Source organism: Rana temporaria, chromosome 4 (genome assembly GCF_905171775.1).
Source record: "Rana temporaria chromosome 4, aRanTem1.1, whole genome shotgun sequence".
Classification (NCBI taxonomy): Eukaryota; Metazoa; Chordata; class Amphibia; order Anura; family Ranidae; genus Rana; species Rana temporaria.
Genome location: NC_053492.1, coordinates 138,981,797 through 139,125,975, shown reverse-complemented (window position 1 = coordinate 139,125,975; position 144,179 = coordinate 138,981,797). Strand labels below are relative to the sequence as shown.

At 43.4% G+C, this 144,179-nt stretch overlaps 1 protein-coding gene and 2 long non-coding RNA genes across 7 annotated transcripts; 1 reads left to right on the top strand and 2 right to left on the bottom strand.

The window, feature by feature from the left end:
* Positions 1-59,080: 59,080 nt before the first annotated feature.
* LOC120936621 lies at positions 59,081-60,428 on the bottom strand. 3 transcript variants are annotated; one of them, XR_005748622.1, is made up of 3 exons: positions 59,534-59,870; positions 59,251-59,390; positions 59,081-59,120 (listed from the first exon to the last, which is right to left on the bottom strand). It is a non-coding gene; the product is annotated as an uncharacterized LOC120936621 (long non-coding RNA). The 3 variants fall into 3 exon arrangements; XR_005748624.1 differs by lacking the exon at positions 59,081-59,120 and adding an exon at positions 59,135-59,161 and having other exon boundaries at positions 59,534-59,871; XR_005748623.1 differs by lacking the exon at positions 59,081-59,120 and having other exon boundaries at positions 59,376-59,390; positions 59,534-60,428.
* A 4,927-nt stretch (positions 60,429-65,355) lies between these two features.
* LOC120935329 lies at positions 65,356-65,940 on the top strand. 3 transcript variants are annotated; one of them, XR_005748417.1, is made up of 3 exons: positions 65,364-65,487; positions 65,631-65,770; positions 65,901-65,940. It is a non-coding gene; the product is annotated as an uncharacterized LOC120935329 (long non-coding RNA). The 3 variants fall into 3 exon arrangements; XR_005748419.1 differs by lacking the exon at positions 65,901-65,940 and adding an exon at positions 65,860-65,886; XR_005748418.1 differs by lacking the exon at positions 65,901-65,940 and having other exon boundaries at positions 65,356-65,487; positions 65,631-65,645.
* Positions 65,941-73,576: 7,636 nt separating this feature from the next.
* Positions 73,577-143,030, bottom strand: LOC120936619 (phospholipid scramblase 1-like). Its single transcript, XM_040349104.1, has 8 exons — positions 142,926-143,030; positions 138,672-138,700; positions 121,204-121,331; positions 119,023-119,065; positions 99,263-99,471; positions 92,802-92,960; positions 76,119-76,274; positions 73,577-73,796 (listed from the first exon to the last, which is right to left on the bottom strand). The coding sequence occupies exons 2-8, from the start codon at positions 138,682-138,684 to the stop codon at positions 73,773-73,775; spliced, it is 732 nt and encodes a 243-aa protein (XP_040205038.1). The 5' UTR covers positions 138,685-138,700; positions 142,926-143,030; the 3' UTR covers positions 73,577-73,772.
* Positions 143,031-144,179: the final 1,149 nt, after the last annotated feature.

Sequence of the window (144,179 nt, the reverse complement as noted above, 5' to 3'; positions counted from 1 at the left end):
CCTCTCCCCCCCCTCCCCCGTCCGGAGATGCGTGTGGGATCATCACCTCCCTCTTCTCGGTCGGCCTGCCTGTTGATTCTCGGAGCCCGCAGCGTGTGACCAGGTGTAGCGCGGTTTCTCTCTCTGAGTGGCGGCGGTGGAGTGTGGTCTCGCGAAACCACTGCCAGGAGACGTCTCGTGTGTAGAGCGGGGAGGGGGAGCTGCAGTGAGGTAAGAGGGGGCCGTAGCCCCCCCGTAGCATCAGAGAACCTTTCCGTCTCCCTCGCTCTGCGGAGTGAGGGACGGACTGCACGGACGGCAGGTGTGCTGGGCTGCAGCAAGTAAAGTGTATAAACACCGGTCCCCGCAATTAGAGAGCAGGCTGACGAAAGGGAGACGTAGCAGCATGCAGCACCACGTAGCCCCACAGTCTAAGTAGCTTACCCTACCAAATGGAAGAAGACTGAGACGGTTCCTGGACCCACAACAGGAGGGTAAGATCAGAAATCTAATGAAGTAGTTCCGATTTGGCTTCTTTTTTTTTTTTTTTCTTCATTGAAAACTACCAGAATGGTGAGTGCACCACATTCACCAGAGGGGTGAGTACAACGTTTTACTATGAATTAAGAACCATGAACTATGAACTAAGGAAAAAAATAAAAATAAAAATACATACACATATACCAATGTATATCAATGGGGCATTTGCACTCAGAAGAGTTAACATTCGGAAGGAACTGATATGAAGACAGGTAACAAGTGATATAAGGGACCCGTGCGGATTAACGATATTCCTAGTGATTGGAACCATATTGTTTATATTTTTTCTTGGAGGCCCCTTTCCTTTGTACCGCTCTCCTTTCTGTTGAGATAAATCAATTAATCAATTAAAGACACAGGGACACCTGATACATGTGAAACACGCGTAGAATTCCATGGGAAGACAGTGATGTTTGATAGTCCACATTACATTTTTTTTTTTTTTGTCAAACTGACACTGGAGACTGATATAAAAGAGGGGTCAGTACGGGGGTATTGGTGTTTGATACCCCAAATATCTTTAACTCAAAAATGGCGATAGCAATTTTAATCTGATTGGCAAAATATAGGTAACAGCGTATACTCAGTCATAAAGGTAACAAGCAAACACTACCAGCTAAAGTATACCCTGGAAGTTTTCATATGGAGTAATTAAGACACTCCGAGAACATGCTTGGAAACCTATCAGCCGGACGTAAAGCCACATAGCTAATCGCCATACCCTTTCGTGAACGTATATCTAGGTCCTGGAATGGAACAGTATTAAGATAAGGAAAATTTTCTGAGATACATTGGTAAAAACACAGTTTAATAAATAGGATTACTGTAAGACCAAGAGGGGTGAAGGATGACTACAAGGGGAAAGGCAGTGAAAGGAGGGGCAATCCCAAAGGTCCCCCGGTTAAGCCAAAGCCCAGGTCCGATGTGTAAATTTGTGACACATGGGACAAATGGAGATAGCCAACATACAGATAAACCCCTAACTGGTAGAGGGGGCCAAGCAGAAAAAGACAAGAAAAAGGATAAGAAAAAAGGAGCTACCAATACACTTGCTGACTTAGAAACACTCTCAGAATCACTCTCAGAGATCAGAACAGACCAGGACAGAGAAACAGATCTCGAACAGGGAAACAAGGAAGAAATGCAGGACATGACACTTTTGCCAACAAAAATGGAAATGGAAGGAATGTTCGCTGCCCTAGAAAGATCACTCAAATCGCAAATGGAAAAAATGGAGAGAAACATGGGGTATATACTAGAAAGAGTGGAAGAAGTGGAGAAAAAAGTAGACAACAATGTAACCTCAGTTAAAAAACTAGAAGATGAAATAAAAGCATTAAAAATTAATCAACGAGAACAGGCATATAAATTAGAAGATCAGGAAAACAGAGATAGAAGAAAGAATATCAGAATACGCGGAGTCCCAGATACAACACAGGCTGAGGACCTCCCAGAAATAATAAGAAACATTTGTAACCCAATACTAGAGAGAGAAACAACCGCCCCACTAAGTATAGAACGAGCACACAGGATAAGACGCCCTAGAGAGAGACCCCAAGAATATCCTAGGGACATTATTGTTCGATTTGAAAGTTGGGAAGAAAAAAACCAACTATGGAGAAAACTGAGAGGGAAGTCGCCATTAGAATACGATCAACATATTATCCAAATTTACCAAGACCTGTCACAAGAGACGTTAAAAAGAAGAAGAAGCTTAAAACCACTGTTAGGAGTCCTACAGGAACATGATATCCAGTACAACTGGGGATTCCCAGCGTGCCTAATAGGCAGGAAAAATGGTATTTCGGCAAGACTGAGGTTTCTGGAGGAAATACCAGAATTCTGTCATAGATTAGACATCCCAATACCAAAAAATTACTAACAATGTTGGCTGATCGGGGAGGGGGGGGAGGGGAGGCGGGCAGGGAGGGGGGCGGGGAGGATCCATATAGTAAGCAACCAGGGTGGGGCGGGGGAGAGGGGGGACCCAGAGAGTACTCCTGCCCCAGTTCCCCAATATCGGGGGATGGGAGACCGGGCTAAAATAGAACTCCACCTTAGCTTGAGGAGCAAAAGAGTGCCTAGAGCACTAAATAAGAAAAAGCTCCAAATGACCATAGGGTCAAGGATCGATCATGGGGAAGGGGGGGAGGGGAAGGGGACGAGAAAGCCCCAAATGAAGAACAAAGGGGCAAGATATAAGTGGGGGGGGAGTAAAAGGGGGGGGAGGGAGGGAGAAGGGGTTCGGGCGGGGGAGGGGAGGGGAAGAGTAGGAAAAGGGGCCCAGATCTGTGTGTCATGCAACAGGGAAAAACAAATGTACCTGAGAAAAGCACAAGGGAAAAAAAAAAAAGAGAAAAATATGACAAATATAAATTTCTTAACATATAACGTAAGAGGTCTCAACTGCCCGGAAAAAAGGCATATGGTATTAAGAGAGGTTGAAAGGTACTCAGCGGAAATAGTTTTTTTGCAAGAGACTCACATAACATTGGATTCTAGTGTTAGATCGTATTCTCGGGCAGTTCCTACCTGGTATTATGGGGACTCTCCAAAGAAGAGAGCTAAGGGGGTCGCCATAGGAATAGGGAAGAACATCTCCTTTATAGTAGAAGACAGGAAAGTGGACCCGGAAGGCCGTTATTTGTTTTTAAAAGGAATACTCCAAGGGAAAAAATACACGTTAGCAAATATATATTGTCCAAACAGCCAACCACATAAATACTTGAGGGGGATCCTGAATGCTTTAATGGATTTTAAATTTGGACATGTAATACTCGCAGGAGACCTCAACCTCTCAATGGACTATCAACTTGATAGTACGTCCGGGGCACAGAGGCGAAATATTAAACAGTTAAGAATATTAAGAAAAAAAATGTACAGTCACTGTTTAATAGATCCTTGGAGGATAACATATCCAAATAAAAGGGACTATACCTATTACTCTTCTGTCCATGGAACATACTCAAGACTGGACTATATAATGGTAGACCACGAGTTATTGGAAGAGGTAGTTAAAACCACAATAGGGGTAACTACAATCTCAGACCATGCCCCGGTAACGGTAAAAATTAGATTTAAAGAGATAGAGCAAAGAAAAGGATCATGGAACTTAAATGAAGAACTGTTAGAGGACAGCGAGGTAATGAACATAGTGAGAACTGATTTGGAGCAATATTTCATTCTTAATAATATACCTGAAGTAAGGGTAGCCACTGTATGGGAGGCCCACAAGGCATATATTAGAGGGAAACTGATTTCGATAGGAGCGGGGAAAAAAAAAATAAGAAAATTAAACATGGAAAAATTAACAACTGAACTATTTGAATTGGAGCAAACGCATAAAGAGCGAGGAGAAAATGAAATATATCAAGAAATTATTGTAAAGAGGGGCCAGCTCAGAGATTTGATGAAGGTTGAAACAAGGGACATATTCAAAAATGTTAGAAAAGAGAGGTATAAATGGGGGAATAAACCAGGGAAATACCTAGCGAGAATATCCAGGAAAAAAAAAAAGAAAAACTACATAGAAAAAATAAAAAATCAAGATGGTCAGATGAAATATAAGACGTCCGAAATTGCTGAGTCCTTTCGGACTTTCTATAGTTCATTATATGCAATAAGAATAAATGAAACTCAAGAGCAGGAAAATATTAGAAAAAAGAAAATCAGGGAATATTTAAAGGAAGTGAAATTACCTAAAATCCCTCAAAATGACATTGAATCCTTGGAGGCTCCAATAACTCAAGATGAGATATATAAAGCGATCCAGGAAACACCGTGTGGTAAGAGCCCAGGTCCTGATGGCTTGCCGATTATATATTACAAAAAATTTAAAGAACTTCTGGTCCCAGAGATGTGCAATTATTTTAATAAAATAGGAGAGGAAGAGGAAATAAGAAAAGAATCCCTATTGGCAAATATTACTATTATCCCTAAAGCAGGAAAAGATGGAACCCTGTGCTCCAACTACCGACCAATCGCATTGCTAAATGCTGACTTGAAGGTATATGCGAAAGTATTAGCAACTAGGATAAAAAGTTTAATGCCGCAAGTAATAAACACAGATCAAGCAGGTTTCGTAACAGGTAGAGAAGGGAGAGATAATAGCATAAGGACCCTGTTGCTACTGCAACAGGATCCAAAAAAGAAACCCCCAGTCGTACTCATGTCTCTAGATGCCGAAAAAGCATTTGACAGAGTCGACTGGGGGTTTATGATGGAAACCCTACAAAATATAGGCCTGGGACCAAGGTTCCTGAAATGGGTGAAGAATCTATATAGTCACCCGACGGCAAGGGTGAAGGTCAACGGGGGTATGTCTTCTGTGTTCGAAATGAAAAATGGAACCAGACAGGGGTGCCCGCTCTCACCCCTCCTATATGTAATAGCTCTGGAACCACTATTAGCAAAAATTTGGGAAAACCCGGACATAGGGGGAGTGAGAGTGGGAGACGAAGAACACAAGGTGGCGGCGTACGCAGACGACATACTCCTATATTTGACCAAACCTAGGGCGTCCCTCCCTAATATCATAAAGGAAATAAAAAGATACGGTGAACTTTCAAATTTTAAAATAAACCCGATAAAAACAGTTATTTTGAATTTGGGGATAGATAAAAAAGAAGCTGAAGAACTACAGAAAGAGTTCCCATTTACATGGGAAAAAGAAGCTATAACGTATCTAGGAATAAAAATCACACCAACACTTGAAAAACTATATGCGGTTAATTTTGTCCCCCTAATTAACGAAATTAACCAAGACCTGAAAAACCTTGCCAAAAAACACATCTCTTGGATAGGTAAGATCAATGCGTTTAAAATGATGATATTACCGAAGATAACATATAAACTTCAAATGCTCCCAATAAAAATACCGCAAAGTTTTTTTAAAGTAATCAAATCAGTAATCCTGAAATATATATGGACAGGTAAAAAGGCTAGACTAAGCTATTCATTGTTGAGCATGAAAAAAAAAGGAGGGGGGATGGGGCTCCCTGATATAAAAAGATATTACTTTGCTGTCAATTTAGCTAGGCTGGTAGAATGGTCAAATACATACACAAAAAAAAAATGGGTACGAATGGAAGAAATATTAAGTAGCACACAATTAAACAGAAATGTATGGATACCACCTAAAATGAGGGAATTGGGCACAAATACACATAATATAACAAGGAACGTACTTAAAATATGGGACACAATTTTTAGACGGGAAAAATGGGAGTATAACTCTCCACTGATCCCTTTAGCAGGCACAAATTTTTTTCCACCAGGCAATGGAACACGTTTTGGAAAACTATTAGGGGAGAAAAAATTAAAAGATATTGTTACACGGGGGAAAATTAAACTAAGACAAGATATAAAGATAGGAGAAGGGGAGCACACGATGAGTGAATGGGAGTACATGCAGTTAAAACACTTTGTGAGCACATTACCACAACCAATTAGGGAAGACAAAACACTACACCTAATAGAAAAAATTTGTAATATGGATAAACCCCTGTCACATGGTATATCAAAGACATATGGGATACTAATGGAGCTTGAGTCCCAAGAAACTCTCCCCTTTATAGAAAAATGGGAAAACGATTTGGGTAAAAAGATTGATAAACAACAAATGATAGGTGCAGTATACAATCATGCAGCAGACAACACTACCATCGAAGCAAATTACAAATGTATGGTCCGATGGCACTTGACCCCAGTGAGAATGAGTAAGATCCACCCAAATAACTCAGAGCTATGTTGGAGAAATTGTAAACAAAAAGGAACAACTATGCATATATGGTGGGACTGCCCGAGAGTGCAGGAATACTGGAAAGAAATTTTGGAATATATTGTAGAAATAACGGGAGAGAGGATTCCTTGCAGCCCGTTGACCTGTTTGTTTCACGGAACGGAAAAAACAAAAAAACAGTACGGAACAACGTTGGTTCCAGTGCTGCTAAATGCAGCAAAGGCCCTGATACCAAAGAACTGGCTACACCCAAAGAAGCCATTAATCAAAGAGTGGTTAGAAAGGGTGGAATATATAGAAGAGATGGAGTATCTTGCCTGTAGAGAGACAGGTGGCGAAGACAAATACAGGGTGGTTTGGGAAAACTGGAAAGTGTTTAAATCTACAGAAAAGTTTGTCCAGGGAATGGTAGAAGCAGAAAGGTGAGAAATCAAAGAAAAGATAGCACGGCACACAGATCTCGGGATAGGGGGGAAAAAGGGGGGGGGGAGGGAAAAAAAAAAAGGGGGGCTAGTCATGTTATAATAGTAATGCAATGCAGCCAGACTGGTTAATCGGTAATCAATGGATTAAAAATGTTAATTCTATATCTATACAAAAAAAAAAAAAAAAGGAACTGAAATATATAAACAAACCCCACGAATGATGCGAAGCCACAAGAGAGACGTTATGGGCGGCCGAACCGTGAGCTAGTCTCGCTGCTAAATGTGAGCAGAGTCTGACGTGAAAGAAAAAAAAAAAAAAAGAATCACAACGCGACTTACAACACGACTTGAAGTCATCTCCAGGAGGGGGAACTCGATGCCAAATTTTAAATAAAAACCCGGAATGGGTTCCCCCTCTAGGGGCATACCCGGCCCTTAGGTCTGGTATAGATTTCAAGGGGAACCCCCTACACCGAGAAAACGGTGTGGGAGTACCCCCCAAATCCATATCAGACCCTTATCCGAGCACGCAGACCGGCGTGGTGGTGATGACATAATTATCCCGCCCCCTTTTGTCATCACCACCCAGAGCATGCTGGGACTGTGATGTCATAAGAGGCCTATATAAATCACCACGCACCGCACACCCGACATTACAGCAGGAGGGAGTGTCGAGTCAACATCGAAGAAGAGAAGAAGGCGACGCAGAAGACCGGGCCCCCGCTGGTGAAAGAGCTGAAAGAAGACAGCGGTGGTGCCCGGTAGAAGAGAAAAAGAACCGGAGAGTGGGAGAAGAGAGCAGGGAAGTCGGAAGACCGCCCGAAGTCGGAAGAAGACCCCCCAAAGTCGGAAGAAGGGAAAAGACCGGGCCCCCGCTGGTAAAAGAGCTGAAAGAAGACAGCGGTGGTGCCCGGCAGAAGGGAGAAGTCGGAAGACCCCTGAAGTCGGAAGTAGACCTTCAGAGCTGCCTAATAAACGACTTTAAAAGACCTGTGTAGTGTTTTTTTATTGACATTTTTCTTCCACCAGGTAAATATGTAGGGGTATGATGTACCCCATACTCATTCACATAGGGTGGGGGGCCCGGTATCTAGGGGCCCCCTTATTAAAGGGGGCTCCCAGATTCCAATTAGCCCCCCGCCCGCAGACCCTGACAACCAATGGCCAGGGTTGTCGGGAAGAGGCCCTTGTCCCCATTAACATGGGGACAAGGTGCTTTGGGGTGGGGGGGCCACAGGGCGTCCCCCTGCCCCAAACTTATGAAGGCAATGGTCAGTAATGTGGATAAATTAAAAGGCATACATTTAGAAAAACACACACATTATGATGGACCCATTTGGTATAAAGGAGAGCTGTCTGAGAAAAATACAGAGTGACTGATCCAGAATAAGTATGCAAATTATTAAAGCCTCATTCTAGCCTTTTCTCTCCAGCTATGTGTCAAGAACATCTGAAGTTTCATCAATGTGTGACTACTAGATAACAGTTGGGACGAGTGCCCTAGGTAATATATGTCTGTGTGAGGTCCGCCATGTTTATTTATTTTGGCACATGAAGAAAATCCATAAGCTAATAGGGTTTGCTAGGCTCCATTTAGCAAGAACAACTAAAATGTGACACTTGTACAGCCCATAGAAAGGTCAGTTTTCTGACTGTTCCAATAAAGACGTTTGAAGGAATCATCTGCACGTGGGGGGCGTGAAGAATGAACAGTAAAAACAAACGGTCATTCAAGATTTTTTTTTTAGGTGTTCTGAGATTATTTTTCTAAAGGGACGTTGATTGATTCAATAGAAGATCCTTTCTCTCCAGTAAAAAGGCTGTCAGGTGTATTATCATTAACAATACAACATGATGAAAGCTTACTCCGTAGGAATTTTGTTTGTCTTTATATGAGATTCATTTTTCAGAGATTGAAGGCAATCTTTTGTGAAATGTGATGGTAGACCTTTCATATCGATCCACAAAACATTGCAATTGCCTGTAAACAAAATCAATTTCTCTCTGGGTAAGATAAGATAAAGATAAGTAATGGTTAATACCATATTTTTTTTATTTACTACTAGCGTCCCCTGAAGACATACATACGCATGAAACGCATTGGAGCAGAACCTATACTCTGATGTATCACCGCCACTTCAATGCTTGAAAATTGGCGGCTCTCTTTGGAAGTGCACTGTTTTATTTGTCATGACAAACGTTTTACTGGCATTTGAATGAAGCTTTTTATTTCCATGTGGAATTTATACTTCTTAATAAATATACTACACTACTATGTTGTTCCCTGCTTGTGGCTCTGTGTGATGAGCACTTTTTTCTCTAACAGTTTCAAGCCGACCTTCTGACTGTCCCCAGTGGTGAGAAGCGGTACTGTGGGGTGTCCCCATTGGGAGGATGTAACTGGTTGACCAAGTGTGAAGGATCCTTTTGACACAAAGCATGTTGCTGCTGTCCTTTGGCAGCTTTAATGTCAGCTTTACTGTCGGTGAGTGCCTTTTAGCTCTGTTGTTCACACATAGTGGAGAGACTTTCTTTGCGGTGATATTTATCATATATTTTGGAATCGCATTGGACTTTATTCACACTGATTTAATTTTATCATCATTTTTTTATATTGTGGATGCTTTTTGCACAATATGAATGCTGTATTGATAGCACATGCTTTAAATGTTTAATATTCTACATTTGGAGGCACTGCAGTATTTTCTTTGTTGGTTTGTTTGGGTACTGTATATTTACCTATTGCAAGCTGCCCATTTATTTTCTTTAGCGCTGACCCCCTTTTATGTTTTCATTATTGTTTTTTTTGTTTTTTGTTTTTTATGTCTGTGTCCAATATTGTAAAATTCCATTTATTTCCTGTCCCAAAGGTACAACCAAACCAAAGGGATAATCTCCTTTTAGACAGTTGTATCTGAATAGGTGTCTCTATTGAAAGAATTCTGCTCACTTCCTGTTCTTATGAACCCGTGACAACTCTAACATTTTGCACTTCAAATTGTTTTATTATTAATATATTGTGATTTATTATTACTATTATTTTTATTATTATACAGGATTTATATAGCGCCAACAGTTTTAGCAGCGCTTTACAACTTGAGGGTAGACAGTACAACTACAATACACTTTAATTCAGTAGGAATTCAAGAGCACTGCTTATCCCTGCGGGTGTGGTGAAACCTGTCGGGGGGCATGGCCTGGAATGGGGTTAGATTGAGGCTGCTATCATCATATGCCAGGCCTGTATGGTGTTCAGTGGCTGAGATTTTTTTCCCTTGTTCTGTTTATTATTTGGTAGGTTTATTAAGCTAGAAAAAAGAAGATACGCATATTTTTAATAAGAACTAGCAAGGGAAGTGGAATTGGTAAACGTACCTCCATGACTAAGCCAGGATTGAGTTAGGCTGAGTCTATGAAACGACGGGCCTATTGGTGGGCGGTGGCTAAGATTTTTCTTCCTTGTTCTGTTTATTATTTGGTAGGTGTATTAAGCTAGAAAAAAAAACCTTGATTGTGAAAAAAGAAAAAGAAAAAAGAAGATACACACATTTTCAATAAAAAAAACTGTCAAGGAGAGTGGAATTGGACATGTAAATACCAGATTGGTGAGGAGGGGTGGGGCTGCATAGGTTAATCTGTAGGAGGGTCTTTGGAATTTCTCAGTTGAAGGGGCACTTGCATTGAGACAACTTCTCAGTCTCCTTCCGGTATTTGCATTCATTTTGAACAGGGAGTGGGGCAATGTCCCCCTGTCTGTGTCAATTGTTATTTTCATTTTCCTTTACAATCATTTTAATGGTAATGGTTAGTGGTGATCGAGAAGTACTGAAGTCAAAGCATATTTTGTACCCTCGTCATAAGTATTTGTGACTGCAGATGGCCCTAGTTTTTGGGCCAGATTCAGTAAGAGTTAGGCCGGTGTATCAGTAAATACGCCGACCTAACTCGGAATTTGCGCTGTCCTAAGTTTAAGTGTATTCTCAAACAGAGATACACTTAAACCTATCTAAGATACGACGGCTTGCGCCGTCCTATCTTAGGGTGCAATATTTAGGCTGACCGCTAGGTGGCGCTTCCATTGCGGTCGGCGTAGAATATGTAAATCACTAGATATGCCTAGTCACGAACATATGCCCGGCCGATGCTGTACAGATACGCCGTTTACGTAACGCATTATCAGGCCTAAAGTTATTCCATCAAATAGCTGGAATAGTAATGTTAAGTATGGCTGTCGTTCCCGCGTCGAAATTCGAATATTTTACGTCGTTTGCGTAAGTCGTCCGTGAATAGGGATTTACGTCATTTATGTCCACGTCGAAACCAATAGGCCCGTGCGGCGTACGTTGCCGAAATGCACACTGGGATATGTAGGCGGACGGCGCATGCGCCGTTCCAAAAAAACGTCAATCACGTCAGGTCAAAGAAAATTAACATTAAACACGCCCCCTCAGCCTATTTTGAATTAGGCACCCTTACGCCTGCCCGCTTTAGGCTACGCCGCCGTAACTTAGCAGGCAAGTACTATGTGAATCATGTACTTGCCTCGCTAACTTACGGCGGCGTAGTGTAAACACGATACACTACGCCCCTGCAAAGTTATGGTGGGCTATGTGAATCTAGCCCATTGTCTCCAAGTAGTTGGAAGGCCCAAAGTCTGGGAGCATTTCTCGCTAGTCAATTGTAGCCATTTTACAACAAGATTTTGTTATCGGTATGGATGACATTGTCTTGTGCCTAAAAAGATTTGTCAGTGGGATATGAACTGCATAGTGTGATGTTATAAACACGACAAGTAACGGTGTGCATATCCTTTTGTACATATTGGTGCTTCCTAAACTCTGGAACCTTTGTGAACTTTTGAACTATTGGATTTCCCTAAGCTGGTCTCAGGTCTTAAGCACTTAAACAGTCTTAAACAGTGTAATTGTCTTCCATGTTGGTGGTGTTTGCACAGTTGTGTCTATACAGTTACCAGATGTTTGAGACCAGTTGTTGATTGCTGTCAACAGTGATGTGTGTGTGTGTGCCTTGGAAGCTACACTTACACTTTAACACTGTATATCATCAGCAGTAAAATGTGTCACTAAAGGCAAACCCTAGTTAAAGTTTACTGCTGAAAAGTGAAGCTTACTCCGCCATATAGCAAAGCAGCAAAGAACATACATTGTTTTACTTTACAGTTATAGTGAAGTAGATAAAAAGATTTTGTTACCTTTTTAAGTTCAGTTACTTGACCTCTGATGTCTATAACTTTACAGAACATCACACTTTTAACTAAGCATATGCTTTATGAGTAATGAAAAAGCTGAAATCTGCACATTCACTAGACATTTGCTATGCATGGCTCATTGCCTTCTTCTGTGGCTGTCTGCTGATTCAGAGATAATGTCACATTAAAAATCCTTCTGGGTTTTTGTACTGTAATATGTATATGGTATATAATGACCTCACAGAAAATATAAATACCTGCTGCTAAACCATGGGTAGCATAATTCTGTGTTTTGCCTCTTCATCATTCTAGTAAATTTTCCCTTCTTCTAATTATATATTACTGGTTACATGTCATTTATCATTGCTGGTCACCTAATGCATAAGAAGAACTGGCAACAGAAACCTAAAACGTGGCAAAAAAGTAATGCTAAGACTTGAACAAAACTAAAGGTTGATATATAAGACACCAGGGCCGCTGATAGGCCAGTACAACTGTTGTACCGGGCCCGGCAACCTGATCAGATAAATAATTAAATGTAAAAAAAAAAATCCTCCAGTCATGTCCCTTAATGTCGATCGGCCTCACCGACAACATCATCCCCCCACCACCCCCCCCCCGCCCCGTTTAGATTTTACCTTTTTTTTTTGTTTATGATAATTGAAGTATTAGGTAGCGGCAGGTAAGGGACTATTTTGTGTATTTCGGACGCAGAGGAATACCTCTTCCGCGTCCGCTCCTCATGCTGGCTCAAGTCCCGGCCAGCACATCGTCTGTGTAGTGCCATCCTCCTGGTGCCACGGAGTGATTCCTTCCTATCTCTGAGTCTCTCCATGTGAGAAGTAGCAGTAAGGCAGTAAGGTGACTCAGGTGAGCAACAGTGGCAGAGGCAGAGGCTTCCCATCTAACTGACCCTCAAGTCCAGGCATCAGCAGCCATCAGGGAAGAAGTGACTCTTCGGGCCCAGGCAGCTAAAAATTACACAGGTGGGTTTTTTTTTTTGGGGGGGGGGGTTTGGGCTTCAAGATCTCCTACTACTACTGCAGCAGCATGGTCTGAGAGTGCCACCCATGCCATGCCATAATGTGCTGCAGACAGTGCCACCCATGACGCTAATGCCATAACACATGTGCTGCCTGCAGAGACAGTGCCTACCCATGGGGCATGGGTGACAGTGTCTGCAGCACAATATGGCATTGGTGGCATGGGTGGCACTGTCGCAGCACAATATGTCATTGGCGGCATAGGTGGCACTGTCAGCAGGTAGCACATGCTTTATGGCATTGGGTTATGGGTGGCACTGTCTGCAGCACATTACGGCATGGGCGGCACTGTCTGCAGGTAGCACATTCATTATGGCCCATAACGCATGTGCTGCCTGCAGAGACAGTGCCACCCATGGCACCAATGCTGTAATGTGCTGCAGACAGTGCCACCCATGCTGACAATGCTGTAATGTGCTGCAGACAGTGTCACCCATGCCACCAACTCCATAATGTGCTGGAGACAGTGCCACCCATGCTGCCAATGGCATTATGCCATTGGCAGCATGGATGGCACTTACTGCAGCACAATATGGCATTGGCAGCATGGCATGGGTGGCACTGTCTGCAGTAGATTATGGCATTGGCAGCATGGGTGGCACTGTCTCTGCAGTACATCATGGCATTGGCATGTCTCGCTGTCAAGTCGCTGGGCCAGGGGGCGGGCCAGGGGTTGTACTGAAGGAGGGACCAGGGGCTGAACCAGGGGTTGTACTGAAGGAGGGACCAGGGGCTGGACCAGGGGTTGAGCTGAAGGGGGCCCCGTCAGGTAGGCTGTACGGGGCCCCATGATTTCTATCAGCGGCCCTGTAAGACATACTGTATATTAATGCAGCTCTGTAACCAGTAAACCTTAAACTATATCTATGGTTAAAATGTAAAATCAAATGTTAAAGCGGAGGTCCACCCTAAAAAAATTAATTGCCAAAAGGCTCCAACAAATTAGAAATGGACAACTTTGTGTAAAAAAAAAAAAAATTCATTTTTTTTCCACATTTTCCAAAAACTTCTGGAAAAAAATGAACCGTTCAAAAGACTCATTGGGGTTTATTTACGAAAGACAAATCTACTATGCACTACAAGTGCAAACTACAAGTACAAAATGCACTTGAAATTGCATTGAAAGTGCACTTGGAAGTGCAGTTGCTGTAAATCTGAGGGGTAGATCTGAAATGAGGGGAAGCTCTGTTGATTGTATTATCCAATCATGTGCAAGCTAAAATGCTGTTTTTTATTTTTCTTGCATGTCCCCCTTGGATCTACAAGGATTGAACTTCCAATTGTAGTTTGCACTTGTAGTCCAAAGTGGATTTGCCTTTTGTAAATAACCCCCATTATGCCTCATAGATTTTACATTTGGGTGTTTGCTTTCCAAAATGGGGTCATTTTGTGGGCAATTCTATTGTCCTGGTGCTCCAGGGCCTTCAAAAGTATAATGGGTGGTTGAGAAATGAGATGTGTAATTTATGCTCGTAGAACGCCTGCAGGTGCTACTTCAATGTTAGGCCTCTGTATGTGGCCAGGCTGTGTAAAAGTCTCACACATGTGGTATCACCATACTCAGGAGGAGTAGCAGAATGTATTTTGGTGTGTAATGTGTTGTATGCATATGCTCTGTGAGAGAAATAACCTACTAATATGACAATTTTGTAAAAAAAAATAAAAAATACGTAATCTTGCAAAGAATTGTGGGGAAAAAAATATAACTTAAAAAAACTCACCACGCTACTTACTTAATACTTTGGAATGTCTACTTTCCAAAAAGAGGTCAATTGGGGGGTATTTGTACTCTCCTGACTTGTTAGGGTCTCAAAAAATGTGATCGGCCTTCAGAACATCAGGTGTGATCAATTTTCAGAGATTGGCACTATAGCTTGTAGACTTTATAACTCTCACAAAGACCAAATAATGTACACAAATTTGGGTTATTTTTACCAAAGATATGTAGCAGTATAAATTTTGGCCAAAATGTATGAAGAAAAATAACAAAAACAAAGAAAAATATTTTTTTCACAACATTTTTGGTCTTTTTTTATTTATAGCACAAAAAAATGAAAAACCCACTAGTGATTTAATACCACCAAAAGAAAACTCAATTTGTGTGAAAAAAAATTACGCAAATTTCATATGGGTACATGTCATTCAAAGTGTGAGGCCTTGTACACACGATCAGACATGTCCGATGAAAACGGTCCGCGGACCCAGGAAGTTCAATGCTTCCATGCATTCGTCGAATCACTTCGACGCATGCGTGGGATTTAGGCCCAGCGGACATGTCCGATGAGTCGTACTAACCATCGGACATGTCCGATGGACAGGCTTCCAGCAGACATGTTTCTTAGCATGCTAAGAAACTTTTTTTCGCTGGAAACCTGTCCGCTAGGCCGGAAAACTGTCCGGTCGGCCCTACACACGGTCGGACATGTCCGTGGAAACTGGTCCGGGGACCAGTTTCAGCGGACATGTTCGTTCGTGTGTATGAGGCCTGAGAGAACTGAAAGCTGAAAATTGGTCTGGGCAGGAAGGGGGTATAAGTGCCCTCTATTGAAGTGGTTAAATAGGCAATTTCACTAAAATGTATGTGTCTGTACTTTAGATAACTGATTCAATGTCTGTATGTGAAAAAACAATTTGCTTGATTGATTCATGTTCTTGCATGTAACAATATGATGTGAAGTTATGCACAGTTCTCTGCCAAAGTAGCTTACAGATAAACATCAAATAGACATTTGTGTAGATACTTTCCTTCCCAAAGACACCAGCTTTTTATTATTATTATTATACAGGATTTATACAGAGCCAACAGTTTACGCAGCGCTTTACAATATAAAAGGGAGACCATACAGTTATGATACAATAAAATACAAGAGGATTAATTGGGCCCTGCTTTAGAAGAGCTTATAATCTAATAGGGTGGGGCAGGTGGTACAAAAGCTTGTAACTGTGGGTAATGAGCTGATGGTAGTGGTAAAAGATTAGTTGGAGCGTGATAGGCTTCCCTGAAGAGATGAGCTTTCAGGGATCGCCTGAAGGTAGCAAGAGTAGAGGATAGCCGGATAGGTTGAAGTAGCGAGTTCCAGAGGATGGGGAGGCTCTGGAGAAATCCTGGAGAAGAGCATGGGAGGAGGAGACGAGGGAGCTTGAGAGTAGGAGGTCTTGGGTGGAGCAAAGAGGATGGGTTGGGTGATATTTGGAGACAAGATTGGTGATGTAGCTCTGGGCACAGTTGTGAATGGCTTTGTATGATGTGGTTAGTATTTTGAATTTAATTCGCTGGGCGATTGGGAGCCAGTGTTGGGATTGGAGGAGAGGGTTGGCAGACGCTGAACGGTGGGTAAGGTGGATAAGCCTGGCAGCAGCATTCATGATAGACTAACATACCAGTCAACATACAGGCTTATATGCTTGTGCGTAGATGGGTTTTTCACATTGTATAAAAATTTTAAGTACTGTGAATATGATGATCACCCGGCACATTTTTAAGCACTAACCATATGTGGGTGAAATTCGTCACATTTGATGAAGGAAAATCCCTAGATTTAGCCAAAAGTGTAATCATTGGAAATATGTGTAGCACTACCCCCGAAGGAGTTGCTGGTTTCAATTTGGGCCTGCCATTACCTTACTGTTCCATACGCTTGTTTGAGGTGTTCTCCTTGAAGAGTTGTCCACAAGAATGTCTGCACCAAACACAAAGTCTCTTTCAGGCCTCGTACACACGACAGAGGAACTCGACGTGCCAAACACATCGAGTTCCTCGTCGAGTTCAGGGATGAAGCCGCCGAGGAGCTCGGCGGGCCGCCTTCTCCCATAGAACAACGAGAAAATAGAGAACATGTTCTCTATTTTCTCGACGAGTTCCTCGGCGGCTCCATCGGGCCAAAAGTGTACAGACGACAGAGTTTCTCGGCAGAATCCGGCTCTGACCGAGTTTCTCGCCGAATTCTGCCGAGAAACTCTGTCGTGTGTACGAGGCCTCAGGGTTTTTATTGAACAAAGTTCTCCAACAGAGGGGTAGAGGGATGGGGAAAGACTCAGTTACCTTTGCTTTGCGGATCACGGGTACAACTTAGATCCAAAGGATTAACTCAGCTCCACGCTGGATTTCAGCAACCACCAAATAGGCCTACTCTCACCGGCCCGCTGGCGCGAAGCTTGTCAAAAGCTCTGCCACAGACTTGATAAGTGTTTTCAGGCCGTCTCACGATCTTCCTCCCGTAGGTAAGGTAGCGAAGGACCATCCCTGGATTAGTAGGCCACAGAAACTCCTGGGCCTACTCTCAGTTGTGAGGCCTTGGACCAGCCGGTCCCGAGGCTACGAAACAGCTCGCACACCCCTGAGGCCAGGAGGGCCATCAGGTCAGGATCGGAAGACGAACCCCGCCAAAACGGCATCTGTCCCTTAAGTACACCTCCTCAGAATGCACAGTGGGTTGACCACGCCCCCTGAGCTGCTTCTGGGGAAGAGATACCCAATGCATCCAGCCTGCTGCCTTTCCAACCTTGACCTGTGGTAACAGCGACACCCACCGTCAAGGGGAAAATTGTGCAACCCAGCTGAACTGAAACAGAACCAACAATTTAGCATATCCTTCTGAGCTAAACTACAGCTCAGGCAACTTGAATTGAACACATAGTGCCTACTCAATGGGAGCATGGCGCTACACATGTTATCATGTTAACAATTATATGGCATGTTAGGGAATTAGACTTACACAATATTCTAACAAAACAGCTATACTGTAATTTATAGTGCATAATGTTACATTTTCTCTTGAGGGATTGAATTCCTCTTGGTACAAATTCTTTCCACTATAGATGATGATCATCTTATAATTTATGTACACGGGGTCTACTTATGAAAACAGTGAAATAATTTACTCCCAGATCTATTCTTATCAGCTGTACAAATAATCTGCAGCGCTATATGCAGTAGATGTAAATTCGACGCTCCAGTTTTTTTGTATTGCCTGCTTTCATTTTCAGCACAATCGGTTACAAATAATATTTGACTCTCCTTACTGTGTTTGTTTACAGAAATTAGTAAAGGTCTTTATGTATCCCATAGATGTAGGAATAAATTAATTGCTCTGGGTTACAGGTAACCCAGGGTTACGTGGTTGTACTAGGATTGGCCACAAAGTCCGTTTTAGAGATGTGTCAAGTGTACTAACCCAGAAATTACAAATCTGACTACAGTAATCTAAAATTGGATCATTTTTTTTTTTTTTATATTATTGGTGCTCTTATGCTACCATTAATTACCAAAATGACTGGGTATATTAGTGATTTCTGTGATTGGCCATCAAAGTGACCACAAGGCACAGAGCCACTCTGCAGGATGATTGGCATTGTGAAAATGCCAGGTGCACACACCAAGAGTAACAAAAGGGTATTTCTAAACGTCCATGTAGAATAACCACTCCCCCTAGTGATCATTTTACTTAAATCAGATAAAAGGAACATAACTCACCTGCATTTGATTTTTTTATTTCCTCATAAGTGCTTCCCTTTTCAATTGTCCCCTGGCTGTGTTGCTATATTCCCATTCTTTATGTGCCCCCTGTGCTGCTGGGACCAATGGAGTGGTAAAACTATTCAGAGTGCCAGTGTGTAAGGGACACATAGTCAATTATATTCCTGTGGAGGAGGAGAAGATGGCTTTTGTTCTGTGCTCCGTTTACCCTGGCGCTCTCTCTGAATGGCTGCTCATATAAGTGTAGTACAAAGCGGGAGCATGCACATAGAGGGGACTCTTACAAGGGCACAGGGAGAACAAGATTATAGTGGTGTGACCAGGGGACAATTGAAAAAGATAGCCCAAATAATGAAATTCAATACAAAAAAATTAAATGCATGGGAGTTATATTATTTTCTTCTGTTTTATGAAGAACAATTCGGCTTTAATACCACTTTAAACATTGTTTCTTTCTATAATCTTTAAGGAGAAGCTTGGCCAAAGATTTGTTGGTCCTACCGTTCCTATGGATCACAGGAGTGCAGTTCTTTTAGCACTTCTGTGACCTGTTTTAAGCCTGCTGTCAGCTGACATCACTTAGCCAGTCCAGGCTGGGTAAAGATCCTGACTTTACAGTCAGGATCCGCCCAGATGCCTGGACCTGCTGCTGGCTCGGCCTCTCAGCTGTGCCACTGGGAGACTGAACCAGCTGCTTCCTTCCCTCCCCTGCCCAGTACTCACTACAGAGCTGGCTGGGGACAGATGAAGCATCGGATCGATGCTGCATCCATCTAGGTGAGTATACATTTTTTGTTTTTATATCCCATACTTCTCTTTTAAAAGCATGCAAAGCTTGTAAATGGGGTGCTCTTTATTTAATATATTGTATTTAATCTCATTTAAACACTATAACCTGTTGTATTGTGGTGAGTAGATTACAAGTTACCTGTAGGCAGGGTATAGTAACTTACTTTTGCCCACTAGGTGGATAATGTACAGTATATGGGCCCACCTGATTCCTGAAGGCTCTAGGGGGAAAAAGGAGTTGAGTGCTCACTGGGTTTTTGGGTGCCCACCTTAGAAAGCATCCAGGATTGGTTTGTTCATATCTATACATAAAACTTTGGAAACAAGAACCATACCGAGAAAAGCTCACCTACTAAAAGTGGAAGGGATATACAGTGGAACCTTGGATTACAAGCATAATCCGTTCCAGGAGTAATCTAAAGCACTTGCATATCAAAGCGAGTTTTCCCATAGATGGAACCAAATAATTTGTTCCACGTTGACTTCTATGGCATGCAATACCGCATGTGGGCAGAGGTGGGGGGGCACCGGAGAGACTTGGAAATACTCGGAGACCGTTCTGCTGCAGTAGTAAACCCTCAAAAAGGCTCAGAAACACTCGGGAACTGAGTATTTACTAACGGCTCCGTTCGGCACCGGCGCCCCCGCACCTCTGGCCAAATGCAGTACTGCACACTTCATATGGCTTGAATCCTGCTCGTTTTGCAAGACAACACTCACAAACCGAGTCAGGATTTTTTTTTTAATAATTGCTTGAATTGCACACAAGAGCTAAGAGATTTGGCTCTAGCCATGCAGATAAGAGTGTAAAAAGGGAAATTCAAGTCACTGAAGAGACAGTGAATCAAGTTTATAAGATTCGGTAAAAAGAAAAACAGCTTAAGAGAAGTCCTTGAAAAGTGACTTGAAGAGTAGAAACCAGAGAACAGAAGGAACATGTCTATGGAATTGACAAAGCACTTTGGAGTAAGTATCTTTTCAATTACATTTACATATATTTTAACCACAATCATTACTTTGCTTCTATACAAACATACACATATTATACAGTCCTGTGGAGGTGTTGGGTAACAAGGCCCATTGGCCTTTACAGTTTATCTGTACTTTTCCTTCTATTGCCGACGTGTCTTATTTCTTGAAATTCTCCAGTTATCTCCTAGATGTCCGGAGTGGTATCTTTAGAGATTATTTGCAGAATCATGCTACATTTTAATTAGCTTTGCCAGAAGAGTTTTTTTACTGGTCATTATTTAGCATGGTGCTCTGAGATCCCACTTCTTAGTGGAAGTGAGAGGCGTTTTTGTGGTTAGTTTTATTCCATTAGGAAATATGTACATGTTTTCATACTGAGATCATATTACTGTAGTTCATGTACTCCCAGCTCTTTTTTGGTATTTTTTTTAATTTTTTTTATAATGTTTAAAGTTAAAGAGGAACTGCCGTCTGCTCACATAATTTGTGATAAAAACATCGTTGTCATTCTGAAGCTTCCCTCCAATTACTTTGCAGATTATTTTATATATACTGTGATCCTGTACTTGCCAATAGTGTTGAGCAGAATACGCCATATTCGATTTCGCGATATATCACGAATATATAGCGGAATATTCGAGAAATATTCGCTAAATTTGAATATTCGTGATATTTTATCGAAATGAAATGTTTGCGAAATTTCGCTATTGCGAATGCGAAAATAATTGCGAAATTTCGACAACTGCGGTAGGAGCACTCTGATTGGCTCAGAATATTTGTGATATTTTATCGAAATTTTCGCAAAATGCGAATGCGATATTTATTGCGGAATTTCGACAACTGCGGTAGGAGCCCTCTGATTGGCTCAGAATATTCGTGATATTTTATCGAAATTTCGCAAAATGCGAATGCGATATTTATTGCGGAATTTCGACAACTGCGGTAGGAGCCCTCTGATTGGCTCAGAATATTCGTGATATTTTATCGAAATTTCGCAAAATGCGAATGCGAAATTGATTGCGGAATTTCGACAACTGTGGTAGGAGAACTCTGATTGGCTCTGATGCAAAAGAAGGGCGGAGAAAATAATCGCGCAATATTCCTATTGCCGAATATTCGCATTGCGAATATTCGGCAATATAAAATGATCGCTTCAGCTACTCGGCCCAAGGTCTCTAATCATACCAGCAATGCTTTTAGACGTCGATGGAGATCACTAGGATGTGATCTGTTCTAAAAATAAAATTGAAAAAATCTGAATATTCGGAATAGCGAATATTGACCGCGAAATTCGAGATATTCGCGAATACTCGAATATGCAATACGAATATTCGTGAGCAACACTACTTGCCAAATATGCTGCATAAATCTCCCCCCACTAAGTCTGGCTGCAGCCATTTTAACTGTGGGCAGCTGAAGCTGCTGCCTGTTCACTTCCTGGATTTACACAGACACACAGAGGCACGCCCCCCGCCCCGGCCTTGCAGATTTCATTGGCCCTCTTATGACTCATCCCCCCTCCCTTCCTGGTAAACTCTCACAAAAGTGAGAGAGAGAGAGTTGTGCATGATGTCATAAGCCTAGGCTAATGACCAGACAAGAAAGAGGAAGTGGGCTGTATAGGGATACCAGGCATAACTGATAATGATCTAAGATGGAAACCCAGGACTGACTGTATGATGATTTTGCTTGGGATAACGTCCAGCTCACCACATTTCTTCAGTGTTGACCCCCCATTCTGTCAATCCGACAACATTATTGAAAACTGCTAAACACTCACATGTCACATACATTAACCACTTAACAACCAGGCCAATTTTGACATTTCTCTCCTACATGTAAAAATCATCATGTTTTTGCTAGATAATTACATAGAACCCCCAAACATTATATATGTTTTTTTTAGCAGAGACCCTAGAGAATACAATGGTGGTCATTTCATCTTGCACGGTATTGGCGCAGCAATTTTTCAAATGCGTTTTCATGCCTTAAAAAAAAAAAACAGTAAAGTTAGCCCAATTTTTTGGCAAAATATGAAAGATGAACTTACACCGAGTAAATAGATACCGGTACCTAACATGTCACGCTTCAAAATTGCACACACTCGTGGATTGGCGGCTAACTTCCCATAGGCGACGCTTTAATTTGTTTTACTGGTTACATGTTTTGAGTTACAGAGGAGGTCTAGGGCTAGAATTATTGTTCTCGCCCTAACGTTTGCAGCAACACCTCACATGTTTGGTTTGTACACCATTTTCATATGTGGGCGGGGCTTATGTATGTTTTCGCTTCTGTGTGCGAGCACACGGGGACAGGGGCACTTTTAAAAAAAACTTTTTTAATTTTTGACACTTTAAAAAAATAAAAAAAATAATTTGATCACTTTTATTCCTATTACTAGGAATGTAAACATCTCTTGTAATAGGAATATGGCATGAAAATAACTATTTACAGTGAGATATGGGGTCAATAAGATCCCACATCTCACCTCTAGGCCGAAGCGGTGCCATTTTTTTAATGCAGAGGCCGGGCATGATGTCATAACATCGCACCCGGCCTCCGACGATCGTTGAGACTCCAGCGACCATCTGGTCCATCGTAAATCTCTATGATCAACATCCGGGGCTGGCAGTTCCTGTCATCGGCTCACAGATCTCACAGGTGAGTCGGTAGAAGCACCGGAGGGTGGCGGGAGGGGGGGACATCCCCTCTCGCTGCCTGTAAGAATGATCAAGCATTGGAATAGCTGCTATGATCATTCTTATGGTGTAGGGAATCTCCGGCTGAAAATGCCAATATCTGAATGATGCCTGTAGCTGCAGGCATCATTCAGATATACTACTACAAAGCCGAGGACGTTATATAACGGTGGTTAATTATTTTAAAGTGTCACATTCATGTAATCATCTGTCCAGAGGGAGAAAAACTTTTGTAGGTAGACACGGCTTTCTATACTGGTCTTAGAGTCAAAAAATGTTTAACGATTCATCAAGCCAGTCAGCGTCTATCAATCCAGTTGTCCCAGTCTGTTTCTGTTAATTGTTTTCAGTCAATGGGCTAGATTCACATAGATCAGCGGATCTTTAGATCCGCTGCCGCAAGTTTAGGAGGCAAGTGGGTAATTCACAACACACTTACCTCCAAACTTGCGACGGTGGATCGTAAATCCCCCGGCGGAATTCAAATTCCGCAGCTAGGGGGAGTGTACTATTTAAATCAGGCGCGTTCCCGCGCCGATTTAAATGCGTCGTCCGCAAAATTTCCCGGCGTGCATTGCTCCCACTGACGTCACTAGGACGTCAGTGGTTTTGACACTTACGTAAATGACGTCCATCCGTATTCGAGAACGACTTACGCAAACGACGTAAAAAAATTCAAAATCGATGCGGGAACGACGGCTATATTTAACATTGGCTGCGCCTCATAGAAGCAGGGGTAAGTATACGCCGGGAAAACCGCTACGGAAACGTCGTAACAACACTGCGTCGGGTCCGCGTACGTTCGTGAATTGCCGTATCTCGCTGATTTACATATTTCTCAATGTAAATCAGCGAGAACGCCCCCAGCGGCCATTTTTAAAATGCAGTTAAGATCCGACGGTGTAACACAGTTACACCTGTCGGATCTTAGGCATATCTATGCGTAACTGATTCTATGAATCAGTCGCATAGATACAACGGGCCTAAGTCAGAGATACGACGGCGTATCAGGAGATACACCGTCGTATCTCTCTGTGAATCTAGCCCAATGTGTCCATCCATCCCAGTCTATGGGGTCGACTTACTAAAAGCAAATAGACATGCACTTTGTGAGTACAGTTGCACTCTGCAAGGGCATTTGTTCCAGAGCTTATGAGGGAAAGCTTTGCTGGCTTCCATCATCCAACCACATGCATACAAAATTATTTTTTTTGTATCCCTTTTTTCTTTGCGCAGTGGAGCTATGCCTCATTTACTTTACTCTGAAGCAAATGCCCTTGCAGAGTGCAACTGCACTTGCAAAGTGCACAATCTATTTGCCTTTAGTAAATCAACCCTTGGATGTGCCAGTTTGTGTATTAGTTTTGCCGTAATTTTATATGGCTGTTAAGATTGACATTGGTATAAGTAAAAGAAGGGGTGTTGGCGCTACCTATTAAAAATCTCCAATGATGTGAAAAAAAGGTGTGAAAAAAATTATAAATAATAACCATATGTGACCATAAATAAACCTATGAAGTGTGAACCAATGTATCACCCAACTCAGACAGCTGCGTGAAATAACATACCGAAGGTTGCCACCATGTATCTATACCAAAGTATCAAATAGGGCCAGATGACAGTTCAGTCCATAAACCATTTGTTATAAATGTGCAATCCAGGCTGTATAAAAAGGTATCTAGTACCAGCCTATTGATGTCTCATATTGCACATGCTCTATATATTAAGGGCCAGATTCTCAAAGGGCTTACGATGGCGCAACGCCATTTGCGCCGTCGTAAGTCCCAATCTGGCCCGGCGTATCTATGTGACTGATTCTTAGAATCAGTTACGCATAGATATCCATTAGATCTGACAGGCGTAAGGCTCTTACTCTGTCAGATCTTAGATGCATTTTTTTTCCCGCCGCTAGGTGTCGCCGACGTTGTTTTCCCCGTCGTCTATGCAAATTAGCTATTTACGCCAGATTCCCGAACGTACGCGCGGTCGACGCAGTGAATTTACAACGTTTCTGTAGCTTTTGCGACGCCTAAAGTTGCCCCTGCTATATGAGGGGCAACCAATGTTAAGTATGGCCGTCGTTCCCGCGTCGAAATTTAAAAAAGTACGTCGTTTGCGTAAATCGTCCGTGAATGGCGCTGGATGCCATTTACGTTAACGTCCAAACCAATGACGTCCTTGCGACGTCATTTAGCGCAATGCACGTCGGGAAATTTTAGGGACGGCGCATGCGCAGTACGATCGGCGTGGGAACGCGCCTAATTTAAATGATCCACGCCCCCTACCTGGATCATTTATATTAGGCGGGCTTGCGCCGGAGAATTTACGCTACGCCGCCGCAACTTTACAGGCAAGTGCTTTGTGAATCAAGCACTTGCCCGTAAAACTTTTGGCCGCGTAACGTAAACAAGATACGTTACGGCCGCATAGTTTAACGCCGATCTACGAGAATCTGACCCTAAGTTTATACGAGTCCCAGAGATATCCAGATACAGGTATGAATGATTAAAGGGTCACTAAAGGAAATTTTTTTTTTTGCTGAAATGACTGTTTACAGGGCATAGAGACATAATAGTTAAATGATTCCTTTTAAAAATGATTAAAAATAGATAAAAAAACAATCATATAATGTGCCTGCAGTGTAGTTTCGTTTTTGCTGTTGTTTCCTGGTTCTCTGATGTACAGAGAGCCACTAGAGGGCAGTCAGCCAATAGAGATCAGTGATACTTTGTCTAAAACTCCTCAGCACCAATCCAGTTTAGTTTTACTCACACCTCCTTGATTAGTGACCACCGTGAGAAATCTCCCAGTACTGTGGTCATCAGGAAACAGGCAACCAGGAAGTGTCCAGAACAGAGAGGATTTACAGCAACATCAAAGCAAAAACGAACAATGAGGACATGAAACCAGGACTGCAGCAAGGTAAAGGAAGCTATTTAGCTAAAAAAAAAAATTCCTTTAGTGACCCTTTAAAACTGAGAGGGAGGTGTTCATAAGCAGTTCATGCAGTGATGGGTGCTCCGTGCTGACAGGGGTACAATCATGTGACTTCGGTGATCCCCCACATGTGTCCCCACTCACCAGATCACAGCACCCCAGCAGGGGCAGACAACGTGTAAGGTAAAAATCCTCAGCAGGCTTCTGGACCACCTAGTAGCTGCTCACTCAAACTGTTCAGACCTCCTCTCCAAATCTGTAAAGGCAAAACACTGGGCACTATAAGTTCCTCAAAATAGAAAAAAAGAGGGCTCCCATGGTGTAGTATTTAAAAAAGGGAAACTTTATTTCCAAAAAATTTTACAGCAATCAAGCCGTTATAAAACCCAGACTGACAACTGCTGGTAAGTGTACAGCGAAACATACACATAAGTGATCGAGCACTAGAGGTTGCGGCGTACACACCACCTGCGTTCCACTAGCTGCTCGGAAATCTGGAAATTACGTATGTGCGTAGGCTCCGCCCTTACTAGTTTTGTCGTATCACGTCATCTGAAGCGGTCTGAAGATTGACTTTGGAGATCAAAGCATAATCACGTACAGAGACACGGTCACTTTGTCCATTCAAGGCAGTGTCTGCTAACAATCATTTTTATATGATATAATAATAAATGTCTTACCTAGCCATAATTATATAGCTGCATATTTTTTAAATGATCCTACACATTTATGTTGAAGTAGAACTATAGTCAAAATGTTTTATTTTCCATTTTGGATAGAGTAAGGGAGTGTGCCATTGGGGAGAATTACCTTCACTTCCTGACCCATAGCCAAAATAAGTGAGATAAATTCCCTGCAAATGAAAGTGATAGCAAAGGTTTGTTGTTTGTTTTTTGTTTTTTTTAACTAAGAAACATGTTATATTAACCTGCTCTGTGCAATGGTTTTGCACAGAGAAACCCATATCTCCTTTTCTCGGGTCCCGCAGGAGTGCTCCAGGCCCCTCCCTCGTCCCGAGTGCCCCAGGGCAAGCAGCTTACTGTGGGGGTACCCAAGCAGGCTCGCTCCTGAGCCACAGCTCTGCATGTACATTCACACGCAGAGCCAGCCCCGCCCCCTCTCTCTCTCCTCATTGACTCACTGGCTGTAACTGACCATTGGATCCCCCTGCTCTTTGGCTTCCTCAGCCAATGAGGAATGAGAGTCCCCGCAATGATGAGGCTGTCGTGTACATTGCTAGATCACGATGGGGCTCAGGTAAATTTTAGGGGGATTGGGGGGGCCACTGCAAACAGAAGTTTTTTTTGAAGGTAAAAAACTTTAAGCGAGTACGCCAGTGTATCTACTGATACGCCGGCGTACTTTCAAATGTCCCGCGTCGTATCATTGTTTTGAATTCTCAAAACAAGATACGACGGCTTCTGGGTTAGATCCGACAGGTGTACGTCTTCGTACGCCTTCAGATCTAAGATGCAATACTTCGGCGTCCGCTGGGTGGCGTTCACGTCGTTTTCCACGTCGGGTATGCAAATTAGCTATTTCCGACGATCCACGAACGTACGAGTGGCCGGCGCATTTTTTTACGGCGTCTGTAGTCAGCTTTTTCCGGCGTATAGTTAAAGCTGCTATTTCGTCGCGTATAGTTAGACTGGCCGTCGTTCCCGCGTTTAATTCAAATTTTTTTTTTGCATAAGTCGCTCGTGAATCGGAATGTACGTAAGTCACGTCTATGTTAAAAAAAATGCAATGTCATTTAGCGCAATGCACGGCGGGAAATTTAGGGACGGCGCATGCGCAGTTCATTCGGCGCGGGGACGCGCTTCATTTAAATGAAACACGCCCCCTAATCACCGATTTGAATTCCGCGCCGTTACGCCGCTTGAGATACACTACGCCGCCGTAACTTACAGCGCAAATTCTTTGGGGATTCGAACCGGCCTAATGTAAGTTACAGCGGCGTAGCGTATCTCACATACGCTGCGCCAATCTATTTGTATGTGAATCTACCCCTCTGCCGTTACAACCACTTTAAGGGAACCCCCAGGTCACAAAAACTAGTGTCCCCATTGGAAGATTTCCCCTCTATTACTTTTCTGGGAACAACCCAAATGTTGGGATTTTCTTTTGCTTTCACTTTAAATGATAATGGTAAACAGATCAAATAAAAAGGGTGAATCTCTCTAACGGACAGTTAGCAATAAATATCTAATAGGCTTTCTAATCCATCTAATAGGCTTTTCTAATATTTTGCTTATAGAGGAAAGTAAAGACAAAGGCATAATGAGCTAGTAGGCATAGCCTACTAGCTCATTATGAATTATTTACCTGAGAACTAAGCCCCCGCAGCGGTCCACGGAGACCTCCACCGTCGCCACCATGATACCCGGAGTGACTTCCGGGTATCGCTGCTCCGGCACTATGACTGGCTGGAGCAGCGATGACGTCACTCCCGCGCATGCACGCGGGAGCCGTCACTAATGGCATGATCGGCGTTAGTAGCGGCACGCTCAGTGCGTCTGTGCGCAGTTGTTTACGGCGCATGCAAATATCTCCTTAACTGTGTAGATTAAGGAGATATTTGTTGCACCTACAGGTAAGCCATAATCTAGGCTTACCCATAGATCAAAGTGGTCTGTAAGGGTTTACAACTGCTTTAAAGCATAACTAAAGACAGATTTCTAAAATAGCACACACACAGCTGCTATATATTTCAACATTTTATAGATTTAAGTCATTATACTCAGAAAAAAACTCAGGTGAAATTTTGCACAACTCTTCTCGTTTTAATCCAGGGGAAAATTAGGCGAAAACCCCACTGAAATAGTTGGGGTGTTTACCTCAAAAAATCAGGATCACAGTGTTGTACATTTTCATAATTCAGAAAGGCATTAATTAATTTATTGTTGCCATTGCCAGGGAATTGATTTTTTTTTTGCCTTCCTGTAAACAGTTGGTAGCTTTGGACACTGGTCTTTGCCTCTGTACCCCCAAAAATAAAGCATTATGGGCCAGATTCACGTAGCCCGGGCGCAACTTAACTTTTCCGATTTAAGTTACACCGCCGCAAATTTTCTGCCTAAGTGCCCGATCCACAAAGCACTTACCTGGAAATTTGCAGCGGTGTAACTTAAATCCGTCCGGCGCAAGGCGGGCCCAATCGAATGGGGCGAGTCCCATTTAAATTAGGCGCGCTCCCGTGCCGGACGTACTGCGCATGCTCCGTCGGGTAAATTACCCGACGTGCATTGCGCTAACTGACGTCATTTGCTTAGACGTTAACGTAAATGGCGTCCAGCGCCATTCACGGACGTCTTACGCAAACGACGTTGATGTTTAAATTTCGACGCGGGAACGACGGCCATACTTACCATGGCTTAAGACAACTAGGGCTCAGCCCTAGTTTTACGCGGCGTAACTCGACGGAAACGAAGTAGATTTAGATCGACGGGACGTTCGGGACGTTCGGGGATCGCCGTAAGTCTTCATTTGCATATTCTACGCCGGCCGCAATGGCCTCGCCACCTAGCGGCCGGCCTAGAATTGCATCCATAAGATCCGACAGTGTAATTCAATTACACCTGTCGAAACTTAGCGCTAGCTATGCGTAACTGATTCTATGAATCAGTCGCATAGTTAGAAACAGAGATACGACGGCGTATCAGTAGATACGCCGTCGTATCTCGTTTGTGAATCTGGCCCTAAGCTGCTTACTGGACACGGGAAAAATTTCAGTGGATCTAATAAGTTACCAGCGGTCTTTTCAACCACTTTATTCTTATTTGAGGAATGCCTTTTAAAGTAAATGTCCAGTGTGATTGAGATTAAAAAGACTACACAGTATACAGCAAAAAATGTAACATTTTAAGTGATGACATATTGAAGATTTGTAGCTAGGTCCTTGGCCGGGAAACCCTGGTCCTTGGAATGGAATTTGCACAGATCCTTCAGATTGTGTGCAATGCATGAGATTCTGTTTTCATTATAAAAACAAGATTATTCCTTAGTTGTCATAAGAGACACTGCATCCCTGTTGTGCAACTTCCAAGACCAGGGTAAAACGTGAAATGTTAGAAAAGTTACAGATATTGTCTGGAGTATGTTTAATGCAGTAAACTGTCTATAACTGGTTCTCAAGCTAGAAGTTGATTTACTAAAAGCAACAGGGCTGTTCATTTTGCAGGGGAAGTTGCACTTGGTATATAAGTAAAACAGTGTAGCGAATGAGGTGAAGCTCTGCTGACTTCCATCATCCAATGTGCAGGCAAATATGATTTTATTTTTTATTTTTCTTGCACTAATTGAGTATCCTAAATACCTGTGTATTGGCTAAGCTCTAAGGGCCTGATCCTCAAAAGGGATACGCTGGCGTATCTACTGATACGCCGGCGTATCCCTGTTTCTATCTATGGAACTGATCCACAGAATCAGTTTCTCATAGATAGGCAGAAGATCCGACATGTGTAAGGGACTTACACTGTCGGATCTTAGGATGCAGTACCGCAGCCGCCGCTGGGGGCATTTCTCGTCGAAATCCAGCATCGGGTATGCAAATTAGCATTTACGGAGATCCACAAAGCTTTTACGCTTCGTTTTTTCTACGTAAGTATTAGTTTGCCATCGCAAAATTGGGGCTGCTTTTACAAAGTGTAAAGTTAGTAAACCATGTAAAAGTAGACCCTTCTTTCCCGCGATGCTGTCAAATTTCTTTTGAAATTTTTTTTTTTCCCGCCGCATCTTTTTTTTTTCCCGACGCAACTGTTTTTACCCGTCGCGATTCACAAAACTCGGCGTAACGTAAAACCGCGCAAAGCACGTCGGGAAAATCGCGTCGGGAGCATGCGCAGTACGTCCGGCACGGGAGAGCGCCTAATTTAAATGGGACTCGCTCCATTAGATTAAGGAACGCCTTGCGCCAGACGGATTTAAGTTACACCGCTCAAAATTTATAGGTAAGTGCTTTGTGGATCGGGCGCTTAGGTAGAGATTTTGCGGCGGTGTAACTTAAATGTGAAAAATTACGTTGCGCCGGGTTTTTGTGGATTAGGCCCTAAGCTCTTGGGCAAAGCCCTTTGTAAAATGAACAGCCTGCTTGCCTTTAATAAATCAATTCCAGTGAGTCAATAATAGGAGCAGGGGTAAGGATTTGGGGAAATCCTGTTTAAAAAATTAGTATAGTCGCCTTGTTTGCAAGAAATAGATCATTTATTGTTATCAATTATAAAATGTATGGCTGTTTGTTGAGTTGGAAAGCATGATCTCAATATCAAATATTCGAATAGCTGTGTGGTTTATGTCTATATACAGTATTCCATACAAAAATAAAAATTATGGTAACCCTACCACAATCTTTTTTAATGTTGCATACAACCTTTAAGTAAAATGCAACATTCTTTACTGTTGTGTGATTTAGGTCTTCTCATGGAATCTCTAATTAGCATTGCAGATGCTATATTTAGGTTATAATTGTATAGCTTACTTTTCTTGCAGTACTTAAAAACTTGAATCTTTTTGCTATCAAACTAAAACAGAGAACCATTTTAATTTTATTCATGTACTTGTAGTATCATTGATACAAACATTTTAAATATTGATTTATTTTTTATTTAAAACACAACTGTACTGTTTTGTTTAGTTTTTTTGGGAGGGGGGTGCCTTTGTCTCAATTTATAAGAAGTGTATGTATAGCATACTTGCACATTATGGCACACTTTCTCTCCGTCCACATGCCCCCCTCTATAATGCTGTTGTTGCCATCTTCTGCCAGTCTTATTCAGGGTTCAGCTTCTCCACCTCTACAACTGAGGCCTCGTACACACGGTCGGACAAAACCGATGAGAATGGTCCGACGGACCGTTTTCATCGGTTCACCGCTGAAGTGGCCTGATGGTCTGATGTGTGTACACACCATCAGTTGAAAAACCCGATCGGGTCAGAACGCGGCGACGTAAAACACACGACGTGCTAAAAAAAACAAAGTTCAATGCTTCCAAGCATGCGTCGACTTGATTCTGAGCATGCGCGGGTTTTGAACCAATGCTTTTCTGTACTAACCATCGGTTTGGACCGATCGGGCAGCGGTCCATCGGTTCGGTTTTGAAGCATGTTTTAAAATTTTGGACCGAAGGAAAACAGACCGATGGGCTATACACACGGTCGGTTTGGACCGATGAAACTGAACCTCGGTCCATTCTCATCGGTTTTGTCCGACCGTGTGTACGGGGTCTGAAGAGCCACTGTTGATATAACCCATGCATGCATGCTTGGGGTAAGATAGCCCCAGAACCTGGCTCCATTGCTGCCATCTTCCAAATACTGGGAATGAGCCACATTAAAAAAAAAAAATGCTAGGAACAAAGAAAGAGTTCTTTTTTTTCTTCTTTTTTTTGGGGGGGGGGGGGGGCAGAACAAACTTTGCATGTTCTCCTATTACTATTTTTTGTATCTTTGACTTTAGTTCTACTTTTTATCCTTTAGCCTTAAACTGTTTATATTGATTTGACATATAGATTCTAACTTGTGAAGTGCTTTTTATTCCCATATTTATCGGCGTATACCGCATACTTTTTTGCCCTTAAAATCAGGGCAAAATCGTGGGTGCGCGATATACGCCAAAACTCGCTTCCCGCGCTGTGTTTGAATCCGCCGCCGACATATACCGAGCGCAGTACACTCAGGTACACTCGGCCAGGCTCGTCTCCCCTCGCGGTTATGCAAGGCATTGTGATTTGTGAAATGACAACCTGACTTTAAATCCCTTTAATAAAAGCTATTTACTTCTTTAAAGATACACTGTTACCTGTAAATGAAGGGCACAGTAACAGTGTATTTTGATAGATTTATCCATGCCATCCCAGGAAGGTATACTCGCCCATTCATATTCTCTTGTTACCTCCTTTTAATTTGTGGGTTATTGCTTTTTTGTTAAAAAATTTAAAAAAGATATTGCATTACTACAGTAATACATACCCTCTCCACACTCCAGCACTGTCCTCTGTGTCTTTCCCCACTACTGGTGGATGGTGCTGTTCCAGGATAAATGACATTTGGCATCATTGAATCCACTTTTTGAGAGCCCGGGCTGTCAGTGACATACCCCATCAGCATGAAGCCAGGGTTCACTGTACAATTCTGCTTATAATGGTGCTCACATGTCACCATGTTAATGTTGTTCTTTGTAGAATTATGATCACCCACTGCCAAAGAAGTGTAAAAGTCACAAGAATATAGAGTGAAGTTCACTTGTTACATGACCACCCAGAATTCTCCTGGAATTAGGGTGTGCATGTAGGACATTTTTAAATATATTGGGCAAGAGAGGTAGAAAAGAGGGTGACGACAGCTTTGCCCTTTATTATATTTTCACATATAAGATGCTCAAATAAATATATTGGATAAGTTAATGGAAAGTAATAAAATGCAGTGTAGCCAAATACAATTGCACAAATCTATGTATTCACAAGTACGAGGGGTATCTAAAAAGTTTGGTGAATGGTCTGATATCTAAACGGCAACATGGAGCAGGTCTGCATGCATGCACATAGCCATCTAGAGACACACCAAGAAGCGCCACCTAGCATGGAGTACATGTGACCGTCAGGGTAAACCCACTGTGAGTAGTCGAACGTAGTCAGTGTTAAAGGTAGGGTCACAGTGCAATGGAGCAATGAGTGAACATCAAGTTCTGCTACAAATTGGGGAAACTGGCGACAGAAATACATGGTGTAAGTGTACAGGATGGAGACTGTGAGCAGAAAAAGTATTTATGACTGCATCAAACACTTTCGCAATGGGAAGTAAACGACTGAGGTTGGCCACGTTCAGGTTGGCCGTCAACAAGCAGAACCGCAGACATGATCGAGCGAGTGCGATAAATGCTGGCACGAGATCGATAACTGATTCTACGATTGATGGCAGAGGAATTGGGCATTAGCAAGGACACAATGCACACCATCATGCGCAAAGATTTGGGTAAGCACATTACCATGTGTGAGCAGGATCCATCCTTTCGGCAATTCATCATCACCGGGACCTGATGTTACCGGTTCGATCCAGGTGCACCAATTACTGGCTCAGTGCTGCATACCTTTTCTCGATCATCCACTATACTCCCCTGATCTGCCACCTGCGGATTTCTTTCTGTTTCCTCGCCTAAAAAGCGCCATGAAAGGCGCACATTTTGCGGACTTGGCAGTAATCCAAGAATGTGTGACAGCAGTTCTATGATCACTACCTAAAGAGGCCTTTGCTCACAGTTTCCAGAAGCTTCATGAGCATTGCCAAAAGTATGTTGTGAAGGATGGCAATTATTTTGAAGGCCAGTAAAAGTAATTTGTTGGTATCTTCTGTATTGTTTGTTATCTGAGACCATTCACCAAACTTTTTAGACAAACCTTGTATTCCAAAATGTTGCTTTGAATGGTTACCAAAGACAAACTATTAACATTAACACTAGTTTCTTAATAAATCTGTAACTCTTTACCCAAGTCCCTGCTTTCAGAAAGGTAGATTTTTTAATGTAGCACCCTCTACCTTAGGTAGGTGCTAAGTGTAGGCTTTTGTGTAAGCTGCAGGTAAATTTAGGCAGACTTATGCTGTGAGCTAGACCTGTTTGTTTTGATCTGGGGGACAGAGGAGTGGTTTAGTATAGCAGTAGGTGACTGATATGTCCCTCAGCTCTTGGGCGCCTCCCCTGTTTCCAAGGAGAATGTTCTGGAAAAGGGGAAGGACAGTTGGTCAGCACGTCTGGAGTAAAGTCATTCAGGAAGGATCCAGGACAGGTGTTAGTGAGTGGAAAGTACAGTGGAAAGCTCTGGGAGAGACATGCCAGGGGAGCGGGATGTAGAGCCAGAGGGAGAGACTGTGGGAATTTTGTGTCAAGTCGCTGCAGCCAGGAAGGCGGGCAGGATTTGCAATCGGACTTGCTTGGATCAGTAGTCCGTCTACATTTATTTCTTCTCATTAAATCGGTTGCTGCCACAAAACAGGTACTGCAGACCCCAGCCTACAAAGGGCTATTAAGTAAAGACACTGGGACTTATTCAGAATGAGGCCTAGTCATACTGATGGTATGACAGGGGTACAAAAGTTGGACAGTGAAGTAAGAACTCCTAAGAAGTGTGCTGGAGGAAGTGTTCTGAGGTAAAGGACTGTCAAGTTTAGAGTCAACCATCTTGTTCTGCTGAGCTTTTTAGGCTGGGCTTCTCCTCTGGGTCACAGGAGTGCAATTTGTTTTGAACTCCTGTGACCCGTTTTCAGAGGAGAGCTGTCTGAAGTCCGCTCTCCGCTGCCATCACTGCCATCAGTTGTGGCATTGAGTCATACCGACTTCCGAGTCTGGATCCGCCAGCTGCCTTGATTGATGGCAGTTTCAGCGAGCCACTGAGACGGCTGCTCCCCACCATTCCACAGCTCAGCGCTCCAATGAGTGCGGATAAGTAGAGCAGAAGCAATGCTGACTGAAAGTCAGCATCGCTCTGCTGGGGAGGAGTGAGAACCGAGCCATCGGGGGACAGTTGCAGCATCAGTCTGATGCTACATCCACCAAGGTAAGTATGACTAGCAAAAAAACAAAACAAACTCATGCTTCTCTTTAAATATGCTAAATGTTTGTTAGTTTGCATTTTTTTTTTTATTAATGAAATACTGCTCACCACACCATTTTTTTGGAACATATATGTACAATATATCTGTTTTCAATTTATGATTTGCTCCTCCTAACAAAAAATAAAATCTTAAATTCCTATATACAATGTTGATTTTATTAACAACACTACTGGTTAGAAAAAAAAAAGTGATGGATTCCTCCTGTTGTGGCATTTTCTTTCGAGAATTATCATCACTTTTTGTACATGGAAATACTTTGCATTCCTGACCTTATTTATATTTTATAGTATGTCGTGACTATTTACTGTATATATGCAAACACAGTGGGCCAGATCCACGAAGCGTTTACGCTGGCGTATCTATTGATACGCCGCGTAACTTCTAGTTTGCTCCCACGTTTTTTTGTTTTGTATCCACAAAACAAGATACGCCTGAAGCTGGGCTAGATCCGACTGGCTTACGTCTTAGTACGCCGTCGGATCTAAGATGCATATTTACGCTGGCCGCTAGGTGGCGTTTCTGTCGATTTCCGCGTCGAGTATGCAAATTAGCTAGATACGGCGATCCACGAACGTACGTCTGGCCGACGCATTTTTTTATGTCGTTTCTGCAAGGCTTTTTTTGGCGTATAGTTACCCCTGCTATATGAGGCGTACTCAATGTTAAGTATGGCCGTCGTTCCCGCGTCGAATTTGAAAAATGTTTACGTCGTTTGCGTAAGTCGTTCGCGAATAGGTCTTTCCGTAGAATAATGTTCACGTCGTAAGCATTGGCTTGTTGCGGGTTAATTTTGAGCATGCGCACTGGGATACCCCCAAGGACGGCGCATGCGCCGTTCAGAAAAAACGTCATTTACGTCGGGTCAAGACGTATTACAATAAAACAGGCCCCCATCTCATCCATTTGAATTGCGCGCCCTTATGCCGACACAGTTACACTACGCCGCCGTAACTTACGGCGCAAATTCTTTGAGAATACGGGAAATACGCTGTAAGTTACGGCAGCGTAGTATATCTGAGATACACTACGCCGGCCGTAAAGAAGCGCCGCGCTTCGTGGATCTGGCCCAGTATATATTTTTTTTTTTGTAAAATTCTTTTTATTGAAATTTTTCAACATGACAGACAAACACAAACAAGAGAGTGTCACGGCACAACACCATGTCTCTCGCGACCAACATGGTTGTATCATTGGCATCTTACCTAACATAGGTAGCTACCTTCCAAGGAATACATAACTCCCAACCCCTAACCCCCCCCCCCCTCCCTCCCTCCCTTAGCCCCGTAACTCAGTCCACCACCACCTCCGATATCAGTGTCTGGAGAATTGAAGATCAGGTACATGTTTCCTGGCGGTAAATACAGGTAATGGCAGATATATATCGCCCAACTCATTGTTAGCTATTGACTATACGCCCCGACCCGAACCCCCCCGCCACGGATTGGTCTGGAGGGGTGTCGCACTGCCCACCCCCTCCCCCCATCCTCTCGGAAGTGTGTCCCCTTCTTTCTCATGTATAGTAGTTAAGTCAAACGTGAGGCTCTCCGTTCATCCCTCCCTCCTAACCAGCAGTGGCATCTGCATCAAACCAGGCCCGCCAGACATTATTAAACTTCTTTTTGCATCCCCTTGAGAGATAGGTCGCCTTGTAGAAGGGCATCATCGAGTTCACCAAGCTCTTCCAAAACGCTATACCCGGTGGAGCAGGTGATTTCCACCTAAGTAATATGGCCTTCCTCCCATAGAATAGTAGTATATTTAGCAAGGTTCTCTGGGCCCTGGATGGGACCACGTCCTCCACCAATCCCAGAAGGCACACCTGTACCGATAGCGGGACAGGCACCAGTAGAATATCTTTCAGGCAAGAAACCACCCCCTCCCAAAACTCTTTTATTAGCGGGCATTCCCAAAAGATGTGCTTGGCATAAGCCGGTGCGAAGGAACACCGCCAGCACTCAGAGGCAGCCGAGGGAAACAAAGCAGAAAGTCTCGCTGGGGTGTAATAGATTTTGTGCAGAAATTTAAAATGTATCAATCTGTCCCTTGCCGAAACCAAATGTTGAAAGGGGCAATCCCACATATCGTCCCAATCCTCACCATCTATACCAGGGACCTCCCTCTCCCACCTCTCCCTGCATTTATTCAACGCCGCCAGGCGTTTCTTAAACATTTCCTTATAAGTGACCGACAAGGTTTTATGAAGGTCTTCCTCCATGAGCGTGTCTTCTAGAGACGACTTGATGGACTCCACCGCCTTCTCCCGGAACTGAGACCGGAAGGCATGGCGAACCTGAATGTACCTGAAAAAATAGGAGTTTGGGAGGTCAAATCTGGCCTTGAGCTGATCAAAAGTGAGTAGGTCCCCATAGCTAGTTATGTCCTTGAGAAGTTTAATACCTTTGGTCGCCCATATCATTGGATCCGGGTATGAATAAAAGTGAGGCAGCCTGGGATTCTCCCACAGCGGAGTCTGTGGCGAGAATCCCAAGTAGCTAGGGCAGGCCAGGGCCACTGCCTCGTCCCACCCTCTAACTGTCGCCCGCATGGCCGACGTCAGAGGCAGGTCCGACCCCCCTCCCCTATGTACAGCCAGTCTGAGAGTCTCATACAACCCCAAATGAGCTGCCTCTAGCACAGTGGCAGAGTCCCCATCGTCGGAGGTCAGCCACCTGTGCACGAAAACCATCTGGCCCGCAAGGTAGTACTTCCTCCAATCGGGCAAAGCCAGCCCCCCCTGTCCCCAGGGTTCCTGAAGCACCTTGAGCCCTATACGCGGCATTTTGGGGGCCCAAAGAAAGGAACTAGTAATGCTATCCAGTTGTTTGAAGAAGGACTTAGGGATTCGCACTGGAGCGTGCCTTAGGAAATATAAAATTAATGGTAGAATTTTCATCTTCAGTAGGCTTATTCGACCGATCAGTGAGAGCGGAAGTTTCTGCCACGTCTGAGCTTTCTACCTAAAAAAGGACAGGAGGGGGACCAGGTTAAGGGCCAGATAGTCTGTACTGTCGGCCGTGACCTTGACCCCAAGATAAGTGATGGACGAAACCCATTGTAGTGGTAACGCCGGGTCAGACACCCAGCCTGGCTCCCTCATCTAATGGCAAAACCGAGGACTTGCCCCAGTTTACCTTCAGTCCTGAAAATCCCGTAAACTCATTCAGAATCCTCAGGGCCGCACAAAGCGAGGTTCCAGGGTCCTCAAGAAACAATAGCATGTCATCGGCGTATAACGCCAGACATTCCCGAATCGTGCCCACTCGAATAGCTCCCACCTCAGTAGATTTTGGCCCAGTATATTTAACAATTTCTATGTTGGTTAAAACTTATTGCAAGGTCCAAATAGCTTTTTTAATATCACCTTCTACATCTTGAAGTTCTGGGGACAGTATAGTGAGATTGTATTTGTGCTCTCTATGCACAGTATGTTCTAAAAGAGGAATCCTTTCACACTAATATGGGGTTGGTGCACAGTCAACACTAGTTAGAAATTAAAATTAAAAAGACAGAGGTTTGAACTTCTATAGCACTTCAAAAATATTGATTACGGTAACTTGTACTTATTGTATGTGTAAGCATATACAGTGCTTTGATAAATGGTTAGCCACCTTACACATTTCTCTGTTTTGGGAGCTTTTTGACTGAGCAAAATCTTTTGTCATTCTCACCAGTATAGAAAAGGAGCCCAGTAGGTTCAGGGTTGCTGGTAGAGATCACAGGGCCCTGTACAGCCTACCTGACAATATCACATGATATTTTTGCTAAAATGCAATGACCGTAGTGCTATACAGCCATGGCAGAAATTAAACCCCTATCAAACAAGACCCATTCAAGTGAATAGTGGCATGGGAGAAGAAGAGGAGAGAAGAAGAGGGAAAACTGCAGCACTGCAGGGGAAAGGGGTACACAGGGGTCCCAGACAGCAGGGGAAGGGGGCACAGATACTAAAACTGATCCTCTGCAGGAAGAAAAGAAAAGTGGAAGCCAGCAGCCCTGCACAAGAGTCACAAGGGTCAGCAATAAGACAGTACAGCTGGACCTCTTGCTAGGCAGGTGCCCACCTTTTAGAGTACAAGAGCTGGCTGTACTGTCTTATCAGCGGCCCTGGGTTTGTTGGCATGTTCTTGGGTGGAATGCAGAGAAATGGATTAGGGTGATTGAGTTAGCCATGTGACTGTAAATACTGTAGTATAAATCCAATCAAAACCATGATGAGTGGCATTTCTTCAGCATTACAGAAGAAGTCAAATTGAATGTGATCATGTATTACTTAGATATATTATGAATTAATACATTCTTCACAGACTAGAGAAATGTAATCATAAATATACAATGCAAAAAGATATTAAATGCATTATTTTAGAATGCTAAACCTTTGATGTTTTATTGTACTCTAATGGACATGCAGCAGCCATTGTATATGGTTAAGATATACTGTATGTGTATTTAACCACTTCCTTACTGGGCACTTAAACCCCCTTCCTTCCCAGAGGACTTTTTGAGATTCGGCACTGCGTCGCTTTAACTGACAATTGCGCGGTCGTGCGACGTGGCTCCCAAACAAAATTGACGTCCTTTTTTTCCCACAAATAGAGCTTTCTTTTGGTGGTATTTGGTCACCTCTGCGGTTTTTATTTTTTGCGCTATAAACAAAAATAGAGCGACAATTTTGAAAAAAAAAAAAAAATGTTTTACTTGTTGCTATAATAAATAGCTCAATTTTTTTTTTACATTTTTTTTTATCCTCAGTCTAGGCCGATACGTATTCTACATATTTTTAGTAAAACAAAAAAATAGCAATAAGCGACTGGTTTGCGCAAAAGTTATAGCGCCTACAAAATAAGGGACAGAATTATTTTTTTATTATTATTTTTTTTTTACTAGTAATGGCGGCGATCTGCGATTTTTATTGCGACTGCGACATTATGGCGGACACTTTTGACACATTTTTGGCACCATTCACATTTATACTACAATCAGTGCTATAAATATGCACTAATTACTGTATAAATGTGACTGGCAGGGAAGGGGTTAACACTAGGGGGTGAGGAAGGGGTTAAATGTGTACCCTAATATTAGTGTTCTAACTGTGGGGGAAGGGGGGTGACTGGGGGAGGTGACCGATCTGTGTCTCTATGTACAAGAGACACAGATCCGTCTCCTCTCTCCCTGACAGCACCGCTGTCTGCGAGAGCCGGCAATGAGAAATGACCTCATATGTAAACATATGAGATCATCTCTCATTGGCCGCACAGATCGCCTAGGAAACGGCCACTCCGATTGTTCTGGCGGACCGTTTCCAGCGGATATCCTCTCGTGTGTACGGGGCCTAAGAGATGTGATAGTAAGTAAAATGCAACAGAATACAACCATGCAGGCATTTTGACAGTTTGTATCTAAAAGTATGTTTTATAGCTTAATACAGTATTTGAAGCAACAAAAATCATCAAGCTTAGCTGGAAGATAATTGTTATATTTGTGGTATATAACAGTTGCATCTCAATATTTACAAACTTACATAGTTAGTCAGGTTAAAAAAAAAGTTCATCTAGTTTAAACAATAAAAAAAAATAAAAAAAATCATACAATCCCATATACACAATTCTATACCCACAGTTGATTCAGAGGAAGGCAAAAAAAACAGCAAAGCATTATCCAATTTGCTACAGCAGGGGAAAAAATCCTTCCTGATCCCAGAGAGGCAATCAGATATTCCCCGGATCAACTTTACCTATAAATGTTAGTACCCAGTTATATTATGTACATTTAGGAACGTATCCAGGCCATTTTTTAAAGCAATCTACTGAGCTGGCCAGAACCACCTCTGGAGGGAGATATGAGCTACTGTATGGTCATAGCTCCGTCTGGTTAACATTTATGCTAGACTAAAATTGGATTCTTACAGGTCAATTGAGAAGCTGGTGTGAGGAGTATGTATTGAAGAGCTCAGAGGTATGAACTGGGGGTCATGTGCTGTGATGATGAAGGGAATGAAGGAATGTCCTGCTGACTGAACTTTATTGTTACATTTAGCTATATGTGTTGTTTTCACCACAAACACTAGGTAATTACCAGTAAATTAGTTGTATTCCACAAATATCCTTATAGCAAAAAATCTAGAAAAAGGCTTTTACGCTTCATACACACTAGCAGCTGAAAAAAAAGAAAAAAACGCAGGAAAAACACCAGAACAAAAATACAAATGGCGTTTAGCACTTTTTGTGTTGGCGTTTAGCAACAACTAGCAGATTTTAAGGAACGGGTGGCCCCCGTGTCCTTAACAACCAAATAACTCATCAGCTGTCAGTGGTATTTCCTGCTTACAGATGAATGTAAACAAAAGAATGTTGACATTAAAAAAATGTAAAAACATACTGCTAGGGGGTCCCCCCAATCCATACTAAGCCATTCGGATCTGGTAAGGATCGCTGCTCGCTGCTAAATAAACTAAGGGGTGGGGCCACCCAATGATGTCACTGTGTGACTCGCTGCCTTGTGCCGTAATAGATCTTGTCAAAAACTGGCTCCTGTCTTTATTTACACTACTCTTTTTCTTTTGGTGAATTAGTAGGGGTGCTTTGTACCCCCATAGTCATTTGTTTGGCCAGGGTTGTGTTAAAGAAGCCCTTGTCCCCAAGGGCCAAAGAACCCCCCATGATGAGGACATGTGGCCGGTATGGTTCAGGAGGGGGGCTGCTCGCTCACCCCCCCCGCCCTTGCTGGCTTGCCAGGCTGCATGCTCGGATAAAGGTCTGGTATGGATTTGGGGGGCAGAATTTTTATTTTCCTGCTGGCAAATCGCTCCCAAAAATGCAAACAAAAGATTTCTTTTTTTAATACTATTTGCTTATTTTATTCATTGCTGTCAATACGATTAGATACCGATCTATAAATGTTTCCAGATGAATTTCTATGTAGCAATAAATTCCACTTAAAAACATTACTCACAGAAAAGTTAAAATAATAGTTAACATAGTCCAGCTGCAGTGCATCCGTTGTATATGGAAATCACATTATTGAATATTTATAGTGTCATTCCAAAGTATATCTTATGAATCATCCAAATGCATTGCAGCAGCAACCATTTCATTAGCCAACATGACTGCTAGGGCAACAACCCAATCAAACCCACATAATATGAGTTACGTTTTAACTGGCAGTTCATATAAATAATAAATTAATAATATATATAATATTTATATGAATAATAAATAAATATGAAAACCCTCCTCTCCTAAGTTGTAATGGTGCACAATGAAAACATGTGGCTTTCTTTAACTGAAAGGCAGGCTTTATCCACCCTCTAGTTTGTAAACAATTTTTGAGAATTTTTGGGTCAATTTTGCCAAGGCTCCCCTGAAGAAACCTGAAGGCACCCTGTTTAAAAATGGGTAAGTTACAGCTATCTTGCCACAACACGATCAGTTATAGAGATCACACCTTAGTGCTTATATCGGAGAGGCAGAATAAGAAAATCACTTAGCTCCAGTCAAAAAATGATTTATAGCTTCAATCGAAAATTCATCTATAGCTCTGGAATATACTGTGAAATTAGATATGGACTCTGGGTGTACAGCAGCTTAGGACAGTATAGCCATACCTCCCAACTTTCTGAGATGGGAATGAGGGACACCTATCAGCAAAAGTATGCAGGCATAAGACACACCCCTTGCCACGCCCACTTAAAGGAGAATTGTACAAAAAATAATATTGGTTAAACCCACAAGTGCTTTTTTTACCACTACTATTTCTTTATATTGGCTTTTGGAATTTACAAATACAGCAATTTAGAAATCAGATGAAAAGTTTAGCACTGGGAAACACTTTTTGATAGATAAAAAGTGCATTTTATATACAACTATATAGATCAGACCAAAATGAGGGACACATGAGGAGAATGAGGGACAGAGGGACATTGCTCCAAATCAGGGACAGTCCCTCCAAATCAGGGACTGTTGGGAGGTATGGTATAGCAATTGTGATACAAGGCTATACATGCCTGTACGTTAATCACAACATTCTACAGCCTACAAGACAGCAATAATCCAATGTTTTTCCAATGGACCTGTGGTATACAAATTAATTTGTGCATCATACATGTGTACAGTAGAAACTGCCTCAGGGGTCAAGTCCTGGGGAAAAAAGTGTGGGAACTCCCACCCAAGATCCACTCCCCCACCAAAAAAAAAAAAAAAATGATACGCTCATATGCATAATTACTAAACCGCATGTTTTTCTTTAAGCAAGATCTTTCTAAATCCCGCGATAACTAGCGGCAGACCTCCGCAATGTCTCCTGGGAACAATGACAAAAGCTCCCAGGAGACATTGCGGCATTGAGGAAGTGACGGATACCCGATGAATCCATATACAGGAAGCGGCCAGTAACATAAAGGATTACTAAGGTTCGCCTGACAGTGACTCGAGCTGGGCATTGCCGCTTAGTGAAGGATTGGCTCGGGCGGCTCGGCTGCTCTAGTCCTGCAAAGGGAACTGCGTTCCTGCTGAGAAAAAAGTGCAGGAACTCCATTCCCACGCGTTCCCGCAGGACTTGAGCCCTGAACTGCCTGCATTACTACATGGTATTCTGATTTCTACTTATAATACTTTAGGAACTGTTTAAAAGTAAATGAGCAAAAGGCTGTGGGTGAAAGTACATGAGTTCATTATGAGTATGATGTATGACATTTTTCATATATGTACACTGTTGCTGTAAAATGTATATAGTACTTTGTGACATTATATAGTTACATTAATTACCGTGATCTCACCACAAACACTTTTATAACCTTAAAGGGGTTGTAAAGGTACCATTTCTTTTTTTCTAAATAGCTTCCTTTACCTTAGTGCAGTCCTCCTTCACTTACCTCATCCTTCCATTTTGCTTTTAAATGTCCTTATTTCTTCTGAGAAATCCTCACTTCCTGTTATTCTGTCTGTAACTCTACACAGTAATGCAAGGCTTTCACTCTGGTGTGGAGTGTCGTGCTCGCTCCCTCCCTTGGACTACAGGAGAGTGAGGACGCTCTCTACGTTGCAGATAGAGAAAGGAGCTGTGTGTTAGTGGGCGTCCTGACTCTACTGTAGTCCAAGGGAGGGGGCGAGCATGACACTCCACACCAGGGAGAAAGCCTCGCATTACTGTGTGGAGATACAGACAGAAAAACAGGAAGTGAGGATTTCTCAGAAGAAATAAGGACATTTAAAAGCAAAAGGGAAGGATGAGGTAAGTGAAGGAGGACTGCACTAAGGTAAAGGAAGCTATTTAGGAAAAAAATGTACCTTTACAACCCCTTTAAATGTTTAAATAGCTTGTATTAATAAAAAAAAAAAAAAATAGTTTAGAATGGTGAATAGTGAGTCTTATCTGCTCTGCACAGTGCCGATCCTAGGGGCACAGGCGCCTGGGTACAGAAATATTTCTGGCGCCTCCACATGGGTGTGGTCATTTTACTAACTCCTCCCCTTTACAAATGTTTCTATGGCAATGACTCAACCACAGAGATGCTCCCCCACAAAGTCTTCATTACCCTGGGATCCTTACATGATCTCTTAACAATAAACAAAATACAGGAAGAGAAGCAGAGTACTTTATTGGGACCTGGAGGGGGCCTCTCTGATGGACACAGAGAGGGCTTCTGTTAGAGAGTCTGTTAGAGAGACCCCCAGACATACTACAGACATGATACAGAAGATGGTCAGAGACTGCAGACATGATACAGGAGATGGTCATAGACTACAGACATGATATATGAGATGATTAGAGACTGCAGACATAGTACAGGAGATGGTCAGACACTGCAGACAATAGTACAGAAGATGGTCCATTAGACCCCTTTCACACTGGAGGGTTTTTTCAGGCGCTTTAGCGTTAAAAATAGTGCCTGAAAAAAGCCTCATCTGCAATCCCAGTGTGAGGGCCCGGGTTCTTTCACACTGGAGCAGTGCGCTTGCAGGACATCCAAAAATGTCCTGCAAGTAGCTTCTTTGAGGCACTTTCGTGTGTGTATACACATCGGCGCCCCCACCTCTGCAGGTGCCTGGGTGCAAAGCACCCTGCGCACCCTGCCTAAGATCGGCCCAGGCTCTGCATTAATCCTGATGTGATTACATACAAAATAATAGCACAACGTTCTGTTTACCAGGTTCTGTGAAACTTTAGCCCAAAAATAAAAAACATAAAACAAAAAACAAGATATGTTTATATTGTTTTATTTTATTAATTTATTCATCATATTCTCTCTTTTTTGGGGAAGATTGTAAAATTGTAAGCTCCTTGAGGGTAGGGACTGATGTGAGTGTACAATGTATATATAAAGCACTGTGTAAATTGACGGCGCTATATAAGTACCTGAAATAAAATAATAACAAATAATACATCTATCAGTGGTGTTTTCTTATCTCTCGCCAAAGCATTAAGTCCCGTGGCTTTCTTCTGCTCCGGAGCTCTATTATGAGCCTGATAACTTCTGACAAGTTCTCTGACGCAGGAGATAAACGCAGCCTGAAATTTGTGTCATGGGAGGTTGCTATAAATGTATTAGCAGACAGCTTGCCTTCTTACAGCAGAGCTCTGCACATTACTTCCTTCCTTTGCCAATGTGGAGTGGGGGGGGGGGGGTGTGTGCCTTTCCTCCAATCAGCTGTCTTGGCTGTATGCCCAGACTTCGCACTCAGTGTTCAACAGGAAGAGAAAATCTGTAACATGATCTGCACTTTCTAAAGAATATATAGAGCTGAAGACAGCAGATATACATGTAAAACGTATGAAGCCTCAGTGTAACATCTGAGGTTATTCACTTCACTGGGTATATGTGATGGGTTTACATCCACTTGAAGATTAACTATTGATCATCAACTAGTCACTTCTTGTTTTGCTGCAGTACACATTGGAATTTGAAATCTGATTGATATTGGTTACTGCATAATATTGCTGTTTGAACTGTGAACTCAATTATAGCTAATTATCATAATATAGCTTATTACTGATTAATTGCTGATAATAGTCCCTAACGATCTAAAACATCTGTTCAGTGTCATAGAACTATGATTTTCCAGTAACATCTCAATACTGTTACAAAGGTATATTTTTTATTCCCTGAATAAATAAGAAAGAAGCATTGTCCATCAAGCCTGTAATCATACACTACTAAGCCACAAATGTTAGAATGAATGTAATTTGGATTAGAAGCCAGAAGTCTTATGTTGAAAAATGCAGATATGGTAAACATGTACTGCACTTAAAAAAAAAAGTCTATGATTTGAAAAAGAGCCATGTGGAGTTTTAAGTAAAGGAATTAACATTTCACGAGATGTTTCTGTGTTTCCTTGGATTTTGAAAGTTCTACATCCGGTATGTCAAACTCAAGTGAAACATTGAGCCATATTGAAGGGACAAAATGTTCAGAGTAATTGCATTATGTCTACTCAGGATTTAATATTATGGTAAACATTGCAACTTACAATACGGTATTTACTGTATTTTTCGATCCATAAGACGCACATTTTCCCCCCCAAAAAATGGGGGGGAAATGCCTGTGCGTCTTATGGAGCGAATACTGACCAGGACCACCACCGCCGCCGCTGTGTTAGAATACCAGGCGGCCGTCTCCCGTGAGTGCCAGGCAATCCTGTGATCTTGAGCGTGTCACCTTGTACTCTGAATGAATGAATGAATAACTTATATAGCGCGGCACATGCAAACTAAATCGCCTCTGGTCGCTTGTTGTTCCTGTCTCCTTTGATATCAAAAGAGATGAGTTTTGATCTTTCTCCTGAATGCTAAATGGGTTTCCTCCAACCGAATGCTGGATGGTAAAGCATTCCATAGTCTGGGACCCTGGACTCTGCCTTGCCTTTTACAGACAGAAGACAGAGCAGGCCGCCGCGCCGGCTCAGGCTGCTCTGTCGGAAGTGATGACGTCCTCGCCAGGCACAGGTAAGGCTGCACTGTATGACACTGTCAGGCTGCATTTTATGACACTGGCAGGCTGCATTTTATGACACTGGCAGGCTGCATTTTATGACACTGGCAGGCTGCATTTTATGGCACAGGCAGGCTGCATTGTATGGCACAGGCAGGCTGCATTTTATGGCACAGTAAACTGGCCCTTTGTTTAAAAAGTTTGGAGACCCCTGGTTTAGAGCAAAGCATATTCATGTGTTAGAATGGCCCAGTCAAAGTCCAGACCTAAATCCAATTAAAAAATCTTTGGCAAGACTTGAAAAGTGTTGTTCACAGCAGCTCTCCATCCAATCTGACAGAGCTTGAGCTATTGAGCTGCATAGCAACAGGGGTTTCTGTTAAGTATTTGTTTTCTATGTTTTTTTATTTATTTCAAAGAACATTTTAATGTATAAATGTTTTTTAGGGTGGACATCCGCTTTGAATCCAAAAAAACAATCAAACAGATAAAGAAGACCTACCACCTACAGTTTGTTATTTTACAGCTATGAATGAAATTACTAGTGGCAGGATGCCTTGACCTGTTTGCATTGCAATGCATTGAAATTGATAGAAAATAGCTGTGTGTTTGGCCAGTATAAGTTGGGAACATTTAGCTAGATTCACAAAGGGGGTCCTAACTTTGCGGCGGCGTAGCGTATGGCATTTACACTACGCCGCCGTAAGTTAGCCAGGCAAGTACATGATTCACAAAGTACTTGCCTGCTAAGTTATGGCGGCATAGCGTAAATCGGGCGGGCGTAAGGGCGGCTAATTCAAATTTAGTTAAGGGGCGTGTTTTATGGTAATGGGGGGGTGACCTTACTTGATTGACGTAATTTACGAACGGCGCATGCGCCGTCCGCCTACATATCCCAGTGTGCATTGCGGCTAAGTACGCTGCACGGTCCTATTGATTTCGACGTGGACGTAAATGATGTAAATCCCTATTCACGGACGACTTACGCAAACGACGTAAATTTTGCAAATTTCGAAGCGGGAACGGTGGCCATACTTTAACATTACTATTCCAACTATTTGATGGAATATCTTTAGGCCTGATAATGCGTTACGTAAACGGCGTATCTGTCCTGCGGCGGCCGGGCGTACGTTCGTGAATAGGCGTATCTAGTGATTTACATATTCTACGCCGACCGCAATGGAAGCGCCACCTAGCGGCCAGCCTAAATATTGCACCCTAAGATAGGACGGCGCAAGCCGTCGTATCTTAGATAGGTTTAAGTGTATCTCTGAGAATACACTTAAACTTAGGTCGGCGCAGATTCCGAGTTAGGTCGGCGTATCTACTGATACGCCGACCTAACTCTTACTGAATCTAGCTAATTGCAATCTTCTCTGCATGTGCAATGACATTAAAGTGGCTAGGTTGCTGACATCCATACGTTATAATTATATCATCATACATGAAGCAACGGAGAACAAAAGCAAGCCTAGTCTTTTTTTTTTTTTTCAGGAAAAAGGGCTAATCTTAATAATAATGTGTATATTACAATCTCTCTTCAAAGCTGTCTGTGCTTGTATTGTAAATGTACAGCTTCACAATTATTACCTACTAAAACACACATTTCTCTGCAATGCTCCAACTGTAATGGTGTGGAACAAAACACATCACATGGATATCATTTTAAACCAATTACCAAATGAATGGCAATCTTTACTGTTTACATTCTTTTTTTTTTTTTTCTTAGTACAAAGCCCTTTTTGTTTAGGGTCTGGTTTATTAGTTTTTGTAAAATGAATCAGATATTGTATGCGATGCTGACTTTTTTTTTTTTAATTACATCAATAAGAGGCTTTTTGTGTTTTACCTTGTCATACATTGGCTGTTAATCACAGACACGTTAAAACTCTCACTTTGTTTGCTGACTTTGGTTTTGTGTGAGGCCTTTAGGACTGACCTCCCTGCCAGTTTCTGTGTACGTGAGGAATTTAGTATAGGGGTTAACAATGTGTGCTCTAGCAAGTCATGAATAGATGAGCGTTACTAGGATACAAGGCCTACATTGTACAGTTCAGTCTTCCTCCCTGCATACGCCAGAGCACTACTTGTGAACTATATGGTAGACAAGTCACAGTAACAGTCATTGAACTGGGAAGGCTGCCAAAGCCCTGCACAGTGATGTCTTGTATCCCCCAACTCAATCCACACACGTTTAGGGAGGTGACTGGTATAGATCATTAAAGTGAAAAAGAACAGCTGGATTTAGCCAAACACAACTTCCTCTCTATTACATCCTATAAAAATGTAAGACGTGTGTATTATACGCCTATATACAAATGGTGTTAGACGTACACATACTATAAATTATTGATAATTATGCAAACATATCAGGGTTAACTTTGTATACTCTCTGCATACAGTTGAAAAAAATGTTTTTGTTATAGCAACGTTAAAATGAATATGTACTTTACTATAAATGTAGTAAAATAAATACATTCTGCACATTTTGATTGGTTTACAGTTAAATACACTGTTGCTCTTTGACCTGTGTGTAGTGCCTGATTACTTCTAAGGTAACCGGTCCTATTGAAATTTAGGGGTAATCAGAGTGTAAGTGACTCTGATTCCAATTTGCAACTATTTGATTAGGGTCTCTGTTTAAGCTTGGCTGTGCTGTGGGCCCATTCTGTCGCGCTAGGGTGTTTTCCCACCACGGTGCGGTAGGTGGCAGCAGTGGAGCTGAGGTTTGGGTGATCTCTCCCAGCGACCAATCAGAAGGTTTGGGCCTCGCTGGGCATGCTGGGTACTTATGAGGCAGACGCCATTTTGTGGGGTCCTTCCTCCGGTGTGGCACCCACCTTTGGGGTGGCCACATCACTGCGCTCTGGCGTTATGGCCTACCTGGCCGGAGGGTGCGCGCTATGCTGTGTTCCTGGTTTCGGGCCTAAGTTGGTCTGGAGCATTTGAGCAGAATGGGGACCCTGTGGTCGACTGGGTTCCCACTTCAAAGATCCCAAGCGAGTTTAGGTGTTCGGTGGGGAGTCCATCTGAGGAGCGCCAATGAGAGGCTGGCGGTCCAACAGGATTTTGACAAACCATCGGGGATCGAGGTGACCGTACACTGAAGGATTGATTCCTCCTTCAGTCGGTACCTGTGGCAACGTTAAGAAAAGAGGATTCAGGCGCAATTACACTTAGGAGGGTGATCTCCTCATATTCTGACATTCATCCAAAAGAGCCTGTGGCAGAGGTTCCATTCTGACATTCATCTAAAAGGGCCTGTGGCAGAGACTTTGTTCTGAGAAGATTCGAGCGGTGTTCCGGCTGCTAGGTCAGTGTGAGAGGCCTATCCGAGCACGCTAAACCCACTAAGGCAGGAGTGGTGTAAGAAAAGCTGCTAGCTGCTATGCATGGGAACAGGACTGTTCCAAGTACTAAGCCTGAATCTGCGGTTCTCTTATTTTTCACCTCTATCCCTTTCATCACCTGTTAACCGTTTTTACCCGGCTGGGTAATAAAGTGAACATAAAAAGACATTTGTTCGTGGACTATCCTTTATTGGTGCTGTGTGCATCATTCATTCCTAGACATTCAGAGAGAGCCATGAGGTAAATTTGCCATCCCATTCAATAACCAGCGGCTCCTTTGGGGGTGAGCGCTACATGTGTTATACCATAATGCTTTGATAGGAATAATGAAAAAAAATAGTAATAGAGTTATGTACATTTTAGAAAAAATATTGAGCTTATAGAAATGGACAGTAAATGCATGCTAAACAGTTCAGCCAAATCTTTGATTTTCACTGCAGCACCAGCCCACGTTGGTCTAGAACAGGGGTAGGCAATCTTGGGACTCTAGTTGTTGGAGAACTAAAAGTACCAAGAGGTACTGCAAGACTGACAGTCACAAGCATGACTCCCAAAAGAAGGGGGGTGATGCGATTTGTGGTTTCAACACAGCTGGAGTGCCAAGGTTGCCTACCTCTGGTCTAGAACATACCCTCTAGGCATTAGCAGCTGACTAGGACTGGATGAGGGATCTGCATCACTGGACAGAGTGATTTACATTGGATTTGTATTGTTGGATATTGTTTTTTCCTTTTTTTTTTTTTAAATAACGACTTAGGACGTCCAGGGTGTGGGTGTTTTTATGTATTTATTTTTTGTAAAAAGAGTAACACGGGACACTATATACCCATTACTCATTCATTTAGGGGAGGGCTGGATTTACTGGGGGCCTCTAAGGTTAAAGGAAACTTCCAGTTTCCAATAAGTCTCTCCCCTGCAGACCCCCACCTCAACATGGACAGGGATGTGGCAATGAGGTCCTTGGGCCGGATTCAGATACCTAAGCGTATCTATCGTGCCGCTCTAACTTTGGGCGCGAGTTCTTTATTCAGAAAGAACTTGCACCCTTAGTTACGGCGGCGTAACGTATGTGTTGCGGCGTAAGGCCGCGTAATTCAAATGGGGATGTAGGGGGCGTGTTTTAATCCAAATTTGGGTTGACCCCGCGTATTTGACATTTTGTTTGAGCGGCGCATTGCTCTAAATGACGTCGCAAGGACGTCATTGGTTTCGACGTGAACGTAAATTACATCCAGCCGTATTCGCGAACTACTTACGCAAACGAATTTCAAAACTCGGAGCGGGAACGCCGGCCATACTTAACATTAGCTACGCCTCATATAGCAGGGGTAACTATACGCCGGAAAAAGCCGAACGCAAACGACGTAAAAAAAAAACGCCGGGCGGTCGTTCGTTTCTGAATGGGCGTAAATCCTAATTTGCATATTCCTTGCGTAAAACATACAGAAGCGACACCTAGCAGCCAGCCTGAAATTGCAGCCTAAGATCCGACGGTGTAAGACACTTACACCTGGCGGATCTTAGGGATATCTATGCGTAACCTGATTCTATGAATCAGGCGCATAGATACGACCGGCCGGACTCAGAGATACGACGGCGTATCAGGAGATACGCCGTCGTATCTCTTTCTGAATCCGGCCGATGTGGTCTCCATTAACATGGGGACAAGTTGTCTTGCCATTAACTTTTCAAAACACACCTATTTTGAAGGCAAAAAATAGAAGGAAATGGATACCAAGCGCCTTGAGGCGATTCAGTTTGCATTTGTAGCGCTATACAAGTTTTTCACTCACTCACCTTGTTCCCTCCCCCAATATTGAGGGTATGTGGCTTGGTATGTTTTGTTTGCTAGCCAGCACTGCATGCATGGATAGGTGCCTTGTATGGATTTTAAGGGGGGCACTACGCCTTTTTTTTTTTGTGCCTGGAATCCCTCTCAAAATCCATACCAGACCCTTATCCCATAGGAGAAAAGGGAGAACTGCCATTTAGCAGACATTGTTTATAAATGTAATTTTTACAGGAATACAGCATAAAAGGTACAACTTCTAGTTCAGATTTTAGGCAGCCTGCAAGCATTTTATTTCAAGAAATTGTATTTTTATGCTGCCCTGTAATCCTTATTAAGAATCATTACCTGCTGATTGGATTTTTTATTTTTTTGCATTGGTAGATATCTTTCATGGCAGTGCCCAGCTACCCATGCCCTTTTTTCAGAGCTCCTCCCATGAACTGAATGCAGATCAGGATGCTCATCAGGGATTGTCAGTGCAATTGATGGCCTATTACTGACTGTTTTAACCTAGTTTTATCAAGTTTAAAAATCTAAAGTAAAAATGGAGAACGCTTATTAGAACAATATCCACATAGCGACCGGCCTATTGTAGCTTTACTGCTACAGGGTGGTCACTCTGCACAGAATCACGTATATACACACGCGATTATGCATTTCCGGGTAGGCTTGCTCGCCCACCTGGCTGTGCTGTGATTCGTCACTGCTCATGCCGATCACCGTGTGTCTGCCAGTGATTGACCAATGGCAGCCGACATTCGGCTCTGTTGGGTCACGTAGCACACCCTCACAAAACACTGATATGAAATGTTTATCTAACAAAACTGCTATATAGGTTACTGCGAGCCAAACCATCATAATAGATACCAAACTGAATGGAAAAACAACCATCAAACTAAGCTAGTTATTATAATAATAATTTAATAAAATAATTGGTTTAAAGTTAAACTAAAAACAAAACTTTTTTTTCTTTTTGGATAGCGTAAAGTCAGCCACTTTATAAATAAATATCTGAAAAGTGTGGCATGCATTTGTATTCAGCCCCCCGAGTCAATACTTTGTAGACGCCTCTTTGATATTTATACGCCTAACTAAACTCTAGTGGAACCAATTGCCTTCAGAAGTCACCTAATTAGTAAATAGAGTCCGCCTGTGTGTAATTTATTCTCAGTATAAATACAGCTGGTCTGTGAAGCCCTCAGAGGTTTGTTAGAGAACCTTAGTGAACAAACAGCATCATGAAGGCCAAAGAACACACCAGACGGGTCAGGGATAAAGTTGTGGAGAAGTTTAACCACTTCAGCCCGGACCATTTGGCTGCCAAATGACCGGGCCACTTTTTGCGATTTGGCACTACGCCGCTTTAACTGACAATTGTGCGGTAATGCGACTTGGCTCCCAAGCAAAATTTACATCCTTTTTTCCCCACAAATAGAGATTTCTTTTTGTGGTATTTGATCACCTCTGCGTTTTTTTTTTTTTGCGCTATAAACAAATAGAGCGACAATTTTGAAAAAAGCTATATTTTGTACTTTTTGCTATAATAAATATCCCCCATTTTTTTTCAGTTTAGGCCAATACATATTGATTGGTTTGCACAAAATTCATAGCGTCTACAAAATAGGGGGTCGTTTTATGGCATTTTTTTTTTTTTTAATTGTTATGCGATCTGTGATTTTTATCATGACTGTGACATTATGGCGGACACATCGGACACTTTTGACGCTATTTTGGGACCATCCACATTTATACAGCGATCAGTGCTATAAAAATGCACTGATCACTGTATAAATGTGACTGGCAGTCAAGGGTTTAACCAGTAGGGGGTGGGGAAGGGGTTAAGTGTATCCTGGGGAGTAATTCTAACTGTAAGGGGGTGTGGCTTACTGTGACACATCACTGATCGCTGCTCCCAGTGAAAGGGAGTAGACAATCAGTGGTGTGTCATTAGGCAGAACAGGGAGATGCCTTGTTTACAAAGGCAATCCCCCTGTTCTGCCGTTCCGTGACTCGATCATGGGACACCGGCGGACATTGAGTCTGCGGGTCCCAACTGGCACGGTCACGTTGCTTTGCCTGCCCGTGCCATTCTGCCAACGTAAATGTGCGTGAGGCAGTTGGCAAGCGGTTAAAGCAGGGTAAGGTTTTAAAAAAATATCCCAGGCTTTGAACATGTCACAGAGTACCGTTCAATCCATCATCCGAAAATGGAAAGAGTATGGCACAACTGCAAACCTACCAAGACATGGCCGTCCACCTAAATTGACAGGCTGGGCAAAGAGAACATTAATCAGAGAAACAGAGAAGTTATGCGCCACTTTGTGTTGGTCTATCACATAAAATCCCAATAAAATACATTTACGTTTTTGGTTGTAACATGGCAAGATGTGGACAATTTCAGGGGGTACGAATACTTTTTCAAGGCACTGTATCTACATATAGATAGCCACTGGAAGCAAATTCTGAAAAATGTACAGAAATTATTAAACAGGCATGTACAGATTACATAAGAAATACTTTTAGCTGACCTTTACAATATGTATTAACTTATAAATGTAATGACTATAAATTCTCTCTAGATGGTAGATTCCCTTAAACACAGGATTTAATGTATATTTGTTATAGAGCACTGCCCCCTGCTGGATGCACTATACAGTTTCAGTACATTATACTAGAGCACTGCAAATCTAAGTTTTGCAAGCTCCACAGCATTTATTTCTCTTACGGATGAAGGTTTTTAATGCACATAACATGGGTTTTTACATTAACCCTTGTTTATTCCGGTGTCTTACTTTTTGCTATTTTGGCAATCTATCACCAACCTGATTAATTTGATCTGAATTAGCATTCACAGGTACTGGATACAGAACACCTTGCATTGTACATTGGGTCATGTTCTGCCTGCATTTAAAACATATGCCTGGCATACAGTCCACTTGGGCACAGCTATGTATATCAACGGCTAGCTGTGGCCCAAATGAGTTAGGAAACAACATGTGTAATTGTGCATTAAGCCAAGGGTTGCCACCTGTTCAGAACTCACTCCCAGACAGTTTGGGTTTTGAATAATGCGTCCGGGTTTCAGACTGTCTGAGACCCAGACACATTATTCACACTGGACTATGGCTTCCCAGCAGGGTTGCTGGCTGCAGTTGTCTAAGCTGAGAGTGTCTGTTACACTCTCTTTCACACTGTCCAAAGCCGACACTAACAGCCCCCCCCCCCCCCAACACACTCACAGATGGAAAAGGAGAGAGGGCTAAATCTGCACCTCTTTCTCCCACCCTACCCCTCTTTGTCTGCCCACACTCCAATCCCAGCGCTGTACCTCAGAAAAGGAAAGTGGGGATGGGAAATTTGAAGCCCTGCAGCCTCAAATAGATCTGGATTAGAGGTACTAACTGCCGAAGGGGTGAGTGAGCTCACCATCCATCCCTATCTGTGACTGAAGTCTCCCCCTCCCCCTTCTCCCTTCTGCCTCTTAGTGAGTATAAGGTAAATCAGGGTTCTCAGATCACTCATTACATCAGAGCTCCCCTTTACAAAAGTGGCCACAGTGTTCCCCATTACATCAGAGTCCTCTCCGTACATCAGAGCATCCCTTATATTAGAGTCCCCAGAGTTCTCATATCAGAGTCTGCAAGTCCACCCTTACAATGAAAGCCAACTCTTCAGATTCAGATGTAAAGGGGGGACTCTGTGGACTCTGATATAAAGGGGGAGCTCTGTGGACTCTGCTGTAAAGGGGAACTCTGTGGACTCTGATGTAAAGAGGGAACTTTGTGGACTCTGCTGTAAAGGGTAACTCTGTGGACTCTGCTGTAAAGGGTAACTCTGTGGACTCTGCTGTAAAGAGGGAACTCTGTGGACTCTGATGTAAAGAGGGAACTCTGTGGACTCTGATGTAAAGAGGGAACGTTGTGGACTCTGATGTAAAGGGGAACTCTGCGGACTCGGATGTAAAGGGAGAACTCTGTGGACTCTAATGTAAAGGGAGAACTCTGTGGACTCTGATGTAAAGGGAGAACTCTGTGGACTCTGATGTAAAGGGAGAACTCTGTGGACTCTGATGTAAAGGGGGAACTCTGTGGACTCTGATGTAAAGGGGGAACTCTGTGGACTCTGATGTAAAGGGGGAACTCTGTGGACTCTGATGTAAAGGGGGAACTCTGTGGACTCTGATGTAAAGGGGGAACTCTGTGGACTCTGATGTAAAGGGGGAACTCTGTGGACTCTGATGTAAAGGGGGAACTCTGTGGACTCTGATGTAAAGGGGGAACTCTGTGGACTCTGATGTAAAGGGGGAACTCTGTGGACTCTGATGTAAAGGGGGAACTCTGTGGACTCTGATGTAAAGGGGGAACTCTGTGGACTCTGATGTAAAGGGGGAACTCTGTGGACTCTGGTGTAAAGGGAAAACTCTGTGGACTCTGGTGTAAAGGGAAAACTCTGTGGACTCTGCTGTAAAGGGGAACTCTGTGGACTCTGCTGTAAAGAGGGAACTCTGTGAACCCTGGTGTAAAGGGGAACTCTGTGGACTCTGATGTAAGGAGAGATCTCTGTGGACTCTGCTGTAAAGGGGAACTATGTGGACTCTGATGTAAAGAGGGAACTCTGTGGACTCTGTTGTAAAGGGGAACTCTGTGGACTCTGCTGTAAAGGGGGAACTCTGTGGACTTTGATGTAAAGGGTGAATTCTGTGGACTCTGCTGTAAAGGGGAACTCTGTGGACTTTGATGTAAAGGGGGAACTCTGTGGACTTTGATGTAAAGGGGGAACTCTGTGGACTTTGATGTAAAGGGGGAACTCTGTGGACTCTGATGTAAAGGGAGAACTCTGTGGACTCTGATGTAAAGGGAGAACTCTGTGGACTCTGATGTAAAGGGAGAACTCTGTGGACTCTGATGTAAAGGGGGAACTCTGTGGACTCTGATGTAAAGGGGGAACTCTGTGGACTCTGATGTAAAGGGGGAACTCTGTGGACTCTGATGTAAAGGGGGAACTCTGTGGACTGTGCTGTAAAGGGGGAACTCTGTGGACTCTGATGTAAAGGGGGAACTCTGTGGACTCTGATGTAAAGGGGGAACTCTGTGGACTCTGATGTAAAGGGGGAACTCTGTGGACTCTGATGTAAAGGGGGAACCCTGTGAACTCTGATGTAAAGGGAGAACTCTGTGGACTCTGGTGTAAAGGGAGAATTCTGTGGACTCTGCTGTAAATGAGGAACCCTGTGGACTCTGATTTAAAGGGTGACTCTTGTGATTAACTTTATATGATTAGAAATGTTATTTAATAGCAACATCTATGCATAGTTTATCTATGCACACTATGGAAAAAAAATTAAGTATTCGGGTTTGACGTGAAGAAAAGGTGGCAACCCTAATTAAGCTGCAAATGGAATTGTGCATTAAGTTGCCTGGTATGTCAGACCCTGTTTTGGGGAATCCATACAGCAGATCCTGCTCCAACATATGGGCTGTGGGATATGCTGTGTGCTCATTTTACTGAACTCCCTTTGACACTGTTCTGTTTGTGTGATGGGAGTTCTTTCTCTAACCAGGATGCAGATTCACAGAAATTGGCAGCCTGTGTCCACGACTACACTGCAAGCTACAGACAAACATTCATAACCATAGACTCGGGTTGCAATTTCATAGAAGCCTGCTTTCAGATTTTGAAGCAGGACGTAGTGAATCAGCTACTTTCCTGTTAGGTCAGAGCAGGTGACTGCACATTAATATAGGTAGCTGTTCTATAAGAGAACCAGCCTGGCATGTGCTCTTCTAAGGGCTGGACCCCAGAGGATACAACCCTCTCTACCCCTCTCTGCTCAAACCTCCCAACTTTCCCATATGATAAAGAGAGGGACCCTTTATCACACTTTATGTAAGCAAAAGACATTTCCCGCGCCGAGCGTAGTGCGCATGCTCCGTCGGGAAACTTTCCCGACGTGCATTGCGGCAAATGACGTCGCAAGGACGTCATTTGCTTCAAAGAGAATACGTTTTGTGGACAAGTATCAGTAGTCACAGGCACCTCACCCCAATAATAAGAAAAAATGAGAAGGGGGGGGGGGAAAGGGGGTAACCAAAAGGACCCCGGGGCTTTTGAACGGTGCAAATAGATAATCAGACAAAATTTGATTATAAAATTAGAAAATATAATTTATTACACAAATAATTAATATGCCATAAATACGATAAATTTGAAATACATCTCGATTAAATACGTGATATCAAGACAAAGCATTGTTTAAGTCAGCTCTACATGTTTCACTCCGACGAGTTTCTTCAGGAGCTTTCAGACATACAATGCTAAATATCAAAAGAAAAAACAACAAGACATATAATTAAATGACTGTTGAAAACAATCATTTATATATCAATACATTTTGGTAAATAATGTCAAAAAAGGGAAAAGAAAAATATTGATCATGAATACATCAGTTATTGTAGATAATGCATGCTCAAGGATCTCAACTACATATAAACAGGGGCCAAAAGTAAAAACAATAATATTTACTTACCAAAAAGGTAAAACAGCAAAAGACAGCAGACCATACAGGAAGGAACCAGAGTCCTCAGGGAAAACAGAATAGTTCAGGAGAACCACAGCAGGATTTTAAGCCATTAATAGAATTAATCTGAAAAATCAGGAAAGCACATGTGGAAACACATATGCAAACTACTCTCAGTTGTATTATGCAACAATGGGTAAAGAGAATATACACTCCAAAAACTTGTTATAATGAACAATATATGTAATATATATACCTGTCAATAGTAAGCAAAAATGCCTGTTGTCAGTAGAAACAGTCTAATGTTTGCCATAGATATGGATTGAAAGAGGATAAAGGGGAAGGAAGACACTCTCACAGCCCCTCAAATAACCTGATCAAAAAGCGGCATCCGCTCTGTTAAGAAAAAAGGGGGAGAAATAAAAAAGTATATTATAAGTAAATAGGGATAGTTCAGTGCCAAAAAATGCACAGAACAAACAAATCCCTAATGCTCACAGTGTGTAAGCACAAAGCCAAAAAGCTTGTAAGGTAAATACCTGATTAGGACAAAGTCCAAAGATGAAAAGGCAGAGCCACCTAGATAGCTGTGCATACAGCAGCCTTTCCTTGCATTAATTAGGTCTGGTCTCAGCTGGAGCGCCTAACACAGCGCTTGGGCTTTAAATCTGCCACCACGGCGATGATTGACCAATCAAAGCGCCGCAGTGCAGACACATGACCTGGGCGTCAGCAGAAGGAAAATAATCCACCCAGCTGACAAGCTCAGCTGATCCCAATGTAGCCAAAAGTAATGACAGCACACATGAGACCAAGGAAAAGGTCTCTGTGGGCGGTCCAAAAACGATCGGCGCCATTTTGGAGGCTGGAAAGGTTTCCAGTACAAGATAGCTGGAAGGCAAATGGAATAGATAGCGCAGCAGCGCTGAAAAAACACACAAAACTCAAGCTGGGAATGGATGTGCTGGCGTAAATGGTCTAAAAGAAAGGGACCTGAGGGGAAACAATAATGAAAGGGGAGTGATAAACCCTCTTAACCCCTGCAGCTCCCTACGTGTCCGTATGGCTCTCCTGAATCCATCCTGCGCCCAGAGGCATAAGGGAAAAACATTCCTTGGTGTGCCGTCATTATGAATAGAAGTAATACAATGAAAATAAAAATAAATATAAATAATAAAACAGTATGATATATTGTTACTACTTGAAAGTAGAAAAAGCAAGGTGTTTTGACATATAGTGTTCTTAATTAATATTTGTAAATAGCACTCTGTTTTATGAGATCCATGAGCAAGCAGATCCAACAATCATTAAACACAAAGTTTTATTTGGAGAGACAATCCATACATAATTGCATAAGAAGTTACAGTATGATAAACATACAGTGATTATTGCATCTGGAAAAATCCTAAGTGATTTTTGGATTTCAATAAAAAGAAAAAGAAAAACAAAAACAAAAACAAAAAACAAAAAACAAAATAAATAAAATGAAAATAAAATAAAATAAAATAAAATAAAAATAAAAATAAAATGAAGAAAAAGGAATTAATTGTAATTAATAAGTAGATGAAAAATAAAAAGAAAATGAAATTTTATAGAAGATACATATGAGTATCAATATACAATGATGTTGATAAATATTGCTATGAAATCAGAAACATATATATATATGTGATATATGAATTATGAATTTTAACAATAATGATATAATAGAAGTGAAAATGAAAGACAGCCCTATAAGAAAGGCTTGAAGCTCAAAGCTTCATTTAACCCTGGAGCAATCAAAGCGGACAAGGAGTAAATCCACTTTACCTCCCTTTGGAGCAGTATTTTATCATAGTCGCCCCCTCTCTCACCGGGGGTGAAGTATTCCAAGGCAGAGAATTTCATTTTATGACTGTTAAATTGGTGATGAATGCCTGAGTGGCGGCTTATCGGGGTTTCCATCTTTTTCTTAGCAATCAAGGTAACATGGTCCCTGATCCTATGAAAAAATGGACGCTTGGTTTTTCCCACGTAAAAAGCCCCACATTCGCATTGCATCAAATATACTATGCCAATAGATTGGCATGTTACGGAGAAAGTTGGTTTCAATATTTGTCCATTTGGAAGATTCACGGTGGTGGAAGCGTGAATGTAGCAACAAAATGGGCATTTGTGGCATGGTCTAGAGCCCCTGGGTCCACACAGGCGTGTGTTACCTAAGGAAAAATGGCTGCGGACCAGCCGGTCCCGCAGCGATCTAGATTTCCTAAAGGTAATCTGTGGATAGTCCTGTAAATGTCTAGACACAGCTTCATCGCTGAGTAAAAGACACCAATATTTCTGAAGGATGGAACGCACCTTCTGGTGGTGGCCAGAAAAGCGTGTGATCAATCGTATGCCCGGATCGGGTTTGGAAGTTTTCTGGTCATGGAGCAAGGAACTTCTTTTGTTTTGCTTTGCCCTGAGGTATGCCTTTTTAAGGCCCTTTTTGCTATATCCTCTCTCTTGGAATCTGGTTTGCAATAACTTTGCCTCATGCTCAAAGTTAGATTCAGTACTACAATTGCGACGTAGTCGCAAATATTGTCCATAAGGAATATTAGAGATAAGAGATCTCGGATGTGAGCTAGAGGCATGCAAAAGTGCATTGCCTGCCGATGGTTTACGGAATAAGGATGTCTCAATCATTCCTACATTGTCTATTGAAATCTGAATGTCTAAAAACGTTATAGACAGTTGGCTCATCTCAGAGGTAAACTTAAGATTATATTCATTGCTCTCCAAACTTTTCAAGAATGATAAAAGATCAACCTTGGGGCCCGTCCAAATGAAAAAAACATCGTCTATAAAACGACGCCACAGGGGGATGTGCTCAAAAAATGAATGCACATCATCCGTGCGTAGCAAATTTTGCTCCCACCCCCCTAAGTACAAGTTCGCGTAGGAAGGGGCGCACTTAGTCCCCATAGCTACGCCTTGTACTTGGAGGTAGTGGGAGCCATCAAAAAGAAAAATATTATTGGATAAGATAAAGTCCAACAAATCCAAAATGAATTTATTGTATGCCGGGGAGGCTTCAGAATTTTCCAAGATGAAGCCCTCTACAACCCTCAACCCCAATGAATGGGGGATGGAGTTGTAGAGGGCCTCCACGTCCAAGGCTACCAGCCACGAATCCTTGGGGATATTAATCCCATCCAATGTTTTCAGAAGATCGGTAGTATCCTGTAAATGCGAAGCCAGATTTTCAACCCAAGGACGAAGATACTCGTCGATGAGTTGACTGGCTTTTTCAGTTAGGGATCCGTTACCCGAAACAATCGGTCTGCCCGGTGGATTAGTCGAATTTTTGTGAATTTTGGGCAACGCATACAGCGTCGGTGTCCTAGGATGCATCACATTCAAAAATTCCCATGTAGATTTCACAATGAGGCCCTGATGATAAGCTGAATTGATTAGGTTTTGGTATCGCAATATGGTATTTCTAAGATGTGTCTCACTTACTTTTTTATACCATTCTTTGTTGTTTAAGATTTTATATACCATCAATTTATAGCTTGATTTATCTTGAATGACAATATTGCCGCCTTTGTCAGAAGGCTTTATGACAATTGTGTCATTGGTCTGTAAGGAGCTGAGAGCAGATTTTTGTGTCTCCGATAAATTCGAGTGGGGCATATGGGACCAGTTTGTTCTACTGATTTCCTTTGTTACCTGATTTGTGAAAGCCCATATACTGGGGTTTCCTTGCAATGTAGGGAACATTTTGGACTTTGGTTTGTAGTCCCTAGGTTTGGAAGTTGGGACATGTGTTGTTACCAAGGCATCGGGTAGAGAAGCAGGGAGGGTGGATGCATCAAGGAGAACCGCCTCCATTAGGTCGGTCTCATCGATGCCTCCCTCCTCCCAAAGTTCTGTAAGCTCCTCAAGAGCTTTGATATCTTTTAGAGTCATTTCTTCCCAGATGGGGTTTTCAAAATTGGTTGATGCAACTGACGGTTTGGGTTTGTCAAAGAGTACTTTTAACATTAATCTACGAGAAAATAAATGTATATCCTTAATTAAATCAAAGGTATCCGTATTCTGTACAGGACAAAATGTCAGACCTAGGTTTAAAACATCAATTTGTTCAGTGGATAGATGGGTTGAGGATAAATTTACTATTTGGAAACCCCCCAAGGTGGTTTGAACAATATCTGATGATTTAGAAGTCATTTTTTGTCGTCCGTCACTGGCTGGGTGAGAGCCCGTGCAGGACGAAAATCCAACTCTGTGGAGTTGCTTTGAGAGGTGCCTACCGTAGGAGTTTTTAATGCACTGAACATATTATTGACCATACCACTCGCTGGTTCCAATAAAGTCAATGCGTTTGCTGAAGATGCTTTCGCAGCTTGTGCTCGCGTGTTGACCGTGGTCCTTGTTGATGATCTCGAGGAGTTACCTCTCATGTTTCCTCTGTTTGATTTTGGTTGGAAAAAGCCGTGAGTTTTCACATTCGGTATTTGATCTGTTGTCGAAATAGAAATAGTGGAAGATAAAGAGGAGTCAGAGCCAGTAATATCACTCGGAATATCAGGACGTTTGGATTTGGGTTTATCCCCCTTCCGTTTACGGTACTTGGAGGCTGAGCCCCAGTTATATGCTTGAGAGTTGTCATAGGACAACTTGTCTCTAGTAAATTTTTGTTCTTTATTTTTTAAAAGTACTGAAACATAAGTTTCCAAGTTACCTTTTAGCGTGACTTCTCTTTCAGAGAAAATCTCATCATCTGTGATGCTTTTGTTCTCGCTATACAGTTTCTCTATTTCCCTATCCAGGGAGTCCAGATCCAAAGTGTATCTCTGACATAGAAGTGTCATCATTTTAAAGGAACAAATTTGAAGATTTGTCTCCCATTCAGTTTTAAACTCTTGGTCTACATTGGAGATTGTTGGAAAAATTTGAATCCTTAAACCCCATGGGGTAATTTTGTCATCCATATATTTCATAAAGTACCACTTATTCCAAAAGAGTCTGGATTTTCTCTCCAGCATCCTTTGTAATCTGACAAAAAAATGGTCCATTGATAACCCCCCACTGATTTTGTTTTGTGACCTATGAATATCAGTCATTAACCCACTAAAAGCTTCCCCACAATAATTAGCCATAATTACAAAACAGAAAATAAAAGAAAGAAAGAATGAGAAAGTGAAAAAAACCAAAAAGATTTTTGAAACCATACATAAATCATTAAATGTATACTTAGCACATGCATGGACGTCGTCCAATCAATATCAAAAGAAAAAAATACTTTGATTATATATATAGAGACTTTGATAAATGTCCACCAATGGTGATAGGTGAATAAACACCCAAGAATCAGAAAGAATACGTTTTGTGGACAAGTATCAGTAGTCACAGGCACCTCACCCCAATAATAAGAAAAAATGAGAAGGGGGGGGGGAAAGGGGGTAACCAAAAGGACCCCGGGGCTTTTGAACGGTGCAAATAGATAATCAGACAAAATTTGATTATAAAATTAGAAAATATAATTTATTACACAAATAATTAATATGCCATAAATACGATAAATTTGAAATACATCTCGATTAAATAAGTGATATCAAGACGAAGCATTGTTTAAGTCAGCTCTACATGTTTCACTCCGACGAGTTTCTTCAGGAGCTTTCAGACATACAATGCTAAATATCAAAAGAAAAAACAACAAGACATATAATTAAATGACTGTTGAAAACAATCATTTATATATCAATACATTTTGGTAAATAATGTCAAAAAAGGGAAAAGAAAAATATTGATCATGAATACATCAGTTATTGTAGATAATGCATGCTCAAGGATCTCAACTACATATAAACAGGGGCCAAAAGTAAAAACAATAATATTTACTTACCAAAAAGGTAAAACAGCAAAAGACAGCAGACCATACAGGAAGGAACCAGAGTCCTCAGGGAAAACAGAATAGTTCAGGAGAACCACAGCAGGATTTTAAGCCATTAATAGAATTAATCTGAAAAATCAGGAAAGCACATGTGGAAACACATATGCAAACTACTCTCAGTTGTATTATGCAACAATGGGTAAAGAGAATATACACTCCAAAAACTTGTTATAATGAACAATATATGTAATATATATACCTGTCAATAGTAAGCAAAAATGCCTGTTGTCAGTAGAAACAGTCTAATGTTTGCCATAGATATGGATTGAAAGAGGATAAAGGGGAAGGAAGACACTCTCACAGCCCCTCAAATAACCTGATCAAAAAGCGGCATCCGCTCTGTTAAGAAAAAAGGGGGAGAAATAAAAAAGTATATTATAAGTAAATAGGGATAGTTCAGTGCCAAAAAATGCACAGAACAAACAAATCCCGTGGTGGCAGATTTAAAGCCCAAGCGCTGTGTTAGGCGCTCCAGCTGAGACCAGACCTAATTAATGCAAGGAAAGGCTGCTGTATGCACAGCTATCTAGGTGGCTCTGCCTTTTCATCTTTGGACTTTGTCCTAATCAGGTATTTACCTTACAAGCTTTTTGGCTTTGTGCTTACACACTGTGAGCATTAGGGATTTGTTTGTTCTGTGCATTTTTTGGCACTGAACTATCCCTATTTACTTATAATATACTTTTTTATTTCTCCCCCTTTTTTCTTAACAGAGCGGATGCCGCTTTTTGATCAGGTTATTTGAGGGGCTGTGAGAGTGTCTTCCTTCCCCTTTATCCTCTTTCAATCCATATCTATGGCAAACATTAGACTGTTTCTACTGACAACAGGCATTTTTGCTTACTATTGACAGGTATATATATTACATATATTGTTCATTATAACAAGTTTTTGGAGTGTATATTCTCTTTACCCATTGTTGCATAATACAACTGAGAGTAGTTTGCATATGTGTTTCCACATGTGCTTTCCTGATTTTTCAGATTAATTCTATTAATGGCTTAAAATCCTGCTGTGGTTCTCCTGAACTATTCTGTTTTCCCTGAGGACTCTGGTTCCTTCCTGTATGGTCTGCTGTCTTTTGCTGTTTTACCTTTTTGGTAAGTAAATATTATTGTTTTTACTTTTGGCCCCTGTTTATATGTAGTTGAGATCCTTGAGCATGCATTATCTACAATAACTGATGTATTCATGATCAATATTTTTCTTTTCCCTTTTTTGACATTATTTACCAAAATGTATTGATATATAAATGATTGTTTTCAACAGTCATTTAATTATATGTCTTGTTGTTTTTTCTTTTGATATTTAGCATTGTATGTCTGAAAGCTCCTGAAGAAACTCGTCGGAGTGAAACATGTAGAGCTGACTTAAACAATGCTTTGTCTTGATATCACGTATTTAATCGAGATGTATTTCAAATTTATCGTATTTATGGCATATTAATTATTTGTGTAATAAATTATATTTTCTAATTTTATAATCAAATTTTGTCTGATTATCTATTTGCACCGTTCAAAAGCCCCGGGGTCCTTTTGGTTACCCCCTTCCCCCCCCCCCTTCTCATCATTTGCTTCAAAGTTTACGTGAATGGCGTCCAGCGCCATTCACGATTCACTTACGCAAACGACGTAAAATTTAAACTTCGCGACGCGGGAAAGACGGGTATACGTAACATTGGCTGCCCCTGCTATTAGCAGGAGCAGCCTTACGCGAAACCCGACGTACGCAAACGGCGTAAACTGCGTACGCAGGGCTCGCGTAGGGTTGTGAATCGGCGTTAGTATGCAATTTGCATACTATATGCTGACCACAACGGGATGCCCCCTAGCGGCCAACGTAAGAATGCAGCCTACGATATGACTGGCATAAGAGCCTTATGCTAGTCATATCTTAAGCTGCCGTCGGCGTAACGAGGTTCCTGAATCAGGAGCATTCGTAACGCCGGCGCAAGTAAGCAATTGCGCTGCGTAACTATGGTTACGCAGACGCAATTGCTTCTTGAATCTAGGCCACTGACCACAGGACCTAAGGTGCAGAAAATGATTGGCTAAACCACACCACAAGCATAGCTCTCAACCATCCCCGATTTCGAGGGACTGCCCCTCATTTGGAACAAAGCCCCTCTGTCCCTCCTTCCTCCTCATTTTAGTCTGATCTATATAGTTGGATATAAAATGCACTACTTATCTATCAAAAAGTGTTTCCCAGTGGCAGTGCTAAACCTTTCATCCAAATTCTAAATAGCTGCATTTGCAAATTTCAAAAGCTAATATAAAGGAATAATAGTTATAAAAATAGCACTTGTGGGTCTAACCGATCATTGTTTTGTATCAGGCCTCGTACACACGACCGAGAAACTCGACGGGTGAAACACATCGAGTTCCTCGTCGAGTTCCTTGTTAGGCTTGTCGAGGAACTCGACAAGCTTGCTTTGCGTACACACAAGCCAAAGTCAAGCCAAAATCTCCTTGTTCTCAAACGCGGTGACATATAACACATACAACGGCAGGGGAAGTTCGATTCCACTGGCTAAACTCTTGGGGCTGCTTTTGCTAATCTCATGTGTTTGCGTGTTGAGTAAAAGTTTGGTAAGAGACGATTTGCACTTTTCAGTCAGTTACAGCGTGAAAAATGTGTTATCTCCATTACAAATGCTACTTTTACTCCCCTATCATACTTTAATCTGAGCAAGCGTGGGTTTCTTAGCATACAGACGTATGCGAAAACCAGCCTGTGGAGGATCTCGACGAGCCAAATCAGACTCCCGTCGAGAAAATAGAGAACTTGCTCTCTTTTTGGCTCGACGAGGTTCTCGACAGTTTCCTCGACGAAAATGTACACACGACCGATTTCCTCGGCAAAAAAATATCTCCCAGCAAGTTTCTTGCTGGTTTTTGCCGAGAAACTCGGAAACTGGCCGCTTCCTGTATGTGGATTCATCAGGTAGTGTGTGGTTATTCCGTCACTTCCTCGATGCCGCAATGTCTCCTGGGAGCTTGAAGTGACGGAATACCCGCACACTACCCAATGAATCCATATACAGGAAGCGGCCAGTAACATAAAGGATTACTAAGGTACAGTGGATCGAAAAAAAAAAAAAAAACATGTGGTTTAGTAATTATGCATATGAGCGTATCATTTTTATTTTTTTGGTGGGGGAGTGGATCTTGGGTGGGAGTTCCCACACTTTTTCCCCCAGGACTTGACCCCTGAACAGGAACCTATACTAGGGCAAAGACAGGAAGTGAAAGTGAAGATTTATAGGATCACTAGATCAAGTGACTGCCAACAGATAAAGCCTAAATCACTTTGACATTGGCCATTGTGAAAGCTGGTTGGTAGAGTCATTTGTGGTTGGCAAAGCTCCGGTACAGTACTACACCAAGGCTGGGCCCTATTCAAAGCACCTGCGTGGGCAACTCTGGGTCTTTTTGACAACTGTGACTGGAAGAATGAGGTTTGGTCAAAGAGGCTCCTGTCATGTGATGCAGCTGAAAATTATTTTTAATGAAATAAGCATGCTCCTGACTTATGAGGTGTAACACCAAGCTTGTGTAAAGAAAGGTATTTTCTTTTCTACATCTGTAGATATTTTCCATCCACTTTTCCAATTTGCGTCCATAAGCATTTTTCTGCCAGCTGAGTCTGCTGCAAAATCACAGTGTAAAACAGTGCTTCTGTTGTGCAGCCTGGTTTCTTAGGACACATCAACAGGTCCTGGCAGGTCTGTGCAAGTATCACCAGATAAATACACTGTTTGGCTAAACAGAAGTTAGAATCCTCAACTATATTTAGGTAGGGTGGCTTAAATCCAGTAAATGTTAGCACTTTTGGTACATCTTTACAATATTTATACTTTTTCTGGAAACAAGTGGAAACCTTAAACTATTTTCCTCCCTCCCACAGTAGTTTTATTTGGGTGTGAGCGGCACAGGCAGGCCGGACAACATACCTGTATGTTGCCACCTGTCTTCTCGGTTCGGTGTGTGCATAAAGAGCACAAGTTTGGCAGCAAGTTATGGCCAATGATTTTGACTGAAATCAGCTGATCACCTGTGTCCAAACAAAGATAGAGTTCTGTGTTTACAGAAAAACACAGAACTCTTTGTGCATAGGAATAGTAATCTGGCTGTTTCTTCTCCCTGAAAAGTAGGGAGTGAAAACAGCCAGATCAGAAAGTAAAAACAGCACATATTACACACATTACACATTTTTAGACACACAGTTAACCCCTTGATTGCCCTTAGATGTTAACCCTTTCCCAGTCAGTGTCATTATTACAGGGGCAGTGTACAGTATTATCACTGATCACTGTATTAGTGTCACTAGTAATGTCAGTGTCAGTTAGTGATCCTCCCAGATCGTGTCTTTTAGAACCAGACTGCCCGCCACCCTATCGTAGTCACACTATAAGTCACGGATCACCACCATTACAGTATAGCACTTACAGCTGTGTAGATTCCAGTATATATACCATCGATGCTATAACTTTCCCACAAACCAATTATTATACACTTATTTGGATTTTTTCTTTACCAACAGCATGTAGCAGAATACATGTTGGCCTAAATTAATAAAAAAAAATCTATTTTTATATATTTTTTTTATTGGATATGTTTCATAAAAGAAAGTAGAAAATATAATTTTCAGTATTTTTTTGTTTATATAATAAAGAAATATAAAACCCAGTGGTGACTAAAATAAATCTCAGTTAGCCAGATTCACAAAGAGTTACGCCGGCGTATCAGTAGATACGCCATCGTAACTCTGAATCTAAGCCGTCGTATATTTAAGTGTATGCTCAAACTGAGATACACTTAAACCTAGCTAAGATACGACGGCCTGCGCCGTCGTATCTTAGCTGTCTAGTTCCACCGGCCGCTAGGGGCGTGAACGCTAATTTACGCCTAGAATGCGTAAATCAGTGAGATACGCCGATTCACAAATGTATGCTTGCCCGTCGCAGTAAAGATACGCCGTTTACGCAAGGCGATTCCCGGCGTAAAGTTAGTCGAACAAATAGCTGGACTAGTTAATGTTAAGTATGGCCGTCGTTCACGCGTCGAAATTTGAAAAATGTATGTTGTTTGCGTAAGTCGTCCGTGAATGGGGCTGGAGGTAATTTACGTTCACGTCGAAACCAATACGTCCTTGCGGCGTACTTTGGAGCAATGCACACTGGGATATGTACACGGCGCATGCGCCCTTCGTAAAAAACGTCAATCACGTCGGGTCACTAGTCATTTACATAAAACATGCCCCCCTGTTCCTAATTTGAATTAGGCGCGCTTACGCCGGCCCATTTACGCTACACCGCTGTAACTTAGGAGGCAAGTGCTTTGTGAATACAGCACTTGCCTCTCTGACTTAAGGCAGAGTAGCACAAATACGATACGCTACGCCGCCTGAAAGTTACGCTGCCCTACCTGAATCCAGCTATATATGTGTGAAAAAAATTATATAAATTGAATTTAAGTACAGTGTTGCATGACCATGCAATTACCAGTTAGCACAATGCTGCTGAATAGGAAAAAATGGCCTGGCCATGAAGGGGTTAAAAGCATCCTGAGGTCAAGTGGTTACATTTTCCTATTAAGTTAAAACATAAACTTTCAACCCTCAATATTGTTCTGTGAAAAATATAATTTCTTCATCTATACATGTAAAGAAATAGCCAACACAGTAATAGAGCCAGTGTGTGCCTAAAGTTATATTTTCTGCAGGATACTTGGAAACCCTCTTTGGGAGTTAGAAAATAGACTTCATTATTTATTGTTAGTATTATTATACAGGATTTATACCAATTTGCGCAGTGCCTTAAAAATGAAGGCAGGCAGTACAGTTACAATACAATTCAAAACAAGAGGAATCAGAACGCTCTGCTCAATAGAGCCTACAATCTAAAAGGGAAGGTCAAGTGGTCAACAGGTAGTAACTGTGGGGGATGAGCTGATGGAGAAAATAAAAATTCAGTTTTTAGGTGGCGGCAGGATGGGCTTCTCTAAAAAGAAGGGTTTTCAGGTGTCACCTAAAGGTGGATAGAGTACAAGATAGTCAGACATATTGGGGTTAGGAGTTCCAGAAAATGCAAGAAGCTCTGGAGAAGTCTTGGAGGTGAGCATGGGAGGAAGTGACAGGGGAGCTAGAGAGCAAGATCTTAAAGCGGAGGTTCACCCAAAAAAAAATGTTTTAACATTACATTCAGGCTGAGTTGTCCTAATGACAATCGGCTGTTTTTTTTTTTTTTTTTTTGTACATACCGTATTTTCACCGCTGCTTCCAGGTATGTCTTCTGCGGGACTGGGCGTTCCTAATTGATTGATAGGCTTCCGACCGTCGCATACTGCGCGTCACGAGTTGCCGAAAGAAGCCGAACGTCGGTGCTCAGGCGCCGTATAGAGCCGCACCAACGTTTGGCTTCTTTTAGCAACTTGTGACGCGCAGTACGCGACGATCGGAAGTCTGTCAATCAGATAGGAACGCCCAGTCCCACAGAAGACATACCCGGAAGCGGCGGTGAAAATACGGTATGTACGGGAATAAAAAAAAACAGCCGATTGTCATTAGGACAACTCGGCTGAATGTAATGTTAAAAAATCTTTTTGGGGTGAACCCCCCCCCCCCCCCCCGCTTTAAGTGGAGCAAAGAGAATGGTTGGGTTGGTATTTTATTATTATTGATGTAACTGGGGACAGAGTTGTGGTTGGCTTTGTAAGTTGTTGTCAGTGAATTGTATTCTTTGTGTGAGCAGAAGTCAATGGAATGGATTGGCAGAGGAGGGTATCAGACACTGAGTAATTGGTAAGGTGGATGAGTCTGGCATCAGCATTCATGATGGACTGAAGGAAGGATAGCCTATGTACACCAATAAGAAGGGAGTTGCAAGAGTCAAGACAAGAGATAACCAGGGAGTGAATTAGAAGTGTTGTGGTGTCATTGGTTAGGAAGGAATGCATTTTGGAAATTTTTCGAAGGTTGAGGCGGCAAAATTTGGACAGTGAATGGAAGTGTGAATGGGTTGATTTGTGGTAAGTATAGGGGGTATTACAGGAAGATAGTATAATAATCATGTTCAGTAGTAAAGTTTCAATCATGTAATAAAGCTTCTGTATTCAAATCCCAATGCAATCAGTTGCACACCCCATCCCCTCCCTCTGGGCAGCAGGATTTAGGACATGTATTAGAAGTTGGAAACAAGAAATAGAAAATGTCCTGCGCGCTCTGAAAACGACTCTAGTTTTCACCAAACTGTAGATTCATAACTTACTTTAAGCAAAGCTCAGAAAATATACCAACACACATTGTCCATATTATTGTATTACAGTACCAAAGCACCAGAAATGTACATGTTGTTCTACAAATGTTGATTAAAGAAGATAAAGTATAGGCAAATATAAAAGATGCAAATTAATGCAGCTCTGTAGTCTTTAAAACATAATTGAATATATATTTTTTAATGAAAGCAGTGTAGGTACTGGATTGTGACATGGTAGAAGTCTCTCGCAGTCCTTGTACAGCAAAGCTCAGAGTGTGAGAAAAAGTAGCAGCACAAAAAGCCAAAAAGTTAATGTGCTTACAAGGAGCATGCTGATAGGATGAGAAAATGTGACAGAGAGATAAGCTCATTGCTTTGCTGCCAATTGTCATAAAGCCTTCTGACAAAGGCGGCAATATTGTCATTCAAGATAAATCAAGCTATAAATTGATGGTATATAAAATCTTAAACAACAAAGAATGGTATAAAAAAGTAAGTGAGACACATCTTAGAAATACCATATTGCGATACCAAAACCTAATCAATTCAGCTTATCATCAGGGCCTCATTGTGAAATCTACATGGGAATTTTTGAATGTGATGCATCCTAGGACACCGACGCTGTATGCGTTGCCCAAAATTCACAAAAATTCGACTAATCCACCGGGCAGACCGATTGTTTCGGGTAACGGATCCCTAACTGAAAAAGCCAGTCAACTCATCGACGAGTATCTTCGTCCTTGGGTTGAAAATCTGGCTTCGCATTTACAGGATACTACCGATCTTCTGAAAACATTGGATGGGATTAATATCCCCAAGGATTCTTGATTATCCAGTCACAGGCTGGGGTCGGTCTTTTTTTAAAAAAAAATTGAAGTTCTACAATAAAACAATTGTTTATACAATATATAGATATACATATGCATTTGCATTATGTTGCATAATATATAAAATATTTTTTTCAAAGGTAACATTTTGTTCCAGTAACTTACATTTAATTTTGTAACTTTATTGGTGTAAAACTACAATCTGATTGTGCATGATAAGATTTGTGTGTTTCAGTGTGAAATACTTTATAATGGTTTACGTAAGACAAAAAAACATAATGAGGGGAGGGGGACTGGCTTTACTAAAACGGGAGCACTCAGAATCTGTTGCAGCTGTGCATGGTACCCAATCAGCTTAGCAAAGCAGGAACAAAAATTGTTTCTGGACAGCCGCACTCTGAACAAATTGTAGCCTTTATTAAAAAAAAGGACAGCACTACAAGTCACAGCAACATAAAATAAAACCCGATCTCTGACGCGTTTCGCACTGAAACTAGTGCTTAGTCATAATAAAGGCTACAATTTGTTCATAGTGCGGCTGTCCGGAAACTGTTTTTGTTCCTGCTTTGCTAAGTGCATTGCCTGCACCTGAGTTGTCTGCAACGGAGGATATTCATCTGGGTTCCCACCTGGAGCGGCTACTCCCTTTTCCCACCCAATCAGCTTGTTCAATTTAGCTTTGACAATATTATAAGAATTCCCAGCATGCAAGACGCATGCATGTATCAGTACAGCATGGTTGATTTGACCAGAATAGCCGAGCTTCCATTTTATTCTCTAAACTGCATTCTCCCCTGTAGAAAAGAAAACATGTTTTTAAATCAGAATTTGTTCACAAACATATTTAACTAATATAATTTTAATTTGAAATTTCAACCATTTTAAAATTTTAACCCACATATACTGTAGCATAATGTAGATATTTGCAGGCATTATACGGATATATTAAATCCACACATGCTGAGTTTTTGGAGACAGAAATTTAGAAAAGTGTGCATATAGGTAAAGATGAGAAAGAAAGAAAGGAAAGTGAGAAAATTAGAGAGTGAGAGAGAGAGAGAAAAAGAGGGACACATACTATAGCCTTAGGTGATTATTGAAAAACACATTACCAAAAATGAACATCTATACTAATAGCTATTGTTTAAACTAGGGTTGTCCCGATACCGATATTAATATCGGTACCGATACCAAGCATTTCCCCGAGTACTTGTACTCGGGGAAAAAACTCAGATGCTTCACCCGATACCTAACTGTCCCTGTATCCTCCTCCAGTTCCCCCCTCCATGCTGCTCTCCCCCTCCGCGCTCCGTGTCCCCCCTCCATGCTGCTGCTGTCCTCCTCCATTATTCTGCTCTCCCCCTCCGCACTGCTGCTGTCCTCCTCCATTATTCTGCTCTCCCCCTCCACGTTCCTTGTCCCCCCTCCGTGCTACAGCTGTCCTCCTCCATTATTCTGCTCTCCCCCTCCGCTCTCCGTGTCCCCCCTCCGTGCTTCTGCTGTCCTCCTCCATTATTCTGTTTTCCCCCTCCGCGCTCAGTGTCCCCCCTCCGTGCTGCTGCTGTCTTCCTCCATTATTCTGTTCTCCCCCTCCGCGCTCAGTGTCCCCCCTCCGTGCTGCTGTCCTCCTCCATTATTCTGTTCTCCCCCTCCGCGCTCAGTGTCCCCCCTCCGTGCTGCTGTCCTCCTCCATTATTCTGTTCTCCCCCTCCGCGCTGCTGCTGTCCTACTCCATTCTTCTGCACTCCCCCACGGCACTCTGTGTCACCCCTCCATGCTGCTGCTGTCCTCCTCCATTATTCTGTTCTCCCCCTCCGCGCTCAGTGTCCCCCCTCCGTGCTGCTGTCCTCCTCCATTATTCTGTTCTCCCCCTCCGCGCTCAGTGTCCCCCCTCCGTGCTGCTGTCCTCCTCCATTATTCTGTTCTCCCCCTCCGCGCTGCTGCTGTCCTACTCCATTCTTCTGCACTCCCCCACGGCACTCGGTGTCCCCCCTCCATGCTGCTGCTGTCCTCCTCCATTATTCTGTTCTCCCCCTCCAAGCTCAGTGTCCCGCCTCCATGCTGCTGCTCTCCTCCTCCATTATTCTGTTCTCCCCCTCCACGCTCAGTGTCCCCCCTCCGTGCTGCTGCTGTCCTCCTCCATTATTCTGTTCTCCCCTCCATGCTCAGTGTCCCCCCTCCATGCTGTTCTCCCCCTCCACGCTCAGTGTCCCCCCTCTGTGCTGCTGCTGTTCTCCATTATTCTGTTCTCCCCCTCTGCGCTCAGTGTCCCCCCTCCGTGCTGCTGCTATCCTACTCCATTCTTCTGCACTCCCCCACCGCACTCCGTGTCCCCCCTCCATGCTACTGCTGTCCTCTGCGTTCTTCTCCTCTCCCCATCTGCGCTCCATGTCCCCCCTCCGTGCTGTTGCTCTCCCCCTCTGCGCTCAGTGTCACCCTCCATGTCCCCCTTTGAGCTCTGTGTCACCCTCCATATTCTCCTCTGCCCCCTCTGTCAGGATGGAGAGTGGAGGTAGGAGCTGCTAAACCCTGCTCCTACCCTTTCTGAATGAACAGAGTCAGTGATCACTGACTCTGTCCATTAATATAACTGAAACATCGTAACCTGTGTTTACGATGCTTCAGTTTATGAATGGAGAGGAGCCTACGTTTCCTGTCTATTTATTTTCAGTGCAGCTGAGAAAGGGGCTGGGGAATCTGTGTCCTTAGTCCCTTTCTCTGTCTCAAAGGGGAGATGTCAGAGGTCTGTTAAGACCCCTGATATCTCACCAAAGCCCCCAACAGGGCTAATAAAAAAAAATTGCAATAAATAATAAAAAAATAATTAATTGTAAAAAATAATTAATTGTAAAAAATAATAAAAATAAAAAAAACACACTGACACCATCCACTCCCCCCCCCCCCAAGAAAGCATTGTAAAAAAAAAAAAAAAATTGTAAAAAAATATATAGATAAATACAGACACGTGTGCCACTGTCACTTGACATAAAAAAGTATCGGTATTCGGTATCGGCGAGTACTTGAAAAAAAGTACTTGTACCCTGTCTTAAAAAAGTGGTATCGGAACAAGCCTAGTTTAAACAGTACTAGTTATAATAGTAACAAAAACAACTTACTAAAATAATGCAAGTACAGAGCAACGCTGCCTTCATTTTCATGTCCAATTCCAAGGGAACCAAAAGTTCAAAATTTAAGGAACCAGACGAGAAAAGAGATCCAGATAGGTACATAGTAAGTTTTCCTACTTGACTGCTTTCAGCAATAGACTCTATCTGAAATGAAAAACACATATAAAAAAATACACAATAGAAAACTACGACTGTCTTTTTTATGTTTATAACTGCTCTAAATGAACCACATGAACGAAAATGGAAATACCAACTATAAATTGCCTGATTTGTCTTGTTTACTGTGAGGCTCCAATTAAATTTCCTTTATTACAGTTTTATACAAAATCTATTGTTACAGCTGATTCTTTTGTATGATTTTTCTCTGCTTATCATGGTAGAGATTAACCACTTTAATACCACTTTCACCCTCTTCCTACCCAGGGAAATGTTCAGATTTCAGCGCTGTCACACTGTGAATGACAATTGCATGGTTATGCAACACTATACTCAAATGAAATGTTTATCATTTTTTGAGACAGATGGGGTTTTCTTTTGGTGGTATTTTGCCAGCACTTTTTTTTTTGCTAAACAAATGAAAACATATCAAACATTTTGAAAAAGAAACAGTTTTTCTTAGTTTGTCTTATAACATTTTACAAGTAAGTTTTCTTCTTCAGTGATGTGTGCTAAGGAGGCAGCATTGATGGGCACTGATGAAACTGCAGTGATGGGCACTAATGAGGCTGCACAGTGTAAACCATGTACTCACTGTGCCCTTCCAGACTTGCCAGATATCGACTCTCCTTTCATTACACAGAGTGTGAGGAAAGGAATGCCGATAACCAGCAAGTCGGTTTACATGTGACCAGCTGTGATTGAACACAGATGATCACATAATAAAGGGCCGTTGTTATTTGTCCTTTACTGAAATCTGTAAGGATCTCAAAATGACCAATATCCAAAGGACACAGGGGTCACAGAGCACGGCCAATGCACGCTAGGTTTAGACATTTTGACAAACACCCAAACTTTAGCCTGTTTGTCCCCCTGTTCGGTGGAAGCCATGCAGCATATATAGAAGTGGTATTTCTACTGCTTCAATTTACAACAGCTTCCCACTGTCAATGGCCCCTTGTGTAGCTCTATCCCTGGAAGGGCCTCTGGTTCATTTGGGTACTCTGCTCTTGCCCAGCCCTATGTGAGATCTCAACCTCACCAACACCACCTGTATACCTATTTGTAAACCTTAGCAGGCACACAAAAATAGGACTGAGTTTCCCTAAGTGACCAACATAAGTAACAGCATAGATCAGCTATGCCACTTGAGAGCTCTCAGACTAAGGGGCTAGGTTTAGGCTTGAGAGATAAAGATTTAAAGATAAATGCAGGTCTACCCTCAGGATAAAGGGATCTGACTATATTCCTTGATGTGACTCTTCTGCTGGCTATGTTGGGGCTCTTTGAAGATGCTGGTGCTCAGAGAAGTAGTTTGTCTGTAGACTAGGGGGTATAGTATTGTACCTGGGAAGTTGACTTAATTAATAGAGGGGGGTCGTTAGATGCAGATTAGTACTCTAAACAGAAGAGGCACAGTTGCAGCAGTTAGCTGTTAAGATGTGCACAGTTGCAGCAGTCGGATGTTAGGGTGTGCATTTTGCAACACTCTGAAGAGTAGAACAAGTAACCTGGCTGCATTGGGCCTAGCCTAACACCAATATAAAAAGTTAGCACACTGATGGGTGCAGAGTTTATCTACACCTTCTTGCAAGTGAGGACTGATAACATTAACATGGGCTCAGCTTAACTGTGGGTCTGCGACCCGCTCGCTACTATCTCTCTTTCTCTCTTTCTGTAATTCTCCTGTAGCTGTTGATTTGATGAGCGGAGAGGGGTCCTCTTTCTTGTCGTTGACCGTCACTGATGGTAGGCAAGATGGCAAGTACCATGACAGTTCATTCCTGCAGTTCCTCAGCGGGCCTGGATGGTGGCGGACTAGGTCACAGATTGGTGTTTCAGGGCAGGCACCAGAGCAGCCAGTTGCCCACTGGACTCAGCTCAGTCCAGCCAGGATGCAACAGTGTCCCGTAAAATCCAGCACAGAATAGAACAGCACTTCTTCTCACTTCCTCTCCCTGGATGGCATGCTCCCTCCAAGTTTTTCCTTTTATCAAACCCCTCCTGTTCTCAGGTATCAGTGAGTATTGTAGTTGATTTCCCAGTGATGGGTGTGCTCACATCATCCTCCTGATTATACTCCTCAGAATGCCACAGCTCAATGTCAGTGACAAGCTAAATAAAGCGACTTGCTATCGCCATCTTGTGGGGGAAAAAAAAGAGTTCTGCAGCCAATACAATTACCTTCCGTTATACTTGGAACCACTGATGTCACAAGAAACCCTTGCTCCTTTTAAGCAAAGGGGTGAGGATAGCAGTGGCCATATTTGGACAATGATATTGGCCAAATATGACCATGTCTGGTCAATGATGTCACCTTTTTTCCCGAGGATGACAACTTGGGGAGCTGTCATTGGGCTATTGTTACTGTCTGTATCGGTCGCACGTGCAAAAAATTTTGAATAGTAAAGAGTGAAGCTGCCCCTTTAAAAGGGCATGAACCACTCTGCGTAAGTGAAGAAATTTAAGTAAAAGGTGTGGGACTAACTTATGTATTATTTAAACCTAAAGCCCTGTACACACAATCTGTTTGTCTGCTGAAAACCGACTGTGCTGTCACGCAGCTTTTACTGTCTAGCAGTTATTACATGTTATGTTATTATGTTATTTGGTATGATCCTTACCCCCCTGCTGTTCTGACTAGTTTGGTTGCTCCCACCCACCATTTCCTGCTCTAAACCCCATCTTTGCTTAGTTGCTTGAAAAGTCTGCAGAGTGTGAGAGCTGTGTAACTTCATTGGAAATTTACCTATGGAAAAGCCTCTATGTTTATATCCTTGTTACTTTGAAGCATAAAGAAGCATTGGAAAACACCTCTGGAGTCTTTATTCATTGAGTAAGCTGTCTGTTAAAGTCATCATTCAACCTGCTGCATACATCCTTACAGACTGGGTCTACAAGAAGCTTGTCACAGGTACAACCGATGCTTGAAACAGAACAGTAAATTTCCAGAAGAATCCATCACACAGCTATCTCTGCAGCTTCAGAAACGTGAGTAACCACATGTGTGTGTGAAGAACAAACATCCTAACACAGGATACCATCTGCAGGCTGTGCACTGAGAGTTAGGCCTGTGTGTGACTCCTGCAGCCTTCTACTGAATGCTCCATAACTGTTCACTGCCAGGGACTTTTGCCTTTACTGGGGAGCAATAAGTACCTTTCGAACTGCTCAAAGACTGTATCATAGCTTCATCAAGTCCCTAGGATTTATCATTGTCAAGCTGTTTTGGTTGTGAATCCAATACCTGAATCTACTGAAATAACTGTGTATTCCTGCCTGTATAAAGTGATAGTGAGCTGAGCCATCCAGTCTGATCCAGTTGCAACACTAGATGTCACAAATATCCAGCTCCTCAGTTCAATCTGCCTAATATCAGAAGTCACTACAGAGCTCAGCTCTGGCAGATTTGTAACAAGACACCAAAACTACAGCACTTGTCATTAAGTCTGACAGAGATCCCACAGAGTCACCTGCATTTAATCAAGATAAAGCAGACTCCTTACTTTATTCTGCTCATCCCGCTAGAGGCCCTCATCCATCCTTGAAGGCAAGAGAGGTTTATGAAGAAAGTAAGGAAGAAACATCTAGTAACCTGACTGCATTATGGCATAAGACTTTAAGTTGTATAAAAACCGCTAATGAAACTAGCAACAATCCTGAGCAATTGAACACTGCTCTCTCAAGGGTTAAGAAGGCATTTGAGAATTATAAAAGACTTTCTGAAAAGTTCTATTCCCTATTGTCACATTACAGCATAGAGGAAGCCGCAGTGGAATTAAAGGACTTTACTTCTACTGACCAGCAGAGGCATAGCACATATCTTGAAGCAAAGGCACAGATAGAAGGTAGATTAGCACAGCTACATGAAACTACATCCTGTAAATCTGCTTCTTCCAGACACTCAGGAAAATCTTCTAGATCTGCCCGCTCCTATCATAAATCCTCATCTAAGTCACTGCAGTCCTGCTCTGTAAGGTCAACACTGAGTGACCAAATAGTCAAAGCTCGCCAGAAGGTCGCAGCAGCCCAGGTTCAAGCCGCCTGCTCTGAAAGAGAAGCAGCCATCAAAGCTCAGCTAGAAATCCTTCAGAAGAGTAAAGAAAAGGAAGTAGCATTGGCGGAATTATCCGTCTTGGAACAAGCCCTATTGGAAGAAGAAGGAGCAGCTTGTCCCAGCTTGGCTGCTTGTCAAGACCCCATTGAAAGGACCCTACAGTTCGTCTTAAGCCAGAACCACGACATCACAGTCCCACCTACAGTTGGAGATTTTCTCATAATCATCCAGCATGTGGACCAGAAGGCAACGTGTCACAAAATCAAGCTGGTCAACTAGACACACCTGCTAACAGAGACACTCCGCAACTACCGCATGTCACAAAATCAAGTGAGTCAACCTACGCGGCTCACGTGCCACCGCAACCCTATGCGAATAGAGATTACAAGGGTACAGCAAAAGACTACAGGATGAACTTTATGACCCCTGTGATACAGTTCTCTTCAACTTCAAATGCTCAGAGACCTTAAGACGTCAGACCCCTACCTAGATTGAACCCATCTGCAACACCTTTCGCTCCACCAAACAGCCAACTTCAGATACCAACCATGGCTCAAGTCGGCGCACCATCAGTATCCCCGGTGGCTATAAAAACTGAAAGCATCAACGCTACGGAGCTCAGCAAGAGTATGGCTTTACAAGAATTGATCACAACTGGACTGTATAAATTTGATGACCGCCCAGAGAACTACAGGAGTTGGAGATCTACATTTAAGGCGGTAATCAAGAGCTTGCCCGTTGAACCTCAAGCAGAACTCGATTTACTAATAAGGTATTCGGGGCGACAATCTTTAGAACAAGTAAAGAGACTTAAATCTGTTTACATCTATAACTTTAACGCAGGCCTTGATGCTGCCTGGGAACGTCTAGATCAAGACTATGGGAGTCCCGAAGTCATTGAATCTGCCTTATTCCAGAGACTAAACGACTTTCCTAAGATCTCAGTTAAGGACAATCATAAGCTGAGAGAGTTAGGCGACCTCCTTCATGAACTTGAAATTGCTAAGCTAGATCCTAGTTTACCAGGTCTTAGCTATTTAGACACTGCTCAAGGCGTGAATCCTATTGTAGCAAGGTTGCCTAGTTATCTTCAGGAAAAGTGGACTAGTGTAGGATCAAAATATAAGTATGAACATCATGTTTCCTTCCCTCCCTTTTCTTATTTTGCAGAGTTCGTGCGGAAGGTTGCAAAATCCAAGAATGACCCAAGCTTCTTCTATCCAGATACAACCACCACTCCTTTAACCACTTCAAGGGGTATTGCCACCAACAGTAAGTTCAAGGATTTAAAGTATCCTATTGCCATGAGGAAGACAGAGGTAGCATCCAACGTCTTGGCTACAGGCATTAAGGCAAGCAATCTCAATCAACAGTGTCCTATCCATAATGCGCCACATTCTCTCTCCAAATGCCGTGCATTTAAGGATAAGCCTATTGAAGAACGCAAGTCATTTCTCAAAGAGCATAATATCTGTTTCAAGTGTTGTGCATCCTCCGATCATTTAGCAAGAGACTGTAAGATCACCATCAGATGTTCTCTGTGTAACAGTGCCAAACATGTGGACGCTCTTCATTCAGACCTGTTCAAAAGGAAACCTTCACCCGGCAGCAACCCCAAGCCTACATCATATGATGGCGGGGAGAGAACTGAGCAACATGCCAACCCCGTAACCACAAGGTGTACAGAGGTATGTGGAGAAGGGCTTCATAGCAAGTCTTGTAGCAAGATATGTCTTGTAAGGGTTTTTCCTGAAGGATGCCCACAAAATTCCATAAAAATGTATGCCATACTCGACGATCAGAGCAATCGCTCATTGGCCAGTCCAGAATTCTTTGACCTATTCAACATTCATGGAGAGGCCTGGTCCTATACCTTGCAGACATGTGCCGGAAAGTTCAATACTTCTGGAAGAAGAGCCCATGGCTTCATAGTGGCATCAGAATATGAGGACATAGAGTTTCCTCTTCCAACTCTAATCGAATGTGATCAGCTACCGAACAACAGAGAAGAAATCCCCACACCAGAGGCTGCACGTCATTACCCCCATTTGAGCCACATTGCTGACTACATTCCACCACTTAACAAGGATTTTATCTTGATTCTACTAGGGAGAGACGTTCCTAGAGTCCATAAAATAAGAGAGTTATGTAACGGTCCAGACGATGCTCCTCAGGCCCAGAAACTTGATCTTGGATGGGTGATAATAGGAGAAGTCTGTTTAGATCAATCTCACAAGCTCTTGGATGTAGCTTCCTACAAAACCAATGTTGCCTATCGGTCGATGAAATGTCCATTGCATTATTATGTGAAGGAAAGACTTGATTTTAAAAACAAAGTTCCATATCAAGCACTCCAAGGTATAAACTGCAAGCTCACTTCTCAGAAGGACCTTGGCGATTCAGTGTACCAGACTACTTGCGATGACAACAAGATTGCCCCTTCAGTCGAAGATAAGGAGTTCATCAAGATTATGGATGAAGAGTTCTTCAAGGACAATTCCAACAGTTGGGTAGCTCCATTACCCTTCCGAGTACCAAGGCTTACCCTCCCTAACAATCGAGGACAAGCTTTAACCAGATTTGCTGCACTTAAGAAGACTCTCTGTAACAAACCTGAGATGCAAGAGCATTTTCTAGCATTTATGCAGAAGATTTTAGATAACCTCCACGCTGAACCAGCACCAGACCTCAAGGAAGGTGAAGAATGCTGATACCTTCCATTCTTTGGAGTCTACCATCCTCGTAAACCGGGGCAAATCAGAATAGTCTTTGACTCAAGCGCTCAGTTCCAGGGAACCTCTTTAAATAACGTTCTTCTAACTGGTCCAAATCTAACGAACAACCTAGTAGGAGTGTTGATGCGGTTCAGGAAGGAACCAATTGCCGTGACAGTTGACGTCCAACAGATGTTCCACTGTTTCATAGTCAAAGAGGACCACAGAAATTATCTCAGGTTCTTGTGGCACCGCAACAATAACATTAATGATCAGGTGATAGATTATCGCATGAGAGTCCACGTCTTTGGAAATAGTCCATCTCCTGCCGTGGCAACTTATGGACTGAGAAGAACAGCGCAGGAAGGCGAAAAGGAATTCGGATCTGACACCAGGCAATTCATTGAGAGAGATTTTTATGTGGACGATGGCCTAAAATCCTTTTCAACACCTGAAGAAGCCGTCAATCTGATAAAAAGAGCTCAACAGCTCCTGTCGACTGCTAACTTAAGGCTCCATAAGATTGCATCTAATAGCAGTGAAGTAATGAGGTCTTTCAATCCAGAAGATCATGCTAAGGATTTGAAGGATTTGGACTTGGGAGTAGATGCCCTACCCACTCAAAGGAGTCTCGGTCTTCTCTGGAATATAACTTCAGACACATTCACCTTTCAGGTATCTGACTCCAAGAAGCCATTCACCAGACGAGGAGTCCTGTCAACTGTTAATAGCCTTTACGATCCCCTAGGCTTTGTGACTCCAGTTACCGTCCAAGGGAGATCCATACTTCGCCAGCTTACTGAGCGAGTGACAGATTGGGACGCCCCTCTGCCTGTAGACCTGCTGCCTAAATGGGAGAAATGGAGAAACTCCATGAAAGTACTGAAAGAACTTAATATCCCACGCTGCTATTCACCCACTTCAACTTCAAGAAGTCTGAGGAAAGAGATTCACGTCTTTTGCGATGCATCTACCGAGGCTATAGCGGCTGTGGCTTATCTCAAGATCATAGATCCCTCCGGGACATCCTATGTCGGTTTTCTACTAGGAAGAGCCAAGTTAGCTCCAAAACCTGCTCACACTATTCCAAGATTAGAATTGTGTGGCGCAACCCTAGCTGTCGAAGTCGCAGAATTCCTGCAAAATGAAATGGACTCTGAAATTGATCAGGTTAAGTACTACACCGACAGCAAGGTCGTACTTGGCTACATATGCAACAGCGTAAGGAGGTTCTATGTGTACGTGGCTAACAGGGTAGAACGAATAAGAAAAGTCAGTAGACCTGAACAATGGAACTATGTCCCAACTGGTTTGAATCCCGCAGACATTGCAACGAGGTCAGTGCCAGCAGGTGTCCTCACGCAAACCATTTGGTTTTCAGGACCCAAGTTTTTATCGGACCAGTCTTCTACAAACTCAAAAGAAGATATCGATTTCCACCTGGTGGATCCAGATACTGATCCAGAAATCTGCCCTGAAGTGATAACATTGAGTTCCAACATCTGCTCAAGAAGAAACTTGGAAGCAAGACGCTTTGAACGTTTCTCTTCTTGGAAAAGATTGGTGAAGACTATAGCAAGATTGAGTCATATTGCCCAGACTTTCCGCAAGCCAAATCAGACATCGTCTTGTCATGGATGGCACACTTGCAAGGAGTCACCCAATGCGTTAGAGTATGAGAACGCAGAATTATTCATCATACGTCTTGTGCAAGAAGAAGTCTTTGCAGAAGAGATTAAATGCTTGAGAGGCAATAAACCAGTCTCAAAGAGTAGCCCACTATTCAAACTGAATCCAATAATCGACAATGAAGGCATGCTTCGAGTCGGTGGACGACTAAATAAGTCAAACTTGCTAAAAAGAGAACAAAACCCTTTGATAGTACCAAGAAGCCACCATTTGGCAACCTTGATTATTCGGGACTACCACGAGAGAGTCAGACATCAAGGAAGACACTACACAGAAGGTGCTATTAGAGTTGCAGGGTTCTGGATAGTTGGAGTGAAAAGACAAATAGCCACCATCATTCACAACTGTGTCAAATGTCAGAAGTTAAGAGGTAGACAGCAGAGTCAACAGATGGCAGACCTACCCACAGACAGACTCAGTGAAGATACACCCTTTGCATATGTCGGAATCGATATATTTGGACCATGGACAGTAACGGCAAGAAGAACTCGTGGTGGTCAAGTCAATAGCAAAAGATGGGCCGTAATGTTCACCTGCTTAAGTGTAAGAGCTGTACATATCGAAGTGATCGAGTCAATGGACACTTCAAGTTTTATCAATGCTCTAAGGAGATTCCTCGCTCTAAGAGGTCCCGTGAAGATGTTGAGATCGGATTGTGGAACTAACTTCATTGGTGCTTGTAGAGAGTTACAGATAGACCGACAACAAGTTGGAAGTTATTTGAGTGATCAAGGCTGCGTGTGGAAATTCAACCCACCACACTCTTCTCACATGGGCGGAGCGTGGGAACGCATGATTGGGATGGCAAGGCGCATACTGGATTCAATGTTGCTTGATGTGAGTTCTTCACGCCTTACCCATGAAGTGCTCACCACATTTCTTGCTGAGGTTGCAGCAATAATCAACTCAAGACCATTGACTGCCGTATCTACAGACCCAGAATCTCTGACTATCTTAACTCCAGCTACATTATTGAGCCGGAAGATTGGACAGATTCCAGCGCCAAGGGGTATCTTCGATGAAAAGGACATATACAAACGTCAGTGGAGATACGCTCAATACCTTGCAGATTGTTTCTGGGACAGATGGAGGAAGGAATACCTCACACTTCTTCAAGGACGTAAAAAGTGGCAAACCCAGAAGCCTAACTTAAAGGAAGGGGACCTGGTCCTGCTAAAAGACCAGCAAGTTCACCGAATTCAGTGGCCGGTTGGACTTATTACAAAGGCCATCACCAGTGATGATGGAAGAGTCCGAAGTGTGGAAGTCAGGATCGTTAAGGATGGGGCTTCAAAAACCTTCCTGAGACCAGTCACAGAGACAGTCCTAATAATGCCTGCTTCCAAAAATTCTGATTCAGTGTTATGTGAAGGAGCCACTTAAGACCTTTAATAAAGCTAGCTTATAGACTTGAGAAGGCTAGATAGCATGTTACTGTATGCAATGTTAATAATATGTAAAGGAAAACAGAGTATAGTGGTATCTCACGATACCAGGCGGGGAGTGTGCTGTCACGCAGCTTTTACTGTCTAGCAGTTATTACATGTTATGTTATTATGTTATTTGGTATGATCCTTACCCCCCTGCTGTTCTGACTAGTTTGGTTGCTCCCACCCACCATTTCCTGCTCTAAACCCCATCTTTGCTTAGTTGCTTGAAAAGTCTGCAGAGTGTGAGAGCTGTGTAACTTCATTGGAAATTTACCTATGGAAAAGCCTCTATGTTTATATCCTTGTTACCTTGAAGCATAAAGAAGCATTGGAAAACACCTCTGGAGTCTTTATTCATTGAGAAAGCTGTCTGTTAAAGTCATCATTCAACCTGCTGCATACATCCTTACAGACTGGGTCTACAAGAAGCTTGTCACAGGTACAACCGATGCTTGAAACAGAACACCGACCGATGCACTGTTTTCATCGGACAAACCGATCGTGTGTGGGCCCCATCGGTTTTATTTCCATCGGTTTAAAAAAATAGAACATGTTTTAAATTTTTCCTATGGATAAAAAAACGATTGAAAAATCCGATCGTCTGTATGGAACTCCATCGGTCAAAAATCCATGCATTCTCCGAATCAAGTCGACGCATGCTTGGAAGCATTGAACTTCATTTTTTTGGCTTGTCGTAGTGTTGTACGTCACCGCGTTTGAACACGGTCTGAAAGTCAGCTTCATCGGATATCCGGCGAAAAAATACATCGGATTAGATTCCATCAGATATCCGATCGTGTGTACAGGGCTTTAATCATTCACCGTAGGTGACAAATTCATAGAGAAAAACATGTAGTAGTAAAATTCATTAGCATCAACCCATATAAAATGTGTATGAAAATAGTCCAAACAGAATTCCTCAATATATCTTCATAAAGAAAATTCAATCACCATGATCCAAAGGAAAATACAGGAACAACGCAAGCTTCCTGCCTGCAGACCTTCACAACCAATGAGCAAGGGTTGTGAGGAAGAGACCGTTGTCCTCATTAACATGGGGACAAGGTGCTTTGCCATGGGATTCCACCTGGCAAGGTCCCCCCATGTTGAGGGCATGTATCCTTGTATGGTTTGGGCAGGGGACACACTTGTCCCCCCTTTCATAGCCAGCCAGTCTGCATAATCAGAATAAGGGTCTGGTATACCGTTTTAGTGGGACCTCACACATTTATTTATTTTCACTTCCATGGAGTCCCCATTAAGATCTAATACATTTCCTTAGAGTACCTCACACAAAAATAAATAATTAAGTATAAGGTCCTTCTTAAAATCTGTACCAGACCCAAGTGGTCTGGCATGGATTTTATCATGCAAAAAAAAAATGCATGGGGACTCCCAAAAATCTATACTACCAGACCCTTAATCTGAGCATGCAGCTTGTTTGGCCAGGAAACAGGTGTGTGCCCCACCCCCTCCCCCTTCTGAACTATACCAGGTCACATGCTTTTTCAAGATGAAAAAGGAAAAGCTGCATTTAAAAAAAGAAAAAAAAAGATACAGTTTAAGTTGCCTGCAAATTACATTCATTGCCAGCTTGTTCTATCACACTCACTTAAAGTGTTACTAAACCCACAACAGTAAAATCAGTCTGTATATGCAGTAAAACATGCTTGTTATACTCACTGTGGAACCTATGGGGTTAATACTCTGCATTGTGTAAAAAGGCTATTAGATCCTGTCTTCTCTGATCCTCCCCTTTTTCCACTGTCTTAAAAAAATAACCTGATATTTTCAGAGCCAGGGGACAGGCTGCACAATTTTCAATTTTGTGTGTATTGCTAAAAAATTTTTTTGGGGGGGAGATGCATGTGATCAGCACAGTCCAAACAGAGGGTCAGGGGTCCTGCATTCTCAATGGACAGTTGTGGGAGAATGAAAACTCCTCCTACAAGCTTTAACTCCACGCTCATAGACGTCACAACACTGCTATATACTGCTGATGAGAAAAGGTATTTAGCAGTTTATATTTACTAAAATAATTGCATTTTCATGTTCTGTGTACTGTGGGAGACCAGAAATAGTGAATGCAGGGTCCTGGGTTTAGTTAAGGTCTAATTTTTAGGATGTCAGTGAAATACTCAATGAAAACTAACCTACTAGCAATCTAAACAGAAAACTTCATGCTGACCACATTTCCTTAGTGGGAATTAAACATTGGGCCATAGAGATCAGTAAAAAGGCAAAAATACTGCGCTTATCTGAACAAAGTGAGCTGCTACAGAGCAATGTGACAAAATTGAGTGAAGTGATAAGTATAAATGTAGCGGTAGTGGCAGGGGCGGACTGACAACTCATGGGGCCCCCGGGCAATAGAAGATTATGGGGCCCCTGGGCTTACAGGTGGCCACCATGCCAGGAGGCAGTGCAGAGGTGGGGCAGCTAAAATCTCGGGATTTTCACATCAAAAGCATGTCGGTTTCGGACATATCAGGGACAGATTTAAAAAAAAAAAGTTTTTTACATACTGTCCCTGGTTTTACTGAGCCTGGCAACCCTGATGGGGCCCCCTAGTGGCATGGGGCCCTCGGGCAGTGCCCAAGTGACTCAATGGTCAGTCCGCCCCTGGCTAGTGGTGATGTAAAAAACTCAAAATCAACTGAGTGACTGAAACAAATTGAACAAAAAGTCCATAGAAGTGAATAAATAATGTGAAACAGTGTCCATCAATAAAAACTGGAGATAGATGCTGTATAAATCATCATGGAACCAAAATTCCTTCCCGCTCTAAGTAGTAGATGGAATGAATGGAATACCCTTACCGGAACTGGTGGATCTAACCGTCAGCGACAGTAGATCATACAGGCATGAAAGCTCCCAAACGAAAAGGTTGACTGGTCTGCTGATTCTGAAGGGCCACAAGCTTGACCATCCTGGAACTCGACAATCATTCGCTGGAAACCTCTCACTGGGTAGATGGCAATCCAAATGACAGGAATGGACCAGGAGGACCGTGATAACTCTTTTCCTTCCGGCAGGCGTTTACAAATAGTAAGGAACGAAGGTGGAACTCCAAAAAAACTCAGCACAGCCCCTCTATCATGAAATTCTATAGGATTACATGATAGAGGGCTGTGCTGAGTTTTTTTTGGAGTTCCACCTTCGTTCCTTACTCTGTGGGCGTTGGTTCTTTTTATTTGTAAACACCTGCCGGAAGGAAAAGAGTTATCACGGTCCTCCTGGTCCATTCCTGTCATTTGAATTGCCATCTACCCAGTGAGAGGTTTCCAGCAAATGATTGTCGAGTTCCAGGGTGGTCAAGCTTGTGGCCCTTCAGAATCAGCAGACCAGTCAACCTTTTCGTTTGGGAGCTTTCATGCCTGTATGATCTACTGTCGCTGACGGTTAGATCCACCAGTTTCCGGTAAGGGTATTCCATTCATTCCATCTACTACTTAGAGCGGGAAGGAATTTTGGTTCCATGATGATTTATACAGCATCTATCTCCAGTTTATATTGATGGACACTGTTTCACATTATTTATTCACTTCTATGGACTTTTTGTTCAACTTGTTCAATTTGTTTCAGTCACTCAGTTGATTTTGAGTTTTTTTACATCACCACTAGCGCTACATTTATACTTATCATAGAGATCAGTGTTGCCAGGGCAGCCCGTAAAAACAGGCAGTTTTTTAACTGCCCGTAAACGTCCGTAGAAGCCGAACACTGGCAGTAAAAATGGCTGCGACCGGATCGGGTGAGAACTGCTCATGCGTATGCAGTTCCGGAAATCCCAGAGACAATCCGATCCTGAGTCCGCACCGCCTTACCCGCCCACTGATAATTTCGTACCACAAGCCGAATGCCAGGACAGTGCAGTGGAGTCGGCGAGGGCTGGCAGCGGCACCAACAGCACCGTCCACGAGTGAGATGGACAGCGCAGACCTGGCCCGTCAGACCCCCTGGACAGACACACAAGGCCCTGACCAGTGCAATTGGCCAGCACTGTGCACACCCTGCCCTGGCTGCAGCCCCCTGGTGAGTAAAACATTAAAAGGTGCACACAACCTTACCTAATGTGCAAACAGTGCTTGCCATTCTACCAAATAATTAATAAAGTGTATTAATTTAGTGAACTAAATACTATCAGTGTATAAATAAAATTAATAATGATTGTGGATAAGAGCCCCCAACCCCCCCCTCCCCCCACATTAGCGCATTAGCGTTCCTGGAATTCTCCTTTACATCAGATCCTGCAGGATTTCCCCTAAAGCCCTATGCACAATATTAGATTTTCCGCAGATTTTTGTCTGATTGCATACAAATTGAAACTCTTAACTACTTGCCGACCGCCCACCGCCGTTATACGTCATCACTTTAGAGATGAATATCTCGGTAACGGTAGCAGCTGCTGCCACAATCGAGATATTCATCTCTTCTGTGGGCGGCCGTGTTAACGATAATGGCGGTCTCCGCGGCGAATCCGCCGCGAGATCGCCGTTATCGGTGTCGGGAGAGGGCCCCCCCCTCCCGCCGCTGTTCCGCGCCCTCCGCCGCTTACCGGAGCCGTCGGTAGCGGCGGAGGAGATCGCGACCATCCGGCAGCTGAGCGGGGACGAGACTGAAGGAAAAATCTCCTTCGCCCGTCCCCATAGCTCCGCTGGGTGGAAGTGACGTCAAAACGTCAGTCCCGCCCAGCGTCTTAAAGAAACATTTTTTTTTTTGTCATTTGAAAAAATGACATTTCCAAAATTTTTTTTTTTTTTTTGCATTTAAGCCTAAATATGAGATCTGAGGTCTTTTTGACCCCAGATCCCATATTTAAGAGGACCTGTCATGCTTTTTTCTATTACAAGGGATGTTTACATTCCTTGTAATAGGAATAAAAGTGATAATTTTTTTTTTTTTTTTCAGTGTTAAAAATTGTAAAATAAATAAAAATAAATGTGAAAAGCAAAAAAAAAATTTTTTTAAAGCGCCCCGTCCCGACGAGCTCGCGCGTAGAAGCGAACGTATACGCGAGTAGCGCCGACATATGAAAACAGTATTCAAACCACACAAGTGAGGTATCACCGCGATCGTTAGAGCAAGAGCATTAATTTTAGCCCTAGGCCTACTCTGTCACTCAAAAAATGCAACCTGTAGAATTTTTTAAACGTCGCCTATCAAGATTTTTAAGGGTAAAAGTTTGACGCCATGCCACGAGCGGGCGCAATTTTAAAGCGTGACATGTTGGGTATCATTTTACTCGGCGTAACATTATCTTTCACAATATATAAAAAAATTGGGCCAAATTTATTGTTGTCTTATTTTTTCATTTAAAAAGGTGAATTTTTTCCAAAAAAAGTGCGCTTGTAAGACCGCTGCGCAAATACGGTGTGACAAAAAGTATTGCAATGACTTCCATTTTATTCTCTAGGGTGTTAGAAAAAAAAATATATAATGTTTGGGGGTTTTAAGTAATTTTCTAGCAAAAAAAAATGGTTTTGTCTCGTAAACACCGACTCTGAAAAACAGGCCCGGGGCTAAAGTGGTTAAAGGGGTTGAAAAGGTAAAAAATCCCTAAATAGCTTCCTTTACCGTAGTGCAGTCCTCCTTCAATTACCTCATCCTTCGATTTTGCTTTTAAATGTCCTTATTTCTTCTGAGAAATCCTCACTTCCTGTTCTTCTGTCTGTAACTCCACACAGTAATGTGAGGCTTTCTCCCTGGTGTGAAGAAAGACTCTTGAGGGGGCGAGCAGGAGTATCAGGATGCTCAATAACACACAGCTCCTTTCTCTATCTGCAAATTAGAGAGCGTCCTGAGACTCCTGCTCGCCCCCTCCCCCCTCAAGAGGCTTTCTATACACCGGGGAGAAAGCCTCACATTACGCTGTGTAGTTACAGGCAGAACAGGAAGTGAGGATTTCTCAGAAGAAATAAGGACATTTAAAAGCAAAATGGAAGGATGAGGTAAGTGATGGAGGACTGCAATAAGGTAAAGGAAGCTATTTAGGGAAACACTTTTTTACCTTTACAAACCCTTTAAGGTTTGACCTCATATTATATGGTTTTGGTAAATCTAAAGACAAAAATCTGCAGAAAATCTAATCGTGTGTATGGGGCCTTACAGTGCAAGGGAGAACTCAGTGGCAGACCCTGCTGTAAAGGGGAACTCTGATTGATGTCAAGGTGAATGCAGTGGACTCTGATGTAAGGCGGTCTCAGGTGACCAGAGCCCCCCTTACATTAGAGTTCCCCCTTAAATCATGGTCTGCAGCATTCCCCTTTACGTCAGAGTTCCCTTGCACTGTAAGGGAGAATCCTGCAGACTCTGATGTAATGGGAATCTCTGTGCTGGGTTATATTAATCTGACCTTCATGTAAATGGAGAAATATGTTTTTTGACTTTTGTTTAAATTAAACACATTAATAATAGCACTAGCTGCTCATGATTTTTGCCAGTAAAAAATTGATGTTGTTTTTAAATTTTGCCATCCTGCCGGTAAATTTCACTTCAGGGGGTTGGCAACATGGTAGAGATGCAGTTAAAGTGTTCTAACCACTTAATGATCGTTATGCCCAATTTTAAAGCAGATTCTATAAACTGTTATTTTTTTTGTTTCTGTTATTATTTTTGGATTCACCTTGAAAGTCCTTGAAGTACACGTGAAGTGACAGATATTGCTAGATATTTTTAGCATATTTTCTTCATTTGCATCTTGAATTATGAATATTGCTGCACAACAGTGTAATTTTTGATATATGTAGGCAATAATCTCTCCAGTAGCAGTCCGCACTTCCACCTGTATAAGCCAAAGGCATTGATATTTCTAAATTATCTACACATATCCAATAAACCATAAATTCATTAGTGAGCAACAATCATTTTTGGAATAAACATCCTTAAATTTCACTTTAAAATAAATAAATAAATGCAGGTAAAACAAATGTGCATTTTTTAAGATAAGATATGCGCATTTTTTACGTAGGCGCAGGACACCGTTTTTGCCCTGCGCCCCCGCAAATTTTCTGCGCTACCCTCGATTCACGGAGCAGTAGCTCCGTAAATTGCGAGGGCGCTCCGGCAAAATGCCCGGCGTAAGCGCGCGCAATTTAAATTATCCCGTAGGGGGCGGGAATCATTTAAATTAGGCGCGTTCCCGCGCCGAGCATAGTGCGCATGCTCCGTCGGGAAACTTTCCCGACGTGCATTGCGGTAAATGACGTCGCAAGGACGTCATTTGCTTCAAAGTGAACGTGAATGGCGTCCAGCGCCATTCACGATTCACTTACGCAAACAACGTAAATTTCAAATTTCGCGACGCGGAAACGACGGGTATACTTTAGCATTGGCTGCCCCTACTATAGAAGGGGCAGCCTTACGCAAAAAAACGATGTACGCAAACGACGTAAACTGCGTACGCAGGGCTCGCGTAACGTTGTGAATCGGCGTTAGTATGCAATTTGCATACTATACGCTGACCACTACGGGAACGCCCCCTAGCGGCCATCGCAAGAATGCAGCCTAAGATATGCGGGCATAAGAGCCTTATGCCACGCATATCTTAGGCTGCAATCGGCGTAACGAGCTTTCTGAATACAGAACACTCGTTACGCCCGGGCAAGTAAGCAATTGCGCTGCGTAACTATGGTTACGCAGGCGCAATTGCTCTCTGAATCCGGGCCACTGTCACCAGTGCAGTACAGCATCATCATACTACTGGTGTGGCAGTGATCGGGGACACTGACTGGTGACTTTTTAACACACTTTGACCAGAGCAATATAATGTTACCATTGTAATGTACTACTCTATGGAAGTGATCAGGATTTTTTATTTTTACACATTATGATCGCTTATAGCAGTTAATTTCATTGCTATAATCAAGCAGTTTACAGAATGAAATTGATTCATTCAGTTTGTTTTGTTGCGATTAGCTGTGATTGGCCTGAGCTAATCACATAGTACAGATGGGCTGTGATTGGCCCTGTATGTACCATGCGATTGCAATGATGAACCATAGCTAGCAATACAATTGTACATAATAGATAGCATGAAAGGAAGCCATCTATTGTTTACAACTGTCATATGACCTGCTGTGATTGGTCACAGCGGCCACATGGTACCGGCAGTACACTGATCAGTCATCAGCTGGTGACAGATCATGTTATTTGCAGCAATACCTCACATGTGTAATCTCAGTTTACATACACATGCGCACCCTCTGTCACTTTTTTTGCGTATGAGCAGGGCAATGAGTGTATAATTTATTTTAATTTTGTTTTTTAAAATTTTAGTATCATTTTTTTACATTTCATTTTTTTTATTTAACTTTATTGCTATCATAATAGGTTAACAAACCCCCATGTGATAGCATTGGGCAGATGAAAGGCTCTCTTTATGGAGACATTGGGGGTCTATTAATCCCCAATGTCTCCCCTGCCCCAAGGAGAGAGTTACAAGCTTCTCTGGCTGTATTAGCCAGAGAATGATGGCTCCGAAACCAGAAATGATGAAATCATCACCACTTCCAGGCTTTTTGTGCAGAGGAGGTTTGTTGGTCTCCTCACACCTACCATGTTGAAGCCTATTGATGTAGTCCCTGGTTCCCTGGTGGGGTGGAAACCGTGCCACCGCCATTGTGAGCGTGATCAGCTGCTATATGGCTGCCAGATCACTTTCACTTTACAGGCAGGTTGAGAAAATCAAGCACAAGCTGATGCTTTTGCACCCATCATTGTTAGTCTGGTTGAAAAAATTACACAAGTTCGTCCAGTTCAACCAATAAAAGGGAAACAAATTATACAATCCTATACCCACAGATGACCCAGAGGAAGGAAAAAAAACAGCAGAGCATAATCCAATTTGCTCCAGCAGGGGAAAAAATTCCTTCCTAATCCCGGTGGGGCAATAGGATATTCCCCGAATCATACCTATAACTTTACCTTGTGCTTAAAGCGGAGGTTCACCCTAAAAAACATCTATATACCATTACATCCAGCATACTTCCGACATGTACAGTATGCTGGTATTTTTTTTTTTTCCGCTGTACATACCGTCTTATAGTTCTTTTTCACCCGGGTCCCGGGTTCTCACTCCCGCGGGGAATAGGCGTTCCTATGAAGAGGCGTAGATGATTGACGTGCGGATAAGGTGCATCACTTGTTCTAAAAATTGCCGAACTGGGACTCGGCTCTATACGGCGCCTGCGCACAGACTAGGAGTCGTGTAGAGCTGACTGCGCAGGCGCCGTATATAGCCGAGTCCCAGTTCGGCTATTTTCGGAACGCGTGACACGCCTTATCCGCACGTCAATCATCTATGCCTCTTCATAGGAACGCCTACTCCCAGCGCGAGTAAGAACCCGGGAAGCTGGGTGAAAAAGAACTATAAGACGGTATGTACAGCGGAAAAAAAAAAATACCAGTATACTGTACATGTCGGAAGTATGCTGGATGTAATGGTATATAATTGTTTTAGGGTGAACCTCCACTTTAAAGCGGCTGTATAGTCGCCTGTAAGGCAAAAGGCATAATGAGCTAGTATGCACCGCATACTAGCTCATTATGAAATACTTACCTTAGAACGAGGCATCGGCAACTCACCTGGTCCACGCCGAGGTAGCGGACATGTTGCCTCAGCGTGACTTACAGGTATCACGGCTCCAGCGCTGTGAGTGGCTGGAGCCGCGATGTCGTCACTCCCGCACATGCACGCGGGAGACTTCTTTCCGGCAAGGTCCGGTGTCTGCCGGGCCTTCAGCCGAGAATCCCCTGTGCGCATTCGCCGCTGCAGTCAGCGGCTCATTGCGAGGGGAATATCTCCTAAACCGTAGACATATTTAAGACATATTTTTTTCACCTACAGGTGAGCCTTCTTATACAACCGCTTTAACCTGTCACTCTTTGGATGTACTACATATTTTCAAAGTTTGCTTGAAGTTCAGTTTTAACTCATACTTCTTTTTCATTTATATAATAATGTTTTTTTCTTTTTTTTCAGATATCTTATAAACATTTAGGTAGATTCACACACATCTGCCTAACTTTAGGTGAAAAAATGTACTTACCTTCTTTCAGGGTAAGGGATTTTTTCCATGCAAGAGGTGTTTTGCATGTAAGAATACGAATTTTAATGGTCAAAAATGTACCAAATTTACTTCAAATGTCACCAAGAAGGAGTACAATATTGATGACCTTATTACCTGCAGAACTGAGGGTGTTGTGTATGTCCTGGAGTGTCCATGCTCCCTACAATACATAGGCCGCACTAAACGACCCTTATGGAAAAGATTAAGAGAGCATGTACAGAATATTTTAAATGCATACCCGAAACATAATATCTCCCGCCATTTTGAGTTATGTCATCAAGGGAACCCAAAGGGTTTGAAATTTTGGGGCATACAAAAATATAGTCCCCATTGGAGAGGAAGCCATAGGGTGAGAGAGATAAGTAAAGCAGAATCAAGATGGATCCATGAGATGGGATCTCTCTCTCCGAATGGTTTAAATATCGACTTTGATCTTAACTGTTTTATATCTGATTTTTAAATCTCTGGTTTTAATAAGTTTTAACAGTATTTTATATATATGTATATTTCTCACATCTCCATATCAGCTATCTTATTGTTATCTTATTATGAGCGTATACTCACTTGTTGGCTAGTGGTATAGTGCTCTTGTAGTGTTATGCAATCCTAGCGTATGATGCTATTTTAAGTGCAGATTGGGATATGTGATTGACAGCTCTTGGCTTGATCCACATGTAACAATTTTAACATGTATATGGTGGATTACTTTGCATTTTATATATATATTTTTTATATTTTTTATATGTATTTATTTTTATTTTTATGTGTATTTGTATATGGTTATACACTATCAATATATATATATATATTTTTGGCTTATGTGGTAGTAATACTACATGAAAACCACGGGGTATTGTCTGTATGTGCTCATAATAGATGAGTCTGAGCTGCACGGATTTGCCCATATAAGAACCTGAGATAAAACTATTTTTTGTTTGTTACTGTTAAGACAGCGGTTTTAAAAGTTATTTTGTCTCATTTTGTATCACATTAAAATTTGTTAAATAGATACAATTTTATAAACCACAACGGCTGAAATGTGGTGGTGTATCTGCAATGATGTAGTCATTGGTGCCTCCCCATTGGTCCGTTCGCGCCGCTGCGAGTGTGTGACAGGCTATTTATAGCCTAGCAAGCCCCATTCACACATTGACCCATGATTAAGTCACGTGTCTAGTGACGATACGCGTGGGGGAGGAGCTTGAGTGACGGGACGCACGGAGGTGCCGGATGAAGAGCCTGACAAGCTGAGCAGCCTACATGCACATACGCTAAAGCCTATCTATTACCGGGGATTCGTGAGTGATGTTCTGAGTGTTGTGAGACGTTAGTGTTTCATTTAACGGTATCACACTATCGGTCTTTTCTCTGTCTCCCTTTCTTTGCATATCTGAAACTTGTGAATACCTGGTGGAAAGCACTTTTTTGACCTGACAGGCTGATCATCACACCATCAAGCTGGTTATATCTCACACACTGTGTGTGTGCGGTCGGGCAAAGTGTTATTGAGTTGCCTTCAGGATTACAGCAACAAGGGACGATATATATTTAGAATTTGGAACTTTATTCTTTGTATCAATTTGTCTTATTTCTCCAGTATTTTGATGTGTTGACACCTTTATTTAATCAGTTGATTTAGCGCATTATCCTTTTTTCACATATTTTGCTTGGTTTAGTTCACCGTTATAATTGCTGCTTTTTCATTTATTTATTGATTAATTGATATAATTAATTTTTTCACTATAGTAGCGCTGTAGACCTTTCACATATATTTTTGCCTAACTTTAGGGCGGCCTAACCTAGCCTTTTTAGGCTACACCGCCGTAAATTAGTTAGGCTAGTAGTGATTCACAATCTACTTACCTGCTAATCTACGGCGGTGTAGCCTAAAACGTGCGGGCGTAAGGGCGCCTGATTCAAATGACTTGGAGGGGGGCGTGTTGTATGGAAAGGAGGCTTGACCTCACGTTTTTGGACACTGCACATGCGCCGGGCAAATACATTTCCCAGTGCGCATTGCGGCTAAGTAGGCCGTACGGGCCTATTGATTTCGACGCGGACGTAAACGACGTAACTCCCGATTCACGGACGACTTACGCAAACGACGTAAAAAATTCGAACCTGGCGGCGGGAACGGCGGCCATACTTTAACATTGTTATTCCACCTCATAGGTGGAATAACTTTAGGCCGCCTAAGGCCTTACGGAAACGACGTTAATCGACAGCGTAGGCCTGGCGTACGTTCGTGAATCGGCGTATTCCCTAATTTACATAATCTAAGCCGGCCGCAATGGAAGCGCCATCTAGCGGCCAACAGAAGCATTGCAAGCTAAGATAGAACGGCGCAAGCCGGCCTATCTTAGCTTTGTTTAAAGCGGGGGTTCAGCCTATAAAAAAAATAAACATTTTTTTTTTCTTCTAGCATAAAATTCGGCATAGTAGCGCGAGCTACAGTATGCCTGTCTTAATTTTTTTATCCCCGTACTCACTGTGTAATCGTACATAGAAGATTCCGACTGCCCACGGGGAATGGGCGTTCCAATCCAGACGGAAGGTGATTGACGGCCGGCTCTGGCGCGTCACGCTTCTCCGGAAATAGCCGAAATAGGCTTGGCTCTTCGCGGCGCCTGCGCATAGTCTGTGCGCAGGCGCCGTGAAGAGCCGAGACCTACTCCGGCTGTCTTCGGGGAGCGTGACGTGCCAGAGCCAGCCGTCAATCACCCTCCCTCTTGAAAGGAACGCCCATTCCCCACGGGCAGTCGGAATCTTCTATGTACGATTACACAGTGAGTACGGGGATAAAAAAATTAAGACAGGCATACTGTAGCTCGCGCTACTATGCCGAATTTTATGCTAAAAAGTTGTTCTGCAGGGTGAAACACCGCTTTAAGTGTATCTCTGTTAGAGAATACACTTAAACAAACGCCGGCGTAGATTCAGAGTTAGGTCGGCTTATCTACTGATAAGCCGGCCTAACTCTTTGTGAATCTACCTATTAGTATGTATTTATACGTACTTTTTTCTGGCAACACTGAAATATCCCATAAGAAAAGTCTAAAGGTCTGTGTATTTGTAGGACTTCATTGTGAGCATTATCAAGAACTGGCACAGTATATGAATTAAAGTAACATCGAAACCAGTTTGCACAACAGTCTTCTTGTGGTGTAGAAAAGATTTGTTGTCTGTTAGCAGTTGTAATGATGAAAGGTGCAGGACTTCTGTAAGCTGAAAAAAAATATACAAGAAAACATTAATAACAACAATGTTCAACAAATTCAGGTGACAAGCCTGTTCATGGGCTGGATCTCTTTAGGTGCCTTTGACAGCGTTGTAAAGGTCTCACTAGGGATGAGCCGAACATACCCGGGTTCGGTTCGCATCAGAACGTTCGAACAGACCGCGGGTTCGCGCGAACATTTAGAACCCCATTGAAGTCTATGGGACTCGAACGTTCGAATTCAAAAACGATCATTTTAAAGACCAATATTCAATTTAATGTTGGTAAACGTCTTTCAGAACCCGGGTCTTGCCCCAGGGAACATGTATCAATCGAAAAAAATATTTTAAAAACGGACGTTTTTGCGGAGCAGCGATTTTAATGATGTTTAAAGTGAAAAAAAAAAAATGAAAAATTCCTTCAAATATCACACCTGCTGTGTGTCTCTAGTAGTGGCACATGTTTAGAAATGTCCCTGCACAACATTAAATTATTATAAGAACAAAGTAATTTAATACTGGTTGCGCACGTGCTGTGTGGGAACAATATCTCGATTATTTTAGGGGTGGTGGGGGGGTGGCATTATCTTTTTGGGAAAGCAAAATTGTAGAAAAAAGGGCACCCCTCAAACATACTGTAATTGTAGCGCAACAAAGAGCCACGTGCAAAGTATTGCATCAAAAATTGTTATTAAGCGCCCTTGTTACACAGGGGCATAAAAATGTGTCCGTAGGCGCAACATAACACTGCAACCCCTCCCAATATCTGTAATTGGAGCGCAACAAGGAGCCACGTGCAAAGTATTGCATCAAAAATTGTTATTAGGCGCCCTTGTTACACAGGGGCATAAAAATGTGTCCGTAGGCGCAACATAACACTGCAACCCCTCCCAATATCTGTAATTGGAGCGCAACAAGGAGCCACGTGCAAAGTATTGCATCAAAAATTGTTATTAGGCGCCCTTGTTACACAGGGGCATAAAAATGTGTCCGTAGGCGCAACATAACACTGCAACCCCTCCCAATATCTGTAATTGTAGCGCAACAAGGAGCCACGTGCAAAGTATTGCATCAAAAATTGTTATTAGGTGCCCCTGTTACACAGGGGCATAAAAATGTGTCCATAGGCGCAACATAACACTGCAACCCCTCCCAATATCTGTAATTGGAGCGCAACAAGGAGCCACGTGCAAAGTATTGCATCAAAAATTGTTATTAGGTGCCCCTGTTACACAGGGGCATAAAAATGTGTCCGTAGGCGCAACATAACACTGCAACCCCTCCCAATATCTGTAATTGGAGCGCAACAAGGAGCCACGTGCAAAGTATTGCATCAAAAATTGTTATTAGGGGGGGCGTGTCCAACCGCCGAGCTGCATGGAAGCCTGATACCACAGCTCCTGCACTGACCGGAGATCCCGACACTTAAGCGGCCAACCTACACCCTGAAAATGCACCACCAGAACCAACACATGATGGGGAACCCGCCTGGCACCTCCAGGAAACGGAAAGAATACCGCCCACCGAGAAAACTCACCGATTTCTTCTCCTCACCTCACGGCGCTCGGATCCAAGATGGCGCCCGCGACCGCTCACCGCGAGGAGAGAGAGCATACACTGACCTGCCGGACGATGGGGACGAATTCGTACACCCCAGCTCACCCCCTCACGGCCCACCGCCACCCTCCGGACCGTCCTCCACAACTGCCAGCCCTGCTAAAACGCGGATGAAGATGGACCTTCACCCCCAGGCCTCTGAGGTAAGGCCTACACTAGACAACCTCCCCTCACTGGATACAACAGCATCCCCTATAGCAGCATTTCCCACCACAGACCAGCCTGTCATGGACACAGTGCTTAAGGACATGCTAATCTCCCTGCACACATCGCTGCATAGTGACATTTCCACCATGATCTCAGCGTTTAAAAATGAAATGACACATGTCAATGGGAGGGTGGACCGTATTGAGCACCAGATGAGCGCCATGACAGTAACAGTCAATGACTTAGTAGATGCCCATGACCACGCAAAAGACGACCAACAGTGGCTGCGCGCCAAGATGGCGGACCTCGAGGACAGGTCAAGGCGCAATAATGTGAAAATACGCGGCATCCCAGAATCGGTCTTGCCTGCTGACCTCAATTCATACGCCAGAAAAATGATCACCACGCTCTTACCCGATCTCCCCCCTGTGGAGACAATCGTAGACCGTATCCACCGCCTGCCAAAACCTTCCCACTTGCCACCTGAAATACCCCGTGATACCCTCATGAGAATTCACTTCTACCACGCCAAGGACATGCTCATGTCCAAATCCAAAAGGCTGGGCCAGCTACCTCCGCCATACACAAAGCTGCAGCTTTTCGCTGACATCTCCCAATACACCCGTCAGCAGCGGAGACAACTCCAGACCATCACCAAACCTCTGAACAACCACAAGATTCCCTACCAATGGGGATTCCCGACCAAACTTATGATTACAAGAAATGGGGTTAAACATAATGTACACACGGTGGAAGAAGGTATCCATCTCCTCAAAAAGTGGCACATTATTCCAGATGGCAATGCAACACCTCGTGACACCTCTCCTAACCATCCGCACCACAATGCCATGGAATCCCACCCCAGTGTTACTAACTGACCATAGGGTTGGTGCGCTATTACCTATTGCTCACATATGCACTCCGGTCGGTGCCTGCTCGTTGCAGTTGATACACGGACTTTTACCCCCCAAAAGATTCAGTAGTCGTTTCTGATATACTACTGACCACGGTGTTTTATACACACCCAGCACTGTTGTTAACCTGTTTGCACCTATCGTTGTTACTGTTAACCCTTCCTTGTGCTCCCTGACCCTCTCCTTTCCTTCCCCCTTCTACCGGATCCCTGGAGAGCTCCACACATCTGAGAAAACGTATTCCTGAACTAGGACTTAGATCAACGCCACAGCCCACCTGATCCCACACCTGGAAGACCGCAACGAACTGTGAGTAACTAACTATCCGCTCTTACTACACTGTACCGAAAATGCCTAAATTTATGACCCTAAACGCTAAAGGCCTAAACCACCCTGCTAAAAGGGCGTCACTATGGAAAACAGCCCGCGCGTCCCTATGTGACATCATCTGTGTGCAAGAAACGCACTTTAAACTCACGGCAGAGCCGACCTGTACCAACAAACAATTCCCAACTATCCTTAAGGCCTCGGGCCCTGAGAAGAAAAATGGAGTTTTAATAGCCATCAAGGACACCATAACATTTACCCTCCACAACAGCATGTCTGATATCAACGGAAGGTACCTTGCACTAGACTGCTCCCTGGACAATGTAAGATACACTATAGTCAATGTCTACGTCCCTAATACGAGGCAGATCAGCTTCCTATCCAAGCTTATGAAAAAACTCACTCGCTTTAAACAGGGAAGACTTATCATCTGCGGAGATTTTAATATAGTCCCTGACAACTCGATGGACGCCTCTTCCCGAACGGGCAGGACTGCATCGCCTATGGGCTCCTTCATGAGAACACACGACCTATACGACGCCTGGAGATGTCTGCATACCACTGAAAGAGACTATTCATATTTCTCCCCCCGCCACAACTCCTACACGAGGATTGACTATTTCCTGGTAGACAAATGGTCCCTTCCCAATATCTCGAACTCTGATATCTCTACCATTACGTGGTCCGACCATGCACCCGTCACCATGTCCTTAAATGCCTCTCCCTCCCTCGCACGATCGAGGATCTGGAGAGCTAATGCATCCCTTATTCACTCACCACAACACTCTGCGTATATCGCAGACTGTCTAACTGAATTTTTTTCCCTGAATGCAGGTTCTGTGAAAGACAATTCTATGCTGTGGAACGCACACAAGGCGTTCATAAGAGGAATATTTATTCAACTTGGGGCAAGAGAGAGGAGGTTGAAAACACACCGCCTAGACACTCTGACCTCTGAAATAAGAATACTGGAGGCTCAGAACCAATCTAATCCTACCCTTGATACTAAAAATAAACTAGACCTCCTGAGGAGTGACCTTAGGGCACACCTGCTAGAATCTTATGAAAGGGCCCATACCTACTTCAAAGCCACACATTACTCCACAGGCAACAAAGCTGGCAAGCTCATGGCCAATAGAATCAAGGGGCATATTACCAAAACCAAAATTACCCACCTGTTCCACCCTTCCTCAAAACAGAAACTTATTGACCCCACGGAGATTGCTGATGCTTTCAGCCACTACTATAACACCTTATATAACCTCAAAGATGACAGTTCGGTGCCCCAACCGTCTCCCCAAGACATAGAAGCATTTCTCCAAGACATCAATCTCCCTAAGTTGTCTGTGGATCAGTTGGAGTCGCTGAACGCACCTTTTACTCCCCTAGAAATTTTACAAACGATAGCAGGTCTGCCCTCTAATAAATCCCCAGGCCCTGACGGCTTGACTAGCGAGTACTATAAGAAATTCGGCCCGATACTTGCACCTTTTCTGACTACTGTCTGCAACGGTGCTGCTTCTTCCTCCTCTCTCCCCCCTGAAATGTTATCCGCCCTGATTGTCACTCTGCCGAGGCCAGGCAAGGAACCCACATGTGCCCAAAACTTCCGTCCTATTTCCCTCCTCAACTTGGATGCCAAGATCCACGCCAAGCTAATAGCCAACCGCCTAATAGACCTAATGCCCCTGCTCATCCACAAAGACCAATCCGGCTTTACTAAAGGTAGGCAAGCCTTTGATGCAACCCGTAGACTCATTAACCTCATCCACGCCGCGGGGTCGACCCGAACGCCTTCTCTGCTCCTATCACTGGATGCAGAGAAGGCGTTCGACCGGGTCCACTGGGGTTACATGCACGCGACTCTCACAAAATTTGGGTTCCAGGGTCCCATACTCTCCGCCATCATGGCACTTTACTCCTCCCCGTCAGCCCAGGTATATACCTCCGAAATACTCTCAAAACCTTTCATGATTTCCAACGGCACACGTCAAGGCTGCCCCCTATCACCTCTAATCTTTAACCTCATCATGGAACCCCTAGCAGAACATGTTAGAACTCACGACTCAATAACAGGTCTAAAAATAGGCATCTCAGACCATAAAATCAATTTGTTCGCCGATGACGTGATAATAATGCTAAGTAACCCCCTTTCCTCCCTGGCTTCGGTACAGTTATTACTAAAAAGATTTGCCCTTCCTTGTGCTCCCTGACCCTCTCCTTTCCTTCCCCCTTCTACCGGATCCCTGGAGAGCTCCACACATCTGAGAAAACGTATTCCTGAACTAGGACTTAGATCAACGCCACAGCCCACCTGATCCCACACCTGGAAGACCGCAACGAACTGTGAGTAACTAACTATCCGCTCTTACTACACTGTACCGAAAATGCCTAAATTTATGACCCTAAACGCTAAAGGCCTAAACCACCCTGCTAAAAGGGCGTCACTATGGAAAACAGCCCGCGCGTCCCTATGTGACATCATCTGTGTGCAAGAAACGCACTTTAAACTCACGGCAGAGCCGACCTGTACCAACAAACAATTCCCAACTATCCTTAAGGCCTCGGGCCCTGAGAAGAAAAATGGAGTTTTAATAGCCATCAAGGACACCATAACATTTACCCTCCACAACAGCATGTCTGATATCAACGGAAGGTACCTTGCACTAGACTGCTCCCTGGACAATGTAAGATACACTATAGTCAATGTCTACGTCCCTAATACGAGGCAGATCAGCTTCCTATCCAAGCTTATGAAAAAACTCACTCGCTTTAAACAGGGAAGACTTATCATCTGCGGAGATTTTAATATAGTCCCTGACAACTCGATGGACGCCTCTTCCCGAACGGGCAGGACTGCATCGCCTATGGGCTCCTTCATGAGAACACACGACCTATACGACGCCTGGAGATGTCTGCATACCACTGAAAGAGACTATTCATATTTCTCCCCCCGCCACAACTCCTACACGAGGATTGACTATTTCCTGGTAGACAAATGGTCCCTTCCCAATATCTCGAACTCTGATATCTCTACCATTACGTGGTCCGACCATGCACCCGTCACCATGTCCTTAAATGCCTCTCCCTCCCTCGCACGATCGAGGATCTGGAGAGCTAATGCATCCCTTATTCACTCACCACAACACTCTGCGTATATCGCAGACTGTCTAACTGAATTTTTTTCCCTGAATGCAGGTTCTGTGAAAGACAATTCTATGCTGTGGAACGCACACAAGGCGTTCATAAGAGGAATATTTATTCAACTTGGGGCAAGAGAGAGGAGGTTGAAAACACACCGCCTAGACACTCTGACCTCTGAAATAAGAATACTGGAGGCTCAGAACCAATCTAATCCTACCCTTGATACTAAAAATAAACTAGACCTCCTGAGGAGTGACCTTAGGGCACACCTGCTAGAATCTTATGAAAGGGCCCATACCTACTTCAAAGCCACACATTACTCCACAGGCAACAAAGCTGGCAAGCTCATGGCCAATAGAATCAAGGGGCATATTACCAAAACCAAAATTACCCACCTGTTCCACCCTTCCTCAAAACAGAAACTTATTGACCCCACGGAGATTGCTGATGCTTTCAGCCACTACTATAACACCTTATATAACCTCAAAGATGACAGTTCGGTGCCCCAACCGTCTCCCCAAGACATAGAAGCATTTCTCCAAGACATCAATCTCCCTAAGTTGTCTGTGGATCAGTTGGAGTCGCTGAACGCACCTTTTACTCCCCTAGAAATTTTACAAACGATAGCAGGTCTGCCCTCTAATAAATCCCCAGGCCCTGACGGCTTGACTAGCGAGTACTATAAGAAATTCGGCCCGATACTTGCACCTTTTCTGACTACTGTCTGCAACGGTGCTGCTTCTTCCTCCTCTCTCCCCCCTGAAATGTTATCCGCCCTGATTGTCACTCTGCCGAGGCCAGGCAAGGAACCCACATGTGCCCAAAACTTCCGTCCTATTTCCCTCCTCAACTTGGATGCCAAGATCCACGCCAAGCTAATAGCCAACCGCCTAATAGACCTAATGCCCCTGCTCATCCACAAAGACCAATCCGGCTTTACTAAAGGTAGGCAAGCCTTTGATGCAACCCGTAGACTCATTAACCTCATCCACGCCGCGGGGTCGACCCGAACGCCTTCTCTGCTCCTATCACTGGATGCAGAGAAGGCGTTCGACCGGGTCCACTGGGGTTACATGCACGCGACTCTCACAAAATTTGGGTTCCAGGGTCCCATACTCTCCGCCATCATGGCACTTTACTCCTCCCCGTCAGCCCAGGTATATACCTCCGAAATACTCTCAAAACCTTTCATGATTTCCAACGGCACACGTCAAGGCTGCCCCCTATCACCTCTAATCTTTAACCTCATCATGGAACCCCTAGCAGAACATGTTAGAACTCACGACTCAATAACAGGTCTAAAAATAGGCATCTCAGACCATAAAATCAATTTGTTCGCCGATGACGTGATAATAATGCTAAGTAACCCCCTTTCCTCCCTGGCTTCGGTACAGTTATTACTAAAAAGATTTGCTAATGTATCTTACTATAAGGTCAACGAACAAAAATCGTACATTCTAGACATAGGACTGGACGCCATCACTAGCAACCTGCTTAGACACAAGTACCCATACCCTTGGGCGGACACAGGTATACCATATTTAGGTATCAATTTGACTAAATCCACATCAACCCTATTCCCCCAAAACTATACCGAGATGAAACAGATGCTTATCCGAGAAACTGCCAAAATTTCCAAACACGAATTCTCATGGGCGGGGAGACTTGCGGCCTTTAAACTGATGATCCTACCCAGACTACTGTACATCTTCAGGACGCTCCCAATCCCTCTACCACAATCATACCTTAAATCCTTACAATCCATACTTGGACACTTTCTATGGCAAGGCAAAAAACCCAGATGCAACCAGGCTAAACTCGTCAAACATAGGTCTGTGGGAGGCATGGGCCTAGCAGACATCAGAGATTACTATATGGCCACTATAATCTCACAGATGCGCGAGTGGATGATGGAACGCCCCACCACACTTTGGGGAGCTATAGAATCCCACATGGTCCCTGGCCCCAACCTTTCCCAATGGCTATTCAGCACGACCGCCAAATACCCACTACTCTCCATATACTCCCCTACCATTCAGGCCACTGTCAAAGTATGGACGGTACTCCATTCCTCCTCCTGGCCAACCCTTGCTACCAAACCTACCCCAATACCCATACAAACTCTCCAGCTGCTGACCCCTGACCTGCCTATTCCCCACTGGCTGTCCGACCGCATATCCCACGTCCACGAACTACGTCCCCTAGTGGCCACCAAATCATTTCTCCACGCCCAAAAGACCCTACAGGCCCCTGCTTCAGACTACCTCACGTACTATAGACTGCAACATTGCCTTAACAACTCTCGTCCCTTGGAAGGACACCTACCTCTGCACATATGGCGCTTCCTCTTCTCTGATACGACGAAAAACAAAGGTACGTCCATAATTTACTCAACCCTCCAAGAAAAAAACTCCTTCACCAAATCCAAACCACTCCTGGAATGGGAACATGACTTACTTACCCCGTTCTCTGACCGTCAATGGCAAACAGCGATCAAAGCCAACCACAAATACACCTCCTGCACCTCCCTTTGGGAACTCTCACAAAAACTGCTGATGAGATGGTATCTTACACCAACTAGGATAGCCAAATTCCACCCTGCCACATCTCACGAATGTTGGAGGGGATGTAAAAACCCTGGTACTCTTCTCCACATATTCTGGTCCTGCCCATGCTTAAGACCACTATGGTCATCAGTGGAGTTGATGCTACAGAACATTCTTGGTACACCCATTTCACTGACACCCCCGCTAGCTATCCTTAATCTATCCATTGAAGACATCCCATCACCCCTGAGACTGGTAACTGTACATGTACTGTTAGCAACAAGACTACTGATCGCTCGGAACTGGAAGTCCAAAACTGTCCCATCACTGACAGACGTAGTGCGACTGGTGAGAACCCACTACACATACGAATCCACCCTTGCACGTAGGAAACACTCCTACTCCATGGTACTGACCCTCTGGGACCCCTGGCAAACTTGGTACAACGGTCAATAGACCATCGACTTATCCTCTGATTGTATTGATACTTATGATGCTCTCCACCCCCCCCCCCCTCCCTCCCTCTTTATCCCTCATCCCCCCCCCCCTGTTTGGTTACACAATGGTATTCTGTTCACACTCTGTTTATATATTACCTACCGTCTAGATACCCACTTGGTGGGTGCATGGACGGTACAGTAGGTAACCCGGTATTGTACCTTCTATTTGATACTATGCAAGTTACTCTGCACTGTATACCACACGGTACTTGATAATGTTGTATTGATATGCTTGACATATACCAATAAAAACTATTTGAAAGAAAAATTGTTATTAGGCGCCCCTGTTACACAGGGGCACAAAAATTGTGCCTTAGGCCACGTGCAAAGTATTGCATCAAAAATTGTTATTAGACGCCCCTGTTACACAGGGGCACAAAAATTGTGCCTTAGGCCTTAGGCCACATGCAAAGTATTGCATCAAAAATTGTTATTAGACACCCCTGTTACACAGGGGCAGAAAAATTAGGCCTTAGGCCTTAGGCCACGTGCAAAGTATTGCATCCAAAATTGTTATTAGGCGCAACATAACACTGCAACCCCTCCCAATATCTGTAATTGGAGCGCAACAAGGAGCCACGTGCAAAGTATTGCATCAAAAATTGTTATTAGACACCCCTGTTACACAGGGGCAGAAAAATTAGGCCTTAGGCCACGTGCAAAGTATTGCATCAAAAATTGTTATTAGACGCCCCTGTTACACAGGGGCACAAAAATTAGGCCTTAGGCCACGTGCAAAGTATTGCATCAAAAATTGTTATTAGACGCCCCTGTTACACAGGGGCACAAAAATTAGGCCTTAGGCCACGTGCAAAGTATTGCATCAAAAATTGTTATTAGACGCCCCTGTTACACAGGGGCACAAAAATTAGGCCTTAGGCCACGTGCAAAGTATTGCATCAAAAATTGTTATTAGGCGCCCCTGTTAAACAGGGGCAGAAAAATTAGGCCTTAGGCACTGGTGGCGGAGCACAGAAAAACAAAATTTCTTACTAGCTAACAGCATGAAAAGTGAGGAGGAGAAGGATATTCCATCAGCAGCACAACAGGACAGTCACTCAGCATCAGCAGTCTCAAAGGGATCTGATATTTCAACACAAAATTCTTATTCAGTAACATCAGCATCAGGTGCTTGGTAGCCGGTGTTGATCCAAGCCTGATTCATTTTGATGAAGGTCAGTCGATCAACAGAGTCGGTGGAGAGGCGTACCCTGTGATCGGTCACAAAGCCTCCAGCAGCACTGAATGTACATTCTGAAAGAACACTGGATGCAGGGCAAGCCAGTAGCTCAATTGCGTATTGTGCAAGCTCTGGCCAGTGATCCATCCTCAAGACCCAGTAAGCCAGAGGATTTTCCGTGGGGAAGGTGTCCAAGTCGGATCTTGCCGCTAGGTATTCCCGGACCATGTAAACCAGACGCTGGCGATGGTTGCTGGAACCGGTCAGACCTTGGGGCTGCGGACTAAAAAATTGTCTGAACGCATCGGTCAGACAGCCACCTTCTCCACCGCTCCTTCTCTGACTCACCGAAGCCTCAGCAAGACGTTGTCCAGGGCCAGGTTTTGGTAATCCCCCCGGTTCTGGGAACGCATTGCACAGACCCTTCTGCAAGGCCTCCCGCAGTAGTTTCATCTTCTGCTCCCTCTGCGATGGCAACATAAGATCCGTTACCTTACTCTTGTAACGTGGATCAAGGAGAGTTGCCAGCCAGTAATGATCCCTCTCCTTGATAGCACGTACACGAGGATCCTTACGCAGGCTTTGCAGAATCAGGGAGGCCATGCAGCGTAGGTTTGCAGAGGCATTCGGGGCACAGTCCTCTGGGTCACTGAGGACGACAGGATCCTCAGCCACCTCATCCCAGCCACGTAAAAGTCCACGTGTTCCTTGGGACTGTAAATGATCCCTTGAAGACTGCTGCTGTTGATGCTGAGTGCTAGGCTCCACCTCCATGCTGCTGATACAATCCTCCTCCTCCTCCTCTTCCTCATCCTCCTCTTCCTGTGTTCCAGGTGGGCAAGCAGGAACAGTGTCTGGATAAAGGGGGCCTTGAGAGGTAAGGAAGTCCTCCTCTTCCTCCCTCTGTTCTGCCTCAAGGGCCCTGTCCATTATTCCACGTAGGGTGTGCTCCAACATGTGAATAAGCGGGACAGTCTCACTGATGCATGCACTGTCACTGCTCACCATCCTCGTGGCCTCCTCAAATGGTGACAGGACAGTGCATGCATCCCTGATCAAGGCCCACTGGCGTGGTGAAAAAAACCCAAGCTCCCCTGAGCCAGTTCTGCTGCCATATTGGCACAGGTACTCATTGATGGCCCTCTGCTGCGTGTGCAGCCGCTGCAGCATGGCCAACGTAGAGTTCCATCTGGTGGGCATGTCACAGATTAGGCGGTTCTTGGGCAGGTTGTATTCCCTCTGGAGGTCTGTCAGCCGAGCAGTGGCATTATATGACCTCCGGAAATGCACACAGACTTTCCTGGCCTGCCTCAGGACATCCTGTAAGCCAGGGTACCTGCCCAAGAACCGCTGCACCACCAAATTGAGAACATGCGCAAAACAGGGCACATGGGTGAGTTTTCCACGTCGCAGGGCAGAGAGGAGGTTGGTGCCATTATCGCTGACCACCATTCCAGGCTTCAGTACTTTTGGGTACTTGCCACTGAGGTACTGCACATTCCACAAACTCACGGAAGGGGGCAGAATCTACCAACTGAAAAGGTAGCAGTTGAAGTGCTAGCAATTTTGCTAAGCTAGCATTCAACCGCTGGGCATGTGGATGGCTGGGAGCGTACTTCTTTCGGCGCTGCAGCAGCTGGGGCAGGGAAATTTGTCTGGTAATATCAGTAGATTGGCCGGATGTACTACCACTACTACGTTGTGACACATCTATTTCTACACCTTCGGTGCAGGCTGCAGAGAGGACTAGGGGTCTAGTGGGGTTTGAGGTCACAGAAGGGCAAGGGGAGGACCGCTTTGGTCTTTGGTGTGGGTCTTTCTGGTATGCCTGCCAACGAGCTGCATGGCAGGTCGACATATGTCTGGACAAGCATGTGGTGCCCAAGCGGGTGATGTTTTGGCCACGCGAGATACGCTTGAGACATATGTTGCAAACAGCAAAGGTAGCATCTGATGGACAGGTTTCAAAAAAGGCCCACACCAAAGAACTTTTGCTGTACCGTTGAGACACAGCAGCGCCACGTAATGCAGTTGGTGTACTGCCCTTAAGCTGACCCCTGGAGGGCTTCCTGCCTCTTTGAAGATGTGCCTGTGCCTCGTCCTCTTCCTCCTCCTCCTCTCTCCTACCAGGCACCCAGGTAGAGTCAATGACCTCATCATCCCCTCCCTCCTCATCATCACTGGCGACAACCTGGCAGTATGCTCCAGCTGGGGGAACATCACTCCCAGATTGTTGTCCCTCTCGGCCACCCCCTCTCCCTGGGCTCACATCAATGCCTTCCTCTATCAGTGTTCCGTCATCGGAGTCTTCAAAACGCTGTGCATCTTCAGCTAGCATGTACCCAACACTGTGTTGAAACAGTTCGGGGGACTCCTCAGGAGGACACGGTGGGACTAGGGAAGGATTGTGTGATCCCATTGTGCAGAGGGTAGAGGACGCCTTGGCAGCTGCTTTGCCAGACAAACTATAATCAGTCTGTGTGAGAGAGGATGAGGAGGATGAGGACGGCTTGGTCATCCACTCAACTAATTTCTCAGCATGTTGAGGCTCAACACGGCCAGCTCCCGAAAAGAAGGACGAGCGGCCACGGCCACGTGCTGAAGAGGATGCACCACATCCATCACCAGCGTTACCTCTAGATGCAGAGCCTGCTTGCCCTCGTGACTCTCTGCCTCTCTTTGTCCTTCCAGCCATAGTTATGCGTTCAGGTGTTATGTAACAAAATAGTCGCTGTCACACCGACTGCGTTCAGATGGTATTAAACAGCAACCACACAGTAAGAGCGACTTGGCTCAAGTGTAAAGTAACAAAATAGTCGCTGTCACACCAACTGCGTTCAGATGGTATTAAACAGCAACCACACAGTAAGAGCGACTTGGCTCAAGTGTAAAGTAACAAAGTAGTCGCTGTCACACCGACTGCGTTCAGATGGTATTAAACAGCAATCACACAGTAAGAGCGACTTGGTTCAAGTGTAAAGTAACAAAATAGTCGCTGTCACACCAACTGCGTTCAGATGGTATTAAACAGCAACCACACAGTAAGAGCGACTTGGCTCAAGTGTAAAGTAACAAAATAGTCGCTGTCACACCAACTGCGTTCAGATGGTATTAAACAGCAACCACACAGTAAGAGCGACTTGGCTCAAGTGTAAAGTAACAAAATAGTCGCTGTCACACCGACTGCGTTCAGATGGTATTAAACAGCAATCACACAGTAAGAGCGACTTGGTTCAAGTGTAAAGTAACAAAATAGTCGCTGTCACACCAACTGCTTTCAGATGGTATTAAACAGCAACCACACAGTAAGAGCGACTTGGCTCAAGTGTAAAGTAACAAAATAGCCGCAGTGACACCAACTGCCTTTAGTTGCTATTAAACAGCACGCACGCAGTAATAGCGACTGCGGTCAAATGCGATTTAACAGCACGCACGCAGTGACACCAACTGCCTTTAGTTGCTATTAAACAGCACGCACGCAGTAATAGCGACTGCGGTCAAATGCGATTTAACAGCACGCACGCAGTGACACCAACTGCCTTTAGTTGCTATTAAACAGCACGCACGCAGTAATAGCGACTGCGGTCAAATGCGATTTAACAGCACGCACGCAGTGACACCAACTGCCTTTAGTTGCTATTAAACAGCACGCACGCAGTAATAGCGACTGCGGTCAAATGCGATTTAACAGCACGCACGCAGTGACACCAACTGCCTTTAGTTGCTATTAAACAGCACGCACGCAGTAATAGCGACTGCGGTCAAATGCGATTTAACAGCACGCACGCAGTGACACCAACTGCCTTTAGTTGCTATTAAACAGCACGCACGCAGTAATAGCGACTGCGGTCAAATGCAATTTAACAGCACGCACGCAGTGACACCAACTGCCTTTAGTTGCTATTAAACAGCACGCACGCAGTAATAGCGACTGCGGTCAAATGCGATTTAACAGCACACACGCAGTGACACCAACTGCCTTTAGTTGCTATTAAACAGCACGCACGCAGTAATAGCGACTGCGGTCAAATGCGATTTAACAGCACGCACGCAGTGACACCAACTGCCTTTAGTTGCTATTAAACAGCACGCACGCAGTAATAGCGACTGCGGTCAAATGCGATTTAACAGCACGCACGCAGTGACACCAACTGCCTTTAGTTGCTATTAAACAGCACGCACGCAGTAATAGCGACTGCGTTTCTGTGCAATTTAATAGCCCAGTTGCATTAACAGCGACTGCGCTTCTGTGCAAATAAATTGCACACGTGCAGTAACAGGTAATGCGTCTGTGTGTGCAATTAACTAGCACACGTTAAATAACACAGAATAATTATATTTAAAGTAAATCCCTAATGCAGGCAATACAACACGTTAGAGCGCTGCATGTAGAACAATCTCCTGCCTGATAGATAAACTAGCTGAGCTGTACAGTTTATAAATATATTGACAACGCCTAAGGATGTGAATATATTCTCTACAAACTGTACTTTTAACTATACTGACTACACTTCCTACTCTATCTATCTATCTATCTATCTATCTATCTATCTGGTTAAGACACTGTGTCTCTATCTCTCTATCTCTCTCTGTCTGACTGACTGATCTTCTCTAGAACCGCCAACACACTACACTAGGCAGCCGTGCAGGCTGCCTTTTATAGTGGGGGGCGTGTACTAATCCCCCTGAGCCATAATTGGCCAAAGCCACCCTGGCTTTGGCCAATTATGGCTCTTCGTTTTTTGAGCGCTGTGATTGGCCAAGCATGCGGGACATACAGCATGCTTGGCCAATCATCAGCGCTCAACGCCCCAGTGAATTATGGGACGTTTTGCGTCACTCGAATTTGGCGCGAACGACCCGTTTTGTTCGAGTTTCGACGAACGATCGAACGACCGATGTTCGAGTCGAACATACGTTCGAATCGAACGCGGAGCTCATCCCTAGGTCTCACAATCGTCTAGTGAACCAAATACAATTCTGTATTTCTGCATTGAGCTCATCTGAAAAGTTACAGTATACTTCATCGAAGTTGTACTATATACTCCATCAGTTATGAGGTTCTACAGTGTTCAGCTGAGATCTTGCTATAAAGGCAAAACATTATCTGCATGAAAAATAGGGCTGCCACCCATCCAGGTTTACCTGGACATTCTGGGTTTTGAATCATGTGTCCGGGTCTCAGATTATCTGAAACCTGGACACCATAGGCACGCACATGGGTTGTGCACACCCTAATCACCCTGTGCTATGCAGATTCCTTCTGAGCAGCCCCCCCCCCAAAAGCATTGCTGGATTCTGTCCTCTCCTCCCCACTGGCTGCTGCCTCAGACACACAGGAATTTTCAGAATGGAGAGAGGGGCTGGTGCTGGCAAATATGTCCTTTTCTGCATGAACACAGCAAGTGATCCATACCAATCACTCCTGTATCCATTCATAACCGAAGCATAGTAACCTGAGTTTACTATGTATCAGTTTATAAATAAACAGGAAGTCGCTCAGCACAGAGCACTTCCCATTCAATCACTGTTCAGTGCAGCTAATGCCTTGTACACACCATCACTTTATGTGATGAAAAAAAATGACGTTTTTAAAAACGTCACTTTAAATGACCGTGTGTGGGGGAAAACGTTGTTTTATGTCTTCTGAAAAACGACAAAAAAAAATTGAAGCATGCTTCAATTTTATGTGTCGTTTTTCAAAACGTTGTTTTTTACTTCACAGAAATTGACCGTGTGTAGCAAAAAACGTTGTTTAAAACAACGTTTTTACACCCGCGCATGCCCAGAAGCTAGTTATGAAGCGAGCTTCAATGGAAAAACGTGGTGAACGGAACCTCGCTTTGCTAGAACATTGTGAGAAAAACGATGGTGTGTAGGCAACTTCGTCTTTGAAAATTGAAGTTTCAAAAACGTTGTTTTTTAGTTCACAGAAAATGTCGTTTTTTTTCATCACATAAAGTGATGGTGTGTATGCGGCATTAGGCTGCAGAGGAAAGGACTGGGATTGAATCTCTGTCCTCAGTCTCTTTCTCTGTCTCAAAAGGGAGACTTTAGGGGTCCCCAATGGGTCTTCTAAAAAGATGTAAAAAATAAATAAAAATAATATTGTAAAAAAATTATAAAAAAATAGAATTGTAAAAAATAATAAAATAATACAAATAAAAACTAGTGACATCGTCCACCGTTCTACTGACACCAACCTCTGCCTTACTGACACTGTTCACTGCTCTACTGACTGACATCATCCACCGTCCTACTGACACCAACCTCTGCCCTACTGACACTGTCCTACTGACCTCAACTTCTGTATTACTGACACTGTTAAATAAAATATTTCTTTACATACTGTATATTTGTATAAGTGTATGTGTCTGTATATATACATGCATATATCTATAACTTCTGTGTGTGTATATATATATAGTAAAGATATACAGTATATAATGTATATATAGATCTATACTTATACATACAGTATATACACACACACACACACACGTGTCTTTGAGCTTTGGGGTGCACACCCTAATGCAACAGGCTGTGCACAGCTTTGCCAGACAAAATATCCAGACTGGACTTTGGCTCCCCAAGTAACCAAGAACCACAGCCACCGAGTGGATAGCCATGCACACAGGCTGGATGCCTGTGCCTAAATTTGAAGCCCAGAAACCGACAGATACTTCATGGATGAAAGGTGCTGATGCCTGAGCCTCCATACTTTGGTGAATAAGCTCAACAACTTTTGTCTGTTACTGAAGTCTCCCCCTCCCTCCCTTCTGGATCTGAGTGAGGGATTACACTAATGCAGATGTAAGGGGTGCTCTGCAGACTCTGATGTAAGGGGGAGGGGGGGTTTGGGAACTCTGATTTAAGGTGGGATGCTGAGAAATCTGATATAAGTGGGGGCTTACATCAGAGTTCCCCTTTGCATCAGAGACCAAAAAATGCTGTGCACCGCTAAAGTGATGAGGTTTGGCTTGAACAAAAACTAAACAACTAAAACATGCTAATAAACAAAGTCCTAATGATACCCAAATAGTCTTGTTACTTAACCACTTAAGGACCTTTGGTGTTTTTCAGATTTGGTGTTTGCAAGACTAAAACATATTTTTTTGCTAGAAAATTACTTAAAACCCCCAAACATTATATATTTGTTTTCTAACACCCTAGAATAAAATGGCGGTCATTGCAATACTTTTTGTCACACCGTATTTGCGCAGCGGTCTTACAAGCGCACGTTTTTGGGAAAAAATTCACTTTTTTGAATTAAAAAATAAGACAACAATAAATTTGGAACAATTCTTTTCTATATTGCGAAAGATAATGTTACGCCAAGTAAAATGATACCCAACATGTCACGCTTAAAAATTGCGCCTGCTCGTGGCATGGTGTCAAACTTTTACCCTTAAAAATCTCGATAGGCGACGTTTAAAAAATTCTATAGGTTGCATCTTTTGAGCTACAGAGTAGGTCTAGGGCTATAATTATTGCACTCGCTCTAACAATCGTGGTGATACCTCACTTGTGTAGTTTGAACACCGTTTTCATATGCGGGCGCTACTCACGTATGCGTTCGCTTCTGCGCGCAAGCTCGTTGGGACGGGCGCTTTAAAAAAAAATGTTTTCTTATTTATTTTTATTTATTTTATTATTTTTTACACTGAAAAAAAAAATGATCACTTTTATTCCTATTACAAGGAATGTAAACATCCCCTGTAATAGAAAAAAGCATGACAGGTCCTCTTAAATATGAGATCTGGGGTCAAAAAGACCTCAGATCTCATATTTAGACTTAAATGCAAAAAAAAAAATGGAAATGTTGTCATTTGAAAAAATTACAACAAAAAAATGCCTCTTTAAGACGCATGGGCGGGACTGACATTTTGACGTCACGTCCGCCCAGCAATGCTATGGGGACGGGTGGGGGCCATCTTGCCCTCACTCGCATCCCCACACAGCAGGCAGCAGGACCCGATCGCCTCCGCCGCTACCGACGGCTCCGGTAAGCGGCGGAGGGCGCGGGAGAGTGGCGGGAGAGGGGGCCCCTCTCCCGCCACTGATAACGGCGATCTTGCGGCAAATCCGCCATGGAGACCGCTGTTATCGTTTACAGGACCACTCCCTGAAGAGATGGATACCTCGGTTGTGGCAGCAGCTGCTGCCGTTACCGAGATATCCATCTTTAAAAAACTGACGTACATATACAGTGAGGGGTCCTTAAGTGGTTAAAGGGGTTGTAAAGGTAAAAATGTTTTTTCCTAAATAGCTTCCTTTACCTTAGTGCAGTCCTCCTTCACTTACCTCATCCTTCGATTTTGCTTTTAAATGTCCTTATTTCTTCTGAGAAATCCTCACTTCCTGTTCTGTCTGTAACTACACACAGTAATGCAAGGCTTTCTCCCTGGTGTGGAGTGTCGTGCTCGACCCCTCCCCTGGAATATAGAAGAGTCAGGACGCCCACTAACACTCTATCTGCAATGTTGAGAGCGTCCTGACTCTCCTGTATTCCAGGGCAAGGACATTTAAAAGCAAAATGGAAGGATGAGGTAAGTGAAGGAGGACTGCACTAAGGTAAAGGAAGCTATTTAGGGAAAACATTTTTTACATTTATAACCCCTTTAAAGTGAGGGAGGAACTCCACACATACTTATATTCTACTTTTGACCATTATATTAACAGACTGCACCTTGCCTGGTATACGCAGGGTAACACTAGCACGAGGTTAAACGCTCCAAATCCTGTATGTTAGGTGTTTGCTTGGATCCCCACTTGAAACAGTGAATATAAGACTTGTCACCCGTCCCTTGTGCCCCAGCTTCTTCTTTAAACCTACACAAAAGAAAAAAACTAGCAGGTGCGCTGATCTTCTGGTTTTTGAAGAAGCACAGTGTTCAATGTGAAACGCGTCACCTCCTGGGGCCTGTAACTTTTGTCCTTGTGGCTGTCTGCTGTCATGTTTTGGAATTAAACATGTCAATTTAACCTCCCCTCCAATGCACCCACCGGGACCCATGTTAGGGACGGCCCTGTATCTGCCTGTCTATATGAATGTGGCTCTCTAATGTTTACATTTGATGTACCTCTGCTTTGTCAAACGCATAACTTTTTGACTTTTGTCTTCTGTAATTTAGCGGTGTTCACTAAAACGCAAGTTAAAAAATAAAAGTTAAAATGTGAGTTACCTTGCATGAATTTAATTTTTCTTTGAATTAAAAGTTGGGACACCTGCAAAAAAAAGTAATGAAAGTAAAAACATTTTCGGTATATATAGTGTATTTTTAACTATGTCTGAAAGTAATAGCTGTAAATATTGTTAGGGAAATAGCGGAAAAAAAATAGTTTTCCTGCCCTTACTTAAAGTATACTAAAGACTCCTGTATGATAGTCTAATGTTGCAAATATAATTACCATACACAATCCTCATAAAGCAAACTGTGGTAGAAGCAAATGCATTCTACATGATAGTGGCAACTCTGCTCTGAATTCAAAAGCAGTGCAGCATCATTGCCCACCCATGAAAAGAAATTAAATTAGGTGAATTTCACTGACAGGCTCAGCAGGTATGTGTGGAACTATGCAGGGGGACTAAAAGAAAATCCTGTAAGCTGTCTGCCTGTACCTCCAATACAGGCAGGCATTTACTGAATGGCAAGAAGCATCAATGAACCAAGAGGTCACCAGTGCCCTCGCAGATCATTGAGAACTACAAGTTGTTAATGGCAACAAAGGATGATGGTACTTGTAGTCTAATTCATTCATAGAAAACTGTGAATAAATTACATGGTATGTGGGTGGAGCCCCCCACGGTCATGCTGTTTTCAAAAAGTGACAGTGGATGCGGGGAGAGCATCCCCTGCCCACTGTCACATAGCGGGGTCTACTGGTTGCAGAAGGCGGGCCACTAGGAGCATGTTGCACCCTAAATATAACTGTAAAATGTAAATGCGCCTAAAAGTGAACTTAGGGCCAGATTCACGTAGAATCGCGGCGGCGTAACGTATCGTAGATATGTTACGCCGCCGCAAGTGCCTGATTCACAAAGCACTTGCATGAAAACTTACGCCGGCGGCTTTCGGCGTAAGCCCGCGTAATTCAAAGGGGCGTGTGCCATTTAAATTAGGCGCGCTCCCGCGCCGGACCTACTGCGCATGCTCCGTTTTGAAATTCCCGCTGTGCTTTGCGCGAAGTGACGTCATTTTTTCGAACGGCGACGTGCGTAGCGTACTTTCGTATTCCCGGACGTCTTACGCAAGAACAAAACATTTTTACATTTCGACGCGGGAACGCCGGCCGTACTTTATACAGCACATACGTGTGCTGTGTAAAGTTAGGGCAGCTAAAACGACGACTAACTTTGCGACAGGAAACTAGACTAGCAGCAACGTAGCAAACGCGAAAAACTGTTGTGGATTGCCGTAACTACTCATTTGCATACCTGACGCTGGTTTACGACGCAAACTCCCCCCAGCGGCGGCCGAGGTATTGCATCCTAAGATCCGACAGTGTAATTCAATTACACCTGTCCGATCTTAGGGCTAACTATGCGTAACTGATTCTATGAATCAGTCGCATAGTTAGGAAAACCCTAAAACAGAGATACGACGGCATATCAGGAGATACGCCGTCGTATCTCTTTTGTGAATCTGGGCCCCTGTCTTTAAAGCGGGGGTTCACCCTAAAAAAAAAAAAAAAAAATTCTACCATGCCATCCAGCATACTAGCGCGAGCTACAGTATGCCTTAATTTTTTTGCTCCGTACTCACAGTTTAATCCCTTAGTTAAGTTTCAGACTCCCCGCGGGGAGTAGGCGTTCCTTTGCAGAGGGGAAAATGATTGACGGCCGGCTATGGCGCGTGACGCTTCCCGAAAATAGCTGAAATAGGAGTTGGCTCTTCACGGCGCCGTATAGCGCCGTGAAGAGCCAAGTCCTACTCCGGCTATTTTTGGGAAGCGTGACGCGCCATAGCCGGCCATCAATCATGTTCCCCTCTGCATAGGAACACCTACTGAAACTGAACTTAACTAAGGGATTGAATTGTGAGTACGGCGCAAAAAATAAAAATAAAGGCATACTGTAGGTCACGCTAGTATGCTGGATGGCATGGTAGAAACTTGTTTTTTAGGGTGAACCTCCGCTTTAAGTGTTGTCATCCTTGGATAGAAAGTATGTTACTGGCAGAATCACAAAGTAAAGGGTAAAAAAAAAGCATATAGAAAAAGAAAACTTGTGCAGCCACCACATCTAAGGGCTGTATGCTACAGTATATTGATTTTTTATTATTGATTTTATATACACTTTAGGTTAGAGTTATCTGAGATTATACAGCCCTTATCATGATTATTATGAAATAAACCTGCTATACCTGATTTAAGTATTCCAGTCCTTGAGAAACTGCAGGGTCAGGGTCAGGAACAGGAGCCCAGGGAGATACTGATCCTCCAGCCAATGGCTGGTTCTGCACAGCTTGACTTCCATTCTGATTAAACTGCCCTGTGAAATAAGATAAGTAAATGAATATGTATTGTATAGTTCTCATTAGTATGGTGTGTGTAATTTTTGACACTGATAGGAATTGCTCAGTGTATTGTCTAACACAACAGGGATGATACATTAATAGCTGGATTCAGGTAGGGCGGCTCACTTTTGAGGCGGCGTAGCGTATTGCATATACGCTACGCCGCCGTAAGTCAGAAAGGCAAGTGCTGTATTCACAGAGCACTTGCCTCCTGAGTTACGGCGGCGTAGCGTAAATGGTCTGGAATAAGCACGCCTAATTCAAATGTGGATGAGGGGGGCGTGCGCCGTCCGTGGACATTTCCAGTGTGCATTGCTCCAAGTTACGCCGTTCCGACGTGAACGTAAATTACGTCCAGCCCGATTCGCGTGCGACTTATGCAAATGACGTAAAAAGATAGGCCTGTTCCGACGTCCATACCTTGCATGGGATGCGCCACCTAGGGAGCAGCTTTATCTTTACGCCGGCGTATCTCGAACGTAAACGGTGTAACTAATTGCGACGCGTACACGTACGTTCGTGAATCGGCGTGTCTAGTCATTTTCATATTCTTCGCCGAACTCAACGGAAGCGCCACCTAGCGGCCAGCGTAAATATGCACCCTAAGATACGACGGTGTAGGAGACTTGCGCCGCTCGTATCTTAGCCTAATTTAAGCGTATCTGGTTTCCAGAATACGCTTAAATTTGCGACGGCGTAGATTCCGAGTTACGACTCTTTATGAATCTGGCCCAAAGAGTCTGCAGTCCTCAGCCAATTCTCACTTATGAACAATGAGTGGTGCTGAGGAGGTAATTCGTCCAGCCAGAGTTCAGGCAGAATTCAAACTTGTCTCATGAGTTGACAATCTCCAGTAAAAAATAAAAAAATGAGCCCCAGAAAATGGAGTCACGTGCTTTAAGAGAAGAAGCATGACATTGCATACTAGAAGAACGAGGGATTGGCTAGGCAGAAAAATTCAGGGACGTCTTAGTCATTCTTCTGTAAAGATGTTTATTTTCATTTGATTGGCCTTGCTATTCAGTTAATGAAGAGGAAAAATATATTACATATGACTGGATTCATACATATTATTGTATTGCATATTCAATTCACTTTGCTGTTTAACAACTTCAATACCGGCACTTTCACCCCCTTCCTGCCCAGGCCAATTTTCAGCTTTCAGCGCTATCACACTTTGAATGACAATTACGTGGTATATGCTGTACCCAAACTACATTTTTATCATTTTTTTTAGACAGACAGAGCTTTCTTTTGGTGGTATATGAAATCACCACTGGGTTTTTTATGTTTTTGCTAACCACATTTTGGAAAGCAAACACCCAAACGTATAATCTATGAAGCATAATGAGTTTTTTGAACGGTTCATTTTTTTCCAGATGTTTTTGGAAAATGTGGGAAAAAAATGAAAAAGCATTTTTTTTTTACACAAAGTTGTCCATTTATAGGATATTTCCAACAAATAGCATGCACATACCAAAAACTACACCCCAAAATACATTCTGCTACTCCTCCTGAGTATGGTGATACCAAATGTGTGGGACTTTTTACACAGCCTGGCCACATACATAGTCCCAGCATGCAAGTAGCACTGTCAGGCGTTCTAGGAGCATTAATTACACATATAGGCCCGGAATCACAAAGACTTACGCCGACGTATCTTCTGATACGCCGCGTAAGTGCACTGATGCACCGTCGTATCTATGCGCATGATGCTTGAAATAAGATACGCCTGAATTTAGGCTCCATCCGACTGACGTAAGTCTCCTACGCCGTCGTATCTTGGGCGCATGATTACGCTGGCCGCATGGGGCGCTTCCATTGATTTACGCGTCGAATATGCAAATGACCGAGATACGCAGATTCACGAATGTACTTGCGCCCGTCGCATGAGTATACACCGTTTATGTAAGGAGCATGTCCGGCGTAAAGATAAAACACCTCTAGGGAGGCGCAACCCATGCAAAGGTATGGACGACGGAACAGCCGTCGTATTTTACGTCGTTTACGTAAGTCGTACGTGAATGGGGCTGGGCGTAGGTTACGTCACGTCGTAGGTATTGAGCTGTCGTATCTTAGGGCGTAAATTCGACGTGATTCTGAGCATGTGCGTGCATGTGCCGTTCGTTCGGCCCTTCATTTACATGGGGTCATGCTTCATTTTAATAGATCACGCCCACTACCTTCCTACTTTGAATTAGGCGGGCTTAAGCCGGCCAATTTACATTACGACGGCGCAAGTTTGGGAGCGAGTGCTTTGTGAATACTGTTCTTGCCTCACTGATTTACGTCGGCGTAGCGCATATGAGATGTGCTACGCCGGTCTAAAGATGCGCCGCTCTACGTGAATCTGGGCCAATATTTCCTGACAGCCTATGACACTTTTGAAGGCCCTGGAGCACCAGGAAAATAGAAACCCCATTTTGGAAAGCAAACACTCTGACAATCATATAATCTTTGAGGCATAATGAGTCTTTTAAACGGTTCATTTTTCCAGAAGTTTTTGGAAAATGTGGGAAAAAAATTAACACATAAAGTTTATTATTTTTTGTTAGAACATTTTGGAAGTAATTTTTTCTTCATCAATGATGTGCGCTGATGAGGCTGCACTGATGAGCACTGATGAGGCTGCACTGATGAGGCGGCACTGATGATATGGCACTGAGGGGCACAGATGAGGAGGTACTAATAGGCAGCACTGATAAACGGCACTGATATGAAGCACTGATAGGTTGCACTGATGGGCACTGATATGTGGCACTGATGGGCACTGAAAGGCAGCATTGACTGGTATCACTGATGGGCATTGATTGGCATCACTGCTGGGCACTGACTGGACTCACTGACTGACGATCAGTGCCCTGATTATCAGTGCAGGTCTCCCCTGTGAGAAAATGCTCCTGATCGGCTCTCCTTACCTCATACGCTGTCAGTGAGAGGCGAGGAAAGACGATAACTGCCATTTCCTTGTTTATATGTGATCAGCTGCGATTGGTCACAGCTGACCACATGTGTAAAAAGCCTTGTTATGGGCTCTTTACTGAGATCGGGGATGCACCATGCCCCCGCGTAGCAAGACAAGACAACATATGACATTGTCTCAGAACGAGAGGGCCACCCCACCGCCATCATTTGGCTATACGGCAGGCAGGAGGTGTTTAAACAGTATCGTAGCATTTACTACATTTACTTCATATCTAATATGGAAAAGTGCGCTGATTGTTTTTCCTTTTTATGTACAAGATAAATATGTCTGAAAATATAGCAGTTTGCAACATAAGAGTTGATGCGCAGTTAAAGGCTCATTCACACACAGACAACGTTTTGCTGTGTAGCAGCTGTCCCTTCCGGCTGCAGTGAGCTGACCGTAGGGGGCAGTGTGGTGCATGATTCAGCATATCACAAAGTTCCCTTTTTTGTACAAACTTTATTTGAACGGCACAAAGGTTTATTTATGGCATCATTGGCATGGTACAGCAGCGCAGTGCATTGTGGTGCTGTAAGTGAAATGTAATCATGTACAGTGATCTGCGATAAAATGCAGCTTGTCTTCATTTCATTGCAAATCACTGCAGTGCAGCTCTGGGTTGCATAGCAGTGTGAAAAGGACATCTAGAAAACAATTGTTTGCTTTGTGCCCTAACAGTGATCTGTGTTCTACCATGTGGTAAAATAACGGTCACTGCATTAATGTGATTTGGCCCTAAAATATTCATTCTTAATGAATGTTTAAACACCAACTCAATTTGAAACAATAAATATACATATTAACCACTTCACGCCGGCGCTATAGACGAAAGACGTCTACAGCGCGGTGCTCAATTGCCGGAAGGGCGTCCCTGGACGGCCCAGAGGGTGAGCATTAGGGAAAATCTGTGTTGGCCGTGTCCCTTGGACACAGCCAATCACAAATCGTGCTAAATGGCCAATCACAGTGGCCATTTATCACTCGATCGGAGTGTCCAATGAGAGATGATCTCAAATGTAAACATATGAGATCATCTCTCATTGCCGGCTCTCCCTCCTCACACAGAGACCGTGTATGAGGAGGGAGAGCTTCTGTGCTGCATCTTCGGCTATTGTGAGTGAAAACACACAGTACACAGAGCCCAAAAGTACATATCAGTGTCATCTGCCAGTCCCATCTGCCAGTGCCACCTGTCATCAGTGCCATTTGTCAGTGCCACCTGTCATCAGTGCCACTTGTCAGTGCCATCTGTCATCAGTGCCACCTGTCAGTGCTATCTGTCATCAGTGCCACCTGTCCGTGCCATCTGTCATCAGTGCCACCTGTCAGTGCCACTTGCCATCTGTTATCAGTGTCACAAGTGCCACGTATCCGTGTCACGTGTCATCAGTGCCACATATCAGTGTCATCAGTACCACGTATCAGTGCCACCTGTCATCAGTGCAACCTGTCAGTGCCATCTGCCATAAGTGCCACCTGTCAGTACCCTCTGTCATCAGTGCCACCTGTCAGTGCCACGTGCCATCTGTTATCAGTGTCACCAGTGCCACGTATCAGTGTCATCAGTGTCACGTGTGCCTTCTGTCATCGCCAACAATGGCTAGAAGATTATTTTCAGCCGAAGAGGCGTACAATATTCTTGTGGCCGACGGGAGCAACAGGGAGCTCTCCGCTTCCGATTCCTCCGCAAATTCAGATTATGAATTGTTGACTACAAGCCTATACTAAGCAGTGGAACACTGACAGCCTCAGAGGAGGAGGAGAGCCCGCCTGCCAGACAAAGGCGTTCTGGTGAGGAGGCAGTGCCATCCACCAGCACTGCAGTGCCATCCACCAGCACCGCAGTACCTCGGCAAGCAAGCCCACGTACCAGTGGGGTGTTACCTCAGTCCCAAAGGGTTAGGTCCCATGCCAGCCTTCCCTATTCCCTTCAAAACCCCTTGTGGCTTCCTCATAATTCAGGAGAAGCTAACATTCCCTCGTTCACTGCCCAGCCAGGAGTCCAGGTGGATACAGAAAACTTTTCCCTGATAGACTTTTTCAATTAAATTTTTACCGAGGACATGCTTGCATTAATTGTGGCCCAGTGCAGGGCTGGACTGGGTCAAAAATGTGGCCCTGGACTTCATCCAGACCGGCCCAGGGCACAGCACATCATGTTACAGTGCACATCAGGGCACGGTACAGATCTCAGCACATCAGGGCACATAGCACATCAGGGCGCATAGCACATCAGGGCATGGGGCACATAGTACATCAGGGCACATAGCACATCAGGGCGCACAGCACATCAGGGAACATAGCACATCAGGGCGCACAGCACATCAGGGAACATAGCACATCAGGGCGCACACAGCACATCAGGGTACATAGCACATCAGGGCGCACAGCACATCAGGGCGCACAGCACATCAGGGTACATAGCACATCAGGGCGCACAGCACATCAGGGCGTACAGCACATCAGGGTACATAGCACATCAGGGCGCATAGCACATCAGGGCATGGGGCACATAGCACATCAGGGCGCACAGCACATCAGGGCGCACAGCACATCAGGGAACATAGCACATCAGGGAACATAGCACATCAGGGCGCACACAGCACATCAGGGTACATAGCACATCAGGGCGCACAGCACATCAGGGTACATAGCACATCAGGGCGCACAGCACATCAGGGTGCACAGCACATCAGGGTACATAGCACATCAGGGCATGGGGCACATAGCACATCAGGGCGCACAGCACATCAGGGTGCACAGCACATCAGGGCACATAGCACATCAGGGCATGGGGCACATAGCACATCATGGCATGGGGCACATAGCACATCAGGGCACATAGCACATCAGGGCGTGGGGCACATAGCACATCAGGGCATGGGGCACATAGCACATCAGGGCGCATAGCACATCAGGGCATGGGGCACATAGCACATCAGGGCACATAGCACATCAGGGAACATAGCACATCAGGGTGCATAGCACATCAGGGTGCACAGCACATCAGGGCGCATAGCACATCAGGGCACATAGCACATCAAGGCACACAGCACCTCAGGGCGCACAGCACATCAGGGCACATAGCACATCAGGGCGCACAGCACATCAGGGCACATAGCACATCAGGGCATGGTGCGCACAGCACATCAGGGCGCACAGCACATCAGGGCACATAGCACATCAGGGTGCACAGCACATTAGGGCACATAGCACATCAGGGCATGGGGCATATTGCACATCAGGGCACATAGCACATAAGGGCGCACAGCACATGAGGGCACATAGCACATCAGGGCGCACAGCACATCAGGGCACATAGCACATCAGGGCATGGGGCACATAGCACATGAGGGCACATAGCACATGAGGGCGCACAGCACATGAGGGCACATAGCACATGAGGGCGCACAGCACATGAGGGCGCACAGCACATCAGGGCACATAGCACATGAGGGCGCACAGCACATCAGGGCACATAGCACATCAGGGCATGGGGCACATAGCATATGAGGGCGCACAGCACATGAGGGCGCACAGCACATGAGGGCGCACAGCACATCAGGGCACATAGCACATCAGGGCGCACAACGTTTGCTTTTGCTGACCAAGTCCCTGCCTGCTGCCTGGACCAGTGCTATCCTCCTGTGGACAACTGCGCTACTAAAACCACAGGTAATCTTTTGTTTACCCTTTGCTCAGCAGAATGTATTTTGGGGTGTAATTCTTGGTATGTGCATTCTATGTGTCCCTAGAACACCTGATGGTGTTCCTTGCATGTTGGGCCTCTGTATGTGGCCAAGCTATGTAAGTCTCACACATGTGGTATTGCCATACTCAGGAGCAGTAGCAGAATGTATTTTGGGGTGTAATTTTTGCTATTTACATGCTTCATAGATTATACGTTGGGGTGTTAGCTTTCCAAAATGGGGTCACTTTGTGGGCTTTTCCATTGTCCTGGTGCTCCAGGGCCTTCAAAATTGTAATAGGTGGCTGAGAGATGAGATGTGTAATTTATGCTCCTAGAATGCCTGAAGGTGCCATTTCAATATTGGGCCTCTGTATGTGGCCAGGCTGTGTAAGTCTCACACATTTGGTATCGCCATACTTAGGAGGAGTAGCAGAATGTATTTTGGGGTGTCATTTCTGCTATGTACATGCTATGTGTTGGAAATATCTTATAAATGGACAACTTTGTGTAAAGAAAATGCGTTTAAATTTTTTCCCCACATTTTCCAAAAACTTCTGAAAAAAAATGAACTGTTCAAAAGACTCATTATGCCTCATAGATTATACGTTGGGGTGTTAACTTTCCAAAATGAGGTCACTTGGTGGGCGTTTCCATTGTCCTGGTGCTCCAGGGCCTTCAAAAGTGTAAAAGGTAGTCATCAAGTTAGATGTGTAATTTATGTTCCTAGAACACCTGATGGTGCTTCCTGCATATTGGGCCTCTCTATGTGGCTAGGCTGTGAACAAGTCCAATGCATGTGGTATCGCCATACTCAAGAGGAGTAGAAGAATTTATTTTGGGGTGTCATTTGTGGTATACACATGCCATGTGAGAGAAATAACCTATTACAATGACAATTTTGTGTAGAAAAAAATCTTAATTTTGCAAAAAGTTGTGGGAAAAATTTACAACATCAAAAACCTCACCATCTTACTAAATACCTTGGAATGTCTACTTTCAAAAAAGGGGTCATTTGGGGGGGTATTTGTACTTTCATGGCTTGTTCGGGTCGCAAGAAATGAGATAGGCCACCATTACATCAGATGTGATCAATTTTTTATGATTTGCACCACAGCTTGTAGACTCTCTAAGTTTCACAAAGACCAAATAATATCCACTAATTTGGGTTATTTTTACCAAAAATATGTAGCAGTATAAATTGTGGCCAAAATTTATGAAGAAAAATTTATAATTTGCAAAATTGTATCACATTAACTAAGATTATTTTTTTCAAAATTTTCAGCCTTTTTTCATTTATAGCGCAAAAAAATAAAAAACCCAGAGGTGATCAAATACCACTAAAAGAAAGCTCTATTTTTATGAAAAAAAGGACAAAAAATGTATTTGGGTACAGTGTTGCATGTTGTCATTCAAAGAGAGCACTGAAAGCTGAAAATTGGTCTGGGCAGGAGGGGGGTTTAAGTGACCAGTAGGCAAGTGGTTAATAAGTAAATGCCTTTGGGTGCCTCTGTCTGTGCTGCCCCACTCCTTTCAGTGCAATTTCAAGTGCACTTTGCACTTGTAGTGCAAAGTGGATTTGCCTTTATTAAATAACCCCCATAGTGTGATGTCTGGGCTTACAGCCAAGATAGCGAAAATTGCTGATTGGAGAAAAGGCACACACCCCCTCTCCACAGAGTCTCTCAGAGGTGTTTTGTAACCGGGCCAGTTCCCGGCTAATCTATTTTTAGCAACCTCCCCTGACAGAAATTTCTGGCCGCTTTTACCTGATGTGTAAGGCCCCGTACTCACGACCAAACATGTCTGCTGAAACTGGTCCGCGGACCAGTTTCAGCGGACATGTTCGTTCGTGTGTAGGCAGTAACGTACAGGATTCCAGCAAACAATCGTCGGCCAGACCGTTTTCCAACGAACAACTGTTTCCTGGTCTTGCTTTAAAACAGTCTGCTGGAATCGTGTCCGTCAGACATGTTCGGTCGTCTGTACACAAAAGCAGCGTACAAAAACCCCGCGCATGCTCAGTCCAAATGAGGAGACAGGAGCGCTCGTTCAGGTAAAACTCGCGTTTGTTTGGGATATGGCACATTCGTCATTAGAAACCTTTTATTCTAGCAAGAGAACAATGTCTTAAAAAGGCGCACTAAACCACATTTTCTTGCCTCGTTTTATTAATTCTTCTCTTGCTAGAATATCCCCGTTCTCTTACTGATGCAATTTCAATAGAGTTGTCCCATACTGAAATGTCACATTTCTTGCTTGTGATGTAATCCTTTAATAATGTTTTCTATGCCAGACGTGTGTTTTGGTTGGTGGTCCTCCATAATTTATAGTAGTCATTTTTGTAAAGGAATGTGCATCTTTTTTTTTTTTTTTGTTGTTTCTAGTTATGTCACCATTTAAATTTTTTTTTTTTTACATGTATTTTTATTTATTTATTTTTTTTATTTTTTGTGTTTCATTTGAGAATATTAAACCATGTTGGCACACCAAATGTCCCCCCCCCCCCAAGGAGTGTGTCCTTTGTAAATTACCCATTGTATATTTATTAAAGGTTTGCTGCCTAATAATCCCCACAGTATAACAAACAATAGACATGTTTTCAAATGAAAGCAAAAAGCCTTTTATTCAGGAAAATGTCATCACAAAAAATAAACAGAACGGCAGCACTAGAATAGATAGCAAACTATATGCAAACTTGCATTTCCAACATGGTGAAGGATAAACTTCCAAGCCTCAGGAGCCAAACACAAAAATATGAAGCAGCAGCACACAAACAAAGGAACCCAAACTGTGGTAGTACAAACAATATGTCCTTTATGTGGAAGGAAATGGAAGGCAGAAAATCAACGTTTCCTCCTCTTTCCAGCCTTCCCTCCAGGCAGCCTTCCAGCGGATCTAACACGGGGTCTTGCAGGTGGGGTCGATGTGGCAGCAGGAGGATGGTGTTCCGCAAGCCGGGCCGGGTCACATAGCCCAGTCTCTGGGGTCAGCAGGCCCCTCTGCATCCACCAAAGGACCTGGTTCATCAGGGCCTTTGCCAGTCTTCTCTGGTCCTCCTCCCCTTCATTTAAATTGTGGGCCAATGAGGCACTGAAGGCCTCTGTGGGGTTGAGGGGGGCCCTCATGATGGCGCTTGCCTCCTGTATCATGCGGAGGCTTGCCTCCTCCACAGGCCTCAACTGCCTCCTTCGGCTTGATGGCCTCACCTGGGGGGGAGAAGACTGGCTGGTGGTGGTTCTCCTGGCCGGGGGGACCTGCTGCAGGCCACTGGGCCCAGCCTCCTCCTGGCTGCCACTGACCCCGGCCTCCTCCTGGCTGCCACTGACCCCGGCCTCCTCCTGGCTGACAGACACCTGAGGATCTGCCACCTCCTGGCTGATCTCTTCTTCCTGTGTGGAAAAAAAAGGACATTTTTTACAATTTCGCAAAATAAAACCACACTCATTTTCATGTTTTTCGTTTAGTATTTTCTGTTCATTATTACTTGAATACACTCTACTTCTGACCCCTGCAGTTGTCATCTCTGACACCTATTTGTCTGTACACCTTTTTTTTGGCTTTTTCCCAGCTTGGCTTTTCTTTTACAATATCAAATCATTAATCCACCAAGAATTATTTACGCCAGAAATATAGAGGAAACTACTATACCTCCTCATCGAAGGGTGGCAGATCTGCATCTCTGTCAGCCAGGCCCTCTTCCTCCGACTCTGCAGGGCTGTGGTCATCTGGGGAAGGTCCGCTGGAAGGTAGCATGGAGGAAAGGTTGGAAGAAAGACTCAACATCGTTTTCCTGCCTTCCATTTCGTCCCGCAAAAAAGCCATCTGTTTATAATACCACAGTTTGGGTTCCTTTGCTTGTCTTGCTGCTGCTCCAGATTTTTTGCTTTTATTAGCTTTGTATGCTCTCCTGTATGTGCTTCTGAGGTTGGCAAGTTTATCCTTCACCATGTTGGCAGTGCATCCTGGCACCCAAGTTTGCATATAGTTTGCTAGCTCTTCTAGTGCTGCCGCTCGTACATCTTTATTACAATATAAAGAGTGCTTGGAATTCCACAGGATGGGCGTCTCCTGATATTTTTGGAGTAAGGCCTCTATAGCTTCCTTGGTTTGTAGTTGGTCCATTGAATTGTTTGAAAAATTATATTTCTTTTTGAGTCTAGATTCCAAAAACATAAACCACAGAAAAATAAATATTCAAAAGGATCAGCGTTGACCTTGATATAATATGTGTCTTCAAATTTATTACCTATATCTAATTACAAACACAGTCTCTCTTGTTTAAACAATGATTGGCAGCTCGGCCGCATTGCTTGTACCAAACATTGATTTGCTAGATGCAGAGCCATTGTTAACATTGCAGTAAATATTTTTAATATAGAAAAATAAACAATGCTTACAAATGACAGTATTCATCTAGGCACTCTTTCATGTGTAAATCTCATGCCCCTGACAATGGATGACATAAAAGACACTTCCTAATGACCTCTGTACAACCAACACTTGAACAATACTTTGCCTGATCTGAATACACCATTCAAAAATTTGTCAATGAGGTACAGCATTGTTCACATCTCTATTTTGTGAGTTGTCCAAAAGCATTTGGATACCAAAATAACATTGTGGTACCCCATAGACAGAATAGCTTAAAAAGGGTGCAACCAACAGCCCAAACCCTCATCCCATGTGTCTACATTTTCAAGGCCTCTGCTGATCACATTTATAATTTCCTTACCTTCCTGTCTCTCGCTCCTCGTTTCTCACGCTCGCCTAATTACCGCGTAAGATGCGTAATCACGGCGTGCACCTTTTAAACACTCCGCGTATTTATTAAACCCCGCCCTCGTCACCTTTGCGAGGCCCCTAATCAATGAGTTTAGGAAATATGGCGTTAACTGTGTATGTTCTGGATGCGCTCGATAATTCTCCGCGTAACCTACGTAAACACGTTGTTTGCATTCTCTACACTCCGCGTATGTATTAAACGCCGCCCTCTTCTCCGCCCATGGCGTAAGAATTCATCTTTTCCACGCCCATAATCTCTGTGGGAAAGGAAAGATGGCGATGTCACACGAGCGGGCACGATGCTCTCATGCCACAAGTGAAGGGACAGAGGCAGGGACGTCCCGATCAAGGCAAAGAAGATACAAAGCCACTAATATGCGGTTCCAGGAAATGGTGGAGTTAGTTTACATCATGCGAAAGAAGGACTATGATGGTGAATTAGGGCCATACAAGACCCCTAACCGCCGAAAGGCACATATTATGGACAAGGTGGCGAGGAGAATGCAGAGGATGTTTGGGATCACCAGGTCCAAGGAACAGCTGAGGAAACGATGGTCAGACTTAAAATTGAGGGAGCCACATCAGATGAAGAAAATACTTAAAATTCTGCGTAAAAGTAAGTAAATATATATTGGGGTTGGGGGGGGGGTGGATGATTGTCTGCAATAATGTGTTGCCATGTATATTTCACCATCTGCCTCCTTGGCCTGCTTGTAATTTTAAAGACATGTTGTCATTTATTTTTTATGACATAAATACCTACATATTTACAAATAGTGTTATTAGTAAACCACGTAACATCACATAGTTTCTCAGAAAGGCTCGGTTATTCCAGGAACAACACACCTGGACATGGCTCACTGGCCAAAAACTTTGTTTGTAAACATTGTGTAAAAGCTAGTTCTAGAAAATAAAATTATGAGAATGGGAAAGGCAAACAGGATTCATTCTAAAAACAGTGGTAATAAAGCAGATGTTTTCACATCTGCAATGCAGAGCACCTGTGTCTCCCCAAACCAAAAAAGGGTTTTGGTAGGGTCTCCCAGAAATACTGTTTAGGGGGGACATCCATGTGTGTCACTTTGCTAAAAAGGGGCAGGATCAGAGCTTGCCATATAGAAGTAATTGCAAAATGTAGGTTTGGTGAAAGATAAAAGTAACTAAATGAAAGCATCTTCTAAGCAATGTGTGCGATTTATGCTCTCCAATATCTGTGTGCTGATGAGTCTACATTTTTTTTTGGTTATTTAAGGGGAAAGAAGTCGCCAGCATTTGGAGGAGGCAGAGAGGGCCAGACAAGGCCAAAATCTTCCATCTCAACATGTGGAGGAGGAGGATGTGGAAGGAGAAGAGGATGTGGAAGGAGAAGAGGATGTGGAAGGAGAGGAGGAAGGAAGAAAGGAGGAAGGAAGAGAGGAGGAAGAAGTAATTTTGGACTTAGAATTTATAGCAGATGAAGGGCAAGTGGCGGAAGAACAATTTGGCGAATTGAAAAAAGGTGGATTGATGGATGAAGGAGGAGTCCAAGATGATGGGGAAGTGGTGGAAGAAGGAGGAGTGATAGAAGATGATGGGGAGGTGGTGGAAGAAGGAGGAGTGATAGAAGATGTCGAAGAGGTGGAAAGGAGAAGCCCATCAGGTCAGTGTCACCCTAGCTTGATAAAAAAAAACATATGTAGATAGGCCTCATCGAAAAATAATGTTGTAAATGAAAATTTAATTTTTTTTTTTAGGGGAGGAGGATGGTGTGCCAATATTTTCACGTGCAAGTGCTGCTATAATTATTCAGCAGGTCATGGAGTGCAGCACTGAAATGCACAATATGCGTGAAAGGATGGTTGTCATGGAAGAGAATTTAACAAATGTCCTTTTGGAATGCTGCACGGAAATGGACAATATGCGGCAAAGAATGATGGTCATCGAATCTAATTTTAAAAATATTATTGACATGATGGGCCGTGTCAAAGACTGAAACACCCCCCGCCCATCCCCCGCCCCCACAAACATTTTTACTGTTTTAATAATGAATACGCCAAAATTTGAAGATACACACACAGTGTGCCAACATGTGCTATCTGCCATCACAGAATATCTAGTGTCTGTGCTTTGTGGGTCCAACCCCCTCCTCCATCCTCAAGTAGTTGAGAGGAAGGGTTTGCTCCCACAGAACACAGACATTGATCACCCATGATGTCAGATAGCACATGTGGCCATTTGTCTGTTGAACCAATGACATTTGGCGAGTTTGCACTGAATGTGTGTATCTTCAAATTTTGGCGTGTTCCAGTGTGAAAGCACACCATGACTGACTGCTGTTGTGAGTTTTTATATTTTTTGAATTGGATTTTGTTACTTTTTGACCATGTTGAACATTTTGGGATACTATAAAGTTTAGACCATAAAGAATAAACAACGCCAAAAAAAAAAAAATATATATATATAGAATTATAAATCTCTCTAATCACTGAATTTAGTGAAGTCGAGATTTGACTCCAAAATCTCAATAACAAATTTTCTTATTGAAAAACACACCAAAAAAAAAAAAAATGGTTAAAAAAATAATGGTTTTTGTGCATAAAAAATATGCCGAAAAAAAAAAAAAGTAAGGCGGTAAACACCACACCAAAAATAGTCTATATATATATATATATGTAAACAATAAATCTAACTATATTTGATAAACAAAAATGTGAACTTGTTAAAAAATGTATAATCTGCATTATATTTTTGGTTGAATTACCTGAAAAAAAAAAAAAAAAAAAAAAAAAAATTTTTGGTAGACTCCTAAGTACAAAAGCAGGGAGTAATGAAAAAAATATAAAATAATTTTTGGGGTCATGAACAAGCAAAAATTAAAAAACTTGACCTCAAAATTTACAAATGGAGTTGCTTCTTATTTCTAGACTCAATACCCTGTTTGTAGATGAGTGAATACTGTGCAAAATGTGGTTAGTTACTAAAAGTGGAGAAATCAATTATGCATTAAAATTGAAGAAGTTAGTTAGAGAACCAGGAAGACAGATAAAAAGAGAAAAAGCATTAATGACAAACAACTGTATAAAGTCCAATGGTCTAATTATTTTTTATTTGAGAGAATATTCCTTTCTTTGGGGGCCGAATTAGAAAGAAATATGATCTGGCATAGCAATGGCCCCCCGACCCATGAAGTACTCAACATATTTGTCGCGTACCTCACGAGCTGATTGGGGGGCCAAGCCAGCGCGACCAGTGTCCAGCCCGGGAAGGGGATCTGAGGGTAGTCTTGCCTCAGAACCGATGTCGGGTAGGTACGTCTGGGAGTGCCTGCGTAAAAAGTTGTGCAAAATGCAGCAGGCAAATACAACGGTGTCCAATTTATATTCCGCCAGATGTATCGATGTCCTGAACAGGCGGAACCGGTTGGTGAGTATCCCAAAGGCATTCTCGACTACCCTCCGAGCCCTGGCCAACCGAAAATTAAACACACTCCTCTCTGAGGTGAGGGTCCTCTGGGGAAAAGGCCGCATGAGGTGAGGACCAAGCCCGAAAGCCTCGTCCGCTAGGAACACAAACGGAAGTCCTTCCACATTATCTTCATCTGGTGGCAATGCCAGACCACCAGCTTGGAGACGATCATAGAAATCAGTCCGTGCGAACACTCCCCCATCAGACATCCGGCCGTTCTTCCCCACGTCCACATATAGAAACTCATACTGTGCCGACACCACCGCCATCAACACAATACTATGATAACCCTTGTAATTATAATAGTAGGACCCCGAGCGGGGTGGGGGCACAATGCGGACGTGTTTCCCATCTATTGCTCCACCGCAGTTTGGAAAATCCCACCGCTGGGCAAATTGGGAAGCCACAGACTGCCATTCCTGTGGTGTGGAGGGTAGCTGTGGGGACAAACAAAAAAATAGATTTAGTACTTTGTAACAAAAACATCCTACAAGCATCCTTGTGACAGTTCACAGTATTAAAATTGCATTACAAAAATGTGCATGGAGAATTTGGGAAATGAAATATATAGGGCCACTTCATTAAGAGACTCCACAGCCCTCTGATGGGGACAATAAAAGTTTGAAGGGGGGGGGGGGACACAAAAAGCAAAAAGTCCTGTTTTAAAAAATGGCAAGGTGGGTTTGTCCCTAGGATAGCATGCTGGACAGGTTAATATTGGGTAAGGGACAAATATGCAGGTAGGTCAAGAATAAAACATGTAAAGCTTATATCAACATGCATAGGGAGAAAAGGGAACGTTAGTTAAACACACAGCATATCTGGGAAATTAAAAATTAAGTTAGTTAGCAACATTATTACAGCCAGGAAACTTACCTTAATATACTCCTCATGCATAACTTTGATGATGGCAGCACACGTGTCCGGTATGATGACCCCAAGCGCCTGCGGAGAGATGCCTGTTGAGAACTTGAGGTCCTGCAGGCTCCTCCCAGTCGCCAGGTACCGCAACGTGGCAATAAGCCTCTGCTCGGCCGTGATGGCTTGGCGCATCACAGTGTCCTGCCTCGTGATATAGGGGGACAGAAGTTCCAGCAGACTGTTGAATACGGGGTCCGTCATGCGGAGAAAATTCCTAAAGTCATTAGGATTATTCTCCTGGAGTTCCCTAAGCAGAGGCATATGTGAGAACTGGTCACGCTGGCGCAACCAATTCTTGGTCCAGAAACGCCTCCGCCCCCTGTTTCTGGCCAAAGTACTGGACAAATGAACATATCCAGCAGCCATCCCATAAACAGCACCAACTCGCGAAAATTGACGCTGCTGCTCCATCATGGCTTCAAACCGGCCGGCTGGTCAGTCAAGAACACACTGAAACAGAAAGCACTCGCAAATCCAGCACTACCTGCGACAAACGCGTGACAAACAGATACGAGCGCACAGGATGCAACTGCTAAAGCAGAAACAACCTGCTAGCCTATAGCCGAATGACAACTACGTTACCGCAAGCACACGCACTGAACCCGTGAATACACGCTGTCAAAGCCTGGAGACCGAGAAGCGCGAATCAGCTCTAACCAAACCTTCACTAACACGAGCAAACCCGTAACTAGCAAAAGAGGAACAGAGGGCGGCGCCATTAAGTTTGGTCTTCCCCTTTATAGTGACGTCGTACGTAGTTTACGTGCACGCGTTCCGGTACGACGGTAATTTGGTCCGCTGGTGTGTACACGCCAGCGGAACCAAACACAGATCAGCCTTGTACGCCGGAAACTGTCGGGCAGACAGTTTCCAGCGCACAGATCCGGTCGTGAGTACAAGGCCTAAGAGAATTTGTCAGGAGTTATCAGGCTGATAACAGAGGAACGGGTCAGGAGAGAGCTATGGGACTTAGCCCTTTGAAGAGAGATAACAAAATAGACCGTAGATATATGTGCCCAGCTCAAATTTAATCGGGTTTACATCCGCTTTAAGCCATTGTTTATAATATTGGTACATATTTTAAATCGATCATATGTATGCAATTCCGACGCACAAAAATCCTACGCATGCTCGGAATCAATTCGACGCATACATGGAATCATTGTACTTAATTTTTCTCTGCTCGCCGTAGTGTTGTATGTCACCGCGTTTTTGACGGTCGGAATTACCAACAACATTTGTGTGACCATGTGTTGCACACAAGTTTGAGCCAACATTCCGTCGGAAAAAAATCCACGGTTTTCTTGTCAGATTTTCCGATCGTGTGTACGCGGCATTAATCACCTTTGTAGCCAAACTTTAGTTGGGCATTAATAAGGCACCTAAGAATGCAGTAGCTATGTAAGAAATGCAGACACCTACTGTATAACAGCCAACTGCAAGTCATGTTTTATGTTTTAACTAAATAGAACAGGAACCAGACTGGTGCTGAGGGTACGGATGCATTACCTTTGGAAAACATTCTTCCAACAAGATGCCTGAAAAGGAAATAGTGACATGTTAAAGTTATTCTTTAGAAAACACTAAAGAACATTATTATTTCCTCTTGTAAAATAAATACCGTAGAAATAATAAAGTGCAGTATTGTAATATAATATTGAATTAATTTCTGTCTTTATGTCATTGCCAAGTCATAAAAGGGGTAAAACCATTGGTTTAGATATTTTACCTTAAATCTCTAGCTGGTGATAACTCAGAATAGCCATACTCAAAGTGAATTTAGTATTTTAAATATATATATATTTTTTTTTTTACAGTGCCTTGAAAAATTATCCATACCCCTTGAAATTTTCCACATTTTATCATGTTACAACCAAAAACGTAAATGGATTTTATTGGGATTTTATGTGATAGACCAACACAAAGTGGTACATAATTGTGAAGTAGAAGGAAAATGGTTTTAAACATTTTTACAAATATATTTCTGAAAGTGTGGCGTGCATTTGTATTCAGCCCCCCTGAGTTAATACTTTGTAGAACCACCTTTTTCCTCAATTACAGCTACACGTCTCTTTGGTTCAAGCTCTGTCAGATTGCATGGAGAGCGTCTGTAAACAGCGATTTGTAAATCTTGCCACAGATTCTGAATTGGGTTTAGGTCTGGACTTTGACTGTGCCATTCTAACACGTGAATATTTTTTGATCCAAACCATTCCATTGAAGCTCTGGTTTATGTTTAGGGTTGTTGTCCTGCTGGAAGGTGAACCCCTGCCCCAGTCTCAAGTCTTTTTCAGACTCTAACAGGTTTCCTTTTAAGATTGCCCTGTATTTGGATCCATCTATCTTCCCGTCAACTCTGACCAGCTTCCCTGTCCCTGCTGAAGAAAAGCATCCTCACAACATGATGCTGCCACCACCATGTTTCACGGTGGGTAGGGTGATGTGCAGTGTTAGTTTTTCACCACACATAGCGTTTTACTTTTAGGCCATAAAGTTCAATTTTGGTCTCTGATCAGAGAACCTTCGTCCACATGTTTGCTGTGTCCCCCACTTGGCTCCTCGCAAACTGCAAACGGGACTTCTTATGGCTTTCTTTCAACAATGGCTTTCTTCTTGCCACGCTTCCATAAAGACCAGATTTGTGGAGTGCACTACTAATGCTGCGTACACACGACTGTTTTTCGGGTTGTACATTTTTTTTATTTTTTTTTAACCACTTAAGCCCCGGACCAATATGCTGCTAAATGCCCAGAGGCGTTTTTACAATTCGGCACTGCGTCGCTTTAACAGACAATTGCGCGGTCGTGCGACGTGGCTCCCAAACAAAATTTGCGTCCTTATCTTCCCACAAATAGAGCTTTTTTTCAATGGTATTTGATTGCCTCTGCGATTTTTATTTTTTGCGCTATAAACAAAAATAGAGCGACATTTTTGAAAAAAAAACAATATTTTTTACTTTTTGTTACAAGAAAAATGTAATAAACTAAATTTAAGTCAAACATTTAGGCCAAAATGTATTTAGCCACGTTTTTAGTAAAAAAAATCCCAATAAAAAAAAAATTAGCTTCCTAGCGGCAACAGTGACACTAATACAGCGATCAGAAAAATGATCGCTTAGTGACACTGGCAATACGGAGTGAAAGGGTTAACTAGGGCGGTGATCAAGGGGTTAAAACCTTATTAGGGGGGGGGTACGGGGCTACCCTGGACCTAACACTAACTGACTGTCACACTGACACTAAATGCAGTGATCAGTACATATATGATCACTGCATTCAGTGACAGTGTGACAGGGTGGTGGGGGGTTTTTGATCGGAAGGGGTTAAATGTGCCTGCGTGTGTGGTGTCAGTGTAGTGTTAGGTGCGACTCTTCTCTCATCTTGGCGGTTTGAAAATACCGCCGAGATGAGAGCTGCATCACTTCCTCTGCCTATGTTTACATTTTACAGGCAGAGGAAGTGACACGGCGGCGGCTCACGGGATTGGCTGGAAGCGATCACGAGGGGGCAGACGGAAACGAACAGCCGCCCCCTCGAGTCGGATCGCTTGGTAAGGTAAGCCACCCGCCGCACGCAGCGGAGGGGGTCCCGATTGGACCCCCGACCCGCTAGAAGGCAAGGACGTATATATACGCCCTTCTGCCTCTCCGTGCCATTTTGCGGACGTATATAGTCGTGCGGCGGGCGTTACGTGGTTAATGTCATTAAAAACGATCGTGTGTGTGGGCTCCAGAGCATTTTTCATGATGTAAAAAATGTCCATAAAAAATGTAGAACATGCTCTAATTTTTCACAAAGTTTTTAACGTTGTCGTTTTTAACATCGTAAAAAATGGTCGTGTGTGGGCTTTAACGACGTGAAAAAAACATGCAAGCTCAGAAGCAAGTTATGAGACGGGAGAGCTCGTTCTGGTAAAACTAGCGTTCGTAATGGCGCAGGTTGGTATTGCGGGCGGCACATTCATCACGCTGTAACAGACTGAAAAGCGCAAATCGTCTTTTACTAACACAAAATCAGCAAAAGCAGCCCCAAGGGTGGCGCCATCCGAATGGAACTTCCCCTTTATAGTGCCGTTGTACATCACCGCGCTTTTCTAGAGCATTTTTTTTCATGATAGTGTGTAGGCAATGCCGTTTTAATGATCGGGTTGAAAAAAAACGTCGTTTTTTCTAGACCATCAAAAATGTAATTTTTTACAACCCGAAAAACAGTAGTTGTTCTGTGGACAGATTCTCCCAACTGAGCTGTGTATCTCTGCTATTCCCTCAGAGTTACCATGGGCATCTTTGCTGCTTCTCTAATTAATGGTCTCCTTACCCGGCCTGTCAGTTTAGGTGAACGGCCATGTCTTTATATGTTTACAGTTGTGCCATATTCTTTCCATGTTTGGAAAATTGAATTGAACACTACAGTGCTCCGTATAACCTAACCCTGCATTAAACTTCTCCACAACTTTATCCCTGACCTGTCTGGTGTGTTCCTTGCACTTCATGATGCTTTTTGTTCACTAAGGTTCTCTAAAAAAAAACTCAGATGGCTTCACAGAACAGCTATATTTATACAGAGATTAAAGTACACATAGGTGGACTCTATTTACTAATTAGGTGACTTCTGAAGGCAATTGATTCCACTAGATGTTAGATAGGGGTATGTATCAGAGTTAAGGGGGCTCAATACAAATGCACAACACTTTTCACATATTTATTTGTAATAAATTTGAATACCATTAATCATTTTCCTTCCACTTTACAATTATGTGCCACTTTGTGTTGGTCTATCACATAAAATTCCAATAAAATAGATTTACGTTTTTGGTTGTAACATGACAAAATGTGGAAAATTTCAGGGGGTACGAATACTTTGTTGAGGCACTGTATACAGTACAATAATACATGTTTGGTTTTGAGTGTACTAATTCCTGTGTGGAAAGTGAGCCCTAATCCTACAATTATTCTCCAATCAAACTTCCAGATCGGTGAAGGAAGGGCTGACAAAGGCACAGTAATTCACTACACATCCCAGTCTGTCATGCTGGTGAAAGGTGGGCTTGCAAGTGGTTTAAAATACTCACATTGAATTTGTAAACCACAAACGATGCCCTTATTTACCAGCATGACGTTAAACCAACCAAAGTCATCTGTATTCATTTCAAACATCCAGCCATACAAAGAATTAGCTCTTTTTCTGTATAACTCCCTTGCACATTATTGAATGTTTGAAGTGCACACAGGTGCATTCTTCTCACACAACTTTCCTTCATGCCTACATAATTAAGTCTCAAAGCCTTGAATATACCTTTTACCAGTAGTGTCTGCGTGATTGTATGTTCCCCTACTGCTACTGGAGCAAAATGTCCATGCTTACAATAACTTAGTGTACACAAAGGGGTTGATTTACTAAAGGCAAATCCACTTTTCACTGCATGTGCACTTGAAAGTGCAGTCGCTGTAGATCTGAAATGAAGAGAATCTCTGCTGATTTTATCATCCAATCATGTGCAAGCTAAAATGCTGTTTATTTATTTCCTTGCATGGCCCCCCTCAGATCTACAGGGGCTGCACTTCCAGGTGCACTTGTAGTGCAAAGTGGATTTGCCTTTAGTAAATAACCCCCAATGAAACAGCTCAGATCTAGGACCATACTGCAGTTTGCATCCTCTGGATCTGGTGTGACCAGAAAACATTCTGTGCAGCTCTTGATTACGTGATCAATACTTGTCACAGTAATACTTGTGATATGATACTATCTCATCAATATTACTTACTTTCTACGGGATACAGACAAGGATAGAATATCTCCAACAACAGCAGAATGTGACTTGTATATGATAGAAGGATATAAACTAAGTCCATTTATATAGCAGGGAAACAACGTAGACATGGCAACTTTAGTTGTGTTTTAACTGTTTATTAAGGTGTGGTGGTTCACCACATTAATTCAAGCTTTAAACATTGAACACTGGCACATAGTGACTGAGCACTGTCAACAAAGACAACAATTAAATAATTGTAAATCATAGAATATCAGAGAGCTGGTTTGCAGCTCACACAAGATGTGAAAGTGATAGACTTACAATGCATACCCATTACTCATTGCCCATTACTCATGAGCACATAGTCCTTCCACATGAAACCTTGCAAAAAAGGGAAAGAGAGGCACATCATATCAAGGATTAACCACAGCTAAAAGTGTTGTGGAACATTAGGAGGTATAGCCATAGCGTCAAGCCAGCCTGCCCACACTTGTGAATTTTTTTGGGCAACCTCTATTTTCTCTTATCGTCCATGGACAGACACTCCTTAAATCTTGACATTGGGTTATGTTCCTGTTCATAGGAGAGGACTAGGCAGAACATGTTAGTTATCTTAAAACATGTAACTTTAAAAGAGTTGAACAGCCCCGCCCAGGGGGTGGTCCCTCTGGTCATAACCCCTCACCCTGCAGCATAGTTTTTTTCTGCCTAGCAGAGGAGAAGGACGTGTCTCCGTTTGGGCCCAGAGTCCTGAAGACATTTTTAATTGTATTTATTTTTGTGATTCTTCTATCAACTGCCGGCTGGGTGACAGGCTGGATATTATAGATCCTTGTAGTCTCCCCAGTCTGGCCATCGAGTGTGAGCAGTCCTTAGCTACGTGCTGGGTCAGCCACGACTTATCCCATGGCTCCAGGGGTTTGCCGGTGAGCATAAGCTCTGGGGTCCACATATGACTGGGCTGCTGTTTTCTCACTCACAGTGGCCTGGGCCGACAGCTACTCCGTACCATCGGTTGTGGGTCTGTCAGGGACGCTCCAGCAAGTCCTCGCAAGGACGGGTAAGTACAGTTCCTCCTGCCTAAGGGGTTCTCCTGTCCTCCCTTTCCCTGCTCTCTGTCGCCCTTTCCCCTCCTGCCCTAGGGCCCGCTGCAACCGGGGTGTACCTGTGGGGGGGCTCCGGGTCCCTGTGGGGGACCGGGGTGCACCGGGGTCCACTTTCTGTGAGGGGGCGTCTGTCTCCTGGGAAGTCTCTGCACGGCCTTCT

What these genes read in the sequence shown, in the direction of transcription:
- LOC120936619 (XM_040349104.1), bottom strand. An exon ending in AAAAATTAAATTCATGCAAG is followed by an intron (nt 99,472 to 119,022) that starts GTAACTCACATT and finishes ATTTTTTTTCAG; the next exon opens with CTTACAGAAGTCCTGCACCT. An exon ending in TTCAGTGTTGCCAGAAAAAA is followed by an intron (nt 92,961 to 99,262) that starts GTACGTATAAAT and finishes TGGCTTATACAG; the next exon opens with GTGGAAGTGCGGACTGCTAC.